At 44.3% G+C, this 111,472-nt stretch overlaps 2 protein-coding genes and 1 long non-coding RNA gene across 9 annotated transcripts; 2 read left to right on the top strand and 1 right to left on the bottom strand.

The window, feature by feature from the left end:
* Positions 1 to 3,276: 3,276 nt before the first annotated feature.
* Positions 3,277 to 59,210, bottom strand: MMRN2 (multimerin 2). Of its 2 annotated transcripts, XM_008170283.4 has the most exons (7): positions 58,710 to 59,208; positions 23,033 to 23,155; positions 19,672 to 19,778; positions 17,427 to 17,498; positions 14,230 to 14,394; positions 10,356 to 12,293; positions 3,277 to 4,746 (listed from the first exon to the last, which is right to left on the bottom strand). In XM_008170283.4, the coding sequence occupies exons 1-7, from the start codon at positions 58,982 to 58,984 to the stop codon at positions 4,358 to 4,360; spliced, it is 3,069 nt and encodes a 1,022-aa protein (XP_008168505.1). In that variant the 5' UTR covers positions 58,985 to 59,208; the 3' UTR covers positions 3,277 to 4,357. The 2 variants fall into 2 exon arrangements, with proteins under 2 accessions (XP_008168505.1, XP_042710618.1); XM_042854684.2 differs by lacking the exon at positions 14,230 to 14,394 and having other exon boundaries at positions 58,710 to 59,210.
* SNCG (synuclein gamma) lies at positions 33,561 to 97,488 on the top strand. 6 transcript variants are annotated; one of them, XM_042854686.2, is made up of 7 exons: positions 33,562 to 34,379; positions 38,573 to 38,718; positions 56,321 to 56,423; positions 76,233 to 76,274; positions 77,439 to 77,566; positions 96,381 to 96,467; positions 97,054 to 97,488. In XM_042854686.2, the coding sequence occupies exons 3-7, from the start codon at positions 56,381 to 56,383 to the stop codon at positions 97,072 to 97,074; spliced, it is 321 nt and encodes a 106-aa protein (XP_042710620.1). In that variant the 5' UTR covers positions 33,562 to 34,379; positions 38,573 to 38,718; positions 56,321 to 56,380; the 3' UTR covers positions 97,075 to 97,488. The 6 variants fall into 6 exon arrangements, with proteins under 6 accessions (XP_042710621.1, XP_042710620.1, XP_065407902.1 ...); XM_065551830.1 differs by lacking the exon at positions 33,562 to 34,379 and adding an exon at positions 36,519 to 36,733; XM_042854687.2 differs by lacking the exon at positions 38,573 to 38,718 and having other exon boundaries at positions 33,561 to 34,379.
* Positions 97,489 to 110,014: 12,526 nt separating this feature from the next.
* LOC135972938 (uncharacterized) lies at positions 110,015 to 110,865 on the top strand. The gene is made up of 3 exons (XR_010589551.1): positions 110,015 to 110,143; positions 110,396 to 110,490; positions 110,657 to 110,865. It is a non-coding gene; the product is annotated as an uncharacterized LOC135972938 (long non-coding RNA).
* Positions 110,866 to 111,472: the final 607 nt, after the last annotated feature.

Here is a 111,472-nt window from a genome sequence, read left to right as displayed (position 1 = left end):
GCTGGTGGCATCTGGCTCAGATGATGAAAATGAACATGCATCAGTCCACTCTGCTTTGGATCATCGAGCAGAACCCGTCATCAGCGTGGATGCATCTCCTCTGGAATGGTGGTTGAAGCATGAAGTGACATATGAATCTTTAGCGCATCTGGTATGTAAATATCTTGCGACACCTGCTACAACAGTGCTATGCAAATGCCTGTTCTCACTTTCAGGCGACATTATCTCCTACATATGTAACCAAACTTGTTTGTCTGAGCGATTGGCTAAAGCAGGACTGAGTGGACTTGTAGGCTCTAAATTTTACATTGTTTTATTTTTGAATGCAGTTATTTTTTTGTACATAATTCTACATTTGTAAGTCCAACTTCCATGATAAAGAGAACGCACTACAGTACTTATATTAGGTGAATTGAAAATATAATTTCTTTTGTTTTTTACAGTGCAAATATTCGTAATCAAAAATAAATATAAAGTGAGCACTGTACACTTTGTATTCTGTGTTGTAATTTCAATCAATATATTTGAAAATGTAGAAAACATCCAAAAATATTTAAATAAATGGTATTCTATTATTGTTTAACCGCATGATTAATCGCAATTAATTTTTTTAATTGCTTGACAGCCCTACAAATAATATTAATTAGAAAACCAATTATAATTTTGTATTTTTACTTGAGTGAAGTTATAGTAGTAAACTCTTGTCCTATAGTAGTAAACTCTTGTCCAAAAGTGGCCAGTGGGATATAATACTTAAAGCTGAGTCTTTTTGGACATTTTCATCAATCCAAGGAGCAACAGTTTATATCTCAAATAGAATTGTCCTTTTTAACAGCTAATATTTATGGTACCTTGAAATATAGAATCATAGAAATGTAGGGCTGGAAAGGGCCTAGATATGTTGTCAATATCTTTCATTTTTAATGAACTGCAGCTACTGTACTGTAGTTGATACTAAAGCTGTTCTGTTTTACCACATGGCATTAATGTTGGCTAGGGTGAGATTGTGTTTTGTTTGTGAATAGTATTGAAAGGCACGATGAAGAGGCTGTGTTTTAGTGAAATTTTTGATGAATTATTTTAATTTTGTTTTGATTAATCAATTATAACTTTTTTCCCCCATGGTATTTGGCTTTTTGGCCACAAAGTGGTATTATATTTTAAAGTTTTGAGACTCCTTTTGGCAAAATGTTTGTTTTCTCCATAACTGATATAATCTAATGAATGTTAATTTCTCCCCTTACTAATATTATCCCTTGCCAATAATAGATACAGAATTCTTAAATTTTTGGTATAAGTTTTTTGGCCACCCTTAGAACTTTAATATAATTAAACTTTTTACTGTCAGCAAAAATTTGCTTTAATACTTAAGAATTTTGAAAAAGCATGTGAGGCACTGTGAAGCTTGTGAATGTCTGTGAAAAATGTATTGTACATGTGGAGAAATACACTTTGAATAACTCGTGTGAAATTGTGTCTCAACTGAAGTCATTGGTGAAGCTCCCATTGACTTCAATCAGGCCGGGATTTTACCTGGTTTCTCTAAGCCAGGGGTCGGCAACCTATGGCACGCGTGCCAAACACGGCACGCGAGCTGATTTTTAATCGCACACTGCTGCCTGCCGGGGTCCCAGCCGCCAGCCCCGCTCAGCCTGCTGCCGAACCCAAGCCGGCAGCGGGCTGGGCGGGGCCGGCGGCCGGGACCCAGGCAGGCAACAGCATGCCATTAAAAATCCTGCCCGGCCCAGTCTGCTCTTCTCCGCCCGCCACTCTCTCCTGCGGGGGCAGGGGGCAGAAGCTTGGTCCTGCTGGCTGCTGCTGCAGGGTAGCCTCCACCGGCAGCCAAGCTCCTTCCTCCCCTGCCTCTTCCCCCAGCGTTCTGGGTTCCTGCCCCTCCTCCTCTCCCTCCCTGCGGCTGAACAGCTGATGGCCCTGGAGAGGGAGGGGGAGAATCGGAGCTGGAACTGCAGCTGCAGCGTGCTCGCTGCTCCGGAGAAGGGGCAGGGACGGGGCCTTGGGGAAGGATGGTGGAATCACGGCATATCCCCTCAAGCCCCCTGCCATGAGCCACTCAGGGCAGGGGGCTGGGAGCATCCCCATGACTCCAGCCCACACCCCAGCCCCCTGCCCTCACTCCTGAACCCCCCTCACCCCTCTGCCCTGAGCCCTGCACCCTCTCACACACACCCAGCCCCCTGCCCTGACCCCTGCACTGCCCCACGACCCCAGCCTTGACTCTGGCACCCCCCGCACATACCCAGCTCCCCCACACTCCATGCCCTGACTCCTGCACCCCCCTCACACGCCCCCAGGCCTCTGCCCTGATTCCTGCACCCTCCTCACACACACCCATCCCCCTGCCCTGACTCCTGCACCCGCCACACATACCCAGCCCCCCATGCCCTGACTCTTGCACCCCCCACACATACCCAGCCCCCCCCACACCCCCACCCTGAGCACCAAACGGAAGCTCCTGCACACACACACACACATTCCCACCTACACCCCTCACACCAAATGGGAGCTGCCCAGGTAAGCGCTACACACCCAAATCTCCTGCCCCAACCCTGAGCCCCCTCCCTCATTCTAGCTCCTGGCCAGACCCTACACCCCAACCTCCAACCTGCTCTTTCACCCCCAGCCCTGTGCTCAGTGCACTCCCACCCTCAGCTCAGTGCAGAGAGGAAAAGAATGTGCTAAACCAGGGAGAAGGTAGGTACCCACTCTATGTGGGCAGGGCTGGAACCCCAGACGAGCAGCAGGCTGAGCGGGGCCAGCAGCCGGGACCCTGGCTGGCAGGAGCCGGCGGACGGAACACCAGACCGGCAGCGGGCTGAGCGGGCCGGCGGCGTAAGATCAGCATTTTAATTTAATTTTAAATGAAGCTTCTTAAACATTTTGAAAACCTTGTTTACTTTACATGCAACAATAGTTTAATTATATAATACAGACCTATAGAGAGAGACCTTCTAAAAAACGTTAAAATGTATTACTGGCATGCAAAACCTTTAAATTAAAGTGAATAAATGAAAAGACGGCACACCACTTCTGAAAGGTTGCCGACCCCTGCTCTAAGCCATATCACTGCTGATGATGATGAGTGGGGTAGAAAGGAGACTTGAATCTACTTCATTAAAAGTGTCTGGGTCACCTGATTTTAATGGCCTAAATGAAAGATACCTGTCATTGATGCTTTTGTCTCCCTTTGCACTTTCTCACCCCGTCTTGCTTTTCTTGTACTCTTTCCTCCCCCCAGTTCAAAATATTCAAGCAGTATTGTGCATAAAAATGAGATTACTTTACTTGTCAAAGGCACAGAATAAATGGTGTATTTTCAGTCTTCAGTGTATTGGAGACAGCAGTACAGAGAGATGCTTACAATCCCACCAGTGAGTTAATTTATAAACAGTTAAAACTGCTAACTTTCTGGCTTGCCTTATTCCAAGAGACATGCAGAGGCAATGGTGCAAAGGCGTGTTTCATGTGATTATTATACATGTTACGAACTGGCATATCCAATCTTCACTGCAAAGGGGCACAGTCAGCTATAAAATTAAGGTTTGAAGAGCAATACATGGACCTGTTTTTAATAATTCTGTAGTTTAATGCTTACAACTAGAGCTGGTCAAAATTTTTCCGATGGAACAGTTTACCATCAGAAAATGTTGATTTGACTAAATCTGTGTTTTATCAGAATTTTTGAAACTTTTTTTTATAAGTTTGAAATGTTGCACTTTGATTTCATCATTTTGATTTATATATTATATTTATAATTTATAATGTAAAAGCCAAAACATTTTGACCTTATCAAAATGAACTACACCTCTACCTCGATATAATGTTGTCCTCGGGAGCCAAAAAATCTTACCGTGTTATAGGTGAAACCGTGGTATATCGAACTTGCTTTGATCCACCGGAGTGCGCAGCCCTGCCCCCACGGAGCACTGCTTTACTGTGTTATATCCGAATTCGTGTTCTATCGGGTCATGTTATATCGGGGTAGAGGTGTATTATATGTAAAAATCAAAGATTTGACTTTTCATCCCAATTCAGGATGAAACTACATTTTGAAATCTTGGAATTTCCCTCAACTCTAACTTACTTTGGGCTGAGATGCTGCATTCAACGCATTAACTCATCACACAGAAGAAACTTAATAAAATCCCATTTCTCTAAATTCTATGTGATGCTTTAAGTAATCAAAAAACAAATATGTCTAGAAAGGAATATGGAGGTAAATCAGTGCTATGTTAAAAACACACAACAGAATTTATATGCAAACAAATCACAAATCAGGCAGTAATTGATGGTCCACTGTATCTGTGGGAAAATGTTGACTAATGAGCAATGGCACACTTCAAGTTTTAAATATTAGAAATCCACCCATGGTTGTTCCAGGTGGGCTACGTTTCACTATAGAGCCCTGAAGCAGTTCAAACCACACTCTCTCCCCCTTCTTCAGCTCTGCCATAGCAAAAGTGGTCTCAGAGCTTCCAGTTGTCTCCTCCTTCTGACTACTTGACAGAGTCATTCTGTTCCCATGGCTGAAAACCAGCTGCCCTAGTGCAGGTCCTGCACTAAACTTCACATTGATAACAAACATGTAGACACCATTTTGAGGTGCTTTGAAGTAGCCCTGTTCAGGGAAATAGCTGTTACCATAATTAAGGTATGTTTCATTAAACCTCAGTGCTTTTACTTCATCCCATTCTTCGCAGAATCCAACGTAGAATGCCACTGATGAATCTAGAACAACACGGGGAGAGGAACAGTTTTAACAACACAGCAACTCTTTCTGCGCTTGCTCCCCACAGGTAGGTAGCGGAATAAAGCTTGTAATTATGATTGCCACATATTTATTTGTGTTAACTTATCTTATTAAATGTAAATATTTGAAATAAGATTGTGCTCACAATGGGAATCAAAATGGCTCAACAGTAATATATCCATATCTGCTTCCTTTGGGTCTTACAAATCATCTCTGTTTGATTTAATGAGGCACCATGTTCTAGTGGGTAGGTCACTGGACTAGTGGGTCACAAGATCTAGGCTATATTCTTGGCTCTGCTGTGTGACTTTGGGCAAGTCACTTTACCTCTCTGCACCTCTGCTTCCCCTCCTACTCTTTGTGTGCTCATTGTGTGTCTATACAGTGCCTAGCACAGTGGGGCCCCAATCTTGGTTGAGGCTTCTAGGTGTTACTATAATACAAATAACTCGTTTTTTGCTACCATCAGCATTGCTGAGCTGATCTAGCTACAAGAGCAAGCTACAGTCCATTCTGCCTCATTAATCAATAACACTGCTAGCAAAATTTTCATTCCATAATCTGTGTTAGTCATTAATATATGAAGCAGACAGAAAACTTGCTTCTTTTATTTCCTGGGTTGAATGCAAAGTGCTGACAGAAAAATTGTCTTGACTTGTAAAACAATCTAATCAGATCTGAAAGTAATTGACAGAGAATAAATAGGAACATCATGATCTCTCTGGAGTAGATCATATCATGTACATTTTAAAAAATGAATTGCAAATGCAGATATATCACTACTTGGACAAAGTCTAGTAGGTTGTTTGGCCAAGTAGCTGGTGGGATAGTTGCACTGAATATTTGGGCTATTTTTTATAGTACACCAGATTCACCCAAATAACATATGTATATTTGAAATTGTTCCATACTAATTAGAGAAATATTTTTACAATTAAATGCCTCTTGTTCTTTATGTAATGTTACTAGACTGCTCAAATTTTCATTCTTTGTTGTAAAGAAGAATCAGATGTCATATAAAACACAAACTTATAAAACCTGTTTGTAAAGGATTAATTGGTTCATTATAGGTCGAGCCCTACAAATTTACAGTCCATTTTGGTCAATTTCAGTCATAGAATTTTAAAGATCATAAATTTCATGATTTCAGATATTTAAATGTGAAATTTCATGGGATTGTAACTAAAGGGGTCCTGGCCCAAAATAAGGTAATGGGGGGTCTCAAGGTCATTGTAGGGGGGTCGTGGTATTGCCACCCTTCTGCTCTGCTGCTGGCAGCAACGCTGCCCTCCAAACTGGGCAGCTAAAGAGCAGCGGCTGCTAGGCAGGAGTCCAGCTCTGAAGGCAGTGCCACCAGCAGCAGCCCAGAAGTAAGGATGACATGATATGGGTATTGCTACCCTTACTTGTGCACTGCTGCCTGCAGAGCTGGGCCCTCAGTCAGCAGCTGCCACTCTCCGGCCAACCAGCTCTGAAGTCAGTAGCGTAGAAGTAAGAGAGGCATGGTATGGTATTACCACCCTACTTCTTCACTGCTGCTGGGTGCCCGGCCAACAGCTGCTGATCTCCGGCCACCTAATTCTGAAGGCAGCGCCAAAGTAAGGGTGTCAATACCATGATCCCCCTACAATAACCTTGCAACTCCCCTTCGATCCTCTTTTGGGTTGTGAACCCAAGTTTGAGAAATGCTGGTCTCCCCCACGAAATCTGTTAATCTGTATGGTATAGAGTAAAAGTATACAAAAGACCAGATTTCATGGGGAGACCAGAAACAGTCAACATGGATTCACCAAGGGCAAGTCATGCCTGACCAACCTAATTGCTTTCTATGATGAGCTAACTGGCTCTGTGTATATGGGGAATGTGGTGGACGTAATATATCTTGAGTTTAGCAAAGCTTTTGATACAGTCTCCCACAGTATTCTTGCCAGCAAGTTAAAAAAGTATGGATTGGATGAATGGACTATAAGGTGGATAGAAAGCTGGCTAAATCGTCGGGTTCAACGGGTAGTGATCAATGGCTTGATGTCTAGTTGGCAGCCAGTATCAAGCAGAGAGCCCCAGGGGTCGGTCCTGGGGCTGGCTTTGTTCAACATCTTCATTAATGATCTGGATGATGGGATGGATGTCATCCGTGAACTTGCTGAGGGTGCAACTAAGCTTGGGTGAGAGGTAGATACACTGGAGGATAGGGATAGGGTCCGGAGTGACCTAGAGAAATTGGAGGATTGGGCTAAAAGAAATGTGATGAGGTTCAATGAGGACAAGTGCAGAGTCCTGCACTTAGGATGGAAGAATCCCATGCACTGCTGCAGGCTGGGGACCAACTGGCTAAGTGGCATTTCTGAAGAAAAGGACCTGGGATTACAGTGGACGAGAAGCTGGATATGAGTCAACAATGTGCCCTTGTTCCCAAGAAGGCTGTCAGCATATTGGGCTGCATTAGTAGGAGCATTGCCAACAGATCGAGGGAAGTGATTATTCCCTTCTATTCGGCACTGGTGAGGCCACATCTGGAGTATTGCATCCAGTTTTGCCCCCCTTCTGCCCCACACACACACTACAGAAAGGATGTGGACAAATTGGAGAGTCCAGCAGAGGGCAATGAAAATGATTAGGGGGCTAGGGCACATGACTTATGAGGCGAGGCTGAGGGAACTGGGCTTATTTAGTCTGCAGAAGAGGACAGTGAGGGGGGATTTGATAGCAGCCTTCAACTACCTGAAGGGGGGTTCCAAAGAGGATGGAGCTCGGCTGTTCAGTGGTGGCAGATGACAGAACAAGAAGCAATGATCTCAAGTTGCAGTGGGGGAGGCCTAGGTTGGATATCGGGAAAAGCTATTTCACTAAGAGGGTGGTGAAGTACTGGAATGGGTTAGCTAGGGAGGTGGTGGAATCTCCATCCTTAGAGGTTTTTAAGGCCTGGCTTGATAAAGACCTGGCTGGGATGATTTAATTCGGATTGGTCCTGCTTTGAGCAGGGGGTTGGACTACATGACCTCCTGAGGTCTTTTCCAACCCTAATCTTCTATGAGTCTATGTACATGCAACAGGCGTTTCCATAATTCTAGATAAAATAATGCCAAACCACATATCTTAAAGCAGTGCCTTATTTTTAAGTCTTTTACTGTAAAAGATTATCAAATTAAAGCAGGGAGTTCATATTACCTTTTTTATATGGCAGTGGCGAGACCATTTCTGGAATACAGTCTCCAGTTCTGGAGTCCACACTTTAAAAAGGATGTTTTTAAAAATTGAAAAATATTCAGAAAAGACACAAGAATGATTTGAGGTCTGGAAAACGTGCTTTACGGTAAAAGACTTCAGAAGCACAATCTATGTAGTTTATCAAAAAGAAGTTTAAGAAATGACTTGAAGGTGGTCTGAGTTACATAAACAGGGAAAAGATTTCTGATAGAGATCTTTAGTTTAGCAGATAAAGGAATAACCAGATTAGATGGATGGAAGCTCAATTCAGACTGGAAATAAGGTACACATTTTTAACAGTGAGGGTAATTAAACATTAGAATACTTTACCTAGGGATGTGACGGACTCTCCATCCAGATTTGGATGTCTTTTTAAAGGATATACTCTAGCTCAATAAAAAGTTACTGGGCTCGATTCATGAACTACTGGGTGAAATTCTATGGCCTATGCTATGCAAAAGGTTAGACTAAATTATTAGAAATGGTCCCTTCTGGGCTCAGTCTGTGAATCTATAAAGAAATACTTCTTACCAGCAGAGGGCACTGCAGTGAAGCATGATAGAAAGGAACCTACAGAATCAGTGCCAAAAGCAGTCAGTAAACAACACATTTTAAGTGATGAGAATCTTCAGTCCCATTCAGAGCTTGTCTACATGGGAAAAAACAGGGAAGTTTTGGTGAATCAACTAAAGGTATGAAGTTGAAACACATAAAGTACAGCATATTAAACCCCTGTATGGATGCTCTCAAAAGATTAAGTTATAGCAAACTAAAGCCACTTTACTTTAGTTGATTCACCTTAACTTTCCTGAGTGTCCCATGTATGCTAGTCTGAAGTTCTTACTCAGGAAAGCAAGAGATCTTTTCAGTGAGATGATGTTACAGAACAGGCTTTTAATTCCTTATTGAGTTGGTCCCATTCTTGACATTAAAAAAAAAAAATCGTACTTGATGAGTCAGTTGAAGTTCTCAGTGGAAAAATAAACAGGCTTCTATTAAATGATTCTTCCTGCTGCATGTCAAAACCTGTTCTCAGTTACATATCTTATTCTGAGGAACACATTTCAGGAGTGTGGAGCAAGGTAAATAAAGCAGCTAAAATGTAAGAACAGAAGTGTAACGGGTCAAAAATGGAACAGTGCAGATAAAAGACAGCTATCATTTGTTGTATGCACTGTAGTTGTAGCCATGTCAGTCCCAGGATATTAGAGAGACAAGGTGGGTGAGGTAATATCTTTTATTTTTTTTAATATCTTTTATCTTATCTATCATTTGTAATGACTATCAGTTTTATTTTAATTTAGATCTTAATGCCAATTTGCAGTTGGGATGTAACAGAGCATTCAATTTGCTGAAGTCCTGGCATTTGAAAAAGAAATGTGCATTTATGTACTTGCACAGATAGCTGCACATATTTTATTTAAACAAGAGTATAATAAACAGTGTCACCTGCATTTTGCTCTCATTAGGAAAGTGATTAAATCAATAACCTTGGAAATTATGAGGTTGACTGCACCGAGGTACAGCACCAGTGTGAGTTATTCTGCAAATAAGAAAAGTGCTATGTCTCCTGTTCTGTCCTGCTGGTGAACATTAAGTTCACCTGAAATTATTGATCCATGTAACCTCTTTGCTTATTCAATCTAACTGCATTTTTACAACATTCTTAACTGGGCTGGCCTGAAAGTCTGGCTGGTGCTGTGACCGAGGCAATTTCATATTTTGAGCTGGGATCATCACACAAGCAACACTCTACAACTCTGGCAGGTAGGATTAGTATGTGCCATTTTTGCAGTGCCCCAGATGAGCAGGCTGTGGGGATACATGGTTAACAATCATGAAGAAGCAGGTTTGTAGTAAAGAGGAATTGGTAATCCATGAAGAAGTGCTAGGTAGAAACCTGTGTATGAATCTCTAACGTGGACAAGTAATATGCTTCCTTTGGACCCAAGCTTTCCCACTTTGTTCACGCAAGTTACCCAATTAAGTTAACATGCCTGTTCCTGTTAGCAAGGTGAATAGGATTTGGCCCTTTTTGTTCCTCCCAGACTCAAATAACGATGGAGACTGAGCCAATGCTTGGAGACCCAGCAGCCTCATCCTGACTCAGAACAAAAAACCATTTAAGTCATCACCAGCAATTGCAAGCAAAACATGGAGCTTTTAATGTTAAGGGCCAGTTACTCAGCTGTTGTAAATCTGTAACTCCACTGTCCGCAATAGAGCTGCGCCACTTTATACCAGTCAAGGAGCCAAATGCAATATCAAATCTTTGATTGCACTGAAACACCGACCAGCTCTCACATTATATATACCATACACCTGAAGCATGCTTTGAGGCTCAGAAACAAGCTACGGCATGGGGAGGGGGAGAACCTACCTTTTTCCAAAAGCTCAGCCTCTATTTTATTTCTTCCATTTATAGTTTGCATGTGTTCTCTGTTCTCATCAGTCTGTTTCTTGTCTCTCCTTTTTTGCTTCTCATGACCTTTTTGCTGCCGCCTCATCTTTTTGGTCATCATTGACTGAATCTTTGTAATGTCCAGACTTATGTTTGAGGCAACTAATTCTTCAGTACTTCCAAACAGTTTTTGAAAAATCTGTAGATGGTCCTCAAAACTCTGTTTGGTGGTTACTAAATCTGCCTTCAGAATCTCCACTGAAATGCTGAGTGGTTCCACTAGATTTACTACAGTATGATTGCAGCAATTATTGTTATCGTCCCTCCATGATTGATGCCTCTTCATGTCCATACTTAGATGTTTGATCTCTTTTTTTAGAGTCATGATATCATTATATGCTGGATTATCCACGATGTCATCCCTGGAAGCCTCATGGTTAGGCTCCATATGTTCTACATTGCTGTGTGGGCTCCTGACTTCCTCCAGAGTGTTTTTTGTTTGCTTTTTATGTTCTGGATCTTTAGGGACATTCTGAGCACCATGGTTATTCTCACGACCAATCTCCAGGAAATTAAATCTCTTTGTAAGGGATTCTAAAGTCACATTTTGCTCTTTGAGTTTATCTGAGGTGTGTCTGAGAGCTTCTTGCAGTTGAGCTACTGGCAATATTAAGGTGTTAGGGTTTTCTTCAGACAATACCTCCATAATTTCTGCTCCCAACAAGGCCTCTAGTGCTGTTTCATGCCGCATTGCATCTTCCAAAAGAGAATTGAAAGAGCTATTGAGATACTTGATGTGGCCATGAATTTCCTCATCTTTCTTCTTCAGGAAGCCAATATCTTCTGACAAAATCTTAATCTGTGATTTAAGATGAGACATGCTGTCCATCAGTTGTCTGCTTTGCTCTTGTTGATAACCAAGAGACTGGTGGATAGAATTAAAAGCCGTGGACAGCTCTTCAATTTCACTCCTCAAGAGATCCTTTGAAGACATCTCTAGGTGTTGCACTTCCTTTAAGTTTAGCTGGGTATTCTCTAGGGAACGGGTGATATTCTTTTGATGATCTTCCAGTATGTCAATGTCAGAAGATATTTTCTCACAATTGCACTCTCTCATGTACTTTAAGAGATCCCAGTGGCTTTCTTGAAGATTTGAGAGGGTATAGTTGAGCTCCAATATCTGCCTTTCCAGAGCTTCTTTGTTCTCTTCTATAATAAGTGATTTTTCCATTAAGGCTACTCTAAACTCCTCTGATTCATGCTTTGACTTGGCTTTTAAGTCCTTAACCCATTTATCTAAAACAGTAATATCCTCAAAGGCCACATCTGAGTCCATGAACAGTTCTTTAAGCTGCTTTGCATGCCCTATCAGGGTCTCATTGAGTTGCCTGATGGATAGCCAGGTAGCTTCATTTTTGTTGCCACAGTATAAAGAGAGTTCTGTTAAGTTTCTGTTCAAAGTCTCAAGTTCATCTTCAAGGTTTTCTTGCTCTTGTTTTATGTCTGTCATGCTACTGTTCAAAGCTAATAAATGGGACTGCTGTATCTTATGATACCTCTTGAGCTTCATATCAATATCTGCCTTGATCATGGTGAGATTGTTGTGAATGGTAGTCTGCTGCATGTGTAGATGATTGCCTATTTCCCTTTTCAGCTGGTCCACTCTCATTACATTTTCTTGAACTTTCGATTCAAACTTAGTTCCTAGCTCCTGGAATTCCTTCTTGGGCACGGTGCTTTCTTGGAATTTCTCTATGCTTTTTTTGTTGGCCTCCACATCCTTTGACAAGTTTCTTACCATGCTGGAGAGGCTTTGTAAGCTTTTATTGAAGTTTGCCCACATTGGGTTAAAATGTTCCTTCAGGAAACTCTCCATATGAGGAAACAGCATTTGCTGAAGGAGCCTTTCAGGCAGTTCTGTAACACAAAATTAAATTGTACAACACAAAATCTAAGAAAAATGTTCCTATAAAACTAAAAGAAAAAATTTAAATGATGTTTTGGGAAAATAAACCTTTCCAGGCTTGGACTAGATTTGGACAAGTCCCTCCAGGTCACTGGCTAAGTATTTTTCTGTAGTGACTATCACAATATCCCCCAAAAATCTAAACTTTCCTTTAAAGGAGAATTAAGCTTCTAATACTTATGGTTAAGGCTGTGAGTCTGTCACAGAGGTCTTTGATTCTGGGACTTTGTGGGACCTCCGTGACTTCTGCAGTGGCTGGGGGCCGCCTGAGCAGCTCAGGCAGCCTCTGGGCCAGGTGCACTGACTGCTGCAGGGGCAATCTCGGGCCACCATGCTCCCCCAGCAGCAGCCGGAGTTTGGATGTGGGAGGGGGCTCAGGGCTGGGGCAAGAGGTTGGGGTGCGGGATGGGGTGAGGGCTCTGGGTGGTGCTTATATCAGGAGGGCTCCTTGGAAGTGGCGACATGTCCCACCTGGGGCGGGAGCAGTGCGTGGAGCCCCCTGGCTGTGCCTCTACCTAGGAACCGAGGGACATGTCACCGCTTCCGGGGAACCACATGGAGCTGGGTTGGGAACCTGCTAGCCCTACCAATCCCGCCCCCCAGTACCAGCGGGGGTCCCTGACCACCCTCCCCCCCAGAGGACCCACGGCACCCCTGGGCCACCCCCTGCCCCAGAGCACCCTAGTTTTAGGGGTATATAGTACAAGTCATGGACAGGTCACAGGCCATGAATTTTTGTTTACTGCCCATGACCTGTCCATGACATTTACTAAAAATACCCGTGACTAAAACATAGCCTTACTTATGGTCAGAAAAATAATCTTCCAATTTAAACCGAGCATAAGTCAATACAGTCTTGTCTTTCCGAGCCTACAGCCACTTTGAAACAATAACTCTGAGAGGTGTGAAATTCCCCTGTTCATCTAAGAAGCATGTTCACTCTGAATTTATGAGGATAATTTCTCAACTGGCCATTTTAGCAACACCCCGCACAAGTTAATATGTGTATCCCACAATCCCATAATGCCTTCCCCTCTGATACCTACTGTGCAACTGTGTCAAATACAAAATTATTCAACACACTGAAATCTGAAAATTTAGGGACAGCATAAACTAAAATGACTTTAATAACAAACACAAGGAATATTACACTGGGCCTGGACAGCATCTGCAAAGTCACCTATAACGGTATGTGATATCTTCTCTGTACTTGATGGTAACCGACTCAAACACTGATCCTTTCTCATTAAGGAATCAGATTCTAAGAACCCATGGCTCACTAGTAGGCCAAATTCAGCAGTGAAGGTATGTATGGAGTACAGGCTGATTTGGAGAATTCAGACACTCACTCTTATGTAACTTCCACCAATCTGGAATTCAGTATAATGTGTACACAATGTCTCTGCAAAAATTTACACAGTAAAGGGAGGAAGGTGAAGGGCGCAACAGGAAAAGAAATGAACTAGTAAATGTAAGGAGCCTGCTTTCTCTTACGCATTGAATTGCTTTTCCTGATACCCATTTTTCAGCCATTGTGGCATGTAAATTACACTAAGTTATGTCTTAGTGACCTTTGATCTAGCTAGCACAAGTACCAATAGCAATGAAACTGTGGCAGCCCAGACAAACCTGCCCGCGATATTGGGTCTGTACTCAAGCATCTAGCCTGTGCCACCAAAGCTTCACTGCTATAGTTTGAGATAGTTCAATCAAAGCTAACACAAGTAGGTTTCCACATGCTGCAATCGTATCTCCGCATTGTAGATATACCCTAAAAATTGAAGTAAAAACCTACAGAATAGGTTTTAGTTTCTAGATTTTCGTTCTGGTATATATGAATCTACAATGCCAGCTTCAACACTGATGTGTCTGTGCCAATCCTCTCACCAGATTTACTCTGGTTCAGTTTTGACGTCATGGTGGTAATGTTGTTTTCAAGCAGTTTCTGTAAATCTCCGGCTGACTGATGAATATCGTTCTGAAGATCTTCCAGAAGTGCCTTATGATTCTGAATGGTTTTCATAATTTCTTCTGCCTGCAGTGATGTTGACACTAATTGCAAAATGAAAGAAAGTGATCAGCCACACAATATCCAGCAATCAACAGTGTGAAAGGTGCACCCCAATCTGGTGCAGGCTCTATACCAAATCCTGTATTCCTTACTCACTGAGTAAAAATTTAATTCATCCTTGAGTCTTCCAGTGACTCTATAAACAAAAGGCTTTGGGGGACATGACATTATAAGCTCACTTAAACGTGTAGTCCCAGTTATTTCAATGGGAGTATTATAATGACAGCCTTCCGCCACACCATGAGCATCTCTTGCAGAATGAGAGCTTTCAAGTCAGTTGGCTAAGGTTACAGCTACACTGCAACTGGAAGGTGTGATTCCCAGCTCAGGCAGATGGACGTGGTCAAGCTAGCACACTAAAATAACATTATGGCCACAGCTTCACAGGCAGCAGCTCAATCTAGTTGCCCATGCTGCTACAGCCATGCTGCTATTTTAACATATTAGTTCAGGCAGGGCTAACGTATGTATGTCTATCCAAGCTGGAAATCACACCACCTAACTGCAGTGCCAGATGTACCCTAAGCAAAATTGGTCTACATACAATCACACACCATTGGCTCGTAGAGCTGGTTAGGAATTTTTTGACAGAACAGTTTTTCATCGGGAATGTTTCTCAGGTCCGAGATAGATTTTCTGGTCAAAACTGGAGGCGGGGAGGGTAAGAGAGCAGAAGAGCCACTAGGTCAGGGATTTGAACCTGGGTCTTCCACATCCCAGCTGAGAACCCTAACCATCAGGCTACTGGCTATTCAAGGGTGTGGTTGCGGAGGTTTTATTTATTTATTTATTTATTTATTTATTTATTTTCAAAAATATCAAAAGGTCTTTGTTTCATCCCAATGCAGAACAGGAACTTCTTTAAAATCTTGAAAATTTTCATGGGATGGGAGAAAATATTTCCAATCCAGCTCTGTTTCCTTCACCTTCATTAAAAATCTTTTATACTCTCAACTCTCCTTGCAGCAGCTATTTATGCAAGCTGAGCTCAGTGTCTGACAGAGGACAGTGTCTGCCAAGGCTATAACATTGCCCTAAAGCCAACTGTTAGGAGATATTTAATAGCACTTAAAAACTGGACCATTTCCTAGAGGCACAAGGACCCAGTACATTTTGTCAGACTGATAGGACAGAGTGCTGAGGTATGGATCTAACGCGCTAAGTCCATAGTAATGCCATCAGAGCCTTGGGCAGGTCTATTTTATTAATGACTCTAAAATACCATTTTGTTTTTCTGATAAATATTCTGAGCGATAGGTTTCCACTTCTTGACAATGGTAGAATTCACCTTGGAGGAAGAGCAATTTCATGTTGAAATCTCCAAAACAGTGAAAGAATTAATACTTTGTATTAGTTCGTATTCTCACCTTGTTAAGTGCCCATTTGATATAAAGTTATAGAGTGGTTACTTTAATTTCCCTGGGTATTCTTGTACTACAAGTCAGTCTAGGGCAGCGAGAGACCAAAAAGACAGTTAGTACTTCAGGACAGGTATGTATTTGTACAGCGTCAAAGTCCATGGGAGCTGCCAGGTGTTCAGTACATTTTAAAAAATCAGGATACTTATTTAGGTGCCTACCTATTGGCAAAGGAGTCTAACGAGGCACCCAATTTTGAAAATCTGGGTCACTTTTTCTCAAGCTTGGCAGGATCCTGTGTCAAACTTACAGGCTTACAAAAAGGGATTCCCTTACACGGAAGGGTCGGGGAGCATCTTATACAGTAACTCCTCATTTAAAGTCGTCCCAGTTAACGTTGTTTTGTTGTTATGTTGCTGATCAGTTAGGGAACATGTTTGTGTAAAGTTGTGCAATGCTCCCTTATAACGTCGTTTGGCAACCGCCTGCTTTGTCCACTGCTTGCGGAAAGACCAGCCCGTTGGAGCTAGTGATGGGGGCTCGGAACCAGGGTGGATCGGCAGCCTCCCATCAGCTCACCCTTCCCCTAAGTTCCCTGTGCAGCAGCAGCCCAGCAGGCTATCAATTGCCGGCAGTTCAGCTGTCCCTCCCCGCACTGCCATGTGCTTCTGCCCTCTGCCTTGGAGCTGCTCCCGGGAGCCTCCTGCTTGCTGTGCGGGGGGTGGGGGGAGAAGGGTGCTAATGTGAGGGTGTCCCCCTCCCCCCTGCTCCTGCCCCCCACATACCCCATCTCCATAGAGCAGGGGGGGACACGACAGTGCTCAGGATGGAGGGAGCGTGCTGGCAGCAGCTCCTGTCTCAACTTGCTGATCTATCTAAAAGGGCAGTGTACTTAGAGTGGGGTCAGCATACTTAAAGGGGCTATGCGCGTCTCACTCACACACATGGTGTGTGTCTCTGTTTCTCTCTGCCATGCTGTCTCCCCTCCCTCCATTCGTGCAGCCTTGTAAAGTGTGAGACTACACTAACAACAATGTGTTAACCCTTGAGGGCTCAGCCGAGTGCTAGTTCATCGTTTAGCAGTAAGGCTTTCCCTGGGAAATATCCCACCCTCTGACTCCACCACCTCAACCAAGCTTCACATCATTGCTGTGTACAGTATTAAATTAAATGGTTTAAAACTTATACTGTATGTGAGTGTGTGTGTGTGTGTGTGTGTGTGTGTATAGATAGTGTGTGTGTGTCTTTTGTCTGGTGAAAAAAATTTCCCTGGAACCTAACCCCCCCCATTTACATTAATTCTTATGCGGATATTGGATTCGCTTAACATCGTTTCGCTTAAAGTAGCATTTTTCGGGAACATAACTACAACGTTAAGCAAGGAGTTACTGTACTGAACAAATTATCTCTTCTTCCATGATCATTTGTAGAAATGTTATACAGGGTTAACACAAACAAGATATATACACTTAAAGACTTCTCACCAACTGAAGGGGAAAGGTCTTCCCAAAGCAATCAAATTCACTATATAGACAGCTATTGTCCACATAGAGCATGTATACGGCAGCTGAAAAGTCCTTCCTCTCATTGTATACATCTGTTTTTATGAGGTTAAAGAGATGCAGTGAAGCAGTGAGTTAAGTTCAAGAACATACTTTTGCTTGAGAACTCTTCTCCATCTTCCAGTCCTTCTGTATGATTAGCAGGCACTGGAACAAAATTGGGATCTGCAATTGAGATTTGATAAATTGCATATTAATGGCACAGCCTGCTTTCCCCTCTCCTGTGAATTGTTTCACACAAGTCAACTACTCAAAACAGAAGGGATCTCTTTTCATTTTATACATATAGAGGCTGATCTTCAGCTGGTGTAAATTATGACAGCACTGTTAAAGGCAATGAAGCCATGTCAATTTACATGTTAAGGACCTGCCCCTTGTTTTCTGTGTTAATTAAATTCCACCTCTACCATGAAGCATTCTAGATATTAAATCATTCTGTCTACCCACTTGCCCAGTTACTGCACTCATCATTGCAATATCACACATCAGTCTGTATTGCTTTTTAATTGCTTGTACATTTAAGACCAGTCCTACCACGCCCATATGAGTAAGGACTCCAAGGTTAGACCTTTGGATTACAAGTTCCTCAGGGCAGTGAACCTTTTCCTGGACTGGAACAGTTACCTATTTTACAGTGCCACAAGCTTATAGCATTGCTTAAATAATAATAAAGCCTCAGTGGATCTTCTATTCATGCTGATTTATCGACCTTTAAGAAATGAGCTAGGAAGGACTGTACACTGTTAACATTTAGTTTAAAAGCTTAGGTTGAAAATTGGACTTGCCTTATACATTTTAACAGTTTGGGAGGGAACATCTGTGTGTTCTATGTATATTTAAAATTTTTAAATGCCTACAAATTACTAGTATTTTTGTGGCTTCCACGAAAATCTCTGAAAATTCCTTTTAATGACTCTACAGTTAACTAAAAATCCCTGCACATCGTTGCTATCAGCCAAAATACTGTTATGCAAATAGAAAATTAAAGGGAGGGTACCTGCGTTTAATTTCTTCTCTGTAACGCTCATTTACCAAACAAAATGCACTACATTTGATGGTATTTCTTCTAACAGCATAAATGAAAGAATATGTTTCAAAATATGCAGTGCTTTACAGAGGGCTAGATCTGCCCTCCAAAATAAATAAATAAATAAATAAAAAATAAGCCAACTCCACAAAGGGAAAAAGAGAAACTCTCTTTTTTAAACTACGGAATACATGGACGAGTGAGATAAGGATTCACCTTCCTTGACTTGTTCTCACTGTGGCCTCCTTAATTACAAAGAGAAATTGTCTAATACTAATGTTGTAGTTTGGGTTTCTTGCTCCTCTTCTGAGCATGATCAATAAGCATTTTTGTATGAAGTGTTGTTGTAGCTATGTTGGTCCCAGGATATTAGAGAGATAAGGTGGGTGAGGTAATATTACCTAACCCACCATGCATTAGTGTGTCAACCAGGCAGCTGCCAGTTTCCCCTATTCCGTGGAGGGCAGCGAGTATAGGATCCACTAACCTTGTTTGGAATTGAATACATCATGATCTCTCTAGTAACTGATCTGCTGCTGTAAACTGTCCTAGTCACCACCCTTCACTTGGAATTTGAAGTCTACTGGCAGGGTAGACTTCTATCTCAGTTGAGCCCACAGCAATGTGGCAAACAGACCTTTCATCATGTGTGTTGAGCATGACAGCAGGCTTCTACATGATTGTTTGCAGCCATTACAGCTACTAATAATGTCAAACTAGCAGCAGATTCGGGGAATAGAAGTCCCAAGAAGATGAGCCATGTTGGTGTCCTCACATCATAGTCCTGGTCTACACTGGCGGGGGGAAGGGGGGAAGGGTCGATCTAAGTTACGCAATTTCAGCTACGTGAATAACGTAGCTGAAGTCGACGTACTTAGATCGACTTACAGTGGTGTCTTCACCATGGTGAGTCGACTGCTGCCACTCCCCTGTCGACTCTGCCTGCGCCTCTCGCGGCGCTGGAGTACAGGAGTCCACGGGAGAGCACTCGGTGGTTGATTTATCGCATCTAGACTAGACGCGATAAATCGATCCCTCCTGGATTGATCGCTGCCCGCCAATCCGGCGGGTAGTGTAAACATACCCTTAGACACAAGAACATATGAGTAACAGTCTTTTTAAAAAAAATAGACATCTAAAATGGAATGAAAGCCTTTAGAGAAGGTCTAATGCAGAAAATTAAGTCCTGTTGCTCAACTTAGATCTCTTGTTCCTAATTATTTAAAAAAGAGACGTTCTCCCTGCCCCTCCCAGACTACCATGATTGGTGTCTAGTCTTAATTCTCACATTCACTTTCTAACTTTCCTTACCACGTTGTTCACAGTTGTCGCCAATATAACCAGGGCAGCATTTCCAGTGCAAAGAGTTTAAAACCTTCTGCTTCACACGATACACTGGCTTCAAAGTTGCCCTATACCTGGAAAATGAAAAACATGAGACTAAGGACCTGATTCTCAATTGGTATAAATCTCCACCAGCTGAGAATCTGGTCCTAATACTGTACTAGATGGCTAGTACAAAAAATTAAGAAATCAAATAACATTCATCTATGCTGCTCAGCAGAGCATTTTGACTGTCCGTGTAGTGAAAGCGCTCTTTTCCACCTCAGTACACTGTGATTTGATTTTCATACTTTTTTTAGTAGACCCCTCGCTACATGCCTCTTGCAGAAAAGAAGTATCATTGTGATAGTTATAAAGGAGTCCAGGGTTAGCAACTGAATGTTAGTTTCCATAGTGTCTTACAAATGTAAAACCAGTCACACTCAGAGGTGGAGGTTACCATTCTTTAATTAGAAGAGCTCCAACAACTTGTTCCACTCTGTACAATAGAACCTCAGAATTAGGAACACCTCAGGAATGAAGGTTGTTCGTAACTCTCAAAATGTTTGTAACTGCCAAAACATTATGGCTGTTCTTTCAAAAGTTTACAGCTGAACATTAACTTAATACAGCTTTGAAACTTTACTATGCAGAAGAACAATGCTGCTTTCCCTGATTTTTTTTTTTAGTAATTTATGTTCAACACAGTACTATACAGTATTTGCCCTTTTTTTTTTTTTTTTTGGTCCCTGCTACTGCCTGATTGTGTACTTCCGGTTACAAATGAGGTGTGTGTCTGGTCAGTTTGTAACTCTGGTGTTTGTAACTCTGCGGTTCTACTGTAATTGCTTCCACAAGTGTTAGAGTTAGATTAAATTCCAGAAGTGTTGTGGTCTCCTGTTACTGTGTGGTGGCCTTAAAGGGACATACAATTGCAGTTTTGTTATTGGTGTATCTATGAGAAACACCACAGATGGGTTATACGTTCAGGTCCAAATTTCACTCAAAATCCAAATGCCAACTGGAATATCTTTTCTGACTTTTGAAAACAAATTATAATGGAAACTAGTTTATTTTTAAACAGACATTCTACTGCAGTTTGCAGCATACTGCTAGTACCAGAGACATTTAAAACTGACTTGAAACAGGCTATAAACAAAAACCAAATTGGACAGTCTAATTTCATTGTTCAGAGGAATGGACAAATTAATGCATGAATAGGTTACAAATAAGATTTAAAAAAAATATTTTTAATAAATTAATAACGGGTAAGAATGTGTTATATATTAAATGTATTATTTTTTATTATTTTTAACCAGAACGTCTCTCTTTCAGCCAGTGTTTCCCAACCACTATCAAATGTACCAGTATTGGTACCTCAAGCTCTTGCCACTGTTCCTTGCACAGACATCATCTTCTCGGGGAATAGTACCCAATGCAATCTTAGGTGCTAAACCTGCAGACACTTACACTGTGCTTAATTTTATGCATTGTGAGTAGTCCCATTGAAGTTAATGGAGACACATTGCATAGAAATACGCATGTGTAAGACTCTGCCATTAAGGATCAGGGTCTTAATGATCTCTGACTTCAGCCTTTCTTTTAATGTGTTTAAGCACAGATCAGTTAGTGACTCCCTTAGTAAAGATATCACAGTCAGGGCCGGCTCTAGGCACCAGCCGAGCAAGCTCGTGCTTGGGGCGGCAGATTCCAAGGGGCGGCATTCTGGCTGCCCTTCTTTTTTCTTTTTCTTTTTGGTTTGCCGCTCCAGCCGCCCTGTAGGGGGCGGCGGCGCAGAGGACGGGAGCGCCCTGCAACAAACTCGGCAGAGCAGCCCGCGTCCTTCTCTCCCAGCTGACCAGAGCGGCGCAGAGCCCTCCCGGCAGGCGGCGCAGCAGGAGAGGCCGCGTGGTGCGCGCTCCGCTGAAGCCCTGGCCGCTCCCCTTCTCTCTCTCCCCCCCCGCTAGACCGGGCGCGCACTCCGGCTCCGGCCGCCCTGCAGGGTTTTTTGTTTTTTGTTTTTTCCTGCTTTGCCACTCCGGCTGCCCCGCAGGTGTTTTGTGTGTGTGTGTGTGTGTGCCTTGCCGCTCCAGCCGCCCTGCGGGTGTTTGTGTTTTTTGTTGTTTTTTTTGCTTCGCTGCTCCAAGCGTCCCCCACCCCACCCCCGCAGTTTGCTTGGGGCGGCAAAAAAGCAAGAGCCAGCCCTGATGACAGTTAAGGACTCTTCCCTCAGTTAAAGATGCCTAAGCTAGGTTTAGATTACACACAAGCACATATGACTTAGGAGTACAAGTCTCAGTTGGGTTTGAATGGGACTTGTGCTTCTACGAGTATGTCTTCTCTGCAAAACAAAGTACATTCTTAACCTGTGTTAGCTAACACAGGTTGAAATAGCAGTGAACACAAGGCAACTTGGCTTTTAATTTCAGTTAACAGCTTGTGTGAAAGCCTACAGAGGAGCCTGCCGTTGAATTTGAGCTGCTAGCCTGAGTAGATGCTGAGTTGCCAAGTCTTCACTGCTACTTTAACACACATTGGCAACCTCAAGTTAAGAACACACTTTCTTTTGCAGTGAATACATATGCTAAGTCGCTTACGAACTTTTGAAAATCTCACCCTGAATATGTACAAGAAAAAGGTTTAGCTGCCTCCATTGGTTTTACTGAAGCCAATAAAGAAGCAGATAATGGGAAAATTAAACAAATATTCCTTGGGTTCTCTAATTTTATGAGGTATATAAAAAAGCAGGATGTTTGGGCTGCTTGTTTTATTTTACTGTAACACATTTTCCTAACCCATCACATTGACCACGTCACCCTTCTCTTTGATTCCTCCACTGGCTTCCCCCTTTTCTATCACATGAAACATAAACTGCTTTTTTCACATTCAAGGCCCTTCACAGTCAAACCCCACCCTACCTATGAACTGTTGATGCTCACCACCAATTGGCCTATGATGCCAGCCCCCACTACCCACTTTTTCAATTTTCAGACAAACACCTTCATGCTTTCTCCTGTGCCAGCCCCTCATGCTTGGGAGGCACTCCCCATAAACACTGACAAAGCAACCCCATTGCCCTCTTTCAAACCCCTCAAAACTCTCATTTCTGGGACTCGTACAAAAAACTTGACAGTGACGAGGCTTCTGGTTTGTAGAGACTGGCCAATATTGCCTCACTGTTTACTTGAACTCTCTCATCTATCTATACCCACCTGTTGCCTCTTGGCTGATACTTGTAAGCTCCTTGGGACAGGCCCATCTCTTTGTTTTGTGTTTGTACAGTGCCTAACACAACATGGTCCTGGGCCACTACCATAATACAAATAATAATACCATTAAGGATACTTACATGATTTTCTGGCAGTCTGGGGCTCCATTTGAACAAGGCTGCTGTGATTTAATCACATATTTCTCTTTCTTGCAGGCAGCTGTGTACGTGACCAGCTGGGACTTCATGAAGGAACACCAATTCCTGGGAGGGGAAAGCACAGGGAAGGAATTTAAAATGAAAGATTTCAAATATCCCTAGTAATAGCAATGCAAGGGAAGTGTGCCATTCAGAGGGGCCTCCTTTTCAAGCTGAATGATGACACGGGAAAATGGAAATTTCCACCAAAGCTTTTCTTTATAGTTAATTTGCTTTGGTCTGGGATGGTAATGTTTATTAGTGTTCAATACAGAAGAATATTCTCTGAATTTTGGGACATTATCATGACCTTGAGCCATGTTCGCAACCTTCTCAATTTTGGTTTGTTTGCAGGCTCAGAGCTTCACCTGCAAGTATCTTATTGGCTGACTGATGTCATTTAGACATCAAATAACTTGACTGGCATGTTCAATCAGGTAGCTAGGCATCTAAATGGTATCAATTTTGGATATACAATGGGAGACTGCTTCTGAAAATCTAAGGCCCTATATAACTATAAACTCCACTAATAGAAAGACTGTTCCTAGACCATTATTTTGTTTAATGTTAGGTCCTTTAATATATTAATTACAGCTAGGGTGACCAGATCAGAGGAAGAAAATATTGGGACACGGGGGGGAAGCAGAGTGCTGCCGGCGAAGCAAGCAAAAAAAAAAAAAATTCGAGTGCTGCCGGCAGAGCAAACAGCTAAAAATCGGGACGATCCCGATTTTATCGGGATGTCTGGTCACCGTAATTACAGCAGCCTTGAAAAAATTATTTCACCAAGGGAAAATCATCTTAGAAAATTGAGTACAGTATCATTTGTTTTTTCATTCTCGTGGTCATGCTAAGGGCGGCCAAGTAGATTTTGTTTCTGGACTGGTAAATTCTCATGATAATTTTACAAGGCTGAATTATATTGGTATCTACTAGTCGCAGCATGTCTCTATTTCCAAGGCTTTATAACCCACTCAGGACAGTTGCTCTGAACTGAAAATTTCATAGGTGAGGCCCAAAATTAAATGTAACAACAAAAATGGAGGGGGCGGGGTAAAGGTCGAAGGGGGAAGGAAGAGGAATCGGTTTACACATGAACTTGAATAAGAAATTGAACTAACAAAAACATCCTGGAAAAATCAGCTTGTAATTAGTGTTAAAATGGAAGCATGTTCAACATCCTAGTTCAGATAGTGTTTATGCAAGAAGGCTCAGCAATTATTCAAACAGTAAGGGAACCAAGCAACAACAACACCAATTCAGTAATTAACAGAAATGGCACTGTGTCAGTTTGGTGCTTGCAAAAAGGATCAAGAGAGATAAGTGGGTCCCCAATGGCAAGGAAACTGGGCTCCCTGCCTAGCATTCTAGCTGTAATCATTTCCAGAGGAAGAGTCTATTGAACCAGATGTAACATTTTACAGATCACATATCTACAGACAGTCTAGTGCCTTTTGTTTAATTAACACAGGTCTCCATCAGAGTGGCTATTTCACATGTCCAGTGACAATTTTTCACCAAAAATAACAAGAATTTTACATGGAATGTTAACTCCACAAGAACTGACCCACAAAGGCTAGGCTCTCTAAGTGTCCATTAACGAAACAGGCTGAAAAGCTGAGGAACTAAGAGGCTACTGTTTCAATAACCTAATGAACAGTGTCCCCCTAGGGAGGTATTTAAATCTGACTTTTCAATCTAAGATACAGTGTTTTGCAAATGCATTGTGGTATGCTGTCTCATGAAACTCAGCATCTATGAAACAGGAATCACTTGGTGAAATTCTATGGACCTGTGTTACCCAGGAGTTCTACATGATCCCAATGGTCCCATCTGGTCTTAAGATCTATGAAGTAACCTGTCTCCCAATAGGCAGGTTACTTGAACCCTGCCTCTTGAACCATAAGAGCTGCAAATGAAACTTTATATGTTCAGGGGCAGAACTGTAACAATTCCTTTGAAACAGAGCCCCACACATTGTTATTCACAGCATCACCTTCTGGAGATTAAGGTTGTTAGAAGATCAGTTGCAAACAGATTTGTGGTTTTCATCATTTCCTAGTGGACGAGTATTCCCATCAGAAAAAAACACCTCTACAAGTGACATTAATTAGCAGGCTTGGGCCAAGGACCAGATGAGCAATGGAGCCTGAATTACCCTGTTCTTTTAGAGGTGACCACTGTCATGCTGTCTGCAGTGACTCATGAGCAAGAATACCAACCTCAGGGCAGACTGTTAAGAAGCAGGGCACAAACTCCAAACAGATCGTGAGTTGTAGACTTAGATTTCACCAATCAAGTAACAAGTGTAAATTCCTACGCCACTATATAGCCTCAATGTGGATTCACAGTCTCCTCGGCGTTCCAATCTTCCTTGCCACCCAGGCACGATTGACTCTGTGAAAGTTGGTCACTTTATACCAAAGATCACAAAATATTCAGTAAAAAGCAACAGAGGTTCCTGTGGCACCTTTAAGACTAACAGAAGTATTGGAGCATAAGCTTTCGCGGGTGAATGCCCAGAAGTTAGTCTTAAAGGTGCCACAGGACCCTCTGTTGCTTTTTACAGATTTAGACTAACACGGCTACCCCTCTGATACTTGACAAAATATTCAAGTTACTCTCAGTCCCAAACGACCAGTAACTTACCCAGGTCAATTTGCACCCTAGAACTCACACCAAAGACAATGCTTGTAGCTAATCCTATAGTAAACTAACTAACGATTAACTAGGAAAAAGAAATGAGAGTTATTTACAAGGTTAAAGCAGGTAACATGCACACAAATGAGTTACAGTATTAGGTTCCAAAAGATAACAGAAACTTCTATAATAAGCAAACATTGTGTCCTTTAAGGCTAACCCAAGCTAATCTGTTGGAGATTCCTTGCTTATGCTTAGAAATCCTCGCCCCTCAGAGTCCAGGCAGCAAAGGAATCATAATTTCTCTTTAACAGGCCTTTTTATTCTCTTCCCCCAGAATTTAAACCGATGGGCTAAGTGTGTCTGCATTTAACCGCTTCATGGGTGGATGGAGGGAAGCAATCAACAATGGCCCATTTGGATTCAATAGTCTTTCCTGATAAGCAGGAGATAACATCTTCTGTAGGATCCCACATTTTGCATCAGGTGAAGTTCCCCCTCCATGCCCCCCCAGTTTGGTGAGTTACATAGGCCATGTCTGCACTACAGAGTTTGTCGACAAAAGTTATGCCACTTTAATTAAAGCACTTTAATTAAACCACTGTTGCATATCCACACTATGCTCCTTGTGATGGCAGAGCGCATCTACACTAGCAGCTCTTACAATTACAAAGAGAGCAGTGCACTGTGGGTACATACCCCACTGTGCAACAGGCCACAGGGTGCTTCGGGAAGGGTTTGCAATGCCTCATAGGGCAGGTACAGCATCACATGATGCAGGGTTCTCAATCCCATTTTTCTCTGGGCATCCTACTAGATTGCCAGCTGCTTTTCTATTGAAGTATGGGGGGGGGAGGGGAGAGGAGGAGTGTGTGTGACAGGGAGTGTGTGTGTGTGTGTGTGTGTGTGCAGAGTCAGAAACAAAGTGTGTGTTGGGAAGTGTGTGAGAGACTGTGTGTGGGGAGAGTGTATAGGCGAGAGAGACCATGTGTGTGTTGGGGGAGAGTGTGTCGGCATGCTGTCTCTCTAAATTCAGACAGCAGCCTGAGCAACCAATCCTGGGGGAGGGGAACAACCCCCCCACCAGCCCCTGGCTCTGCAAGGCAGAGCAGTCTCCCCTCCCCGCCCCCGCAGCAGCAGCCCGCTCTGCCAGCCTGCTAATTCCATATTAATGGCTCTATGATTCTGAGTTCTCCCATAGCTGCTCAGCTGCCAGGAGCAGCATCCTCAGCAGCTCTGTGAGCTCTCCAGGCTGAGGAATGTCAAATCTTCCTGGAGCTTTGAAAGGGGAGGGGTGCATGGCTGCAGGGCAGTCGAATTCAAAACAGTGAGCAGAGTGGTCAAGGTGGGCACTGTGGAATATTGAAGGAGGCCAGTTATGGCGACATAACAAACAGCAATGTCTACACTGACACATTGTCGCTTTAACTTTGCCGCAAAAAGCTTTATGACTCTCATCGAGGTGGTTTTATTTTTTTCGGCAAAACACCAGAGTTTTGCCACCAAAAGTACCTTTGTAGTGTGTGCACCTCCACTGTTTTGTTGGCAAAAGCTGCCCTTTTGCCAACAAAAATGTGTAGGTAGACAAGACCATAGTGTGACGGGTTGGATCACAGAAACCCCCTTGGGGGCTGCCAACTGATGTGCCAAGACTACTTCTGCCCCTGCTTTCCCTGCCAGCTTGGGACTCCAGCACCCCGTCTTATTGAGCCAGACACGCCAGTGTGCCCCACCACCGACCCAGGGTCTGAACCACGTGCCCCAAAGCTGCATACTTAACTGAAAGCAGCTTACAGAAGTGTTCCTGCCTTTAACACTCAGATGCCCAACTCCCAATGGGGTCTAAACCCCAAATAAATCATTTTACCCTGTATAAACCTTATACGGGGAAAACCCATAAATTGTTCACCCTCTATAACACTGATAGAAAGATCTGCACAGCTGTTTACCCCCCCCCCCCCCAGTATTAATACATACTCTGGGTTAATTAATAAAAAGTGATTTTATTAAAAACAGAAAGTAGAATTTAAGTGGTTCCAAGTAATAGCAGACAGAACAAAGTGAATTACCAAGTAAAATAAAATAAAACATGCCAGTCTAAGCCTAATACAGTAATAAAACTGCATGCAGATAAAATCTCACTCTCAGAGATGTTTCAATAAGTCCCTCTGGGTTTCCACCCCTCCTTCTCAATGGAAAAACACCAGGTTAAAGATGGATTCCAGTTCAGGTGACATGGTCATGTGTCACTGTAAGACTTCATTACCCACTTGCCAGCACACACGTATAAAGGAAGACTTACAAGTAAAACAGCCATCTACAGTCAATCGTCCTGTTTAATGGGAGCCATTAAGATTCCAAACCATCATTAATGGCCCACACTTTGCATAACTACAATAGCACCTCAGAGTTATATTTCATATTTCTAGTTTCAGATACAAGAGAGATACATTTATACAAATAGGATGACCACACTCAGTAAATTCTAAGCTTTGTAATGATACCTTACAAGAGACTTTTGCATGAAGCATATTTTAGTTACATTATATTCACACTCATCAGCATACTTTCATAGAATCATATAGAGTGCAATGTCACACACAGTTTCAGAACAAACGTTTTACAGCTTTAGAGCAATTTTTAAAAAGGCTCCTGAGGTGATCCCAGCAATTACAGGCCAGTAAGCCTGACTTCAGTACCAGGCAAACTGGTTGAAACTATAGTAAAATTGTCGAGACACATAGATGAACATAATTTGGTGGGGAAGAGTCAACATGGTCTTTGTAAAGGGAAATCATGCCTCACCTATCTATTAGAATTCTTTGAGGAGGTCAACAAGCATGTGGATAAGAGGGATCCAGTGGATATAGTGTACTTAGATTTTCAGAAAGCCTTTGACAAGGTCCCTCACCAAAGGCTCTTAAGCAAAGTAAGCTATCATGGGATAAGAGGGAAGGTCCTTTCATAGATTGGTAACTGGTTAAAAGACAGGAAACAAAGGTTAGGAATAAATGGTCAGTTTTCATAATGGAGGTAAATAATGGTGTCCAGCAGGGGTCTGTACTGGGACCAGTCCTAGTCAACATATTCATAAATGATCTAGAAAAAGGGGTAAACAGTGAGGTGGCAAAATTTGCAGATGATACTAAACTTCTCAAGATAGTTAAGTCCCAAGAAGACTGCAAAGAGGTACAAAAGGATCTCACCAAAGTGGGTGACTGGGAAACAAAATGGCAGATGAAATTCAATGCTGATAAATGCAAAGGTAATGCACATTGGAAAACATAATCCCAACTATACATATAAAATGATGGGGTCTGAAATTAGCTGTTACCACTTAAGAAGGAGAACTTGGAGTCATCGTGGATAGTTCTCTGAAAACAGCCATTCAATGTGCAGCGGCAGTCAAAAAAGCAAACAGAATGTAGGGAATCATTAAGAAAGGGATAGATAAGACAAAAAATATCATATTGCCTCTATATAAATCCACAGTACACCCACATCTTGAATACTATGTGCAGATGTGGTTGCCCCATCTAAAAAAGATATATTGGAATTGGAAAAGGTTCAGAAAAGGGCAACAAAAATTATTAGGGGCGTGGAATGGCTTCCATATGAGTATCGATTAATAATACTGGGACTTTTCAGCTTGGAAAAGAGACAACTAGGGGGGTAGGATGAGGTCTAGAAAATCATGACTGATGTGAAGAAAGTAAATAAGGAAGTGTTATGTACTCCTCATAACACAAGAACTAGGAAAAAGAACAGGAGTACTTGTGGCACCTTAGAGACTAACAAATTTATTAGAGCATAAGCTTTCGTGGACTACAGCCCACTTCTTCGGATGTATATAGAATAGGTTCCATTCTATATGCATCCGAAGAAGTGGGCTGTAGTCCACGAAAGCTTATGCTCTAATAAATTTGTTAGTCTCTAAGGTGCCACAAGTACTCCTGTTCTTTTTGCGGTTACAGACTAACACGGCTGCTACTCTGAAACAAGAACTAGGGGTCACCAAATGAAATTAGTAGGCAGCAGGTTTAAAACAAACAAAAGGAAGTATTTTTTCATACAGCACACAGTGAACCTGTGGAACTCCTTGCCAGAGGATGTTGTGAAGGCCAAGACTATAACAGGGTTCAAAAAAGAACTAGATAAGTTCATGGAGGATAGATCTATCAATGGCTATTAGCCAGGATGGACAGGGATGATATCCCTAGCTTCTGTTTGCCAGAAGCTGGGAATGGGTGACAGGGATGGATCACTTGATGATTACCTGTTCTGTTCATTCCTTCTGGGGCACCTGGCATTGGCCAGTGTTGGAAGACAGGATACTGGGCTAGATGAACCTTTGGTCTGACCCAATATGGCCAAACAGACAAAGGGAGCAGGTCTGCTGAGTAAGAAGGTACCCTTTTTATAGGGTCAAATTTTTGATCTTATTCTGCACTTTAACCCTGTTTTACAATCTTCTGGGATTTGGTGTTTAATTTATTATCTTGCGGCATCTGATACGCCACAAAGTAGCACTGTTCACTGCCATATTATATGCCTGATCCTGCAAACACTTTTAATAGATTAATAGAATCCAAGGCCTGAAGGGGCCATTGGGATCATCTCATCTGACCTCCAGTATAACGCAGGTCATAGAACTTCCCCAAAATAATTCCTAGAGCAGATATTTAAAAAGAATATCCAACCTTGATTTAAAAATTGTCCATGATGGAGAATCCACCATGACCCTAGTAAATTGGTCCAATGGTTAATTACTCTCTCAGTTAAAAATATATGCCTTATTTCAAGTCTGAATTTGTCTAGCTTCAACTTCCAGCCATTGGATCATGTTATACCTTTGTCTGAAGAACCCATTACAAATATTTGTTCTCCATATAGGTACTTAGGCAGTAATCAAGTCATTCCTTACCATTCTCTCCATTACACTCAAAGAGCTCGATCTATTTAGCTTATCACTATAAGGCATATTTTCCAATCTTTTAATCAATGTTGTGGCTCTTTTCTGAGCCCTCTTCAATTTATCAACATTCTTCTTGAACTGTGGACACCAGAAATGGACAGTGTATTCCAGCAGTGGTCGCAACAGTACCAAATACAGAGAACAGAGGTAATACAGCCTCTCTACTCCTACTTGAGATTCCACCGTTTATGCATCCAAGGATCACATTAGCCCTTTTGGCCACAGCATTGCAGTGGGAGCTCATGTTCTGCTGACTATCCACCAGGACCCCCAAATCTTTTTCAGAGTCATTGCTTTCCAGGATAGAGTCCCCCATTTTGTAATTATGATCCGCATTTTTGTTCCTAGATATATACATTTACATTTAGCCATATTAAAACATATTGTTTGCTTGCACCCAGCTAACCAAGCTATCCAGATCACTCTGTAGCAGTGATTTGTCCCCTTCATTATTTAACACTCCACCTATTTTTTGTATCATCCGCAAACGTTATCGCTGATTATTTTGTTTTCTTCAGATCATTGTTAATTTTTTTTAAATTAATAAAAACTAGCATAGAGCCAGGAACTGATCCCTTCGGGACCCCTCTAGAAACATACCTGCTTGATAATGATTCCCCATTTACAATTACTTTTTGAGACCAGCGTTTAATCCATTTAATGTGTGCCATGTTAATCTTATATAGTTCTAGTTTTTTAATCAAAATGTCATGCAGTACCAAGTCAAATGCCTTGCAGAAGTCTAACTATATTACATCAACACTATTACTTTTATCAACCAAACTTGTAATGTAATAAAAAAAATAGAATTATTTTGAGGGGATCTATTTTCCATAAACCCATGTTGTCTAGCTTCAACTTCCAGCCATTGGATCATGTTATACCTTTGTCTGAAGAACCCATTACAAATATTTGTTCTCCATATAGGTACTTAGGCAGTAATCAAGTCATTCCTTACCATTCTCTCCATTACACTCAAAGAGCTCGATCTATTTAGCTTATCACTATAAGGCATATTTTCCAATCTTTTAATCAATGTTGTGGCTCTTTTCTGAGCCCTCTTCAATTTATCAACATTCTTCTTGAACTGTGGACACCAGAAATGGACAGTGTATTCCAGCAGTGGTCGCAACAGTACCAAATACAGAGAACAGAGGTAATACAGCCTCTCTACTCCTACTTGAGATTCCACCGTTTATGCATCCAAGGATCACATTAGCCCTTTTGGCCACAGCATTGCAGTGGGAGCTCATGTTCTGCTGACTATCCACCAGGACCCCCAAATCTTTTTCAGAGTCATTGCTTTCCAGGATAGAGTCCCCCATTTTGTAATTATGATCCGCATTTTTGTTCCTAGATATATACATTTACATTTAGCCATATTAAAACATATTGTTTGCTTGCACCCAGCTAACCAAGCTATCCAGATCACTCTGTAGCAGTGATTTGTCCCCTTCATTATTTAACACTCCACCTATTTTTTGTATCATCCGCAAACGTTATCGCTGATGATTTTGTTTTCTTCAGATCATTGTTAATTTTTTTTAAATTAATAAAAACTAGCATAGAGCCAGGAACTGATCCCTTCGGGACCCCTCTAGAAACATACCTGCTTGATAATGATTCCCCATTTACAATTACTTTTTGAGACCAGCGTTTAATCCATTTAATGTGTGCCATGTTAATCTTATATAGTTCTAGTTTTTTAATCAAAATGTCATGCAGTACCAAGTCAAATGCCTTGCAGAAGTCTAACTATATTACATCAACACTATTACTTTTATCAACCAAACTTGTAATGTAATAAAAAAAATAGAATTATTTTGAGGGGATCTATTTTCCATAAACCCATGTTGAATAGCTTTAATTACATTACCCGCCTTTAATTCTTTATTAATTGAGTCCCATATTAGTTGCTCCATTATCTTGCCCATGATCGATGTCAGACTGACAGATCTATAATTACTCACATCAGTCCATTGACCTTTTTCAAATATTGGCACAACATTAGCTTTCTTTCCATCTTCTGGAACTTCCCTGGTGTTCCAATACTTATTGAAAGTCAACATTAATGGTCCAGCAAGCTCCTCACCCAGCTCTTTTAAAACTTTTGGATGCAAGTTATCCAGACCTGCTGATTTAAAAATGTCCGTCTTTAGTAGCTGCAATTTAACATCCTCCTGAGATACTAGTGGAATGAAAGAGTGTCATATGATATGACTACATTATCTGTCTTTTTCCCATATACAGAGCGGGAAAATTGATTGACTATTTGTGCATTAGTACTGATAATTCTACTATTAACAATGCCATTGTTAGGATTCTTTTTGTTCCTAATATACTTTTTAAAAGTTGTTCTTGTTGTCCTTAACTCTGCTGGCTGGAGAGTTCTCCTTGTGTCCCTTTGCTTCCCTTATCAATTTTCTATAATTCCTAGCTTCTGATTTATATTTATTACTATCAACTTCCCCTTTCTTCTATTTGTTATATATTATTTTTTTATTTTTTATAGCTGCCTTTACTTCCCCTCTAAACTTGGTCATTTTTTTAACCAATATGGCCTTCTTCCTTTATGATGGGATTGCAGCATTTGAGGCATCTAGTAAATTGTTCTTAAACAATTCTCAATTATCACTCACATTTTTCAGATTAAATTCTTCCTCCTTGCTGATCATGCTCATAATTGTTTTCAGCTTTGTGAAATTGGCCTTTTTAATGCACCGAGTATATATATCACTGGTCTGGACTTTATTCTGTTTGAACTTTATAAATGTGATCAAGTCATGATCACTTGTATCTAAGTTACTATTAATTTTTAGTTCTGTGATGAGTTCTTCTTTTTATGTCAAGACAAGGTCTAATAGAGAATTCCTGTGTTGGATGCAACATTTTGCTCATGTGAGTACGAGTGTATAGGATAGAACCATCTAATTGTGGCACTATAGCTTATCCTAAGCCCAGAAAGGTGCTACTGTTCCCTTCATACAATGCGGTGTTTTGATATAAAACTACATTCCCATAAGAAACCAACTAGTTACTAAAAACAAAAATAAAGCCCCGTACAATGTGGTAAATGTCAGATGGGTTGTTTGGAAAGGTCAGGAGACTCTTATACTCCATTATTTCAATGGAGCTTGCATTAAAAGAGTACATTGTTTGTCTAGGGGATAAGGCTGTGTCTGATTAAGAACAGCAGAGCTTTATAGAGTATATTTTTAAATGGGAACACAGGAACTAAAGCTTTGATTAGTGTCATATATGGGAAAAGTTTGCCTCAGAGACTCAACTGCTGAAACAATGGGAAACCATGTCAAGCACTAAAGCAAAGACTGACATCACCAGCCAGGAGAGCAGCTTAGCAATTAGTGGGAGGGAAGGAAGCCAGCATAGAAGTGGAAATGGTATGGGGAACGCAGCTGAATGAAAAAGGTTTAGACTGCACTGTTAGGAAAGTTCACCAAACCACAGCCTTTGGGTTTGTCAGGGTATGCAGAGCATTTTCTGTTCCCTGACTCTGACACTCTTAGAAAGAAATGTGATTGCTTTTGAGACTTCTGCTATCCCTGATGCTAAACAAAATTTTTTGTTTCTTGGAAATCAACATATTGCAGTGGCCCCTGGAATTCGAGGAATCCTGCAGTGTTCTGAAAGCTGGAGTGAAAGTGGAGATTCAGGGTATGTATACATAGCAAAGAAAAACCCACAGCTGGCCCATGCCAGCTGACTTGGGCACGCGGGGATTGGGCTGAGGGGCTGCTTCACAGTATTGCCAACCCCAACAGTTCAAAAAAAATCATGAGATTGGCCTAAAAATCACAACATTCTTATAAAAGCTTAAATCATGATTTTTTTATTCGACCTTCTGATTTTTGATCTTCCCCTGCCTACTCCTGATGTATGTGTGATTAGCACAGTACTGCCGGCTCTTGCATATTTATGGAAAGGAAGAGGATTTTTGCTTCTCCTGCAGGAGCTCTCACAATAATGCAAAGAGCTCTTATCCTTATGCAATTATGGAGCAGGGCCTGCAGGTATCGCCAGTATCTCCTTCCCTCCCAGGCCATGGCAGTCACCTGTTCCCATAGCTGCCAAAGTTTGTGCAGCTCCATGCAGGACATTTTGCACCAATATGAAAAAGTCACTAGTCTCCCCTAAATGGTCCCCTGCCACTGTCGGGGGGGGGACAACCACATGAGGAACATCACGCATGGAGCTGCACAAAACTTTACTTCCCCCCAAAAGTCAATGAATGCCCCATACCTTTTGTGGCCCAACTATTGCCTCATATCCTGCTGCTCTCCTACAGGAAGCCCTCAATCAGGATTGGGGGATGCACAGGAAGATGATGGAATCTTAACTCTACCTTGCTCCTGGTCAGAAGCAGCAGCAGGTCCCAGAGCAGGAAGGAAAATCCTGGGGAAATGAGAAGGAGATGCTGGTGGAAGCTGAGCAATCTGGGCAGCACTGCTCTAAGCAGCTGATGAGAGAGGCAATACACAGTCATGGCAGAGGAGGTGTATTGAAGTGACTCCCCACAACAATGTGCACCCCAGGGCAGTGGGAAGAGGAGGGTCCCGGGGCTGACAGATTTTTAACTAAAATTAAGCCTCACTCATCTTGATAAAAAATCCTGACATGTGAGTGTTCTATCACAGATCATGAGTGAGGCTTAATTTTAGTTAAAAATTGCATCTCTCATCAATTCATGAGAGTTGGCATGTCTGGTTTCATTGCTGTGTAGGCTTCGGCTGGAGCCCGTGCTATACAACCCTGTGTGGTGGGAGGGAGAGTTAGAGGACCAGGACTTGTGTACATTTAAAATGCTGCAGTGGCACAGATTCACCTCTGTAGCACTTCAGTGAAGATATTACCTATGCCAACAAGAGGGCTTCTCCAAGAGCATTGGTTCTCCACCTCCCTGAGAGACAGTAGCTAGGTCAATGGGAGAATTCTCCTGTCAACCTAGCGCTCTCTACGCTGGGGGTTAGAACAGTTTAACTGCATCACTCAGGGTGTGGATTTTTCAGACCCCTAAGTGACACAAGTTACACCGATACAATTTGAAAGTGTAGACCATGCTGTAAAAAGTCTGCTTTTCACCATGGGCCAAATCCTGATGTCTTTATCCTGTCCTTACTCACTGAAGGCCAGATTCTCAGCTGGTGTCAATCAGGGTAGTTCAGCTGAAGTCAACAGAGCAATGCCAGTTTACTCCAGCTGAGGATCATCATCTATCTCTAATAGTTTTGACAAATAAAGGACAACATAAAAACTGAGAGAGGCTTGAAATCAATGGGAACTGGGCACCTAAATACTGTTGAGGATTTGGGCCTTACTGCTGAAATCAGAGCTGAAAGCCTGGGATGGGTCCTATGTGCTTTGCAAGTCAGAACTGGGAGAGGCTTTCCCTCTCAGAGCCTCACTACATTCTTCTGAGCTAACAATGCAACTTTGCTTGACTGCCAACTCTAACTAGTATTGGAACCATTCCGTGTGAAGTCTGCCAGGTTCAGGCAGGGGTGTGCAATCGTGTGGAAACCTGCATTTAAAATAGGACTCTTTTGCTCTAGTGCTTTTGTTCTTTCCCAGTGAAAACAATCCACACCCCATGAGTCATCATCTGTGCTGATTTGTTTACCCCTCCCAGATACTGCTCCAAAACAACAAGTTCCTTATGAGTTGTTAATCTAAAACAATTCATGCATGGGGAGGCACGAGGGCTCCTATATGAGTGCACATATATTTATTCAGTAGGTATTCCAGTTATCAGTCTGAAACCCTAATAAACAGATCACAGAACAGACCTAATGAGCAGACAGTTCCAAATCACCTGCGCTGCAGACTCTGCAGTGGTCCTCTATGAGCTATTAGACCAGCACAGAAGAGCCAGAGCTCAGTGCACTACTGCCTTGACTCCAGCTGGTTGCTCCCCTCCTTCAGCCTGGCCAAAACCACCCCCTTTACCAGGGGTGGGAGAAGGTCTATATTGGTAGATATGTAGCAGCAGTGAACACCCCACTATACCAGAGGTATGTTTAAACCCACTTTAAACTGTTCAAGTGAAGTAAAGGAGAATTGGGGTCAGTAATAGGTAAGGTCTGCTGCTTATTTTGGACAGTTATCAGCATTAAAGCTGGATGAATAGGGATTAAAATACTTGCAAATAGTTTGGCAGCTTCTAAATAGAATTTCTCTTTGACTGCATTCACGCCCTTCTGTTCACTTCTCCATTCTTTGCAGTTAACCTTAATTTAGGCATTTCCTGACTTTCGAGTGCTTACTAGTGGAACCTGAAGGTTGCATGTGTGTCATGTTTTGTATTTAATCACCATATCTTTTCTTGTTGTCCTGTTCCATAAAGTTTACAACTCATCTTTCACCAGAGGGCCATTTTTCAAGTTGGTATTGAAGTGCAGTATAGACAGATGAGCAAGCAGTTTTGCCTTTTATTGCAATTATTTAGCCTGTCTCTTTTCAACAGTTTTCTTTCAGAGTATGGTATGTGTTAAGAAAAATTCCCAGGTTTCATTAGGATCAAGAATAAAAGTTTATTTCTGATATTAAAGGAGCAACTTGGAGGTCTATAAGGGCCTGAGCCAAAACTCACAGAAGACAATGGGAGTCTTTCCATTGACTTCACTGGCTATGGATTAAGCCCTAAACATTCCCAGAAAGCTCTCAACGTGAGCCAAATTGTTTCCTTATTCAGCTTGTTTATGTGATCACAAAAACCTTGTGTTCTACATCTACATTTTTTTTCCTCTTGGCATCCTGTGAAACTGTGTCTAGGTTTATTCATTGGATAGACTAATTTTATGGTTGGTCTAATGCCCACTGCTTTTCATTCCCTCTTGAACAATTTCACTTTGATTCAAGTGACTGCCTGGCAAATGGGCAGGAATAAGACGGACTTTTTGTTGATGGAATAAGTGGAAAAGGCTTCTCTCCAGCCTGGTGGAAAGCAATGTTTGGTTCACATCTGCAGGCTAAGGCACTGTCTTCTGCACTCACCAGTAACCCAGTGCCACAAATAGTTGGATATTTTTGTTGTTTTTCATGTTTTACAGTCTCTGCTGAATCCAAGCACTGGGCCAAATTAATCCCTGGTGTAACTCCACTGACAGAGTTACACCAGGAATAAATGTGACACATTATCTGTTATTACTCCATTAGATACAGCTTCTCAGCTACTCTCTCAATTCTAGTACTTGTGGCACCTTAGAGACTAACAGATTTATTAGAGCATAAGCTTTCGTGGACTACAGCCCACTTCTTCGGCTGTAGTCCACGAAAGCTTATGCTCTAATAAATCTGTTAGTCTCTAAGGTGCCACAAGTACTCCTGTTCTTTTTGCGGATACAGACTAACACGGCTGCTACTCTGAAATCTCTCAATTCTGCTTGTTGAATGGATTCTCAAAACATATGTGCCTATCTTTTAGTTTACTTTAATCCAAGTGTCCTGCTTTTTCCACATCACCATTAGTCTCTTCCTTCAGTAGCAAATCAAGGTGTCTCTCGGGCTCCCCATCCTGCGAACATTTAGGTTTGTCTTTACTAGGAAAAAAAGTATTCTTTGCCCATGTGAACTCACTTGAGGTAAAACCCTAGTGAAGACCAGGTGGTTTGTAGTTTTAACACAAGTTAACAGATCAAGGTAAACACTTGGTTCCCCTGTAGTCTTTAATTTGACCTGCTAACACATGTGAAAAATGGAGGTTACCTACCTGTAACTGGAATGTCTTTGAGATGCGGTCTCTATCTGTATTCCATCCGTGGGAATGCATGTGAGCCATGCACCCAAGACCAGAAATTCTAACAAGCTGTGTCTGTTGGCCTACACATTCTCAGTAGTTCTTCTTGTTCTAGACTGAGAGCTTAAGAAGCAGCATGGGCTGACACTTCTCCAGTTCCTCTTCTTACCGTGAATCCAGTAAGATGCGAACTGAGGAGAAGGACGGCAGGTAGTGGATTGCAGGTAGGGACCACACATCTCGAAAGACTTCCAGTTATAGGTAAGTAACCTCCATTTCTTCTTCACATGCTGATTCCTATGTGTATTCCACATGTGGGTGACTGACAAGCAGTATTCAGAGTGGAGGGGGTGTGAGGATGCTGGCAGCAAAGATGCATCGGCAGCAGAGGCCTGAATGGACGGATATGCGCTAATTGGCAGCATGTGATGATGCACCCAGAAATCCATTTAGAGATTCTCTCACAGGATAATGCTCGTCTTTGCGACTCTTCTGCTATAGTGAGAAATAACCTTGGTGATGTTCTGATAGGTGTGGTCCTTTACAGGTAGAACAAGGTGTGACCCAGGGTTCCCGGAGTAGCCCTCACTGGACATGCCAAGGTCTGGCTGCAAAAGGGAAAGCAGATATTCCCAAGACTGGTGGATAACACTGAAGTTAAACTCTCCAACCAGTCACAAACTGTGCTTCTGATTCCCCCCACACTGGTTATCAAGAAACAAAAAAAAAATCATACAGCCCCCTTTATTGCATTCCAGTTCTCTGGCTCTCAATCAGCACATAGGTCCAGTACAGTGAGAAGTTATTTTAAAACTCTGCTCACATATGCAAAATGTTCTTCTGATCTCAAAGGTCAATATAAGTTTGGATCTTACCCAAAATACCACGTTGCCAGCCAATCCTTTAGTATCTAAAACTAAAGGTTTATTATAAAGAATGAAGAAAGAACAAGAAGAGAGTTGTTAAATGATAAAGCAGTCCCATACATACAAAGATTCAAAGTCCATGTATCAGGTTCTTAGCAGTATTGGTGAGTTTGTTAGCTTGAAAGTCCCTCTAGAATACATCCACAGCTTGGATGGGTCATTCAGTCCTTTGTTCAGAGCTTCAGTTTGTAGCAAAGTTTCCCCCAGAGGTAAGAAGCAGGACTGAAGACAAAATGAAGATGATGCAGTTGCCCTTTATATTCCTTTTGCCATGTGGCTTGTACTTCCTTTATTCCAAACATAAGCTGTCCAGCACATGGCATGGAAAAATTTTACAGTTCTGTCCATAGGCATACCCCTACATGGCTTGCTGGCTCAAAAGGTGTAGTCCTTGTTTCTTTCAATGGGTTCATTGTATAGTTGATGTCTCTTGGTGGGCCATCAAGCAGGCCTAGTGCTGATGCCAATCTGTCTGGGAGTGTCACCCAGAAACACAGCATAAATTTGGAAATACAGCTATACCCTATATGTATATATAATCATACTTGGCAAATTATAACATTTTTGCAGCTATCTTACATGGCATATTTGGCACAACTCATTTCAATTTTACAATATTCATAATATCCTAAAGTGTCCCCCAGATTTCATACAGTGTCACACAAGGCACATCTGACATTAAGGGAATGAATGCTTTTCCTTTTGGCAGAAGCATGGGGTTTTGTGAAGAAAGCATATGTGGATAGATGGTTGATATGTAATTAATTCAGAAATAACCTTGGGGAGGGATTGAGGATGGAATCAAAGGGAGACCTTTTCCTTGTGAAAAATAGTATATGGTGGGTCTACTATAAGGGTGGCCATCTTGCTTACTCTTGTGGAGGCAGTAATAGCAACTAAAAATACAACTTTCATGGATTAAGTGGGACATGGAACATGTTGCTAATGATTCAAATGGTGGTCTGGTGAGTACTGATAGGACAAGATTGAGATCCCTTTGAGGTGTAGATTTGTCCACTGGCAGAAAAGTCCTGACTAAGTGTTTCACGAATCTCACTGTTGTTGGGTGAGTGAAAATGGAATGTCTGTCTACCTGGAGGAAGGAAGGCATTGATGGCTGCGAGATGGACCTGCAGTGAGCTAATGGAATGACCTGAGTTTTTTTTAATGACACGAAATAATCTAAAACACTGGGATATCTGGAGAAGGCTGATTATGCTGAGCCCAAGAACAGAAACATCTCCATTAAGCTAGGTAGCAGGTCCTACTGGAGTCTTTCCGACTTTAAGTAACAATAGTTTGGATGGGTGCCAAACAAGAGCATTCTGGTTTGGATGCCCATCCAAACACCAGGCCATGAGGTGGAGTGAGTGTAGGTTGGGATATCTGATTTTGCCCCCTTACTACAGTAAGAGATCTGGGAATGGGGAGATCCTGACAGGAAGATGGACTGACATTCTTAGAAGCTCCAGGAACCAAAACTTTCTGGGCCAGTTAGGTGCTAAGAGAATGACTTAGATCCACCACGACAGGGCCATTCTCAAGACTTGTGGTACTAGAGGAATGGGAGGAAAGGCATAACTGAATTGGTTTGTCCATGACAACAGGAGAGCATCATCCCAAGAGACGTGACCCATAGCTCCTCTGGAACAATACAGAGGAAGTTTTCTGTTGTGTGGAACACAAAGAGATCCCATTGAGGAGTTCCCCACTGAGCAAATATATTGCTCAGGATAGAGCTTCGCACCTCCCAGACACCAGTCTGTAGACTGGTGTCTGATGAGGTTGTGTGCTAAAGAGTTTTGAGCAGCTGAAAGGTATTCAGCTTGGATAGTGATGCGATTTCTGATGCACCAGTTCCAAAGCCTGACTGCTTCCAGACAAGGGAGAAGAGATCTTGCTCCACCCTGTTTGTTTATGTAAATCAATATGTATGGTGATACTGTCTGACATTACTTGCATATGGAGTGAATGTATAAGCGGAAGAAAAGCCCTGAATGCCATCAGGACAGCACTCAGTTCCAATAGATTGATGTGCAGTCTGGCTTCCTATGGGTACCTTATATGGCATGGTAGTTCAGGTCAGCACTACAACCCAGAAAGAGTCTATTATGATGGTGGCACTGGGGGTGGGAATGTTGAAGGGGATGCCCATTCTCACTTGTTCTGGATTCCACCAACAGATTAGAGAGGTAATGACTCTGGTGGGAATGGTCATTCTTGTGTTGATATGATCCTTGTCTGCTGAGTAGAACAACCGGAGCCAGACCTGTAGACATCACAGATCAAGACTGGCGAATGTTGTCACATAAATGCACGTGGCCTTGAAGAGAGAGGCATATCTTCATTGTAGTCTTTGGTCTGTGAGTAATCTGTAATATCAGATTGCTCATTACCTGAATTCTTTACTTGGGGAGGAAAGCTCTTGCTGAAAGAGTCCAATGTCACTCCAATAAAGGTTATAGTCTGTGTGGGTGTTAACACAGACACCCAGCACTGCTAGAAGATGGAACAGGAACAAAGTCAGTGATCTGACTTCTTGGCTGGAGCGACTTACTAGGAGCCAGTCACCAAAAGACAGGGAACCTGTATAACCCTGACATCTCATTTGGGCTGCCACCACACAGGAAACGTTTGTGAATACTCTGAGAGCTGCTGCTACTCCACAGGAAAGGACTCTGAACTGGAAGTGTTCTTGACCCACTAGAAACAGTCTTCTATTCCACAGAAAGTTCCTTGTATCAACATGAAAATAGGCATCCTTCATGTCAAGAACCATGAACCACATCCCCTCCTGTGGGAAGGGGATTGTCTGTGCTAATGTAACCACCCTGAATTTTGACTTTCAAATAAAGTTGTCAAAAGTCCAGAACAGGTCTCCACCCTCTGTTTTTTGGGGGGAGTAAGAAATAAGGGGAATAGAACCCTCTCCCTTGATACTGAGGTGACACTTCTTCTATTGCCCCTCACTGGAGGAGGAAGCCTGCCTTCTGTTAAGAATCACCTCTTCCGAGTATCCCTGAAGGGGCACTGGGAAGGGGATTTGTTGGACAGAGGGAGAGAAACTCTATGGAGTATCCTTGATGGATAATTTCTAAGACCCAACTGTCTATCATGACAGAGTCTCAATTGTGGGTGAAAAATGAGAGACTGGCCACAAAGATAAGGGGAGTTGAGATGCCACCATCAATAGCAGCGGATGGATCTTGACCAAGACATCAAAAGTGGCTCTTGGGGTTAGAAGTTTTGGTAGCAGAAAGTGCTGAAAATTGAAGCCTCTGAACCATCTGATGTTTACATGGAGGCTTAACTGGATAGTTGTGGTACAGCATCTGTGGAGGGGGTGGCCTTGGCTTATACTCCTGCCTCTAGTGCTTCCTCCTCAGGGTCAGAGTATACATTGCCCAGGGTGTGTACAGTCAACCTCAGGTCTTTCAAAGAGTGTAGGGATTCATCTGTTTTCTTGTTACATACATTCAACTTGTTGAACGGCAGGTCCTGTTTGGTGTTCTGGACCAACTTGGAGAGTCTCGAAGAGTGAAGTCCAGACACGCCTCATAACTATGTCAGTGGCCAAGACTTGGGATGCTGTGTCTGCAGCTGGAAGGGATGTCTTTGCCATTAACTTGCGCTCTTCTATGAAAGACTGAAATTGGTCTCTGTCCTCAGGGGGAAGCTTGTCTTTAAAATCAGCCAGCCTGAAATAATTGTTAAAATCATATTTCGCTAACAAGGCATGATAGTTAGCAATAAAGAATTGCAGGCTTGTAAAGGAACAGACCTTTCTTCCCAAGAGGTCCAATCTCTTTGAGCCCCTGTCAGCCAGGGTGGTCTTGGGATGTTGTGATCTTGCTCTCTCCATGGCTGCCTGAACCACCAGCAAATCAGGCAGTGCATGGGAGAAAAGAAATTCAGCCTTTTTGGTGGGGATGAAATAGCATCTCTCAGCCCTCTTAGGTGTGGGGGCGCGTAAGGCTGGGGTGTGCCAGACCATTCTGACTGGCTCCATGATGGCCTATTTAAACAGGAGTGCCACCTTGCTTGGATCTGTAAGCTGCAGAATATCTAAGTGCCAACATTGCGAGTCCTGGACCTTCTCCATTGGTATCTGGAGATCATTGGCCATTCTCTGCAATAGCTTCTGATACTGCCTATGGTCATCCAGCAGAGGTGGTGAGGATGGAGTGACGTCTTTTTCCGGAGATGAGGATCTATGGATCCAGAACAATATCCTCTTCATACTCTGATGGATCCAGTGGGTGCAAAGTAAGAGAGTGTGGTATGACTCAGGGATGGATCTGGGGTGTCTACCATGGGGCTCCCTCAGGCTCCTTTAAGGCCATAAGGAGGGATCAACCAGTTGAGAGCGGGAAATCTACTGGTTGGGGGAGGCAGGGCATTTGGTATCAGCAGTCTCCGGGGAAGTCATATCTGGGTGGATGGCATCCAGATCTCCTCTGTCTGTCAGGGTTCAGCTCCCTACCAGGAGATGACCGAACGGCTGGTGTGCCTAACTCCTTCAAGCCCGAGAACTGCTCTGTCTCCATTGGAGGGCCAACAGTACTGGAAGGTGCAGAGGACATGGTTCGTGTGTCACCTAAGCACTGCCATACTCCAGCGTGGCAATGTCCCTTAGGAGGATCTGCTTGGAGAGGAGAAGAGACTGAGGGTAAGGGAAGAAGATATTCTCAAGTATAGTGTGTGTGACTGTGTGTCTCAGTATTTGGGGCATTTTGATGGTTGGAACCATTGGTTCCCATGTGTCCTGAGAGGCTGTAGTTAGGTGGTCCTCTGAAAGATGGGCCAGCCCCAGCAAAGAATCAGTTCCAGCACTCCTGGATGTAGTCGGTGGATGTCAATCCTTGTGCTTCAGAGGCAGTACCACTGACTGAAGCAATGTATCCTATTTTTTTGCATGCTTCACCCTCCAGCTCGGAGGTTTTCAGGAATCCTGATCTCTTAGGATCTGTACGTGAAGCCTCACTTGACATGGACAAGCTTGGGGAGCAATTTCATCTTTTATGGACAGATCTGGACAGGGATCTGTCCTTGTGACCATGAGAGAGCACCCTACTCTAATAGAAGCCCTGAAAGAAGAGTCCTTGAGCTTAGCAGCTGTAAACTTTGTAAGTTCGTACTTGCAGGGGTGCTGCTTGTCTGTTGGGGCCAATGTACAGGGAGGTCTCCCTGGCACACATAAGCCTGCAGAACTGAACTCTGAATTGCCTTTTCCATGCATTTTATTACCCCTTTGTGTGCACAGGATTTAGCGGAGTTGCCCACTCACACCTGTTTCTTCATGATTATATTCTCACCAGAGTCCATTTCTTTAATTATTTTGCAAACTCCAGTGTTCTCTACCTGAGCAGAATAGGGAATTTGTCAGACTCTTAACCTTTTTCTTTTCCCACAAGAGCACAAAAGAAGGCAGCTACATAATCGTTGCCACTATCCGTGTTCATGTGAAAAATAGGGGGCTTGCTTCCTGCCTGATTTACACCAGTGGATCTCCACTGACTTAAATGGAGTTACTCCTGGTTTACACTAGTGTGAAAGGAAATCAGACCTGATACAAAAAAAATTCATGTAGTATTCGGTCTTTGGTCTCTGTGCAAAACCCCCATTGACATGAATGAGATATCTATGAGCAGAATATTGCATTAAATTCATCCAAGCAAGGAGAAATCATGTCAGTTTATGTAACTCACATTTTTTTCATCTCCCAGCATTGCAGAAAGTAAAGTGCTGTGAACTTTTTAAGAAGATGCAGTTTCTTAGCGGGGAACAGGGCTTGCCGTGATAAACACTGATTTTTCTTATAAGCAGTAATTAGCATGCAAATACCGTGTGCTCTTTTACCACATGAATTAATCTTCCTGCCCTTTGGGCATGTAGCTGAAAGGTTAGTAGAAGGACAGAATGCTCATTGAAGGAGGTAAGTAATGATGTATGAATCATGATGTTAGTGACTATGTCCTATGGAATGTCTGAGCCACTAATCTGTGGTTAAAGCTGTTTGTGAACCAGCCCCTTTGAAAGGTTTGGCCAATTCAATACTTAATTTTGAAGCTTTACTGTAAACAGGGTTCAGGAGAGAAGGCAAATTAGGCTACATTTTATTTTGAGAAAAACCCAAGCCTTTCCTTGCAACAGTGTTCTACATGAGATTTTGATCTTTTCACAAAGTGTCCACGATTGTTATTTCCCAATTCACACTGCAAAGCAAGTGGTCCAGCCACTTCAAAGGCTAAATAATTTGGATTTTATCTTTAGAAATCATGGGACAAATTCATCTCTGGAGTAACGCCACTGCTTGCGTCTTGGGCTTGTTTGCATTTCACAATAGCAATTGGTGGCTGGCAATAAGTGGAGCTGCACTGGTGCTGAAGTGCAGATGAGGGCAAGCTGGGGTTTGCATTGATTGAGCTAATCAAGGTTCCCCCTAGCACAGCGCATGCACACTGAGGCTTGCCTGTGTCTGCATTTTGGGGTGAGCACCAGTGCAGCTACACTGATTGTTCGAGTCCTACCAAATTCACGGTTCATTTTGGTCAATTTCACAGTGATGGGATTTTAAAAATTGTAAATTTCATGATTTCAGCTATTTAAATCTGAAATTTCACAGTGTTGTAATTGTAGGAGTCCTGACCTGAAAAGGAGTTGGGAGGGGGTTGCAAGGTTATTGGAAGAGGGGTTGTGGTATTGCTACCCTTACTTCTGTTCTGCTGCTGGCGGCGGCTATGCCTTCAGAGCTGGATAGTTGGAGAGTGGCAGCTGCTGGCCAGGATCCCAGCTCTGAAGGCAGAGCTGCCACCAGCAGCAGCGCCGAAGTAAGGATGGCACGGCATGGTATTGCCACCCCTACTTCTGCACTGCTGTTTGCAGAGCTGGGCCCTCAGTCAGCAGCCACCACTCTCCGACCATGCAGCTCTGAAGGCAGCAGTGTAGAAGTAAGGGTGGTATGATATGGTATTACCACCCTTACTTCTGTGCTGCTGCTGGCGGGGCACTGCCTTCAGAGCTGGGCGCCTGGCCAACAGCCACCACTCTGGCCACTTTGAAAGCAGCATCAAAGTAAGGTGGGCAATACCGTTACCCCCCACCCCTAAAATAACCTTGTGATGCCCCCTGCCACTCCCTTTTGGGTCAGGACCCCCAATTTGAGAAACGCTGGTCACCCCTGTAAAATCTGTATAGTATAGGGTAAAAGCACACAAAAGACCAGATTTCATGGTCCATGACGCACTTTTCATGGCCTTGAATTTGGTAGGTCCCTACTGATTATTAGCCACCGAATGCTAAATAAGTGCTGTTTCTGAGTGCAGAAAGCGCCTCAGATTAATTTTAATAATGGTGCTTACAATGATTTGACCTGTCAGCACTTACAGTTAAACCATTCTCAGCACCAGTTGAAGGGAGCCCTTGTTGTCCTCTGATTTCAGCAAGGGGCTAATTTCCTGTGTTTGATAGGAATTCTCTGCTTCAGTTTACCCATCTGCAAAATTGGTATAATACATGTGACACATTGACAATATCTTGGACAAACCTTATGGAATTAATAAACCAGGGGCCTCCTCTCATGTTTGAGCTTCGCCAACATTTGACAGCTGTAACTGGCTAGCCACCTCCAGGGTAGAAAAGAGCTCCTGGCTGATGACCTCCAAGTCATCCTCTGCCTTTGGGTCCCCCTCCTCCTCCTCATCCAAGATTTCCTCCTCCTGGGTCGGTCCACGTTTGACTGGCACATGAACCATCAAAATATCCACAGGGGTCTTCGCAGTGGAGGTGGGGTTGCCGCTGAGTATCGTGTCCAGCTCTTTATAGAACTGGCAGCTTGTGGGTGCAGCACCGGAGCGGTGGTTTGCCTCCCGCGCCTTGAGGTAGGCATTCCACAGTTCCTTCACTTTGACCCTGCACTGCAGTGTGTCCCGGTCATGGCCCCTTTCAGTCATGCATTGTGAAATCTGTCCGTAGGTATCCTACAGCGGGAGCGCAGCTGGGACTGGACAGCCTCCTCTCCCCAAATGCTGATGAGGTCCAGCAGCTCAGCATTGCTCTAAGCGGGGGATTGCCTGGTGTGTTGAGCAGGCATGGCCACCTGGAAAGATGTGCTGAGACCACTGGGGTAGGGATAACGGTTGGTCACCTGAGGATAGGGCAGTAGAGTTCAAACCGACTACCAGAGAGGCGAGAACAGGCATTGTGGGACACCTCCTGGAGGCCAATCGCAGCGCTGTAATCGATTACTGTCTACATTGGCACTGCGGTGCTGTAGCCCTGGCGCAGAAAGCTGTAGGCCTCTCGTTGGGGTGGGTTTTATTACAGCGCTACAACTGCGCAGTTTCTGTGCACTAAGTGGCCTGGCATTGTGTATATCTCGGAAGTTACAACACAGAAAGCTGCTTTACTGTACAGGAACTTGCCAGTGTAGACAGGGTTTAAGCTATTGCTAAGCAGACAGTGGCTGCTCCATTTGTTTGCACAGTCACCACCCTACCAGCATCTGAGCACTTGAGCATCATATAATACCTAATTGTATTTCATCCAAGCTAATTTTATTTCAAGCAGATGTTGTCTATATTCAATGTGAACTCTCCACATATGAGAAGCTGGGAGTTTTCAATGGTCAGCCAATTCCTAAGAAAGTCCCTGTTTTACTTTTATAGCAATAAACTAGTCAACATGAAACAGGGCTTGATTCAATTGACGGGTGTCTTCCTGTAAAACCAGACAAGGCAAATAAACTATCGAGCTAGAGCATTGTTCTGACTTCCCCTTGAAAAAGAGTGATGGGGATTTTGTTTTGTTTTTATCTGCTTCCAACACTTTGAAGAGTCACTGCAACCTTATTTTGTCACCCAAACAGAATAATCCGAATGTGGAGCTGCTGGCTTTTGACCTTCCCCACAGCAGACGTAGGCCTTGGCTACACTTGCAGATGTACAGCGCTGTGAGTTAAACCTGACTTCATGCAGCTGAGTAGGGAAAGCCCTGCAGTCTGTCCACACTGACAGCTGCCCAGCGCACTGTCGTGGCCACATTTGCGGCAATTGCAGCATTATTGGGAGCGGTGCATTATGGGCAGCTATCCCATAGAGCACCTTTTCCCATTCTGACGCCGTGGGTTGTGGGAAGGGGGCGTGGGTGCGGGGGATTCTGGGTCCTGTCCCAATGCCCCGTGATGCATCGCTTCTCATCCCAGAAATCCCTTTGTTTCTGTCCACCTTTGGTGCCATCTTTTAACAGTTTCTGTGCAGCGCAATATGTCAGCGGGAAATGGAGTCCGAACTGCTGAGGTATATGCTGACGAGTCTCGCCAGCACGTCATGTTTGGCTGTCGAACTGTTCCTTAAGATCCAAAGTGACAGTGAGAGTGAGGGTGAGGAGTCCTGCGATGCTATCGAGCCGCATAACACGTACGACACGAAATTGCTTGTGGCATTCACGGACATGCTCAGCACCGTGGAACGCTGCTTTTGGGCTCGGGAAACAAGCACCGAGTGGTGGGATCACATCGTCATGGAAGTCTGGGATGATGAGCAGTGGCTGCAGAACTTTCGGATGAAAAAAGCCACTTTCATGGGACTGTGTGAGGAGCTCGCCCCCACCCTGTGGCGCAAGGACACAAGATTGAGAGCTGCCCTGCCAGTGGAGAAGCGGGTGGCTATTGCAATCTGGAAGCTGGCAACTCCAGACAGCTACCTGTCGGTCGCAAACCAGTTTGGAGTGGGAAAGTCGACCATTGGAATCGTGTTGATGCAAGTTTGCAAGACCATTAATCACATCCTACTCAGAAGAACCGTGACTCTGGGTAACGTGCAGGAAATAGTGGATGGCTTTGCACAAATGGGGTTCCCTAACTGTGGAGGGGCGATAGATGGGACGCACATTCCTATTCTGGCACCACCCCACCTAGGATCCAAGTACGTTAATCAGAAGGGGTATTTCTCTATGGTTCTCCAGGCACTTGTGGATCACCGTGGGCGTTTCATTGACATTAACACAGGCTGGCCCGGAAAGGTGCGTGACGCACGCATCTTTTGGAACACTTGGCTGTTCAGGAAGATGCAGGCCGGGACTTTTTTCCCAGAGCAGAAGATCACGGTAGGGGAAGTTGAAATGCCCATTGTGATCCTTGGAGATCCCGCTTACCAGTTAATGCCGTGGCTCATGAAACCCTACACAGGGAGCCTTGACAGCAGCAAGGAACGGTTCAACTACAGGCTGAGCCGGTGCTGAATGACTGTGGAGTGTGCCTTTGGCCATTTAAAGGCCCGCTGGCGATCTCTGTATGGGAAGCTGGACTTGGCCGAAAACAGCATCCCCGCGGTTATATCCGCGTGCTGTGCCCTCCATAATATTTGTGAAGGGAGGGGTGAAAGCTTCACTCAGGCATGGACCTCTGAGGCTCAACACCTGGAGGCTGAATTTGCACAGCCAGAGAGCAGGGCTATTACAGGGGCCCAGCGCGGGGCTGCAAGGATTAGGGATGCCTTGAGGGAGCAATTTGAGGCTGAAAACCAGCAGTGAATCTGGTGCCCTGCACGGGAGTGAAGTGCAGAAGTTCCAATCTTTAGGAATCAGTGTCTGCTTAGCAGACTTGCAGTGCCTGTTTATTTCCTGGGTTAAGGAGTCTTTTACTTTATGCAATAATAAAGAATGTTTTCAAAGCCAAAGAATCCATTTATTGAAAAGAAAAAAAAATGATTTATTGAAAAGAAAGAAGGGGGTGGAGTGGGGAACAGTACAGTCACAGATTCGCGTATGTCCTGTCTGGTGTGCAGTGCAGTGAGTGCTGCACTTCAGGGCAGCTATACTGCATGGTGATGGGGGTTGAGTGCAGAGGGTAAGGGTCGTGGTTTTCAGGGTTGGGTGGTGAAGATACTGGTGTTGGAGGCAGCGGGTGGTGTGAAGAACATGAAAGTTGGGGAAAGTGGGTTGGAGGTGACAGTGGGGCACAACGGAAAGAGTTTTGGGACAAGGGCTGTAGGGTGGGGTGGCGTTTGCGTTTTCAGTACTGCTCCTCTTTCTGATGGCTACCAGCTCCTGGATAGCGTCTGCTTGGCGCTCCAGGATGCTGATGAGCCTATCAGTGCTTTGCTGCCGGTGCGCGGTGCTTTGCCGCCGGTGCGCTGCGTTTTCCTGGCGGATCCTGCTTTCTCTCTCCCTCCAGTTCTGTGCCTTCTCATTCTCTTTAATAGATTGCCGCATCACTTCTTGCAGCATGTCTTCTTTGCTTTTTCGTGGTCTCTTCCTGAGTCTTTGCAGTCTCTGAGCAGGCGATAAGAGGGACGGCTGAGGTCTCAAGGTTGATGCAGCTGTATAGGCAAAATGCAACATTTAACAGAGGCAGCATTGTTTATACCAGACAGAGTAATGATTCCCCCCGCACTTAAGGAGTAGAAAACACACAGGGTCTACACAATAGCATAATTTTCCCGTCCGAAACAGAGCACACATATCCCACGGGAGCCTCAAAATGGTGAGTAATGGGGACTGATTGTTTCAGGGCTGCACTGTCCTCTGGGTTTCTGTGCCTTGGGGAGAGCCAACAGCTTCAGGGGGCACCTACACTGAACACCGTCCCAACATTTTTCACAGGAGTTCATCCTGGACGATATCTCGCTGCTGAGGGTGACCTGGGAAGCAAGGGAGGGTCTTCTACTGCAATGCGGCTTCCGCCCTGGCCCATATGCAGCTTGCCTGTGTGCAGCAATAGTCCCCCCGCCCCTTGCGGCACAGTGGCGCGGACACGTTAGCCTGGCTGGGACAAGGACCACGGTGGCTCACCCTATAAACCTGCACAAGCGCATTGCACACGTTCTGGATGAGACATTCGAGGAGATTACCGAGGCCGATTACCGCGATGTGATAAACCACATCAATGCACTATTCCGCATCTAGGTATGCATGCCTAACCCTCCTCTCCCAAAGAGCCCACATCAAAAAAATTCCTTCCTGAAAAAAAAAAAACGCTTACCGGGAACCTGCTCTTCTGTTTGTCCTCCACCAAGTACCGGCCGCTGCGACTGGCTACCATCCCTTCCTCCTGGCTCGAGAAGAGCTCCTGGCTGCATGGCTCCAGGGATTCCGGGGTGTCTCCATCCGGCCCACCGCCATCACTCCCGTTTTCCTCCTCCTCCTCCTCCTCCTTCTCTTCCTCCTCCCCCCCCCCCACCGGCTCTGAAGTGTCCATGGTGGTGCTCGGAGTGGAGGTGGGGTTAACCCCAAGTATCGCATCCAGCTCCTTGTAGAATCTGCAGGTCGCGGGGGGGGGGGACCCGAGCGGCCGTCTGCATCGCGGGCTTTGCGGAAGGCACTCCGCAGCTCCTTGACTTTAATCCTGCACTGCAGCGCGTCCCGGTCATGGCCCCTTTCCATCATGTCCTTTGATACCTTCCCGAAGGTATCGTAATTCCTACGACTGGAGCGCAGCTGGGACTGGACAGCTTCCTCCCCCCAAACACTGAGGAGGTCCAGCAACTCGCCATTGCTCCATGCTGGGGCTCGCTTGGCGCGTGGAGGCATGGTCACCTGGAAAGATTCGCTGATAGCACTCCACACCACGCCGGGCTGAGCAAACAGGAAGGGGATTTTTAAAATTCCCAGGGAATGTAAAGGGTCGGTCACATGGTTGGTTACCTGAGGCCAGGGCAGTAGAGTTTGAACTGATGACCAGAGTGGCTAGAACAGGCATTGTGGGATACTGCCGAATAATTCTGGAGGCCATTCACAGCGCATTGGGCGGCCACACTGGCGCTGCAGTGCCACTGCACTCGCTATTCCTCGCGGAGAGGTGGTGTACATGCAGCGCTGCAACCACAGAGATACAGCGCTGCAAATGCCTTGCCAGTGTGGACGGGAAGTGAGTTACAGCGCTGGGGGCGGCTTTACAGCGCTGCAACTCGCAAGTGTAGCCAAGGCCTTAGGAGCAGTGTTAAAGGAAGTGTAGGTGTGTGCTATTGTGAGATAATGACACACCTGGGTGATTCTGGGAAGCCTTCATATAATCAAGAAAAAGTGATATCTAAAAACTATGTGCCTAGGCCCTGATGTGTGTTACTGCAATTATCAAATAATTGGGGGGAAGAGGGTTTTTTCCAAGTTTTTGCTTTTGCTATATTTTAAAAATTGCTGTTTTTATTTTAGTGAACCCATTTTCACAATGTAGAAAACTGCAGCAGATTAAGATTCTCTGTGTGTGAGCTGTATGGCCAAACCATTCTCCTGTGCCTGGCTGAAGATTCGATAATTCCAGCACAGCAGCCAGATCTTGCCTCTAATCGCACCAATTATAACGTCTAAAACTGGCCCATAGAACATTAACTTAAATGCTTGGTTTGTTTTTGAATCAAAATGAGACCAGATCACTCACTGCGACTAAATGGAATCGGAGTGGGCAGGTTTACTTCTCTGAGTTTTAGCCCCAATGGGACTTGAGCTATAATCCTGCTCAATCATTTGAACATTCAGGGGAATGGATGTATAGGCTAGGGATTTTAAACCATGATTGATTTGAGGAATAATCTCTTAGTAAGCATTGTGTGGTAGCTCTACCCAATGAAAATGTGCTGAAGCTATACGCTATGTCGATAATACAGAATAGAGTGCATTATAAAGGCACAGCATTTGCTCTTCAGCTGGATCTTTGAAAGTAAGAGACGTCTTTGGCAAGGATCTAGAAATCCTACTGGGGCAAAGAAATCTGCTTTTCTTTTCATTGCTGCATCACAGTGTCCCTGGCCTTGTACAGATGTGGGGTGAAGAGCACACAAATAATGGTTTCCCTGCCTGTTTGGAGGGTCCAGCCTAAAGGACAGTGAAAACACCCATATGGCTCCTGCACTCCGCTGCTCACCACACAGCACAATCCTTTCATGAGCTCTCCATGGAATGATGCGACTCAGCACCAGGCCCTGTATAGGGCTGTGGCTATATGCTGCAATCTAGCTCTTTATTGGAAACTGCTCCAAATTAGGCAAAGACTCTTCTAAGGTGGCTTGTTTGTTTAAGCTGAGCTTTAAGAGTCCATAGAATGTGTCAGCCCAGTAGTGGTTAATAGTGTGGCACCGCTGCTATCCTATTTGCTAGATGTGCTGCCTTTTCATTAGGCACTAATTTGAGACAACCAGTTGGCTATAAACAAGAGTAGCTAACACCTGGGTGCTGACATCCCGCAACCTTAAAAGCCCCTCTTTGACTTTGGCTCCAATGCTGGGCTACTTTTGGAGCTTCCTTGTATCCGGTCACATCCTCAGGCTGCCCTCTGAGAGACCATCTCCAGAAGCAAGAAGGCTGATTAAAATAGCAGATTCTTCCTCACCATTAGGCCATCTGCTGTACAGTTAGAGTGAGTAGGACAAACATTCCTATGATCTATTATGGAAAAATAACCAATGATGGGGGTTTATTTGGTTAGATATATGTGCAATCTAGAATGTATTTTTTCTATCCTCCTCTCAAGCTCACATCTAACTTGATGAAGGCTGGTGAGGAGAGACTCAAGGGACTGCTCAATTTAACTCTCTTATGTCCCTGTCCTCTCCATTTATCCTGCTGGGGAAATGGGCAAGTATGATCCACTGAGGTCCGCTATCTGGGAGATATTTGGGTCTCACGACCAAGAAGGGCTCTCTGTGATTGGCCAGCTCACAGAGAGCAGAGCTGCTCAAAATATTTCAATATAAATTATTTTCTTGTTCAAATTTTTGTGGAAACACTGCGCACTTTGAATTTTTTTGATATTTTTATTTTATACAATATTTTTCATGTTTTCCTTTTCTTTTTTTCTGACCTCTTTTTTTTTCATCATATTGTCCTTGTTTTACTCTTCCCCTTCCCAGTAATTTTGGAAAACTGATTTTCTTTTTCAAAATGACTGGGAGGAGAGAAGTAAAGAAGACAATAAAAAACAAAATATAAATATATAATTTTTAAAATAAAAAAAAGCAAAACATTTAAAAGATATTAAAATTGGTTCAAAATGAAAATAACTTTAGATATTGACATTTTTCATAAAATTGTTGACCATCTCATAGAGCGAGCATTCCTGGCTACAGGCAACACCTACAGCAGGGAGTTCTCAAATTGGGGGTTGACACCTTTCAGGGGTCACAAGGTTATTACTTGGGGGTCGCGAGCTGTCAGCCTCCACCCCAAATCCTGCTTCACCTCCAGCATTTATAACAGGGTTAAATATTAAAAAAATGTGTGTTTAATTTATAAGGGGGGAATGTCTCACTCAGAAGCATGCTGTGTGGAAGGGGTCACCCATACAAAAGTTTGAGAATATCTAACCTACAGAATTCTTCCATCAGTTTTCTATGTTCATACAGCCACTAATCCTACATCACAGGTTACTTGCACATAGAAAATGACTTATAGGCCAAGAGGATAAAAGTGCTTTGATAAATTATATGTGCACCCATTGAAATGATAACCTGTTACTACCCACTTTTTACTCTCCTCTGCAGCTTTGTTTACCCATCGGTTATCCACAAAAGAGTCTGGTCACAAGCACCTGATCCAAAGGCTGAGCACTAACTTTTATGAGTTCTATTCTTCTTGAACTCTTTCTGTTAGAACAGTCTTGTTGTTTTGAGGGTGTCTTATTGCTGAGGTGACACATCCATGCATCTGATGAGCTGCAATGAAACACCTCATCTTAGGTGTGGAGCCATCACCAGGCATCTGTTCTCTCTGTCTGGTTATTTTAGGCTTTTTTAATGTATCAGTCACTGTGGTATCTAGTTAAATTCAAACAGATGCTGTGAACAAAATACTGCTCTGTTTGTTTTAAGGGGACTTCTGGCTTATTTTGCAAAGCTTGTTGCCTGTTAAACATGCATGGAAAATAGCAGGGTCTGGGAAATGATCATCATTTTTGTAGGGTTGCGAGGCTATAATAGGTAGAGATACTACAGAGTTATCATCTGTTTCTTTAGCAGGATTCTGAAATGACGGTGTGCTCTCATTTCAAGGGTAAACCTAAGTCCGATGGACAAGAACTTGGTAGTGAGCCATGTTTTACCTCACTCACTGTAGCTAATTGTGCGGTGTTTTATCTCCATCTTACCACTTACTCACCCCGAATGCTTCATTCTATTCATACTCTGGTGAATGTAGAAGCCCAACTTTTCAAAGTCAAATATGGTCAACAGGTCACAGACATTTACAAATGCTTAACTTGTTGCCTACAATTTGTGTGCGTGCTTAACTGGATACCTGCGCATGTGAATACAAGATTTCTATGTGCATTTTGGGTATCTGCATGTGTATGGTACATGTATTCCGGTGCAGAGTCCTTACTTTGATAATCTGGAACAGAATCTACAACTTGGATTGTGAACCTCATGAATGGAGAACAGCATAAACTGTCTCCCTCCACTGCCAGCTTTGGAAATGGTCTTCTCCAAGCAAAGCATAAATCTCTGCATATATCTGAGGTGTCTCTTTCCCTGGAGTCCATGTATTAGAGATGCCATTGGCCTATAAACATCACTGCTGTAACCTGTATTATGTTGGAGATCAGGACTGGCACTATGACTCAACTCACCATAAACCCTCATTCTTAAAGGTCCCCTGAGAAGGAAGTGTTGTACTTCCCAAAATGACCCTGGAAATGAGGAATGTATGGTGCTACACACGTGGTTACACAGGCAGAAATGGAAGGATCCCATTATGCCAATAATTTTATAGTGGCAGATCTTTCTGGCTGTAAAGAACTCATCAAGAAGCCTGAAGTGTTTTTGAAATATGATTTCACCACTGTCCAGCCTTATGGTCCAGTGAGTAGTGCCTTGCATTATCACATGGGGGAAAAAAGTGTCCTTTTTGGCTTGCTTCCCTATGCTAGAATGGGTCTGTGAGTATTTTAAAGGCATTATGCTAAGTATTTAGGATAGGTTGGACTGACAGTGTGTCTTATTATTCAACAGTACCTCTTCTGGATAATAAAGGACTGACACCAACCGGCTCAAAAGAAAGACTGAAAAATAATGCCTGTGACAGACAGTGGAGAGGACTTAACTATGCATCTAGGTAAGGCTTTGAAATAAGTCAATTTCTGATTTTGTTCGTTTGTGTCAGAGGGAAGCATGGCATTAACAAGGTTTTATTTTTGTTTGCTTGCTGTGTAGATTGATTTTTGCTTTTTCCTTTCCACGAAGGCATTCAAAGAAATTAATAAAAAAAAGTGTCAGTACATCCTAAAGCATGGAGCTGTGAATAGCACTCACTGTGCTGCTGACCCAGACTGGACTCTGCAGTCCCAGTCAGTGATTCAAAAACAGAAGTCTAGGTAGGAGATTGAATGAATCTTTTATAGCAGAGACCTACTTACATCTCCTGGAAAAATTTGAAAAATATTCTGCTTGAACAGAGCTCTGCCAAAACACACACTTCTCACACACTGATGGGCTTTCTTTCTCCTGTTTATTGTCACAAACCATATTTAGCTGTGGATCATTGTTGGTTTTGGTTCATCTCCTCTTGATACTTATTTATTTATTATCCAATGTCCTAATTCTCTCTTTCTGGTGACATCCCAATCATTCTGCTCCATTCTGTGCATTTTCAAGGCCATAAATTATAGCCACTCATTGATAACTTGGGACGGGATCCCTTTAGAGCAGGGGCGAGCAAACTTTTTGGCCTGAGGGCTGCATCGGGTTTTGGAAATTGTATGGAAGGCTGGTTAGGGGAGGCTGTGCCTCCTCAAACAGCCAGGCATGCCCAGCCCCTGTCCCCTATTTCCCCACTGCGCTTCTTGTCCCCTGACGGGGGGGCCCCCCCCAGGACCCCTTCCCCATCCAACCCCCCTGCTTCCTCACTAACCCCCGGGACCCCTGCACCCATTCAACCCCCCTGTTTCCTGCCCTCTGACCGCCCCAACCCCTATCCACACCCCCACCCCCTGACCACCACCCCGAACTCCCCTGCCCTCTATCCAACCCCCCCTGCTCCCTGTCCCCTGACCACTCCCAGAATCCCTGCCTGCCCCCTGTTGCCCCAGGACCCCTGCCCACATTCAACCCCCCTGTTCCCTGCCCTCTGACCGCCCTGACCCCTATCCACATCCCAAACTCCCCTGCCCTCTATCCAACCCCCCCTGCTCCCTGCCCCCTTACCACGCTGCCTGGAGCACCGGTGGCTGGCGGCGCTAGAGCCGCGCCTCCCGGCTGGAGCCAGCCACGCCACAGCACAGAGCACCGGGTCAGGCTGGGCTCTGCAGCTGCGCTGCCCAGCCGCCCAGAGCATTGCGCCGGCAGCACGGCGCGCTGAGGCTGCGGGGAGGGGGAACAGCGGGGGAGGGGCTGGGGGCTAGCCTCCCAGGCCAGGAGCTCAGGGGCCGGGCAGGATGGTCCCGCAGGACGGATGTGGCCCGCGGGCCATAGTTTGCCCACCTCTGCTTTAGAGGACACCTGATCATATGCTGCAGAACCACTCATTCAGATTCTGAAACACTGCTTGGTTTCATCACATTCACACCCCTTATTATTCAGTATGGCCCTGATTCAGCAAGGTATTTACGTACATTTTTAAAGTTGAGGCATGTGCTTATGTACCGTACTAAATGGGGGCCTGCAAACATTTACATGGACATATTTTTGTTCACACCAATGCCTGGAGAATGGCTGTTTGTACCAATACCTGTATCCACATGTGAACAAGGACATTTTCTGCGTGACTAGAATTAGACATTGTTCATTATTCTCTATTCATTCATTACTATTTCCTGTCCTCTTCTTAAAATGTGTTACCCAATGAGGGAGCAGAAATAATACCATGTGATTTAGGTGACCAATCACACACCACAAACAATGAATAGTGCATAGTCAAAATGAACATTTTTCATCAACACCCTAGGCTGAAATCTGTCTGTACACACTGTTCAGTCAGTACTTCCATACAACAAATAAATGCACATGCATAAATCAGGATTGGATTGGGAAGAGAAAAAATGGATAAATTAATGAGTTTAATTCAACCAGCTTTACCTCACAACTATTACTTGTCTGTATTACAGTAGCAGCTTGAGGCCCAAACCAATATCAGGACAGCATTGTGCTAAGTGCTGTGTATGCACATGGTAAGCACACTCAGCCTTCCTATTTTGGGATGAGGAACAGAGCCTAAGTCTTCCATGGTTTCATCCTCTACAGACTATTTATTTTGCTTTTCATTTGGCAGCTGTAACATCTAACACCCCCCTCCCCCATTCAGACATGATATAAACCTGAGAATCTGATCCATTCTTTATAGGAGACTCTTTCTTCCAAGCAGGAGCCCAGTGCCATTATATGCAGGAGTAAATATCTTACTTACCCATTTCTGGACTGTGGGGTTCCAGCTTCTGAATCATCTCTCTCTCCTTGATGTGAAGTTATGGTGCTTGAAAGATGCTCTGGGGTCTCCTCCCTGAGCTTCTCCATCTCCCAATCCTCCTGTGATCCGGGGGACCATTGAGGATATGTAGATATCCCATAAATTGATGTCTTTGAGTTGTGGAAAGAGCCATCTTCGTATCCATGATTTCTTGAATGTGTGACCAGCTCCACCAGTCCTACTGAGACACAGAGGAGCAAAAGCTTCACTATCATTATGGCTTTTCCTAACCAGCCACACCTGCCTCTCAGTCTCTTCCCTGAAGCTCAGACTGAATTACTTCTGGAATGCCCTCATAATATTTTTTAAGTTAAAACTTGGAAGAGGGAAAAAAAAAAGCCTTGTAACAAAGAGCGGAAAAAGCTTTCAACCCTCCCAGTGATGTGAAAATGTCAGAGGCCGTCAAACAATGTGAGGCTGGGTTCCTGTGGGGAGCTCAAAAGACTGAGAGAGGGGAGAAAAGAAGTGGGGGAAGGGTCATAGTTTATTCAAGGAACTTCTGATTTTGGCTGCCTTCTAAACTTGTCGGTGAACAGGAATTTAGTCTTTATCAGCTGCCTTCTCCCTGGGGCACAGGAAAAGGATGTTAGCTTTAAAGGAAAGGAAAAGAAAGAAAAGAAAATATTGAGCGATGTAGCAGATTTCCACTGTGGTGTTGCCAAGCCCGAGAATATGTCACAAACCAACCTGCTATAGCATCTGCTCATACGTTACTGCTATGATTTAAAGGATGGAAGGCACCGGTTATAATTTTTAGCATAGTTATAGTATTTATTATGTTTGTGTATCAGCTGAATTCCTTCACTGACAAAAAACTGAACCGAACATGAAGAGTCTTAAAAACAAAGCTGCTATAGTAACATGGGTTCTAAAGGAGGACTTTTGGGCTACAGATAATAATGACTGTTCCAATCAGTACCTACTTCCAAACCCCATTAGGCTTATCTTTCATCACATATCTTTCCATTCAATCTTGTATCGTCTATTCAGCCCTTATCCTCAGTCAGATTAGACATATCACACATAGAGTATATGGCAGTATTTCTGTCTCCTATGACTGTTTTGGAGTGTCTAGTCCTCACCTCTCTTTTGGGTATTAGAATTTATTTTATGCAGCTTTTAAGATCTGCTGCTTAGAAATGAAGCAGCCAAAATATACAGATTACACAGCCATTTGCACATTAATAATGAAACACATTTTTGTAATACTAATGAAAAGTGCTAAAATATTGATTATCCTGGAGACTGCAATCGTCTATCTATGGGCCTAGTACAGCAAGGACAGCTGCAATGTAGAAAGGGTATGTATAAATTATTAAAAGGTGCACCCTTACTAAACAAAACTTAATATTAACCCCGTCTTAGTACTGACTGTCCTGATTTTGGGCCTCTAAATAACATACTCACCTGCTACTCCCTATTTCCAGCAACTAACCCATTGGTTAACTCGGCTGTCAATTTTATTCTCTCCCTACTCCAGAGGAGCAGATAAGAGCCCCCATTTTGGATCATCATACTTGCAAACTTTGCCTACACTGACCTGATGTTTCGGAAGCAGCCCAGTGGGACCATGTATAGTGGCTGAAGAGTAGTTCAGTCTCCATACCTATTCATTCCTTGGGTTTGCTGATCGGTCTGCCACCAAGGACAGCCATTGGGAAGGGGGGTTTTATGAAAAGGACACCTGTCCACCAAGAGCTGGACTGATACCAACTAATTTCACAAAGACCACCTAACATCCATTGAATGGCTCTTGATCACTACCCAACTAAGCCAGACTGAACTGTCATTCTACCTGAAGTGTGAGCTTTAACCATGTTTATAGAATGTGTGTATCACTGATGGGGAGAGAGAGAAAGTGTATGTGAGAAAAATCTGATTTAAAATGCACTTTGCAAAATTATTTGGAAATAGGTTTTACTTCACAAATGTATTTCAGGGCAATGTTCTGAAGCACATCAGCAAGCAACTTGATAACTAGAAGAATATGGAATATTTTGGTGAGCTGCAGGACTATTTTTCAGGGGTTCCTGGCACCTCTCATATGAGCCTCTCCATCAAGGTTTCACTGCAATGGCATCTCCATTTCAGGAATTGATCACCAACTGAAAGTCAATGTTTGCTTTTTCCTGTTTGGTCCTGATCATTAGCAACATTTCCTGTGCTCTTACCACCTAAAATGCTTCAATCAGTACAGAATTTCCGGTTAGGAGCAACTATCTCATACAGCTACACCAGACTTAACTATACAACCATTCATTCTGCACATAGCTTTCATAATTACTCTTACTATGCTTGCTAATTACTACATCTATTTGTGTTTATTCAAAATCTTCCTCCCTCCCAGACTACCTTGCACCTGTGGTGAGGACATAATGTTCCATAAACATATCAGAAGTACTTGACTAGTTCTTTGGCATTAGGTGTAACCCAGAACATTGATTCGGAATCCCCTTGGAACTGGGTAAGATCTATGATGAAACATCTCACTTTGGCCACTTTTTTACTCCTCAGACTGGGAAACCATCACTACAGGCCAATATGAGGTGTGTGTCTCACCTCTGCCTAACAGCTTGTCTACATGAGAAAATTGATCAAAGTAGCTATTGTGGAATAAGCTGTTCCATATTACCTCCCTCAATTCTCTAGGTAAAAAGTCACTTTATTCCAGAATAATGAGTGTGCTTATGAAGTGCACTTATTATTCCACAATAAAGTGACATTTATTCCAGAATAAAGCATCCACATGGGGCACTATTCTGGGCTTTGTAACTATTCTGGGCTTTTCCCTGTGTAGAAAAGTTCTTAAAAATAATTTTTCATCCTACAGTTTCCCATTCTTTGCCTTGTGCAAGGAAACAAGAAAACGGATTTTCAAAATACTTATGTGTTAATTGACCCATTTAAGACTCAAATTCAGTATATTCTGCTCGATAAATTGTGGTTATAAACATGAATGGTTTAAACATTTTTAAAAAAACGGGATAGCCTTTTAGAAAACTCAGAAACCAGGAATGGTTGTAAAGAGCATTTGTTGCACAGAAACCCATGTTCTGGTTTTAGATGTCTGCACATAGCCTGAATAATTGAAGAGAATTTTATGTTCATCGGGAGGGATGGGGCATTAACAGAATAAATATTCATTAGATATTGATTTCCATGCCTGGAAAACACGGCCTTGTTCTCTTTCTGTCTTATGATCACGCATGCATGCGTGCACACCATGCACTCTTGATGCAATGACTGCTAGAAATGAGTAAACTGTTAACCTGTGCAAGTGGGCACCTGCACAGAACAACTGAGTGCAACTTCTTTGCGGCTCAGAACGGGGACGTATTCTTCCAGCAAGTCTTGCAGCACAGGAAACCAAGATATTGCAAATTCTTGAAGCTGCATTCTCACTTTGGTTGTATTGCTGAATTTCTCTTACAAATTTTGGAGGAAAGGTAGCATGAAGATCAATGAATGTTGCACTAACAACATTTCACTACTTGCATGTATGCCCTATATACTGCATAGTAGCTGGACCATATATTATTCATTGCATGGGAAGGAAGAACTGATTTATTAATTAGCTATGCAAAAAGCACATCAAATTTTAAACTGATTGTTAAGAGGTCAAATAGGATTCTTTCCCATGTATATATGACCATTATGCAGCTCTTTCCCACTTTTTTTCTAAGGTATCTAGAATTGGCTGCGTCAGAGACAGGATCTCAGCTTATGCAGATCAGTGGTGTGATCCAGTATGACAAAACCTATATTCTGTTTACAAAAAGCTGCCTGGCCAAATGGCATTTGTCAGTCACAAATGCATGTGATTCTCTTTCCATGCCCATCCTCCAAACAAAATGTCACATGCCATTGAACTATTTAGACACATTGTGACAAAAGAAATTTCACACTAAAATCCCACCCCTGTCATTCAATCAGGACCGGCTCCAGCATTTTTGCCACCCCAAGCAGCGGGAAAAAAAAAAAAAAGCCGCGATCAGCAGCAGCTCTACTGCCGCTGCTTCATTCTTCAGTAGCAATTCGGCAGCAGGTCCTTCCCTCCAAGAGGGACTGAGGGACCCGTTGCCAAATTGCCGACAAAGAGCCGGACGTGCCGCTCCTTTCTGTTGGCCGCCCCAAGCACCTGCTTGCTGCGCTGGTGCCTGGAGCGCGCCCTGCACTCAATGCATCTTTGAACTGCAGAAGAGGCAGACAGCAATGAAGGTTATTTACTGTAACTGGAGGTTCTTTGAGATGTGTGCGCGCCCCATGTGCCTGAGTCTGGAAATTGTCCGTTGACCAATACATGAACAGTGTCTTCCCGCATGCTTCCGTCCAAGGGTACAAGGGGCAGAGTGGGTCGATGCCTCTCCAGTTCCTCATCTTACCACAATGCAATAGGGTCCAAAGCAGAAGGGAAGGTGGGCAGGTAGTGGACTACAGAGAGGGACCTCCAAGAGCTTCCAGTTACAGTAAGTAATCGTCATTTCTTTTTTAAGTGCTGGTCCCCATGTGTATTCCACATGTGGGTGACTCTCAAGCAGCTTTCAGTCTGGAGAAGAGTGTGAGGAATTTGGCAGCAGTGATGCTTTTTATTGCTGTTCCCACTGATGCATCTGCAGCTTCTGCTTGAGTCAGGGTGTAGTGTGCCCTGACCTATCCAACCCCCCCTGCTCCCTGTCCCCTGAGTGCCCCCTCCCGGGATCCCCGCCCCTAACTGCCCCCCGGAACCCCACCCCCTATGCAGTCCCCCCAGCCCCTTTCGGAATGTGGCCCTGCAGGGGCAGCTGCGCAGCTGGAGAGAAGCAGCGGTTTCCCCTTCAAAGCACCACTTCTCTCCAGCCTGCTGCGTGGCCGCCCGGTGCTCCTCCTGAGTCCTCCGCTCACGTTCTTTGCACGCGTGCCTGTTCTCCTGCCCCCACAGTGCAGCCCCTCCCCCCCACAGGGGGTGCACCGGTGCTGAGCTGCCCGAGTACCCGGCCATGGGGCCCCTTGTTGTTGGGGGGGCCCCATGCCAGGGCACCCTGTGTTCCCTTGTAAATCTGCCCCTGAGCCGCGCCACCCAGCTGGAGCCAGCCACGCCGCCGCACTGCTGGCATGGCGAGCTGAGGCTGTGGAGGAGGGGGGACAGCAGGGGAGGGGCCGGCCAGGAGCTCGGGGGCCAAGCAGGATGGCCGTGCGGGCTGTAGTTTGCCCACCTCTGATCTAGCCCAACATCCTGTCTTCCAACAGTGGCCAATCCCAGGTGCCCCAGAGGGAATGAAGAGAAAAGCTAATCATCAAGTGATCCATCCCCTGTTGCCCATTCCCAGCTTCTGGCAAACGGAGGCTAGGAACATCATCCCTGCCCATCGTGGCAAATAGCCACTGATGGACCTATCCTCCATGAACTTATCTAGTTCTTTTTTTGAATCCTATTTTAGTCTTGGCCTTCACAACATCCTCTGGCAAAGAGTTCCACAGGTTGACTGTGCGCTGTGTGAAAAAATATTTCCTTTTGTTTATTTTAAACCTGCTGCCTATTAATTTCATTTGGTGATCCCTAGTTCTTGTGTTATGAGAAGGAGTAAATAACACTTCCTTATTTACTTTCTCCATACCAGTCATGATTTTATGGACTTCATCATATCCCCCTCTTAGTCGTCTCTTTTCCAAGCTGAAAAGTCCCAGTCTTATCAATCTCTCCTCATATGGAAGCTGTTCCATACCCCTAATAATTTTTGTTGCCCTTTTCTGAACCTTTTCCAATTCCAATATATCTTTCTGAGATGGGGAGACCACATCTGCATGCAGTATTCAAGATGTGAGTGAACCATGGATTTATACAGAAGCAATATGATATTTTTTGTCCTTATTATCTATCCCTTTCTTAATGATTCCCTACATTCTGTTCACTTTTTTGACTGCCACTGCACATTGAGTGGATGTTTTCAGAGAACTCTCCACAATGACTCCAAGATCTCTTGCTTGAGTGATAACATCTAATTTAGACCCCATCGTTTTATATGTATAGTTGGGATTATGTTTTCCAATGTGCATTACCTTTGCATTTGTCAGCATTGAATTTCATCTGCCATTCTGTTGCCCAGTCACTCAGTTTTGTGAGATCCTTTTGTAGCTCTTCGTAGTCTGCCAGGGACTTAACTATCTTGAGTAGTTTTGTATCATCGGCAAATTTTGCCACCTCACTGTTTACCCCTTTTTCTAGATCATTTATGAATATGTTGAATAGGACTGGTCCCAGTACAGACCCCTAGGGGATACCACTATTTACCTCTCTCCATTCTGAAAACTGACCATTTATTTCTACCCTTTTGTTTCCTATCTTTTAACCAGTTACCAATCCATGAGAGGACCTTCCCTCTTATCCCATGACCGCTTACTTTGCTTAAGAGCCTTTGGTGAGGGACCTTGTCAAAGGCTTTCTGAAAATCTAAGTACACTATATCCACTGGATCCCCCTTGTCCGCATGCTTGTTGCCCTCTCAATGAATTCTAGTAGCTTGGTGAGGCATGATTTCCCTTTACAAAAAACATTCTTCCCCAACAAATTATGTTCATCTATGTGTCTGACAATTTTGTTCTTTACTATAGTTTCAACCAGTTTGCCCAGTACTGAAGTCAGGCTTACCAGCCTGTAATTGCCTGGATCACCTTTGAAACCCTTTTTAAAAATTAGTGTCACATTATTCTCCAGTCATTTGGTACAGAAGCTGATTTAAATTATAGGCTACAAACCACAGTTAGTTGTTCTGCAATTTCAGATTTGAATTCCTTCAGAACTCTTGGGTGAATACCATCTGGTCCTGGGGTCTTATTACTGTTTAGTTTATCAATTTGTTCCAAAACCTCCTCTAGTGCTACCTTTGTCTAGGACAGTTCTTCAGATTTGTCACCTAAAAAGAATGGCTCAGCTTTGGGAATCTCTCACATCCTCAGTCATGAAGACTGATGCAAATAATTCATTTAATTTCTCCACAATGGCCTCATCATCCTGGAGGGCTCCTTTAGCATCTCGATCGTCCAGTGGCCCCACTGGTTGTTTAGCAGATATCCTGCTTCTGATGTACTTTAAAAAAAAATTGCTATTACTTTTTGAGTCTTTGGCTACCTGTTCTTCAAATTCTTTTTTGGCTTTCCTGATTATATTTTTACACTTCACTTGCTAGAGTTTATGCTCCTTTCTATTTTCCTCAATAGGATTTAACTTCCACTTTTTAAGGGATGCCTTTCTGTCTCTCTCTGCTTCTTTGGCTTTGTTTTGCCACGGTGGCACTTTTTTGGTTCTCTTACTATGTTTTTTAATTTGGAATATACATTTAAGTTGAGCCTCTACAATGGTGTCTTTAAAAAGTTTCCAAGAAGCTTGCAGCGATTTCACTTTTGGCACTTTACCTTTTAATTTCTGTTTAACTTCCTCATTTTTGTGTAGTCCCTCTTTCTGAAATTAGATACTAGTGTTAGGCTGCTATGGTGTTTTCCCCACCACAGGGATGTTAAACTTAATTATATTATGGTCACTATTACCAAGCGGTCCAGTTATATTCACCTCTTGGACCAGATCCTGTGCTCCACTTAGGACTAAATCAAGAATTTCCTCTCCTCTGTGGAATTCAGGACTAGTTGCTCGAAGAAGCAGTCATTTAAGGTGTCAAGAAACTTTATCTCTGAATCCCGTCCTGAGATGACATAAACCCAGTTAATATGGGGATAGTTGAAATCCCCCAATATTATTGTGTTTTTGACTTTTATAACCTCTCTAATTTCCCTGAGTATTTCACAGTCACTATCACCATCCTGGTCAGGTGGTTGGTAATATATCCCTACTGCTATATTCTTATTATTAGAGCATGGAATTACTATTTGTAGAGATTCTATGGTACAGTTTGGTTCATTGAAGATTTTTACTTCATTTGAGTCTACACTTTTTCACATATATTGCCACTCCCCCACCAGCACAACCTGTTCTGTCTTTCCGATATATTTTGTACCCTGGTATTACTGTGTCCCATTGATTATCCTCATTCCACCAAGTTTCTGTGATGCCTGTTACATCAATATCCTCATTCAATATGAGGCACTCTTGTTCACCCATTTTATTATTCAGACTTCTAGCATTTGTATATAAGCACTTAAAAAATTGTCACTTTTTAGCTGTCTGCCATTACATGATGTTGCCATCATATCTAACCTAAATCTCCCTTGTTGCAGATTAAGCCAATTACTTGTTATCCTACCTTCAGTGGTCATGAAGAATCACCGATCATCATCCTCTTTATAACAGCCCTTAACATATTTGAAGGTTTACCAGGCCTGTCCTCAGCAGGACCGGCTCCAGGCACCAGCCGAGCAAGCTCGTGCTTGGGGCGGCAGATTTCAAAGGGCGACATTCCATCTAATCCTTTTTGTTTTGTTTTGCACTTCACTGCTTTGGCCACCCCTGCAGGTCTTTTCTTTTTGGTTTACTGCTCCCGCCTCCCTGTAGGGGGCGGAGGAGGGGAACGCCCTGCATCAAGCCCGGTAGGGCAGCCCGCGTCCTTCCCTGCCTGCCGAACGGAGCGGCGTGGAACCCTCCCAGCAGGCGGCGCAGCGGGAGGGGCCGCGTGGCAAGCGCCCCACTTAAGGAAGCCCTGGCCGACCCCCTTCTCTCCCCCCCTTCCCCCATTAGCCGGGGTGCGCACTCCGCTGCCCGGGGTCTGCAGGGCCGGGAGTCCCCCTGCATCCACGCTCCCGTCGCCCCGCAGGTATTTTTTGTTTGTTTTTATTTTTTCTTTCCTTCACCGCTCCGGCAGGCGGGCCAATTTGTGGTCCCCCCCCGCCCTTTGCTGCTCCGGCCGGCCGGTTTGTTCTCCCACTCCCCCGTGCTGCTCCGGCCGGGCGCAGGTTTGTTTCCCGGACCTCCCCTTTTGCCGCTCCGGTGGGTTTGTTGTCTCTCCCCCCTCCCCTCCGGCTGGGGGCAGGTTTGTTCCCCCCCCCCCTTTTGCTGCTCCAGCTGGCTAGTTTGTTCTCCCCCCCCCCCCCCCTTTGCCGCTCCGGCCAGTGGCAGGTTTGTTTTCCTCCTCCCTTCCCCCCTCTTGCTCCGGCCGGCCGGCTGGGCGTTTTTTGCTTTGGGTGGCAAAAAAGCCAGAGCCGGCCCTGGTCCTCAGTGTTCTTTTCTCAAGACTAAACATGCCCAGTTTTTTTAAACCCTTCCTCATCGGTCAGGGTTTTCTAAACCTTTTATTATTTTTGGTACTCTCCTCTGAACTCTGGTTTGTCCACATCTTTCTTAAAGTGTGGTGCCCAGAACTGGCTGCAGTACTATGTTCAGCACTGGTGATGCCTCAGGTAGAGTCTCTCCAATGTCTTATATACAACGCTCATGTTAATACACCCCAGAACAAACTAGTCCTTTTTTTTAAACGGCATCATATTGTTGCTCAGTTTGTGATCCACTATAACCCCAGATCATTTTCTGCAGTATTTCTGCCAAGCCAGTTATTTCCCATTTGTAGTTGTGCATTTGATTTTTTTTCTTTCTAAGTGAAGTACTTTGCACTTGTCTATTTGAATTCAATCTTTTTGAATTCTGCAGCGGGTCCTTCACTCACTCTGGGACCCGCCGCCGAAGTGCCCCAAAGACCGGGAGTGTGGAAGGACACCTTCCCCCCACCCCCCGCCACAGAATTGCAGACAACGACCGGGAGCGCGGAAGGACCCCCGCCTAGGACCCAAAACCCTGGCGCCGCTCCTGGCTGTAGAGTCCCTCTACAGTCATTCTATATCTAAATCTTCCACATTGAGACTATGGTATGAGTGACTTATAGACCATTACAACTCATAAGATTGCACAGTATTCTTTCCTTGACATAGTTAGACCTCTCAATTTAGCATTCACTCTGTCTGATTTTAAAAAGCAGATATAGCCAGCAGCACTGAATATTCAGGGAATAGTATTTTATAACATTTTATTTCCTGTGTAACATAATAGTAGAATAATAAATATGATTTGGTGCTCAGCTTCCATGAGACCAGCTACTCAACACTTTTGATTGTGCTAGAAAATGGTATAACGCTTGCTGTCAAATCTAGTTTCTTTGAATTATGATTTGTCAGCAAGACAATAGCTAACTTGGGTCACTCAGCACTTAGAATCTGATTCAGCAAAGCACTTAAACATGTACCTAGCTTTAAGCACATGCGTAGCCCCATTTCAACTCAATGAGATTACTCACACACTTAAAATTAAGCACATGCTTTAGGGTTTTGCTGAACTAAGCCTTAATTTTGGAGGGGCTTTCTATGTAGCTAAAAGATTTTCCACAATCCAATGTCAGATCAAAGGGTTGATTTCCCCAACAGTCCTCACTACGCACACATTTGATATGAGTGATGATGCCCATGTAAAAATGTTGCATCATTCTGCAGCAGCTGAACTAAGCGGTGTCTCCAGCAACACAAAAAGGTGAGTAGAAAATGGGATTCCACCCGCCACCCAACAAGGGTGTCTGTGAGTTTTCAGAAGTGAATAATTGTAAGATGATGTGCAGCCAAACATAAATCACATAGCATGCCTTGTGGGGCTAACGTCAAACTCCACAAATACAGCCAGTGGCTATTCATCTGCTTTTTAACTGTGAATTAAGCTTTTGTAAATGGATTTTGTTCCCTCTTTCCACTGGTGTTGGCTACATAGGGATGTTAGTGATACCCCTTTATTAGGGATGAGTTCTGGTAACTGCTAGCAAAAGACACCTGACCCTGTTTGTTTTGTTAGGAATACCAGCTATATCTATTTTTCAGCTTTGAGGAGCCTGCAGTAGTTCCCATTTCCTCTCTCCACCATATCCTCAGAGATTTATGCTTTTAAAACACCAATTCCCTAGAGCTTGGTTGCTAAAAACCTCCCTCTCCAAATGAGAGCATCTGCAAAGTGTCTTTGAGTGAGAGCACTGCAGCAGATCTTAAAAGCTTTAATCATCTGGACATAGTCCAAAAAGTCCCTCAACCTACCTCCTTCTTTTCCCTCCCCCCTTTCTTCCTATCCAAAACCTTGCCATGCAGATCTATATCATTAATATTTCAGCATCCGCTATTCACAGGCATTGGGTACATTGCAGTGCATCTCATCAATAAGAGCTGGCAAAGGCTGTGTAGTTCACCACACTGCCTTCATCCAGCAGAGGAATAAGAGCAAAAGATAGCAAGAGACTAAGACGCAGAGAGACACCGAACAGCCACAGAAGGGTAAGATTGCATAGTGCAGTCAGTGTGCATTGAGGTGCTTTTCACCATCAGCCTTGAATCAGATCCTGCAGCTAGTACCAAAGCAAGCAATCAAGAATGGATGTCTTTAAGAAAGGTTTCTCCATGGCTAAAGAAGGTGTGGTGGCTGCTGCAGAAAAGACCAAACAGGGAGTGACTGAGGCTGCAGAGAAGACCAAAGAGGGTGTGATGTATGTAGGTAAGAGACAACTATTTTAATACACAATTGAGCATGAAATGTGACACAAATTAGCTTCCAGAAAGCATGAAGTAGTGGATAGTGGTTAAAACATGGGACTGAAAGCCAGGAGATCTGCATCCCATCCCCACCTCTGCCACAGTCTCACTTGTAATCTTGGGGTGTCAAAACCTTCCATGCCTCAGTTTCCCCATCTGTAAAACAGAGATATTGATACTTACCTACTTCCAGGGTGGGGAGAGAGGCAGGATTGCTACATATGAATTAATGCAATGTTCAGAAAGCACTTTGAGATCTTCTGATGGAAGGTACATATTACAATTATTATTCCCTCTTTGCTTTCAGGGTAGGCACTCACTCTCCAAACATTTGACTACTAGCAATCTCTCTTTCGCCTCCAAAGGTGCAGTGACTGAGGTTATTAAGGGCATACACAGTGATTCTGCTTATTAAGTTAGGCTAGTAGGAATCACCTATTTTTCCCACCATCATGTCATTTTATTCTGAGATCCTCCTCCTTATGCTCTATAACCCTTTACATTCTCCATGCAAAAATCCTTTACTTGCCTTGCAAAGAGACAGTTATCAGTATTGTCCAATGGCTAGGTGCTGGATCATGACACAAGTTGTGCCCTTCCTGGAAACATCTATTATATAATGAATGCTCTCCATTTCCATAAACCCTACAGTAATCATTTCAAAACTGCCCTTGAAACCTGGTATCTGCACTGTATGATGGAGGTGCATGTATGATACTGGTGGACAAAACCACTGGGTTGATATACACTGTGTTTGTAGTCTTACATTCTTATCCCCTGTTATTCTCAGAAGGGCGGATTGCTATTGTATGTGCTGGCTGTGGGTAAGCTGTGATTTTTAAATAGAAAAGGCTCTTGATTCCATTAACACTGCCTTATACACAGAGTATCACCACTTTAAAAACCTTACTGTAGTTACAGATCTGCACTTTCAAAATTCAGTGGAATCAGAAACCCCATTCATAGCAAATCTTCATCCCCAGATTTAGACAATTACTGATGTAGTACAGCTAATCCTGCATTATCTAGCAATATATAACCAATTCACATTTTAATCTGAAGCTGAACCACAATCAAAAGTTTGATTACAGCATCTCTAAAAATAAGTAAATAAAAATGATAAATACAACATGACAACCAGCTGTCAAATGTGGGAATTGCTATTGTATCCAGTTCCTTCTTCCTAGGTGATCAGAGCAAGATCAGACCAGAATATTTAGCATTTTTATAAATATTTTCCCAAATATCTTCCCAGGCCTTTGATTTGCTTTTCATTTTTGCACAGTCATGAGACAAAATGCAGAATATTCTGTCATGATCTTATGTATTTAACCATTTCAAAAACTTTTTGAAAGCCTCCTTTTAAACCTAAATAGCTGAATGAAGAGTCCGTTAGACACTGACTTTGAGGCTCATGGATACTTTTTTAACTACATCAGGCATTTAAACATTTTAGTCAGCAGAGCATCACACAATGCATTATAAAATACTCTCCATCTTTTTTATAATGCATTGGTGTGATGCTTTGCTCATTAAGGGCCTGACCCTCCATGGTGGTGAGTGCATACTGCATGCTAGAGCATGCTTGGTCCTTAGTCCAGGATTTCACAGAATGGAGATGCTACAATCCAGATAATTAAGCTCTCTCAGAATTTGGTTTAAATGAGCAAAAGAGATTAGATGCCAGTTATGTGTGTGTGTGTGTACCATCCATTATCATTGCAGTGGCCAGAACCTGTTTGCTGTGCTACGCTCCCTAGCTATATGCCCACGAAAGGCTAATCAAAATGCCCAATTAAATTAAACTGCTCTTTCAGTACTCTTTCCCTCTTTACATAGCCTACTACAGTTAGGTTGCTGTTAGGAATTTGAAATCTGAATCTGCTGGAACCACTCAGAGCTGTGAAAGTCTTTTCTGGATGTCAGAAAAAGGATAGTAGTGGGTGGGGTGGGTGTCTTGTTTTGAGTCAACTTCTTACATAACTCTGCTAATGAATCGAAAGCCAGCATTTCACTGCACTGATGGGGTCTCTGAGTCCTCCTGAGGATTCCAGTTGACCAGACATCAGTACCAATATTGATGGATCACTGCAGCTTGAGATAAAATGGCTAGTTCTGTGACATCTACTGCAGGATACAGCTTCCTGAAGCCTTTAGGGTGCTCCTAGTTCTGCTGGTATCTTCACTCTGATCTCTGGGCCAGAAAGTTTTAATTCACAACCCATGTCAATGCCTGGGGGTGGGGGTTCCACTATCTTGTGCTAACACTGCAATGCAGTTTTGAGGCTGTGGGGGCTGCATTGGTAAGAGATGCTGCCATGACAGTCAGTCATTCAAATAGGGTCCTCTCTGCCTATGGATGTGGTTATCCAGGTGGGAAAGAAAGATCTCATGGTACTTTGGTTATGGCACTGGGCTTCTTTTCAAATTCCCTCACTCAATCAAAACAAGTTCTCCTGTCCATGCTACTGCTGTCATTGAGAACATAATGGCTGCTGTGGATTCCTGTAGTTACTGCATGACCAGCAGCAACTCTGGGCCAAATTCTTAGTTGGTGTAAATAGGTATAAACTCCAGTGAAGTCAATGGAACTATATCAATTTACACTAGGAGAGAATCGGATGCAATATTGAGTTGTAAGCACACAGGAGTACAAGCAATATCGAAAGATCACAATCATAATCACGACGTTATATTCACTATCAAATACATACTAGAAATACTAGATAATCCAATCCAGTAGCTCTCAATAAAGAATGCAGTTCTGGCATGCCCAAAACATCTGCATCAGTCACAAAACACCCAAGGCATTGACCTTTACAGATGAAAAGACCAGATCTAATACCTGGTACAGGAGCTGTACACACCCTGTCATGTGTTATTCCTATCTGAATGCATGCCTGTTCTTACTGCACAATGCTTCACTATCACTATAGTGTACCTATTTAAAATACAAAACTTCTTATTGGTGTGTCATTTCCCAATGGTAAATTTTCTATATCATATACATTTCTTCTTCCTTTTTGTAGCAGGGGCAGGGAAGGTATGAACCTGTAACTATGCACACAAGCTACAAACAAAGGTTAAAAAGTAACAGTGCAACTTGACAGCTTCAACTGAATGCTTATCAGTTCAACAGATGTCGTTTGCTGGCAAGGGTATGGGCCGGAAGATTAGATTTCATAGAGTGCATTACGAGAGCTGAAGTCTGAGTCATTGGGTGTGGTCCTGAGTGCATTTAAAAAGAAAAGAACCTGACAAGCTGCAGCGCCAGGGGCTTTTTGCTGCTGTTGCTTCTGCTTCAGTCTTTCATTGCATTCAGATATTTTTGTTTTGTCAGGTTCCCTCTTCTTAGGAGTTATTTTCCATTAGAAAAAAAAAAAAAAATCATAGCTATTTGTGAGTAGAGTCCTGGCAAAAAACAAATGTAATGATTGAGATAAGAGTAACTCATTACAATTCTTGTTTTGGTTTGTGTGTTCACTGAAGTAATGCAAAGATAACGAATATATGAATTCAGCTAATTAAAACAGCTGATTTGCTTGATTTTTGGATATTTAAGAAGTTACATTTTTATAAGCATTAAAGCAGAGCTATGTTTGAATGGCTGTGACTGGTGAATTGTAGAATAAATAAGCATTAAGCAGTGCTCTTTTGGAATGGTACAGCCTGATGCATTGGGTACCTGTAGGAATAATGAACATTAAAGCAAGATTATATTAGAATAGAAGTTGGTGCACTGGGCACATACTAGGACCTCATTTATTATTGTGGGTATTTATGCAATGCAGACCTGTTCTGCTCACTGCTGTTTGCTGTTACATGATTATAGAGAGTATTACAACCACAGTGCAATATTCTCTGGTTTTCAAATACTGATATATCATGCATAGTATGGTTAATCCATTCTGCTATACTAATCAAAAAGGTATTCTCCTCTACATGACTGTACAGTCATTTGAGGGTGAAGTAGAATGTTAGGTTGTGAAGTAGTAGGGCACCTTCCTTATATTCGAGTCTAGATGACCTTAACAAACATTAAAAAAATGACCTGTTATGTTTGTATGTAGTGCTTTAACCGTGTCAGTCCCAGGATATTAGAGAGACAAGGTGGGTGAGGTAATATCTTATACTAGACCAACTTCTATTGGTGAGACAAGCTTTTGAGCTACACAGAGCTGTGTTAGGTTTAACAGTACATTACAAATGTCAATTAGACAGGACAGAACTGGGCTGGGTTAGTTGTTATCACAGTAGTACACTTGTTCTGCCTTCCTTCTAGGCTTGTAATGAGTGCTGGGCATGGTCCGCAATTAATTTTCCCCACCCCATCCACACATAATTATTGAATCAGTGCTGCTGTAGCTAACAGCCTGGGTGCTTCTGCATCACTATTTACGGCGTTTTGTAACTGGACCATAAAAACTGTCCATTTTTATGACATGAGTATGAAAAAGTAAAGAGAAGATTTGTGGATTTAAATGATTTTTAATTAGATGGAAACAATGAAAAACAATGGGAAAATTCATTATTAAACTCAATGGAGTTACAATAGGGATGGTTTTTAACATGAAACTGAATCTAGTTATTGCAGAGGCTTCCAACCACTAGGGCAGTGGTTTTCAACCTGTGGTCCGTAGATCCCTGAGGGTCCGCAGGCTATGTCTAAGATTTCCAAAGGGGTCTGCACCTTCAGTTGAAATTTTTTAGGGGTCTGCAAATGAAAAAAGGTTGAAAACCTCAGCACTAGGGAGGCTACACTGCAGCTGGGAGCGTGCTTCCCAGCCCAGGCAGGCAGACATATGCTAGCTCTGCTTAAGCTAGTGCACTAAAAATAGCAGTCTGGACATTGCTGATTAGACGGCAGATTGGGCTTGCACCTCAAACTCATAACCAAGGGGCTGGGCAGGCTTCTACACAGAAGTTAGTGCCACTGCCCATGCTGCAACGGCCTAGGGTGACCAGACAGCAAATGTGAAAAATCAGGACGGGGGTGGGGGGTTAATAGGAGCCTATATAAGAAAAAGACCCAAAAATCGGGACTGTCCCTATAAAATCGGGACATCTGGTCACCCTACAACGGCCATGCTACTATTTTTAATGCACTAGCTTGTGCAGAGGTAGTGCATTTGCATACCCGGGCTAAAGGCACGCTCCAAGCTGCAGTTTAAACATACTGTAAATGATCTGACATACTGTGCATGCTGCACTACGCAGATACAATGAGGTCTGTTGAGCAAGTAGATTCAGGCTTAAAGGAAAACCGCAATGATTTGTTGTTGTTCCTTAGGGGTCAGTCCCGTCAACTCCCATTGACTTCAATACCTCACAGCATTAGGGTGCTAAATACATTATATATTCTTTACTATGAAAATAAATAACTATATTTTTTAGAAATATCTGCGCTGTCCTGATCACCATGACAGTGACTGGCAGCCTGTCTCTCTCTGAGCCCAATCCTATACTCCTTACGTATTAAAAACTTCCACTGATTGTATGAAATCAGAGACTTAACAAGTGCTGAGCCTGGACCTCCTGCTGGGAAGTAGGGGAAGAGACAGGAAATGTAGCTCAGTGTTTGAAAGCGTGAAAAAAGCAGACTTTTGGCGTTTCTTTATGGTAAGTTCTCTTTTGGTTTCTTTTACATAATTGGTTAATCTAACATGGGTTTAACTGCACTGTTAAATCAACCAGTTTTTCATTTTAAAGATATTACTTAAGGGTGTAAAAGGTGAAGGTTAATTGTCTAGGCACCTCCAAATAATACTCACGCCAGTAAAACTAACTGGGGCTATCCAACTCCCAACAGAAAAGCTCCCGTGGACTTCAGTGAGAGTAGGATTTGGCCTTATTGAGAACTACTTAAGGACCCAATGCACTGTAAAATTAGGACCACACCCTATCAGAACTCATGTGGTCTGCATGCAGAAACCAGAGAGGTCTTCCCATAGGGGATGATGTTGATGGAGCCTATGTTTCCTTTCACAGGTACCAAAACCAAGGAAGGGGTTGTGCACAGCGTGAGTTCAGGTAAGAGCACAGTCCCTACAGATTTGTGTAAATTGATAGAGCACTGTTGTAAATATGGATAAGAATATAATTTCTATTGATATAAAGCAAAAGGAGTTTTCTTTTACACTTTAGAAGCCAAAGTACCATGGTTCCCAGAATGATTCTTTGGTGATAGAAATGCACTGCATGCTGGGACTCCTAAACAAAGTAACACAGGAAAGGCATCACGGAGGCTTCGATATTCGGCTCAGCGTGTCAGAGAGTATGAGTGTTCTGCTGCTGGATGGGTCAAGGATGCTTGTCATTGGGCAATGTTGTAGGTTGTGGCACTTTTCAGTGCTGGAAGCAGGCCAAAAGGGTTTAATCAGTAGATCTAGTCAGAAAAATTCTGACAAAACATTTTTTCAACAGACTTTGCAGAATCATTGAAATCAAAACATTCTGTGAAGATTTGATTTTTGACAACGTTAATTTGGAAACCTGCTTGGGTTTTCTCCCAGCTCACCCACCCAACTCCTTGGCAGCCTGCCTGGCAGGCTGTCTTAGAGTTTATGACCCCACTGCATCCAAGGTCCCTGGCTCCATAGCTGCTGACCAGATGGACTGCACTCTTGCTTTCACTGCAAATTTTGAAATTTTTGGTTTTCATTCCAATTTGGAACAAAACCAAATTTTGAAATATTGAAATCTTCTGTGAAACAGAATTTCTTTTCTCCAGCCAGCTCTATTAATCATCTAGAAGGGGTTTATAGGGAGGATTTAGCTAGATGGAAAGGGGTTACAGAAGGGCAGTCCAGTTTGGCAGTCTACAATGGGCAAGATGACTTTTTTTTTCTTTTTTTGTGCTACTGCTTCTTGGTATAGGTTTGTTTTGTGATCTGCCCTTTCCCTAAAGGTTGCCAGGTTGCAATACCCACCTATTCTTGAGGTAAGCGGCATGTGTGAGAATTAGTCTCAATGCACTGTAATATTAAACTGTTAGCATGTAGCCTGCATACAGAAAGTCCAAATAACAGATAACACGGGGCAAAATATTGCTGTGTTACCCTGCTGCAACCGTTGGCCCCATCCATTTCACTGATCCAAGCTAGCTCTGTAGACTGTCAATTATGATGTTATCCAGTTAAACAAAGACTGATTTTGAACTTCATTCACTGACTCTACTTTTTCTTGAACCTTTAGTTGCTGAGAAAACCAAAGAGCAGGCCAATGTGGTGGGTGAAGCTGTTGTGGCCAGCGTGAACACAGTGGCAAGACAGACTGTAGAAGGAGCAGAGAACATTGTAACCACTACTGGGATTGTAAAAAAGGTATGTTTGTTTTTTCAGAGACCTACAGGAAATAAGAGGTTTGTTTTGCATTATACTTCCTCGAACACCTGTTTAATGTGATGATTTTAAAAGAGGTATAATGAGTTAATACCTCCTCATATTTTGCTATGTAATACAGGTTAGTACAGGCACGTTGTTCATCTGCACATTGCTCAGAGCCCTTATATTCTAGGCAGCCAAAGTCATTAGTCACTTCTGAAATATCTTCATCTATAGGCCTAGAGATTCAGGTGATCAATACTTAGCCATATCACCCTCCAGCGTAAAGTATCTATTTTCCCATAAAACTATCTATATTTCTTTAGAGAGAAAGCTGAGGACTAAAGTTCTGATCACAGGATTGGGAGCCAGGAATTCCCAAGTTTTAACCCAAGTTGTGATATCTGTTCCCGTTATGGCTTAATGCAAACCAGACAAGCTCTCTGCATTAATTTCCCCCCTTTTTAAAGTAGACCTAATAATAATATTTTACAGTGTCACAAGGGTGTTTTGAGAATGAGTCAGTTCATATTTGTAAAAAGTACAGGCCTTGGAACAAAATGTTCACGATACTCCGAACTACTACAGGTTTTAGAATCATCCGAGGCCCTAAAGTTTGTTGTATATTGATTAAAGATTGCATAAAGTCACCGAGTTCAGATTAAAATCTGAACCACCCCAAGGGTTGTGGGTGTTCAGATCTAGAGTTATGGCTTAGCCAGCTATAGAGATAAGAATTAGCTAGAATATTTATACGCAGATCTGGACCCATATCTCAAGCTTCTACAGAATTTGGAGGAGGCATCCTTGGACCTAAGGCTTTGGTTCAGACCCTTTCCTGGTATTGAAGTTTATTTTTTAAAACTTTATTTTCATTGTTTTATATAAAATATAAAGACATAATGAAACAAAACATGTAAATACATGCACAAGATAGAAATACCACATAAATAACAAAATTCAACATTCATTATTTGTAAAACTTGGGGAAAAAAACAAAAAGAAAAATCCTGAACCTGTAGAGGTCATGCAGGGCATCAGTTATTAAAGTGACTAAATAAGTGAGAACATAACTTACGAGGATCGGGGACTAATATATACTAAGCTGCAAAAATGTATGCAGTAGTTTCATGTATGAACAGACATCCTCATATTTTTTCCAAGCATTTCTATTAGACAGAGATGTTTTTTCCATGAATGCAGTAGTACAGAGCTCACTAAGCCAGACTGTGCATGAGGAAGGAACTGCAGATTTCCATTTTCTCAAAATAACTCTTTTGACCACTAAAAGTTATTGCAATCCATGTCTCAATGTTAACTGTTAATAGCAACTCACCCCTAAAATACACAAGCTTGGAGAAGGAAAAATAGCAACACTTACAAGTTTTTGAGAGCATTGAATTGTCAGCAATCCCTCGAGATCAAGGATGATGTTTCACAGGTTTTATTTTTCATGGGTCCTTTGGTGACTGAGGAATCCAATTCTTGAGCCACAGGCTCATTGGCAGACGTTGCAGGTGGTGTTGGAAGACAGGATTGGGCTGCAATTGCTGCGTGACAGTCATCTATCCTTTCTTTTCTGGCGTTTTCTGCGACCAGGGCAAGGTGATTTTCTTAAAATTAGACGTTCCCTCTCTGACAAGTCTTTGCCAGTTATCCCTATCCTGTGCTGCTGTCTCCCAGAGTGCAGTGTTGATGCCACATCTCTTGATTTTATCTTGAGGGTGTCTTTAAAGCATTTCTTTTGGCCTCCCCATTTCCTTTCTCCTTTGGTGAGCTGGGCATACAGCTGTTGTTTTGGAAAGCGTACATCAGGCATGCGCACACAGTGCCCGCTCCACCTCTGCTGGTGCTGGATAATCAGGGCCTCAACACTGAAGATGTTGGCCTCTGTGAGGACACTGACATTAGTGCGATGATCCTCCCACTTTAGGTTGAGGATCTTCTGAAGAAAGTGCTGGTGCTGGTGTTCCAAGTTTTTCAGGTGTTTTTTGTAGTCTCTCAGCCATAGAGGAGAGTTGGAGTTACCACCACTTTATAAACTAAAAGTCTAGTATGTGTTCTGATGTTGTGGTTGTTGAACACCCGGTGAGATGGTCTGCCAAAGGCCAGGCTGGCACAGTGCATTCTGTGCTGAATCTCGACATCTGTGTCTGCCCTCTGTGAGAGATGTCTGCCCTCTGTGAGAGATGGCTGCCAAGATAGGCAAAGTATTCTACATTTTCCAGTTCTTCTTCTTTATCAATATAGATCTTCCTTGCTGGGTCTGATGATTGACCGGGGACTGGTTGGTGGAGAACTTTTGTTTTGCCGATGTTCAGTGCTAGCCATAGGCTTTTAAAAGCGTCAGAGAAGCAATTAAGGGCTGTTTGAAGATCCTCCTTTGAGTGTTCAACTACAGCAAAATCATCTGCGTACTGGAGTTCGGTTATTGTTGCCGATATTACTTTAGTTCTGGCATGGAGACGAGAAAGGTTGAAGAGGTTGCTGTCAATCCGATATTGGATGCCAATGCCTTATAGTAGACAGTCTTGGGTTAATGTTTTTGTAGCTACTAAGAAAATGGAGAAAAGGGGGAGGGGTGCCAGTACACAACCTTGTTTTATGCCAGTTTGGATGACAAAGGGTTCAGGGATAGAGCCACTGCACAAGATGGAGGCAGTCATCTGGTCATGGAAGAGTCTTAAAATGGTGACAAATTTGCTTGGGCAGCCAAATTTTGACATGATTTTCCACAGAGTCTCATAATTGACTGAGTCGAAGGCTTTGGTCAGATTGATAAAGGCCATATACAGCTCCTGGTGTTGTTGTTGACATTTTTCCTGGATCTGCCTGGCTGTGAAAATCTTGTCTGTTGTGCCTCATGATGGTCTGAAGCCACACCGGGACTCTGGAAGTACTTCCTCTGCAAGAGAGAGCAGGTGATCCAGTAAGATTCTAGCAAGAATCTTCCCAGCATTGGAGAGGAGGGTAATGCCTCGATAGTTGCCACAGATGGCCCTGTCTCCCTTTTTGAAAATGGTGATGATGTTAGCGTTAGATAAGTCAGCAGGGATTTCTTCGGTGCGCCAGATTTTGAAGAGCAGCAGGTGAAGCTTGTTAGTCAGTGTTTCTCCCCCCACTTTCAGTACTTCAGCTGGTATGCCATCAGGACCTGGTGCTTTATTGTTCTACATTTGTTTCATTGCTTTGCAGACCTCCTCAGGTGATGAGTTGGCAAGAGTTTCCTAGATTGGGTGTTGAGGGATGGAGTCGATGGTATCGACAGTCACAGTTGATTCTCGATTTAGAAGCTTTTGGTAGTGTTCCTTCCAGCGCTCTTTAGACTCATAGACTCATAGACTTTAAGGTCAGAAGGGACCATTATGATCATCTAGTCTGACCTCCCGCATGATGCGGGCCACAAAGCCGTCCCAACCCCTTTCCCTTGACACTGCTGTTGAAGTCCCCAAATCCTGTGGTTTAGAGACTTCAAGTAGCAGAGAATCCTCCAGCTAGCGACCCCCGCCCCATGCTGCGGAGGAAGGCGAAAAACCTCCAGGGCCTCTGCCAATCTACCCTGGAGGAAAATTCCTTCCCGACCCCAAATATGGCGATCAGTAGAACCCCGAGCATGTAGGCAAGATTCTCCAGCCAGACCCTCATTGGCCATTGATACTATTTACCAGCGATGGCACGCTGTTCATTTGACTAGAATCATGTTATCCCATTAAACCATTCCCTCCATAAACTTATGTAGCTTAATCTTAAAACCAGACAGGTCCTTCGCCCCCACCGTTTCCCTCGGAAGGCTGTTCCAATATTTCACCCCTCTAACGGTCAGAAACCTTCGTCTAATTTCAAGCCTAAACTTCCCCACGGCCAGTTTATATCTTTAAGAAGGGTATTACCATCTTTGGATCTCAGAGGTGTATGGCCACATGAGCTTGGTCCTTACAGGGTCTTTGTCTCACAAAAAAAGCTTTCCATATCATGTCTGTCAGCAAATGTTTGGATTTCTTTTGCTTTGTCCTTCCACCATTGTTTTTGATTTCTCGGATCCTCCTTTGAACTTCAGCTTTGAGCTGATGGGAAGAGCTCTGCTTCTGACTGGATAGTGGTTGGTTTTGCCAGTTGCAGAAAGCTTTTCTCTTCTGGTACAAAAGGACTGTAATCTCAGTGTTGTTGCTGCCAAACCAGTCCTGATGGCGGTGCGTAGCAAGGCCAATGGATTCCTTGCAAACCTCATGGATGGTCTGTTTTAGGACTTCCCAGTCTTCTTCGACACGTGTGATGTCATTTTCCGGTGTGCAGATAGCCAGTTTTTCACTGAGGAGATTGGAAGTTCTCTTGGTGCACTGAGGATTGAAGTCTTTGGATGTTGAATTACCATCTGTGTGATTTGGATTGCTTTCTATGTTTTGGTGCAATCCTGATGGACATGACTGACCTCACCAGGCGGTGGTCAGTCCAGAAATCATTGGCTCCTCTCATGACACGGGTGATTTGGACATCTCTTAGATCCTGTGTTCTTACAATGACATAGTCTAGGAGGTGCCACTGTTTTGAGTGGGGGTGTTGCCAAGTTGTTTTGTATTTGTTGCTTTGTCTGAAGACTGTGTTTATGATCACAAGGTCGTGCTCTGCACATTTTTGAGTAGAAGGATGCCACTGGAACTGGTCTTGCCTACTCCTTCCTTCTCAATGGTGCTACTCCATATGTTAGAATCTCGGCCAACTCTTACATTAAAATCCCTAAAAAGGATTATCTTATCTGTTTTTGGAATGGATGACACACATTTTATCAAGGCACATGATGACCATCTTGCGGTCACCGCCTGCGTGTTGGTCTGTGACTAGGGACTCCTGGTGATCACTTCTCCTATCCTCATCGCCACTCGCCCATCACTGCAGGACTTTTATGGGAAGGGGTGGGGGAAAAGTTCTTCCTGTGAAAGAAGCCTGAGTGTGAGTAGTTCAATGTGGGGGAGCTGATGTGCACTGGCAGACACACAAATCTTGGCAGAAGGGGCACCTGTGTCCGGTTGCAATGAGGTGCAAGATGACCAGGGGTTTTTCCTCCATTATGGCCTTCGTCCGCCTTCACAGGTGTTGAGAGGTGATCCTGCTTCATCCGCCTGTTTGGCCGTTGAGGTCTTATACTGGGTTGTGTTGTGCTGGGCTGCCTGGTACCTCGCCTTCGACCTTACTGCCATGGGACTGACCCTACCAGGAGTACAGGACTCCAGATGGCATCACTCTTAGGGTCTTAAGTATATGCAAGCTTCTCCACCACGTCAAGGTAGCAGCCCAAGATCACATCCATTTTTTGCCAGGTATAAAGGCTGCATGAAAGGTGCCTGTTTAATATCTTGTTCTGGAAGAATCACAAGGATAAAGAACATGAAGTATCTTTCACATTAAGCCAGATATCCTCCCAGGTTTCTACTGGGACAGTAAGGCTTTTTCCCATTTTTCTTTGAGACTGAAATTGAAAGGGTAATGCAAAGCATTAAGCCACAAATAAGTAATTCCTACAAAGTGACTTTTGTTTCCATATTTCTTAATGTGTTCTTCTAGAGGTGAAAGAGTTGAAACAGACCAACTGTCCTCTATCGTTGCATGAATCCTTGAGCATAGCCACTGAAAGAAGGAACTGTGAGACAGTGGTAGCTGGTATTTGTTACATATATAATGGAAGGAGGCCAGTCTGCCATCTTGTATTATATCTTCAATTTTATTAATCTTTTTTCTATCCAAATTGTCTTAAGCATGGGGTTGGCCTTGATCCTGAGGCATAGGTTATCCTGCAGTAGTACAAGAAGAGAATTAATATGATTGGATGTTGTAATCATCTTATCACATTGCAGGATTCCCTGGCAGATGCAAAGACTGGATTTTTCCTTAAGGGTGTGTGTAGCCTCTCAAGGTATATAAACGAAGAGAGGGCATTGTTACGCTTTTTTCAATCTCAAACTAGGCCAGTGTGTATTCAGAGCTACTGGAGGGGAGCCACCTTACAATAGGGCACATTTGGAATGCTAGATAATATAGATACAGTAGAACCTCAGAATTACGAACACCTCAACACTGGAAGTTGTTCGTAACTCTGAATAAAACATTATAGTTGTTCTTTCAAAAGTTTACAACTGAACATAGACTTAGTCAGCTTTGAAACTTTATTATGCAGGAGAAAAATGCTGCTTTCCCTTTATTTTGTAGTAGTTTACAGTAGTACTGTACTGTATTTGCTTCCAGTTCCAAATGAGGTGTGTGGTTGACTGGTCAGCTTGTAACTCCGGAGTTCTGAGGTTCTACTGAACAAATCTGACAACCCCATGTCTCGATTTTTTTTTTAAGGGTTTTGTGTGACAAGCGAGGCTTTTTTTAAATTTCATATAAATTAAATGATGATTATATATATCTATATATAGATATAGATATAAATCATCATTTAAATATCCTATTTGTATGGAATAAAAAACAGCCTTGCTTGTTATGATAAGCCTATTTATTTGAGCAAAAAGCAAGTGAGACACTTTGAAAGGCAACAGGCTAGTGATATAAGTCAAGCTTAGGCAGATACTCATTTTGGCTATTTCTGTTCTCCCCAGAAAGACTAGAGGGAAGAGATGTCACCTCTCTACAGTCTTGGAAATTTCTTTTAATATATAGTCCATGTTTATAGAAACAATTTTGGGAAGATTAGGACAAATTTTAACACCTGCATAAGTTATTTCCTGACATATTTGAAATGGAAAATGATGAAACTGAGAAGAATCTGGTCTTTTGGATAGATCTATTGCTTGTGATTTATTCCAGTTAATGCAAAAAACCAGCAATATTTCCAAAAATATCAATGACATTCAGTAATGATGGGATTGATGAGGATAGATTCTTTAGCATATAAATTGATTTTGTATTTTCTTGTTTATAGTCACACCTTCAATGGCTGAGTGTTGACATATGTACATTGACAGTGATTTGAGACATTAAAAAGGAGGGGCCAACCCTGTTGTCTCCCTCTTTCTAGTTGAAATGTGGGAGAAATAATTCTATTAGTTGATAGTGAAGAGAGGATTGCTGTTTATTTTAAGATTAAATGTAGTATGATAATATATCAAAACACCTTTAAGATTTGCTTCCCTACTTTTTGGATCTATCCTTTTTTACTCGAACAACTTTCCAAGATGGAGGAATATTTCTTATAAAAAACAGAGCTTTGGAGCTGTGCTCCGGCTCTGCTCCAGCTCCAGGGAAAAACCTGCAGCTCCACTGTTCTGGAGCTGCTCCACGCTCCAGCTCCAGGCTCCGCTCCAAAGCCCTGTTTTATTAAAAACACCTCGCCTGCGCCTACTCCCACTAAGTCCAAATGTAAATTCCCATGGACTCTAGTGGAAGCAAATTGGGCCACATTCTGGTGTATAGGTGGTGGTGGAAGGCAGTTTGGTCTAAACAAATGTAGGAGTGTTACTGTTATACAACTATTTACACCTCATTATGGCTTTCAGCCTCTTTGAAAGCCAGATCTCTGTTGTAGAACTAGGAAAACAGCTATAAACAATTCTTGCAGATCATCTTCTACTTCATGTGTCTCTTAAACATATAATTAAGCCAACCCAAGAAAGAGACAGTATGTGCACATCTTAACTGGGACAGTACTTATTTGTCAACACTAGAGGGCAGGGTTAATTCAGACCCATTCTGAGTCCACGCTCAAAAGATATTTGACCCATAAAAGAGACAAGAAAATCTTCCCCTTGTTTTCCAATTTATGCCAATTTTGACAACAACTAAGCATCTGTTAATGAGGGCCGTGTGACCCAAATTATGCATTGATTAAGACAGGTTTAAACAAGAAAGCTTCTGTTCTCAGATACAATGTGGAAGCTTTAGTTGGTTCCAGTCTTTGAATCATGTGGAAGAACAGAAAAACTCCCTGCAGGAAGGAAAAATTGTTCATTAGGCAAAATGCTTTCACAATGCGAAAGCAAAGAGCAACCATACTGCTATACTCTAGCCGTATGGAATCTAATATTTGGGAGTTCTTTGATAACTTGGTAGCTTTCTTTGTTCCCACTCCTTAGCGAGCTGCAGTCAACTGAGTCAATAGTTACTCAAACTAGACTCAGACGAATTAACGAGTTACAATCAAATGGAATTAAAACCTAGTGAGACTGGACAAAATTGTTCTAATCTTGTCAGACATTTAGGGCTAGATCCACAAAGGGACTTAGATGCCTAAGTCCAATATTTATGTGCCACTGAAATCCTCAAAACCCACACTCATCAGCTACCAACTAACCCTATAGGTGCCTAAAGTCCCCCACATACTTAAATTTCTGCTGGTGTGCACATTCCCACTGCCTAAATCCTGATGCCACCAAGCAGCGAGGCACCCAGCTCACACCTAAGCCCCAGCGGGATTCTCAAACTAGGCATTCCCTGACTGGCTCTGTCTGGTGGGTGTGCTCAGAGCACAGCTAACCCTCATAAAAGACAGCTGAGGAAGAGGAGGAGGTGGTGGTGCTGCCTCCCCCTTCTATGTAACAGACAAGCAATTAGAGCACTCTTTTGGGATGTGAGAGACCTGGTTCAAATCCCCACTGCCTGATTTGGAGGAGGGACTTAAAACTATGTCTCCCACCTCCGCTCACCAGCTCTAATCACTAGTTTATAGGATACTCTGGGGTGGGTCTCTCCCAGTCTCTGTTGAAACTATTCCACTTTGTATAGAATATGAAAAAAAAAATTCACTGAGCAGGGAGAGTGGGACCCAGGATTCTCAGGTGAGTGTGCTAACCAGTAGGCTATAGACAGGGCCAGCTCCAGGCACCAGCTTAACAAGCAGGTGCTTGGGGAGGCCAAGGGAGAGGGGCGGCACCTGCGGCAATTCAGGGGTGGCAGGTCCCTCACTCCCTCTAGGAGCGAAGCACCTGCCGCTGAACTGCCGCCGCCGATCGCAACTTTTTTTTTTTTTCCAATTGCCGCCAATTTTGCTTGGGGCGGCAGAAATGCTGGAGCCGGCCCTGGCTATAGAGTCATTCTCCCCCTCGCTCTGGACTTATAGCCTAAGCCCTGCCACCCTTATCGGCGTTTCCTCCTACTAGCTAGCTTAGACAGCTCCCCAGGCAGGGAATGTGTATACAGAAGCTGGGAGGTGTGATTTCCAGCTTGGGGAGACAAACGCACTAGCTAGTGTGCTAAAAATAGCAGTGTGGTGGTAGTAGTACAGACAGCAGCTCAGACTACCTGCCCAAGTACAATCCCATCTGGGGTCCTAGGTACATACTCCGGCAACTAGTCCAAGCCACTGCTCGTGCCACCGCAGCCACACTGCTATTTTTAGAGCACTGGCTTGATCACAGCTAGCGCATGTATGTCTACCTGAGCAGGGAATCAAACCTCCCAGCTGCTGTGTAGACATACTCTCTGTTTGCCAGCTTTTATAAACCTGATTCTTAGGTGCATAACTGTAACCGTGCATTGTATAGACAACCCGGGCAACTAACGCAGTGCTGTGGATTCCTATAGGCAGCAGGACACTTAAGAGTTAGGCATTACAACACATTCAGGAGAGTAGCTTGCTTCAAATAATGTGGGTGATAGGTACCACAGAAATACTGTAGGTAGAAAGACAGAAAACAGGGAGGCATAAGTGAAACAAAAAGGAGCCAGCAGTAGAGAAGTTCAGAAGAAACCTCTTTATCAGCAGAGTAATTAATGTGAGAAATAGATGTTACCAACAGCAACAATATGAGCTGCAATGTATTGAAAAATATGCTGGAGAGATACTAAGAAGAATAAACATATAGCATATCAGTGTTGGACTGCTTGATGCTCCTTCAATCCTGAAAGTGTCAATGAGCACCTAAACCCCTGAAGTTTGAGGGACTTGGTCTGGGCAGTCTTGCTCCATTCCTTCCCTCCCCCTTTTAATTCTTACAGTCAATGCTAAAATCCTGATTCTGTTGCCCATTACATCCACATAACCCTCCTGAATTCAGTGGGATTGGCACAAGTAAATGAGACACATATTTAGCTCTGACATGCCTTGCATTATTAAATAGCGCTTGTCTGACAGCATATTAAAGGAAAGACCAAGACCATCCAAATACCAATATATAGAACACGTAGTTCTGTAATCTGTGTGCTGTTTAAAAAAGGAGAAAGCGATTAATGTTATGAATGTACCCTGCTCATCTATCTTTAGCATGCTGGAGTCTATGCAAGGCCCCTATTCAGTGATGTTCTGGGCAAGAAATTGTGTAATTCCAGGGTTTGGCTTGGTTTTATACTGTGCTCGTCACTGTAGTAGTGTCCAAGCACATTCTGGTAGCTCATTAAGCAACATGACTAACATCTGTCACATATTGTTTCTTCTCATGTGATGAATGTTCCTCAGCGCTATTGAATTTGGGAAGTATTTCTCTCTGTCAGTTCAGATCTCTCTCTGTGAGACATATTGTTCCTGAGTAAGGTCTATTAGCATTATTATCAACCCCAGGGAGTGTGTGTTGGCATTTAAACTACGTGTTGCCAACTAGCTTCAATGGGAGATACACAACTAACATCCAGTAGAGAACTTTGAATACGTAAGGCTAAATTCTGCTCCTGGCTACACCCATGCAGTCAATGGGATTCAATGGATGCAGCTAAGCATAGCATTTGACCTTTAGCAGTTTGTAGCACCTGCTCCTCTGAGCTGTCTCATTAACTTGATAGCTACTAACAAACAAAGGGCCACATCCCATAAGGTGATGAGCTGCTTATATTCCAGTGTCCTCAATGGGTGCTGAGAACACTCCTTACCCCACAGAAGAAAATGTGACTGAAATAGCTTTGGACCCAAGTAGAGTTACTGAGCACCTCCTGGGTGTTGCTGAATATCCTCAGTTATCATTGATATCGCCGTGTCGGTCTTTTTCATTTCTCTGCTCTCCTTTACTTAGTCTCCACTAACTAAGGGTCAATACATCTCTTTATTTTCTGTATTATTCAGGAGCTTTTCTAAATACAAAGTAAAAAAAAAAAGGCATTATTTTTGGTGTGCAGGTCATGTTTAATGCAAAGGTTTTGTGAATGAGGCCTATCAATATTGTACATTCCTCATCGCTTCCTTGGGTGGATTTCAGTGTTTTTTTTAGAAAGTTGACCTCCACGAAGTATCCTTGTCTGACAGCAGGGATGAACTTTTCATCTGCATGACTCTGCACAAAGCTTGCTGCATTGCAGACACTCACGTGTGATCAAAAGCAAGCAAGCATTCGCATACACATACGTTCTTGTTAAATGTCCCTCAGGGATTGGAAGAATTTCCCAGTAGATAATATTTCACTACTGTTGTTCTCCCCTCCCCCTTTCATCCATTTTTCTTGTCAGGTGTAATATGGTCTAGTTGTCAGTTCGTGGCTCTATGATTTTAAAATGGCCTTGTTCCTCTTTTATGTCATTTCACAAATTATTCTGGTAATTTTCAATTATTTGCAACCACTCTGTGCATTTAACTTAATGTTGGATCCCATAATTATTTTATCTGTTTGATCTAACACATCTGTAATCTACTGATACATTAGGCATTTCCTTTCTTGAAGATTACACATTTTGAAAATGAATAGGGAGGAGAATCAGATATACTTCACAAAAATGGGCCAAAATCTGCTCTCCAAAACAACTCTCATTGTCATTAATGGGGTTGCACTGGGAGAATTAAGAGCAGAATTTGACCAAATATCTGTTAATTAAGTGTATTCAGTTAGGGTTAATTCAGCCATCATAAAAGCATCTAAGAATCTATAAAAGGCCTCTGATGTAGTGGAACTGCTGTCTGCATCAAGGGCGTATTATGGGGGCAGGATATGGAATTTAAGGACATCACAATTAGACTGAATACACAACTAGAATGCTTCGCCTTTGTATATATGCTTCATGATAGTCTAAGGACTTATCTCATGCTATTTCTCAATATAGCCTGGAGAATTAAGATCGTACTAAAAGTAAAATAAGCTTTAACTGGGAGAGATTGCACATATATAGTATTTTCTATATCTCTTTCTTATTAATTTATTAAACCAGACATTTAATGTCTATCATATCATAAACAGCATAAGATGTACAGGATGTGCAATGTGGCTGAGAGAGTGTTTCTGGTGAAACTTTAATTTTGCATGTTAAATGGTAATACGCTGAAAAATCACATGAGAAAAGATTGCATCATAGGAACCCATTTGGCAGTCCTTATTCATAAGAGCAGTCCCATTGAAGCCAATGGGAGTTTGGCTGTGGAGTGAGTGAAAACTGAGTAAGCACATCAAGAATTGGCCCTATAAAAGTAAATTGCATATTAAAAGCTAGAAAAGCCATGCACTGTAATCTGTGCGCTCTATGCAGGTGTTTTCTGCCCATTTCTGGCACTGATTGCTCTTTTAGTCAGAAATGTCTGCATCATTTAGGATGCATTGAGCCTGAACCATTCCAACTGAATAAGTCTGCAAAATTTATCAACATATCTAACCTCTAAAATCATGAGAGGAGCCATTCTCTTCCAGGAGAGTGGTTTGGAGTTATCTCCAAGAAGTATCACCTATGCTTCAGAAGAAGACATTAACTCCATAGTGGGCTGAGTCTCTCCATACCTCCTGCAAGTTGGTGTACCCTTATTATTTATTAAACTTGCAGCAGACCAGGTCATCAATGTACCTCTTCAGGTTCACAGCTTTAAACAAAACCAAAACAAAACAAACCTGCTTTCCACTGAATTTGCTGCCTCTCCAGCTACAGAAAGCAATGTATCATCAATTATTATTAAGGCTCAGGAAGGTGTCTGGTATTATGGAGGGGATAGTGTCACCATTTAAAATTTTTTAACCAGTTTTGCATTAAAAACCCAAATTTTCTCCAATTCCAACAAATTCCATTTTGTATGAGTGATCTCTAGCCAGAGGAGAATTTAGGGCAAATTTTGATGTCAGAAAAGAGGTGTTTAAATGGTAATTTAAAATAAAGGTATCAATTTTAAGACTTAGTCACTTTCTCAGGCAGAGTTCCATTTCAGAGGGATTTCAAATGCTCAGCACCTCTCAGGATTGGGCCCATAGTGAAATGAACCATAAAGACAGCAGGAAATTCTTATTGTATCTGAATCATACAATAGAGACTTTAGCCCCTTTGCTGTCCAAAGGACATTTGACATACCCATGTCATTTTGATATTCGTATGCCCCTAATGCTTGAATGTAAACTCTGAGATTTTAAGAATATTCAGTAGGTACTATTTGAAAATCCATGTCCCCTGAATTACACCAGCTATAGTGTCCAGGGAGTTAAAAAAACTCCCTAGCTGAAATTAATTGACTAAAGAGATTTGATTCAAAAGCCAGCAAGCGTTCCATCTACCAATCAAAGCCATTATAAGGTAGCATAAACCTTTTGTGTCTTTATTACTTTACTTATAACCTGTAGTCCAGCACAGATCCCACCACTCTATGGCACAAGCACTACTACAAAGAACTCTGATACATAAAATTCTAAACACAAAATAAACAACATTAAACTCACCTGTAAAATAAATGCCACGTATAAAAATGTCAAATTTTAAAATGGAAGAGACAACCTCCATTAAAAATGAATGTAAGCATTTTTTAACTTCTCTTGAGAAACAGTGAAACATAAAGAGAAAATCTTTGGACTTTATTATTTGCCAGTTGAGCCAAATTGATGATTCAATTAATGGAAAAACCTCCTGGTAATGCATGAGAAAATCTGTCACTTTACCAGTCACAATGAAATGTAAATGACATTGACAACAGGAAATTAATCATTTCAACATTTTTGGTATGCCCCTAGGCCAGGTCTGCAAGAGGCAAGAGATGTACATTCTCCCTTTAAACATCCCATGGGGAATATGCCTAAAAGACACAGAGGTTTCATTAACTTTTCTGTGGTGTCTCCTCCATGGTGTGGAATCCCTCTTTTTGAGAGGCCCCAGAGCCAGCAGGGAAAATCTCTGTATCTTGACTCCATTGGAGCTGCATTGTAAGGGAGCCAGAGATGTAGAGGTGAAAGGCCTATTGAGGGTATTGGAACCAATCTAGAGCTGTAAAGCCTTCATTCAGTTAGCCCTGTTCTCTGGGAGATCCTCTCTCTCACTCTCTTGAGAGAGAATATAACAGTAAAACATATATATAAAGCCCATATTGTATGAGGGAAAGGACAGTCTTATGGCCAAAAAGCTGAGGACTAAGCATTGGGAGAACTTGGTTCTTTTCCCAGGTCAGCCACAGACTTGCTCTCTGACCTTGCACAAGTCTGTGTGCCTCAATTTCCCCATTTCTTATGTCACAGGAATGAGATTTATTTTGTTAATATTTTTAAAGGGCTTTGAAATCCTTAGATGAAAGTTGGGGGGGAGGGATAGCTCAGTGGATTGAGCATTGGCCTGCTAAACCCAGGGTTGTGAGTTCAATCCTTGAGGGGGCCACTTAGGGATCTGGGGCAAAATCAGTACTTGGTCCTGCTAGTGAAGGCAGGGGGCTGAACTCAATGACCTTTCGAGGTCCCTTCCAGTTCTAGAAGATAGGATATCTCCATTAATTTTTATTTAAAGTACATTAAAACCCCCCTCTGCTTTGCATTTAAGATGTAATGTGCTGTACAAACATTAATTAACTAATCATTGTAACACTTTTGTGCAGCAGGGGTATATGATTATCCCCATTTAACACAGGTGGAATCCTGGCTGCATTGAAATCAATGGCAAAATTCTCATTGACTTTAATAGAGGCAGGATTTTACCCTACACATCTTGCCCAGTATCACACAGCAAGAGTGAGGTACAACTGGGATTGGTACCCACCAGTTGCTAGCTCTTTGCTCTGTATGCAGACATCTGTAGATCACATTGCCGACTTTAAAAAGAGCCTTACATTAGGTTTATCAGCTAGCAGCCTTAACTCCCAGCCAACAAATGCAGACTGCAGCCCTGTCTCCTCCAATAGTCTCTATCCTGGACAGGCAAACTGGAGGGAAGTAAGTGGGAAAACGATGGTGAGGTGAAAACCTTAACACAACCTGACACTTCTTCATCCTGTAATTGTGTTGGTTCCTGCCACGTTGTTTTAGAAAAATTCTCAAGACACTTGTTTCCTGTCCCTTCTAAAAACAGATTGATGAGGCAGTTACATTCTTCTTTAATGGAATCTTAGCTAAAAGCACATTTTAGAGGACCAGTAACCAGTAAAATAGATGAATATGGATTCTTACATCCACTTTTTACACTCAGACACTGTTTCCTGCGAATGACCCCAAGGCAGGAAGTCCTTTTTTTTTTTTTAAACATTATTTGTAGACAGAGTCAAAAAAGCTACAACCCTCTTTGTGAGAAGAGCAGACAGCCTGAGTCCCCTACAAGAGAGATTTCTGACTGCAGTAAGTTGCCCTTTCTGCATGTTCACACACTCACACAAATGGCCTCTGTTTTGTTTCTCTGATACTAGGCACTAGGTTTAACTCCCAGGCTGTCTCCAGAGCCATTATTTCACCTCCACAAATCAGCATGGATTCTATTAACCCATTAAGGCCACACATGGGGAGCCCGGACTACTGCTGAACCTATTGCAACTGATTTTGTGTAATAAAAAGAAAGTAACAATCTGTATGAATTAAGCAAGGCACATGATACAACTGAAAAATAGGCAAGAAAGAAAAGAAAATACTGGTCCTAAACAGTTTTAAAATGGCATGAAACACTTTGAAAATACAGTTTCAGGCTATTTATACTTTTTGTACATTGTTCAGTTATAAAATGTACTGCTGTTTATTTTTTTATATGGTGCCAAACACATGCCAATTGCTTTACAAACACAGATCCCAGTCCTGCAATCAGATCTGCCTGTGTGCATCCAATTGCAGGGTTGGGATCATAAGTTTGGCCTCTATCTGACACTTTACAAATACTGAGGGTCAGATCTATGATGGGTTAGATCACAGAACTCCCCTTGGGAGCTGCCACTGGATGTGCCAAGACTACCTCTGCTCCTGCTTTCCCTGCCAGCTCGGGACCCCAGCACCCTGTCTTGCTGAGCCAGACAAGCCAGTCTGCTCCAACACAGACCCAGGGTCTGAATTACTTGCCCCAAAGCTGCAGACTTAACTGAAAGCAGCTTACAGAAGTGTTCTTATCTATAACACTCAGACGCCCAACTCCCAATGGGTCTAAACCTAAATAAATCCATTTTACCCTGTATAAAGCTTATATAGGGTAAACTCATAAATTGTTCACCCTCTATAACACTGATACAGAGATATGCACAGCTGTTTGCTCCCCCTCCCCAGGTATTAATACATACTCTGGGTTGATTAATAAGTAAAAAGTGATTTTATTAAATACAGAAGGTAGCATTTAAGAGGTTCCAAGTAGTAACAGACAGAACAAAGTGAATTATTAAGTAAAATAAAATAGAACACTCAAGTCTATGTCTAAGAAACTTAATACAAATAACACCTCACCAGTTCCAGTAAACTTCCTTTTACAGACTAGTCTCCTGCTACTCTGGGTCCAGCAATCACTCACACCCCCTGTAGGTATTGTCCTTTGTTCCAGTTTCTTTCAGGTATCTTTGGGGGTGGAGAGGTTCTCTCTTTAGCCAGCCGAAGGCAAAATGGAGGAGTCTCCCAGGGGCTTAAATAGACTTTCTCTTGTGGGTGGCGACCCCCTCCTCTCTCCTATGCAAAGTCCAGCTCCAAGATGGAGTTCTGGAGTCACCTGGGCAAGTCACATGTCCATGCATGACACTCAGTTTTTACAGGCAGAAGCCATTGCCCACATGGTATCTTGAATGTCTCCAGGAAGACTTCTTATGTGGATTGGAGCATTCCAAGATGCATTGTTCCTTAAGTGCTTCCTGATTGGGCACTTAACTTTGCGAATTCCTTTCTCCAGGAACTGACCAAATGCTTTACTAAGGTTATTTAGAAATCAAGCCAGTACACGGCCAATATTCATAACTTTGAGTACAAAAATGATACGTGCATACAAATAAGATTAATAGATTCAGTAGGTCATAACCTTTACAGAGACATGTTACATGGCATATGTAGCTCAGAACATATTCCAGTTATGTCATATATATTCATAAGCATATTTCCATAAAGCCTTATGGGGGGCACCATCACAAGATCCTCAGCTAATGTAAACTGCTGTAGTTCCATAAACGTCAGTTGAACTGAGCCATTTTACAGTGCTAAAGATCCAACACATAAATGTATAGGGTTTTGTTAATTGTCCTCTTTTGATTGGGAGAGACGCGTAACAGTGCCAATTCCTTGATCATAAGGAAATCTATTAGCAATGTGACTCCTCAACTGTCACAGGTTGTTTGTTCCTTATCCTCTCCCCAGAGGGAGAAGTGTGTGAAGTGGAATGTCTTGTTTTGGAGGTGTGTGTCTTTTTTTAAAAATAACATACCTGTTGCTAAGTCCCTCTCTCTCTCTCTCTCTCTCTCTCTCTCTTTGGTGTGTGTACGAGTGAGAGACAGAGAGGAAAAGAGAAATCACATAAGCATTAGAATGACGCTGTAGCCTTGTGGTTAGAGCACTCACCTGGGACATAGGAGACTGGGATCCAATCCCCCTGCTCCAGTGACTTTAATGATTTATCCAGAGTGCAAGTACAAGCTTCAGCAGGAGAGACTGAGGGGAGCCCCACATCAGACTATCCTATAGCCCAATGATTAGAGCACTCACTTGAGAGGTGGGAGAACCCTGTTCAAACCCCTCCTCCTGCTCAGGAGGAGGGGGGACTTGAACTGGGAGTCTCCCACATCCCAGGTGAGAACCTAGACACTGAGCTAAAAGTTACAAGGGAGTTCCTGCTTTCTTCCTGCACCTGGCCATTTTATGTGAACTTGCTTGAGGGGCTTGATCCAATCACGCCTACTGAATTGAGTCCCGCATGTAACTTAGGCAGAGGAATGCTAATCTTCCCCTGGTTTGTGAACTGCTCTGGGTGTCGTGTCCAGCAGCCTAGAGTGAAGGAGACGTGTGTGTGCTCAGAGGCAGAAACATAGGTGCCAAGTGAGTTGAGGAACCTGCAGGGTTCAGTGTTTGACATATTCCTTTACTTCCCACCTCCATAAATAGGTGCTACTCACACACTGCAGGGAGAATGCTACCCACTAAAAGGATGAGCATAAAGGAGGAGTGAGCCTCATAACAAATATATAGCTTGATTTTCCATTTCCTGAATGGAGCCTTGCACCAACTTTGAAATGGATTCTGGCAGCAAAATAAAAATTGATAATATTTAATCCTTTGTCAAATAGATACAGAGATGTGAATTTCTTCACTTGAGCATTTTGGGAGCTATCAGATGAACATTATCCTCCCTATGGAATGAGTGGCTAGTGTGAGGTAGATAATCTGGGGAAAATCAATGTAGAATCTCCATTCCTGCAAGTGAAAATGAAATTCATCTGTACCTGCTATGTTTCCCATGTTCAAAGAGCCAATGTTCCATTTTAGATTAAAGAAAACTACTTAACAAAAAAGGACGAAGTCTCCAAGAAGGAGAAAGTAGGGTGTGTCTGATTCTGTAAGAACTTCCAGTTCAAATTCTTTCACAGCCCTGCTCCCCAGCAGGCACAGACTTTATACACTTTGAGGTGCAAATACAGAAAACTGAATCAGAGCTGTATATGCTGTAGGGAAAACCTGTTATTTTCTCCACATATGAAATATTTGACTCCATTTTGCAAAGTCTGTTTGAGTAGCCTCTTTAAAATTAAGTGGCCAATACACCATGCTGCAACAAGGGTAAATGTATTGTGTATATCCTGCAGGATGAGTTATCTCACCCAGAGCACCCTACAGAACCAGCTGCTGCAGAAGAAGAGACCCCAGCAGAAGCCATAAAAGCCATTGGAGAGGTAAAGTCCAGACTCAAACCAGCTAACCCTAGAATCCTTAGCTGGTCCAGGGTTTTTCTCATGATCTATCATATGTATATTTTATGTACCTTTTTGTTCTCATGAAAATGACTAACGTAGTCTTTAGCTAAGCATAGGTAAGCAAGTGATGTGCAAGCCTCCTTAAAAAGGTCTCCTAATGCACCTTTAACCTTACCTGCACCACCGTAGGAGTTCTATTTATGGATCTTCCCCACACCCACCATTTTATCAGTGCACCTCAATGCTGCTGCACAAAGGACCTATGCTCTAGTCCTGGGTCTCTCTGACTCAATGCTGCAGGATTCAGTGGTTTTATGACAAACTTAAATGGAGATTAGGCTAAGAATCACCAAACTAAATTTTACTAGGAACTTGAGCTAGAATAGGAATGTGTATGATTCTCAAAGGGGAAAGGATAACTCACTAACCTTCTGTATCACCTATAGTCCCTATTTTCTTATGGCCTATTTTTAATGTGAGGATCAACCTTGGTAATCTATGTTTTCCTGTTATATACATTCTGTTTGAAATATTACTCCATTTTCTTGTCTTGCTTCTCTTGCAGCGTGAAATTGAAGCCATTTAATCAATTTCAGGACTACTAGTGTGAACGTGAGAATTCCAGGAGTACACACTGAAATGTTAGTAGACACCATAGTAGGGAAATCATCCTTCCCATAGGCTAACTACTTTCAGCGCTATAGCCTTTCACATGCCTCGCTAACGTATCATACAATATATGTATGTCAGACTCTTGATTCTATGTATATGGAAACTGTTCACTACCGTCTGTCTCTCTCTAAGCATCTCTATCTCCTTTGTGGCTTTTTACCTTCCCATCTTTGAGTGTTCTGACTGTCTGGTTTGTTAGCAAATGACATATTGTGGTTAAAATCACTGGTCAATGTCTTATCTCTATTTGCATCAGCACTTGGAATCCCTAGGTATGATGAAAATGATTTTTTTTTAAACTACAAAATAAAAGTGTTTGAACTACTTTTTTCTTTGTCTTGTCAGTCCCTTTTATATGTAAAAGTTCTTTTAAGCATTAATGGTCTTGAGCTGAGTTTCAAAGCTGAAAACATTTCCAGAAGTGTGCACTTGGTGCTCTAAGAATTAACTGTCAAAAAGAGAAATAATCCGGTACTCTGCTCCACATGTCACCAATGAAATGAGGGGGGAGGGTCTGAAATCCTTAGAGATACCCCTGACGTGGGCTAGGGTGACCAGACAGCAAGTGTGAAAAATTGGGACGGGGGTGGGGGGTAATAGGAGCCTCTATAAGAAAAAGCCCCAAATATTGGGACTGCCCCTATAAAATCGGAACATCTGGTCACCCTGACGTGGGCAAAGGTGCGAGGACTGAAATCATTAAGGGGAAAATCCCTTCAAACGGGAAAGGAGAAGAGCACTTGAAATCCTCAGCAGGAATCACATCTTGAAATGTGGATCAGTGTGGTCTGAAATGTTCAGGGACAAATTCTTCCGGGAATGGAGGATGAGGAGTGTTGAAAATTTCAGAGGTGTTTCCTTCCAGAATAATACATAAATAATTAATAATAATACCTGTCTTTTAGCTACAGCTTTTCATCTGTAGATCTCAAAGCACTTTACAAAGGTGATCAGTAACATAGGGTCTGAAATCCTCAGAGAGGGTAAATGTTTCTGAAACTCACTCTGATAACCACAAAATATAACATTAAAATAACTACAGATAAGCACAGCACATGGATGCAGTAGGCATTCTTTTATAGGTATAATACCTCCATGCAGCCAGTCAAATAATATTTGGATACTTGCTTTCTACTGGAATGATGCTGGAATAGATGCTAACTCTGGAAATGTGAGCTATTTACTCCACATAGCCTACAGGCTCTTTTTGAGCTGTTACTAATTAACAGTACAGCTCTGCATTTGTCCTATTTTTTTAACCAATAACGGAGTCTTTGGAGTCATTCTGGTCTAGCCCTTCTTTGTGGCTGAACTATGGTTGCCATCTATCACCACCCTCACTAGTCACAAAGACTGTAATGGCCTAATATTACACCAGAGCAATTGCTACATTAATGAAGAATGGCTCAACCTCTTCCTTATGGGTAATGATGCAGATAGGTGGGGATTTTCCCTTGTGAATATACCCTCGCTACAGCTCAATGTAAGACCAACTGGAGGAGAGAGGGTTCAGACAGAAATAGCAAAAAGCATGTTGGGCCTATTTCTGTATTCAAGCCCTTTGTTATTTATTCCACCACCAACATAACCTGAAAATTTTAGCTTGATCTAATAGGTTTGTCTGTATATAATGGACAGATAGAATAAAATTAAGTAACTGATATCCACCAACCCACTGGATTAAAAACTGCTCTGCTGTTGTCATAAACAGGCAGGATTATTGTAAACTGAGTCATCCTGATGTCAGAGGCGCATCATAACCACATTAAGGAGAACTACTAGCATAATGAGAACACATAGGCAAGTATGTGTTACAACTGAAAATCAGTCATTGGATAGCAAATGCTCTCAAAGGTGCTGATGACACAATGGAAGAGGAAATCCTTTGGCCTGGATTTAAATTATTCCAACTGAAAGTGAATGAGAGAAAATTGGTCCAGAGTTATCTTCCTAGCAGCAGAAAATGTATAGATTGATAGATGTTAAGGTCAGAAAGGACCATTATGTGCATCTAATCGCACCTCCTGTATAACTCAGGCCCTAGAATGTCACCAAGTGGTTCCTTCAGCCAGCCATACCATGTGACTGAGCCAGAGCATGTCTTTTGGAACAACATCCACATGTATTAGAGCCAGCTGGCTAACAGAAAATCTTTCTTCTGCAGTGATGTGGGGCTAAGGGACATGGAGGAAAAGACATGGAGGCTGTGACTAAAGTTAGAGCAGTGAGGCCAGGATAGCCGGGGCTAGGTCCCAGGACTGGCTATCGGAAGACCTGCCATTTTCTATTCCTGGCTTTGGGACCATGAGCAAATCTCTTCACCGCTGGGTGCTTGCCTTGGTTTCCTCAACTATAGCTAATCAAGGTTTTGTTTGTTTTCCCCATTTTGAAGGGTGGGAAACCGAGACACAGTTGGGACCTGTCTATACTACAGGTCTGTAGTGCATTTGTAAGCTGCTGACCCCCACATGTTGTTGAGAGCCTATGAACAACACAGCTCCTAAAGTTGTGTTTGTTCTGTGCCTTTCCCCTATGTACCAGCAGGGCTGGACGGCCTTTTCTCACTGTGCTGCGGGGAGCAGGTCCTGGGTACTAAGGGTCTGAAGAAGCTCTGAAGGACTAATTTTTTAAAATAATTTTTATCAATGAATTGGGAGAAAACATACAATCACTGGGTGACAAAATACTGGCAGAGTGGTAATTACTGATGAGGAGAGGGCAGTGATACAGAGCAATCTGGCTCATTCAGCAAGCTGGGCCCATTCAAAGAAAACAAGTTTGACCAGAGCCAAACACAAGGTCCTATACCTAGCAACAAGGCATGCCAGCCACACCTACAGAATGGAGTGACTCTGAAAAGGATTTAGGGGCCATCGTGGAGAAACCACTCGACATGAGCTCCCAGTGTGATGCTGTGGTGAATAGGGCAAAAGCCATCATTAGACATATGAGCAGAGCCGTGAGTAGGATAGGGAGGTGACACAGCATCAGTGAGACTGATATTGGAATACTGCATCCAGTTTTGGTGTCCTCATTTGAAAAAGATGTTGAGAAATTGGAGTTGGGGCAGCAAAGAGCCACCAAATGTTCTGAGGACTGGAGAAAAATGCCTTCTAGTGAGCTATTGAAAGAGCTCAACCTGTTTAGCTTATCAAAAGAAGAGTGAAAGGTGACTTCATTGAAATGTTGAAGTGCCTTAATGGAGAGAAAATATTGGGTATTAAAGGGCTCTTAATCTAGAAGAGAAAAGCATAACAAGACCCAATGGCTGGAAGGTGAAAAGAGACAAATTCATATTACAAATAAGGCACAAATATTCAACAGCGAAGATGATTAACCACAGGAACAAGCTACCAAGGGAAGTGGTGGATTCTCCATCTCTTGATGTCATTTAATGCAGACTAGATGCCTTTCTGGAATGTGTTTGCCCAAAAAGTAGCTATTGTGGTATATAGGAGGCCTGTGATATGCAGGGGGTCAGATTAGATGCTCTAATGGTCTCTTCTGGCCATAAAGTCTACTAATTTCTGAAAAACTGAGTGTAGCATTGGGAGCAGCCTCTGATGTTTTACTATCTAGCTGGCTTGCTTCCTAGAATGAACACTCATTGAGTGGGGTGATCCACAGGGAGTTGCTCAAACTTCCAAAGTGTCTGGCCAGCGGCAGGACATTAGCACTGCAGGGGAGGGGTGGGTGTGGCAGTGACATCACAAAGGCCTTTTGCAGGACCTCAGCCTATTGGTCAAAGGTGGTGGGGAGGTGGTGACCTCACAGAGGAATGCTGACATCAGCCAGGCAGGACAGGGGTGCAGGGTCAGGGAAACCTCAGAGACCCCTGTGGCTTTGCTTCAGCAAGTCTCCTTCTCAAGGTCTCTCTTTGAGGACAGAGAGTATTGGGGTTCATGTACTTGAGCGTGAGGAGGAACCTCTTTCAAGTTTTCTCCTTTTCTTTTACTGATTTTACTAGAAAACAGACGTCCTTGTTTAGAAGGTAAGAGCCTCCGAGAGGTTTGGAACCTCTTCAGTCTGATCCATCTGGTGCCAGCTGAACTCTAGGCATGGAAAACACTAGCTTAAGGTAGCAGAATTTTATTCCCCACCTAGGATTTTGTCCCTTAGAATCACTGGGGACATTAGGATTTGTCCTTTTTGTTTTACCTTTTTCTCCATCCCTCCCTCCTTTCTCTTCCTCTCTTACTTATTTTGTCCTTTCCCCTGTTCCCCTCCCACCACCAGGAGGGGTGTGTGTGTGTGTCACAGGGAGTGCTCTGCAGCTCCCATTGTGGGAGGTCCACCCAAAAATGTGGGGCTGAAATAGTGCTTGGACAGTGATCCCCACCGGTGACCTGGGCCATCCTTTGGGCTCTCTGGTGAGAACCCTCAGCCTCCTGCCCCTCAGTCTCTACCCTGATTAGCTGAGCAGGGGGTTATTGGGAGATTCAGGTCCTTGTTGTTCTCTTTTAAGACCAAGTAAATAAGTCATGACCAGTCATATGTTTGACGAATTTTGCTGCTTCTCTGCATTAACTGTCACTGAGCAGTTCATGATTCTCTCTAGCATTCCAGTTCTCCTAAAATACTTGCTGAATAATTACTATGAACTGTTGTTGGTTTGGAGCTCATTTGAGAGCACTTGATTCAGGTCATTCAATGTATGAAATTCAAGATCCGATGGTTAGTTTGAAAGTCAGGGCTCTTGGGTCATATTCCCAACTTTGCCACTGACTGGCTGTGTGACCTAAGACAAGTCAATTCTCCTTTCTCAGCCTTAGCTTCTCCCTCTTTCAAGTAGGGATAAGAATCTGCTCCTACCTACCTCACAGTGGGGGAGCAGTGCATAATATGAGGTGTCCTATCACGTTTACTCAGATCAGATTATGACATAATAGAGTAGCTGAAATATTCCATTTTATTTGTATTTTATTTTTAAATTAAGAGCAGCAACTACTTAGCTCAGACTGAAGCATCTTGTCTAATTTTCGAGATCTAAGTGTCTCCTCTTTGTGTGCGATGAGACAATTTAACACACTGTGACAAACAGGAGATGCTTTTGTTTTGCAACAAAATATTTTTGCAAAGAATTTTCATCCCACTTGTTAAGATTTCAAGAAACAAACTGATTTATTCTGAATGGGATTTTCTGACAGAAACAGTTTCAATGAAATTTCCCCACCATCTCGATTCCTGGGCTTTATCCCTGCCTCTGGGGAGTTTGTTGTCTGTTAGAACAGGAGTCAGGACTGGTGGCTTCTCTTTCTGCCTCTGCCACTGCCTTGCTGTGTAGGCCCTTGGGTAGGTCACTTCCCTTCTCTGTACCTCAGGCTCCCCATCTGTCCAATGGGAACAAGGCTAATTCTTGAACTCTGGGCAGTCGTGAGCCTGGGTGAGATAAGGGGCTTTGTTAAAGCCCTTTGTGAAGAAGAAAGAGGAGTTTCACGGTGTTGAGCACCAAGGAATTCTAAACTTTGCTAAACTGTCTAATCTGCGGAAACAGAAATGGTCGGGGCCAAATTTTAACCGTTGTCTTTTTTAAAGCCCATTCAGGGGTGTGAGTCCTACTCTTTTAGGTACCTGGGGTTGTTTGCCAAGAGGAGAGAAGAGGTTCCTGCCTCAATTTTTGTGGCCTTAACAAAACAGGTGCTGTGCCACAGTTCTTGTCTGAGATTCCCGAAAAAGAACATCTTCCCATCCATTAACAAGACAGTACCAATCTTTAAAAGGGGAACAAAGAGAACCCTGGAACTTACAGACTAGCTATCCTCACTTCCATACCTGGAAAGATACTGGAACACATTATTAAACAATCAGTTTGTCAGCACCTATAGGATAATTTGCTTCTTAAGACTAGCGAGCATGGATTTGTCAAGAACAAATCATTCCAAACCAATCCTATTTCCTTCTTTGACAGGGTTACAGGCCTAGTGAAGGTGGGTAAACAGAAGATGTGATCTATCTTGGTGTTAATAAGGCTTTTGACACAGTCCCATAGGACATTCTCACAAGCAAACTAGGGAAATGTGGTTTAGATGCAATTAGTTTAATGTGGGTGCACAGCTTGTTGAAAGCCCAGACTCCAAGAGTCCTCCTCCATGTTTGGCTGTCCAACTGAGAGGGTGTGCCTAGTGGGTCCAGCAGGGATCAGTCCGGGGTCCGGTACTATTCAATATTTTCATTAATGATTTGGAAAATAGAGTGGAGAGTATGCTTCTAAAATGTGCAGATGACACCAAGCACTTTGGAGCACAGGATTGGAATTCAAAACACCCTTAACAAATTGGAGAATTGGTCTTCTTGAGCCAAACTCCATGGGTGGGCCCCTCTCTATAGACGGGGCTGAAGCGAAACCCCAGAGCCAAACACTCCTCCTCCTGGGCAGTGCACTCCGACCTTTAATGGTCAAATGCTGCTTAGCACTGTCAGAGCAGCTTTTGCTGGCGGAATTCTCCCAGCACTTTCCAATAGTGGGGAAAGTATTAAATCCCCATTTGACTGCTGGGGACAGAGCCATAGAGGTGGAGCAACTTTCCCAAAGTCCCACAGGTCAATAGGAAAACCAGCAATGGAACCCAGGAGTCCTGACTCCCAAGCCCCTGGTCCAGTCACTACAGCAGAGCACACTCCCTCTCAAAGGCAGGAGGACCAGACATGAGGGCCTGGTTGTAATTGCCAGCTGTGGGAGGGAGTGTGCAGCTGTGGTTAGTGCAGGGGCCTGGAAATAAGGACTGCTGGGTCCCATCCAGGGCTCTGACACTTGGTGTGACCCTGAACCAGTAGCTTCCCCTCCCCAGGCCTGTTTCTCATTGGTAGGGTTGGTGTTGCAGTCCCTACAGCCCAGGGTGGTTGGGAGGCTCCAGGAAGCTGTGTAAAGTGCTGGGATGTCAGGAGCTGAGAGGAAGTGCCACCCCCGCACTAGGGCAGTGTTCTGCACCCCCTGCTGCTGGCTGAGTTTCTCTGCCCCTTGGCAATAAGACAGACTCTTGTTTTCATAGCCAGTTGATTGCCCATTGTCATCACCCTGCCTGCTGGCTGGGCAGAGTAACTCCTCCGGTCACCACCTCTCCAGCCTGCCTTGGGCTTGGAGAGTGAGGAGGAGGGCAAGAGACAGCTGGTTACCCTGAACATCTGCCACCCATCACTCCATCACCTAGAGCAAGTGAGTGGCATTAGGGTTCCTCTGTGGCATCCCCTGTCCATCTGGGGAGAGGCAGAAGGAGGGGGAGAGAATCTCTCCCAAAGGAGATCGGATTTGCAAACCGCCCCCAGGAGCCCCTCGCTCTCAGACCGGGGAGGGGCTTCTCCAGAGCTGTCTCCAGTGTGTTTGGAAAGGTCCCAACAATGGGGCTCCTAGCCCTTCCCTTGTTGGGAGACTGTTCCCCAGGCTGAGAGTCTCTGAGCTGGGCCAGACCCTGTGAGCTGCTGAGCATGGAAATCAATGGGAAATGAGGGGGCCCTGGGCTTGCTATGCCTAAGGACTTTGACATGGGGAATGGTTTCCCAGGAGAAGTCCGGACTCCTGGGTTCTGTTCCTTCACTAGCCTGGGGAGAAGTGTGTCCTGGGATGGCTTGTCCAAAGTGACCGATGGTCTTTGTGACTGACCCCAGTGCTTGAAAAGGAGGAGCCTCCCTGGGTATTGCAGCACCAGGGATGATGAGGGGGGAAAGTTGGGAGCAGATCATGCAATGAACTCCTGCCAGTGTGTGTAGATTCCACTCCCTGTACCCCTGTGGGGAGAGGAGGAGCTGCTGTGGCTGAGGCAGGGTTGGGGAGGGACCAAAAAGGCTGGTTAGCGAGAGGCTGCCTTGACCCCCCAGACTCATACCTGCTCCCCACTCAGTTCCAGGATGGCCAGGCTCCTGAGGATGTTCAGGAAGAAGGCTCTGGAGGTGGCCCCAGAGCCTGAGGGAAGCAGCTGCCATCTTCCCCAGGAGCAGAGCGGTCCCTCCATCCCCGCTGGTGGGGAAGGAGCTCCCGGCTGGGCCAGGAGGTGGAAGTGCCCAGCCTTCTGGCAGAGGAAACCCGCTCCTGGAGCAGGCGCCGAGGTGGGAGAGGCACCAGCCAGGCCGAAATAGAGCTGGCCCGGGATGTGGCTGGGCAGGCAGGACCCAGCCCAGGAGGGGAGCTGGGCAGGGTGGCTCTGGGGCTTGTTGTGTGGGAAGCCCTGGCCCCAGGAGCCCAGCCCTGATTCCCAGCAGGAGGCATCGCCCTGCCCAGTCACTGAGGACCTTCACCTCCTGCCCTGGGGAGGCTGGGAGGATCCCTGTCCCAGCACCAGCAGCTTGGCCTGCTTCCCATGGGACAGCAGCAGCACCTGGGACTCGGGCAGCAGCGAGGCCGATGGGTGCTGCTGCTTTGTTCCAGGTGAGGAGCCAGGCTGGGCTCAGGGAGGAGTGAGGAGGGGGCTGTGAACACCCTGGGCCCAGGCACTCAACCAGTGCTATGGGGGCGGGTCCCCAGCCCAGGTGTCTGGCCTAAGCCATGTGAACCCCACTGACACTAGATGCTGCCACTTTGGTCCTTGATGCTCCAGCTGGGGGGGGGGGGGGGGAGGCAGGCACCTCCCAGGGAGTCCAGGACAGTGTGTGTGTGTGTGGGGGTCTTTTGCTATGGGCTCCTGACGGAGTTGGGGGCTTAAGGCATCACTGAGAGGGGGGAGTGTGGGGCCCGATCTGCCCTGGATCCTGGAAGTGGGAAGGGGGCACATTGCCCCATCATGCCCCTGTCCTTCCCCTGAATGGTAGCAGACGTCACCCTGTCCCCTTCTCTCCCTGGTGCAGGGACCCCCAGGGACTCAGAGGACAAGGAGGAGGAATGGGTGGATGTGGCCACAGAGGAGGCTGCTCTCAAGAACATCCGAGAACAGCTCCAGGGCCAAGAAAAGGTACAAACATTCCCCTGCTGTGCTGGAATCAAGATTGTCCTGCCCCTTCCCAGCACCCTGACCCCCTGCAGAGAGTCTTGTCTCTATGATCCACCAGCCCTAATGGGGACCTTTCTCGTCCATGATCTGGGACCCCCAAGATGGGGGTGTTTGTCACACAGCAGCCGCGGTCTCCTCCCCACCCCCACAGGCACTGTCCCAGTTCTTGACCCTGCTTGTACAGAAGTCGTGGGTGATTTGGACAATGGGCAGGTCCCCACTATCCCCCATTCAGGTTTGAGTCCTGCAGCTGGTGTGGGTGGGGCCGGGAGGTCCCTCGCTAACTGGCTCTCTCTCCCATAACCCCACTCCTGGTGGATGCAGGATGAGGCCCAGCAGCTCATGTTCCTACACGCCATCCACCACGCATGTCTTGCTGCACAGCAGAGAGGGCAGGACACATTGGAGCTACACTGCTGAAAGGCAGCTGTGGTGGAGAGGATTGTGGTGAGTGAGACATGGCACCCAGCAGCTGGAGGGAGGACAGAGACATGGGAGGGGCAGGGGTCTCCCTAGGCCAATGGATGGTGGATGGCTGGTGCTGGAGGGGCAGCTGAGGGCAGAGATTGCTGGGGCTGAAGATTGGGAAGAAGAGACGGGAGAAATTCTGAGATTGGTCACATAGGCGTGCACAGAACATTTCATTAGGGTGTGCACCCAGAGAACCCCACCCTAGCCCCGCCCCCATCCACTCCCTCCCACTTCCCGCTCTCTGACTGCCCCCCTCAGAACCTCCAACCCCCCCTGCTCCTTGTCTCCTGACTGCCCCCTCCAGGGACCCTGCCCCTAACTGCCCCCCAGGACCCCATTTAGGCCTCCCTGCTCCTTGTCCCCTGACTGCCTCCTCCTGAGACCCCCCCCCATTGTAACTGCCTCCCTAGGACCCTACCACTGCTCCATCTCCACCCCATCCCACCCCCTTCTTTCCCCACTGCCTCTTTCCCCCTGCCCTGCCCACAACTCACTGTTGTACAAAATGAAGGATGGCTCCCAGCACACAGAAGGGAGCTCAACCAGCACTAGGACCCAGAAGATTGTGTCCAGCTGCAAAGTCCAGGGAGCTGAGTAGCACCTCCTTTTTTCAGCGGGGCTGCACAGCAACTCTGCGTTCACAGAAATGGGGGGCAGGGGAGAAGTGGCATGTGACCTTGCACCCCATGTGGCCCCCACCCCTCGCCTCTCTTTGGGGGGGCAATGCCCCCAAACTATGCCATGAACATTCCCAATCACATCCCCTGATCCTCCTTCACTTTCTGCAGGGAAGCAAAGAACGCTGCAGGAGGGGGACCTGGGCTGTTTTCATTCCCCCTGGGGCCCGGGAGTACCCCACACAAACCCCCACTGCCCAGCGCCATCCCCGGAGACCCACTCCCCTGACCCTGCCTGCCCCCGAGCCACACTCACTGGCCTGCTGGGCGGGGGTTATTTGCCTTGCCTGGGCTGAGCCAGCATCATAGCTGGGGTCGGTGGGGGATCAGAGTGGGAGAGGAGGGGCCTGCCTGGGCTGGGCTCCCTCATAACCCCCTTGCCTAGGGTGACCAGATAGCAAGTGTGAAAAATCGGGACAGGAGGTGGGGGGTAATAGGAGCCCATATTAAAAAAAAGCCCCAAATATCAGGACTGTCCCTATAAAATCGGGACATCTGTTCACCCTACCCTTGCCTGGCGCCCAGACAAGCCCCCCCACCTCGCTGCCTGAGAATGACCCGGCCCCTGCACTGGTCTCAGGTGGCTCAGCCCGGGGAGGTGGCAGGCTGAGTAAGACAAGCCGGAGCCGCGCTGGGGAGCGGGGCAGGCAGATCCCTGTGGGACATGACTCCCAAGACGGAGGAGCAAGTGGGCGGAGGGGACAGGGTGGAGATATCTGGGCTGGCCGGACAGCTGAGCGGAGCACGGGGGAGGGGCTGGAGAGGAGCGGAGCCAGCCTGCGGTGGCCCCTCGGCTGGCAGTGCAAGTGAAGTGCAGTGCCTGGCCGGCTGACAGGCCCCTGTTGAGCACGGGCCCGGCGCCATGGCGCCTGTGGTGCCATTATAAACCCGCTGCTACTGCTCAGGGGCCAGGCATTAGGGTGTGCCTGGGCACACCCAGCACACCCCCTGCAGACGCCTGTGATTGGTCACTAGTGGGCAGAAATTGGAGGAGCAGGAGGCAGGTGGGGGGATCCTGCTGGCTGTGTGGGGCGCTGGCTGTGTAATCTCCTCACTGGGAAGTGTCAGTGAGGCCCGAATCTCACACGCTCCTTTGGGTCTCACAGGAGCTCATTGAGGAGCTGCCTGATAACTTTCCATCCGGCGCCATCCTCACTAACTCCCTGATTGCTGTGGGCAACTTCAGGTACCGAGACCCTCCCACCTGGTTCCCTTAACCCCGGTGCTGCTCAGGCCCAGTGCTGGGAGTCACTGCCCCTCCCACTCCCAGGTCACCTCCCAAGGGTGGCTCCTCTGGCAGAGGTGGTGGGAAGATTTGCTCCCTCCTGGCTGGGCTGTTCTTTTCACTCCAGTAACATTGCAATGGCTTTGGGGGAAAGGCTCACTCCCAGGATCAGATACTGGAGGGGCAGCAGGGTCCAGGGAACGGGCATTATGCCTACCCTGCCACTGTCTGTCTGGGAAACCTTGGCCTTGTCATTCTCTGGCTCGGTGCCTCAGTTTCCATTCTCGCCAGCCTGTGTCTATTTCCCTGCAGTTTCACGTCCATGTTGGTGCCAGTCCCACCCCCGCACTGCACAGTCTAATACTGGCTCCTCTCTCTTGGACTTGAGAGCCACGGAAGGGGAGAGGGGTCTGTCTCCTTCCTGGTGAGCTGTTCCGGAATCAGGAGTTCAGGGAGGACGGGACCAGCCCTGACACCGAACATTGTTCCAATCTAGAGAGACAATGACAGGTTGTGAGCTGCAGGATACAAGCATCATCCTGGGGGCAACAATCCCCTTCTAAAGCTTTGTGATCAATGAATCAGATATTCCACTCTGCGCACAATGTCTCAGTCCCTTGGGGATGGGATGTGTGTCTCATTTGCACAACACATGCACCTTGACCCTGAGCTGCCTCCTTTCCCCACAGCACATTAACTACTGGATCGTGTCCAGGGTGTCACAGGAGAGAGCCAAGGCCATTAGGAGCAACACGGCCCTGCTTAGATTTACCATCACCCTCGCTGAGTTTGACGTAAGTGACCTCTGACCCCAGCTTCCTGACTCCAGGTGTAGGTGGGCTGGCTCTAACTGGCTGTAGGATCTGCTGCTGCAGGGGCTGTGGGTTAGGAGTGTTCCTCTTGGAGAGGCAGAGTCAGAGCAGAGAATGAGCTTGGCTTGAGTCAAGTTCTTCTTGTCCTGGTTAAGAGGTGACTCTGGGCTTTTAAGGGGACCATGCTCCAGGTTCATGCCTTCCTGTCAACCTGGAGCATCTGGGGAACAGGAGCAGCGCCAGGGTTTTTGCCGCCCTAGGCGGCAGCGCTCCTCCTCTGAAGCTGCGTTCTCAGTGGCGGGGGTCCTTCCACTCTGGGTCTTTGGGGCACTTTGGCGGTGGGTCCCGGAGCGAGTGAAGGACCCGCCGCCAAATTTCTGCCAAAGACCCGGAGCGGAAGAAGCCCCTTTGGGCGGCCCTGGTTCTCGGCGGCATTTCCGCAGCCGCTTTTCTTCCCGCCCAGAGGAATCGCTGGCGAAATGCCGCTCCCCACATCCTGCTGACCTAGGCGACCACCTAGGGTCGCCCGTGGAAGCACCAGCCCTGCTGGGGAAGCAAGTCCTCATGGAGGGCCCTGCCCACATCCCTGTGCTCCAGGCTCCCTTGGGGGCAGAGGAAATTAAGGGTCTAGCTCCTATCCTCTAGCATCTCCTGCAGAGGTGCTGAGGGGAAGGAGAGTCCTGGCCCTGGGGGGATGGGGAGCTGACAGGAAAATGCTGATGGAGTCTCCTCTCCCTCCCATTAGAACTCAGCAGAATTCCCCGGATGGGTCACCATGTGGCACAGCTGGCTCTGTTCATCAGTGACCCAGCCAAGGACATCAGCCAGCAGGCCAGGGAGTGGGTTTACTGGCTCTACCAGCTGCTGCTGCACCAGAGGGGTAAGGAACCCAGCTGGGAAATGGCACCCGATAGAAGAGTGAGACTGGGACCCCAGCCAATTTCTCTCAGACTGACCCCGGCTGGAGGATGAGTCTCTCTCTATCTCTTTCTCTGTCCTACACCACCTCCTGAAATTCTGTTGGGCCAGGCACGCAGTGAGGACTCTGCCCACTGTGCAGCCACCAATGGGATTGGAAGGACACAAGCACTGCAAGCAGAATGACAAATGTGTGTGCGTGTCTCTTTCCCAGGGCTGACCATCCATGAGGCCGAAGACCTGTGGTGCTGGGACTGGCACCAGGACAGTAGGCTCCTGGGCTATAGGTGCACAGCCAGAGTGGGGGAGGTAAGAACACTCTGCCAGGGCATGAGACAGCTCAGGGAGTGGGGATGTCTGGGTCCCCTGCAGTGGTTGCCTCCTGGGGCCACTAGACAGAGATACTGTTTTAGCCCCAGGATTTGGAGGCTGGCTCTGGGCAATCTACTAATACCTCACATCCTGTTGGTTTTAGGTCTTGGGAAAGTTCTTCTCGGAGGGGCAGAGAAGATTCTTCCTCTGGACAGCAATGCTGGCCATCCACAACTCCCTGCTGCATGTCAGCCAGTCTGGGCTGCTCCTCCCCTACTCCCTTCTGGGGGAAGCCCAGCAATTGATGGGGGACAAGGTAAGTAGCTGCATTAGACTCAGGAGATTCAGGCCTCATTCCCATCCTATTGCCTTTTGCTGGCCTGGCAGCAAGGAGCAGGGCCGGCTCCAAGCACCAGCAAACCAAGCAGGTGCTTGGGGCGGCACATTTTCAGGGGCGGCATTCCAGCCAGCCTTTTTTTTTTTTTTTTGGCGCTTGGGCGGCAAAAGCCTAGAACCGGCCTTGGCAGCAGCAGCGCGTCCTGCACCAGGGGCGCCCTGGGGCTGCTGTGGTTTGCGTCGGGGAGCAGCACCCACACCTTATGGCCAGGCGGGCTCCAAGCACAGGACATTCGGGCGGGGGGGCCGCCCCTCAGGGCACACGGAGCCGCTTGCAGCTGCCGTAGGGCGGGCGCCCCCCAGTGCCGCAGCCGGGGCGGGGCGAAGCAGCCCGAGCTGTCCAGGGACTGCGGCAGGGCGGCCAGGAGCAGCAGCAGCAGCGGGGCCATAGTGGGGACTGGTGCCCGGGGCGCTGCTGTGCAGGGCCCGCGTCCCGCTCTCCGGGGCTCCGCTCCCTCTGGGGCTGCCCTGCCCCGGCTCCTCAGCCCTCTGCCGGGTGGTCCCCCGGCTCTGCCTTCCCGGATCCCGGCTGGTTATGGAGGCAGGAGCCCCGGCTGGAGGGACCGTGAGCTGAGGCGTGGTC

The sequence above is a fragment of the Chrysemys picta genome, chromosome 7, assembly GCF_011386835.1.
Source record: "Chrysemys picta bellii isolate R12L10 chromosome 7, ASM1138683v2, whole genome shotgun sequence".
NCBI lineage: Eukaryota > Metazoa > Chordata > Testudines > Emydidae > Chrysemys > Chrysemys picta.
The sequence above is the reverse complement of the archived record's forward strand: the minus strand, read 5'-3'. Positions and strand labels throughout refer to the sequence as shown.

What these genes read in the sequence shown, in the direction of transcription:
- MMRN2 (XM_008170283.4), bottom strand. Translation starts at nt 58,984, where the DNA reads ATGATAGTGAAGCTTTTGCTCCTCTGTGTCTCAGTAGGACTGGTGGAG. An exon ending in ACCCCACAGTCCAGAAATGG is followed by an intron (nt 23,156 to 58,709) that starts GTAAGTAAGATA and finishes TTCCCCTCCCAG; the next exon opens with GAATTGGTGTTCCTTCATGA. An exon ending in CGACAACTGTGAACAACGTG is followed by an intron (nt 17,499 to 19,671) that starts GTAAGGAAAGTT and finishes TCTCAATTGCAG; the next exon opens with ATCCCAATTTTGTTCCAGTG.
- SNCG (XM_005293995.5), top strand. Translation starts at nt 70,086, where the DNA reads ATGGATGTCTTTAAGAAAGGTTTCTCCATGGCTAAAGAAGGTGTGGTG. An exon ending in AGAGGGTGTGATGTATGTAG is followed by an intron (nt 70,207 to 76,232) that starts GTAAGAGACAAC and finishes TTCCTTTCACAG; the next exon opens with GTACCAAAACCAAGGAAGGG. An exon ending in TGTGCACAGCGTGAGTTCAG is followed by an intron (nt 76,275 to 77,438) that starts GTAAGAGCACAG and finishes TTGAACCTTTAG; the next exon opens with TTGCTGAGAAAACCAAAGAG.